The following is a 143,731-nucleotide window of genomic DNA, read 5'->3' on the forward strand; positions in this document are numbered from 1 at the left end:
AGCCACTGGGGTGGCAGCTCCATTTGCTCTTGGCCACAAGTTCTCCGCAGGCACACAGAGAAACCTTGGTGTAAATTAGAGAATGATGCCCCCTCCTCAGGGCTGAGGCCCAGGTTGGGTGCACAGATGGGTGAGTTGAGGGTGGCTGGCTTTCAGACCCATTCGCCCTGCTTACCAAATGCCCCTGAGCAGAGTACAATCTCACAGTGGCACGCAAAGCCCCCACATTCCAGCCCACACCTATGTGTGCCTGGTCCACAGGCTACCTGGCTTCTCTCCTTGCACCCCTGGATCGCGTGCAGGACCGCTCCTCCCAGCTTTCTCCACCAACTCCCATGTGAGTTCACCTCCCTTTGCACAATGGGCAAGCGTGCCTTCTCTCTTCCTCCAACTTAAGGATGATTTCAGCCCTGTCACCCATCAGTCACTCCCCGCTGCAAACCCTCAGAGTTCCAACTGCCTGGGAGGGACAGCTTGGTCTCAGAGGTCATCTAGAGCAGGGGTTGGCAAACTACAGCCCATGAGCCAAATCTGGCCTGTGCCTGTTTCTGTAAATAAAGTTTTGTTGGAACACAGCCATGCCTAGTCATTGACATTGCCTATGACTGCTTTGGAACTACAGCAGAACAGTTGCTAGTTGCAATGGAAATGGCATAGCACACAAGGCCTGTCATTTTCACCATCTGGCCCTTTACAGAGAAAGTGTGCCCATCCCTGACCTAGAGCAAACTTTCCAAGCCTCAGAGAAGTTTAGTGACCTAGCTGATGTCACCAGCTGCTGGATGGCAAAGCCAGCATTTGAACCTGGATACTCTGATACTCCTTCTGGTATATTCCAGACTCCTTGAGAAAAGAAATGACTTTACTATGTCATCAGACTCTCACCCCATTGCCAACCTTTTTGTTGTTGTTGTTTTGAGACGGAGTCCCACTCTTTTGCCCAGGCTGGAGTGCAGTGGCATGATCTCAGCTCACTGTAACCTCTGCCTCCTGGGTACAAGTGATTCTTCTGCCTCAGCCTCCTGAGTAGCTGGGATTACAGGCACACACCACCACGCCCAGCTAATATTTTGTATTTTTAGTAGAGACGGGATTTCGCCATGTTGGCCAGGCTGGTCTTGAACTCCTGACCTCAGGTGATCCGCCCGCCTAGGCCTCCCAAAGTGCTGGGATTACAGGTGTGAACCACCACACCCAGCCCCTGCCAGACTTTTTTCCATACAGAAAAGCACACAAAGGAGAAGTAGCTCTACTTAGAAAACATCGAGGTGGCTCAGGACTCTTACCCTCGTGGGGCTCTCCCTGCAGGAATCTCCTAGGAGCCCGAGGTAGCAAAGCCCACTCCACTTTTGCATCGGGCCTGACAGGGCAACCCCAAGCCAGCCCACCTCCCATTGGTGTTGACATTCCCCTCAGCTCAGCTCCCCATCTGATCAATATTTATTCACCATTTTGAGCTGGTGCACTTGCTCCAGCAGCACATCCTCTGCCTGCATGCGTGGAGATGGGGCAGCCAGTCAAAGAGACTCCAAAGAGCGTGACATTTCCATCTTCTGTAGCCACCGTCCTCAGTGGCTCACAGATCACATCAACTCTGATTTACCAACACAAGGAAGTTTCTTTTTATTCTCTCTCGCTTCTCTCTTCCTGCCCTCTCAATTCCACTTGGCAATGCTTGCAAGAACACAGCCCAGGGGCCGGATCACAGTTATGTTCTTGTCTGCCACAGGGAATCCGTGAAAGCTTCTTAGGCCACAGAGAGGAGGAGGAAGGAAGATCCAAGCATGGGTCCCAGTCCCAGTGCAGCTTCTCTCACTGCCAAAAGAAGCCTGGTGGCCAGCAGGTGCTGAGGAGTCCTGAAGGCTGGGGCAGGGTGGCCACTGGGCCAAAGGAGTGGCTGAGCACCCCTGCGTGCCAGGGCATGTGGCAGGGTACTGCATTGAATCCTGACACCACTCCTTGGAGGCAGGGACCACTATCTCCATTTCACAGAGGAGCAAACTGAAACTCAGACTAGACATGGTCACCCTCTTGGTCAGGGGCCAATCTGGAACTCAAACCCAGGTCTGCCTGATTCCCAAACTTACACACTATCCTCTTAACCATGGCGCCCCCAAGTAAGAGCTGTCCAGGCAGGTCCAAGCAAGCAAGATCCTAGCTGGTCGGTCTCTTTCCCGGGAAAGCCACCTTCCAGGAAAGCCATTCCCAGCAAGGTCATTATCGATCCCAGCAAAATCAGGATGGCAAGCCCTGAAGTGGAATGCCACCCCCATCCCCCTACCCCACTGGAAAGGCTCTGAGCAGGGGCCTGTGTCCTTGGGCAGCGTCTTCCTCACCCCTCCCTCCTCCCTCGTTTCAAGTCCACACCGTACTTGATTTAATGAAGTCGCTTATAGAACTCCCCCCTCACTGCCCTGTGGGCTCCCTTGTGAAGACCACAAAGGTACACCCAGCCCTGCATCCGTGGATGGTTTGTTACCGGCGACCTGCACAAGCTCAAGGCTGCTAGAGAGGGAGGAGAGGGAGCAATGATAAAGCCCGGTTAAGTGGAGCACCCCGCGGTCAGCACAGGCAGAGCACACAGGTGGCATGTGTGACTCATTTCAGGGTGACAGCCTGTCCTGACAGCTACAGCACAGGGCCCCGAGCCAGCCTGCTAAGTTTGTGTCTGAGCACTGCCACACCCCACAACATCTCGGGGAAGATAGTAACCTTCCACACCTCAGTGTGCTCATCTGTAGAATGGGCTGCAGCACCAGCCTCACTGCATCCTAACGAGGATGAAACAAGGTAATAGTCATACAGTTTTGGAATGATGCCTGGCACATGGCAAGGGCTATGTAAGCACGAGTTAATTCTTAAATATGTATATCTTTTTAAATATCTACATTTGGTTTTGGTTTGGTTTGCAGTAGTGCTATTAAAATCCTCCTAAAATGTTTGATACCATTTTTCCGCTCTGGAAGGTACAGCACAAAGACTCCACTTCACACTAAAAGAGGAATATGGCAAATACGTCTGGTTAATTGACGCTCTGCATGGCCTTGATTGTGTAAACAACATCTTTGCGAGGTTTTCACAGCCCTTTCTATTTACTCACTTGCTTGAACGTAGGAGGTAGAGTGATGAAGCCATACTGCTGAGTTTTTAGAAAACACATCAGACCTTAAAGATTCAATGTGGTCACCTCGGCAGGCTGGGATCACCCCCATCGCTCATGACGTTGGAGGTACGCCTTGCAGGGGAGGGGATGCGCTGGGCTGGAAAAACCCAGCTGACTGCTTAGTCAGCCTTAGCAGCCTCCGTCTGTCTCTGTCTCAGTCTCTCTCCTTTCTTCCAGAGCTCGTTTAGAGATGAGAAGGACTTGAATCATCTAATATAATTTTGCAGGTGAGGCAACCAAGATTGAACAAGATTGCCTGAAAGTCACCGTAAATGACTAGAAGGCAGCCATTCCACCACGTAAACCCACCACAGAGAATGTCATCAACCTTATTTACCAGTTTGGCTTCTAAATGACTTTGGATTTTCCTAAAAAATTTAATCCATTTTTAAAAGATGAATGGGCCAGGCGCGGTGGCTCATGCCTGTACTCCCAGCACTTTGAGAGCGGAGGTGGGTGGATCACCTGAGGTCAGGAGTTCAAGACCAGCCTGGCCAACATGATGAAACCCCATCTCTACTAAAAAAAAAAAAAAAAAAAAAAAAAAAAAAATTTACAAAAATTAGCCGGGTGTGGTGGCAGGTGCCTGTAATCCCAGCTACTCAGGAGGCTGAGGCAGGAGAATCGCTTGAACCTGGGAGGCAGAGGTTGCAGTGAGGCAAGATCATGCCACTGCACTCCAGCCAAAAAAAAAAAAAAAAGGTTATCTACCCCTACTAAGACTCTAAAAAAATGAGCAACAAACAGGCGATGCATCTGTTTACTTGCATTAACACAGTATGGGCCAGGAGCATGGGTGGGTCACACCTGTAATTTCAGACTTTGGGAGACTGAAGCAGGAGGATCCCTTGAGGCCAGACAATTAGGATCAGCCTGGGCAACATAGTGAGATTCCATCTCTACCAAATAGTAAAATGAATAGGGTGTGGTGGCACACATCTGTAGTTCCAACTACTTAGGAATCTAGGGTGAGAGGATCGCTTGAACCCAGGAGCTTGAAGTTGCAGTGAGCTATGATCACACCACCACACTCCAGCCTGAGCAACAGAATGAGACCCTGTCTCAAAAAATAATAATAAAAATATTTAAATAAATACATAAATTTTTTAAAATATGCAGTAAGTGACCAGTCTCGGCGTACTTGGGAGGGGCAGCCCAATTTAAACTCACTTCACAGATTAGAAAATGCTGGTAAAGAATTTCTCCAGCTGGCAGGGAACACTGGGACTTCAATCTTCATGAGTAAAGGAAAGTCTTCATCTTAGGCATTCGACGGTCTGTGGCTGGGAACTAGAGACAGGTGCGTATGTGTGGATGCACACACACACACACGCCCCTTCAGCATGAAGTGAAGCCATTCGGTGCATGCACACACACTCACACAAAGCCCCTTTGGCAGAAGTGAAGCCATGGGTGTGTGCGCACACTCACGCACACATGCACACACACACACAAGCCCCTTTGGCGTGAAGTGAAGCCATAGCAGATGGGCTATGAGACCCTCAGAGGCAGGAACCAGCAGGCAGCTGACACTGGGAGGCTAAACCAGAGACCCAGTGGGCTCCTCAGTGAGCAGGCAAGTCATGGGCGAAAGTCTGGATTGGCCAAAGGTGTCCATCCTGGCAGGCCTGGGAAGGTCTGTGGGAAGCAGTAGGCAAACAGTAGGGCACCTCCATAGCCTAAGCATCCCCGTCAGGGCAGGACCTGCAAAAGCAGTGCTGAGCCCAGTTCTGGGAAACCTGTGTGCCAAGCCGATTGCAAAGGCAGGGCCTGGGGAGCCAGGAACTAAGGTGACGACTGTGTTTGGTCTTGATACCAGGTAGGCGCCCTGCTGTGAGGACCACCGTGGGTCAACATGGGACCTGCGGCACTGCTCACTCAATCCTGAGCTTCTGAATGGGCCACCTATATGACTTCACACTTGACAAGGTATCAGAGCATAGAAAACGGAGTGAGCCAGACTTGCAGATAGAGGCATGCCCCTGATCAGGAATCCTCAGGGGGCTGGTGGCAACAAAAGCTAATTTTATACACTTTGCTGACTCAGGGGTAAAGGCACAGGGCCCTGGATTGCATGTGGCTGCAGTCTCCCACAGCAACTCTAAGAAAATCTAAAAATCAGTCTCTGGTGGCTGAGCGTGGTGGCTCACGCCTATAATCCCAGCACTTTGGGAGGCCGAGGTGGGTGGATTACTTGAGGTCAGGAGTTCGAGACCAGCCGGGCCAACATGGCGAAACCTTGTCTCTACTAAAAATACAAAAAAAAAAAAAAAAATTCGCCAAGCATAGTGGCACACACCTGTAATCCCAGCTACTTGGGAGGCTGAGGCACGAGAATCGCTCAAACCTAGCAGACAGAGGCTGCAGTGAGTCGAGATCACGCCACTGCACTCCAACCTGGGTGAGAGTGTGACTATCTCAAAAAAAAAAAAAAAATCTATCTCTGGTGGTCCCTACCAAACTTTCCGTGATTCACGTCCTGTTTTTGGTCCCTCAACCCCAATTTCAATGTCTAGACTCAAATGTCTTAATGTTACTAGAATTCATTCACACCATTAAATTAACTAACATTAAGATAGCAACATTTTATTCTTCCAGTTCTATTTGCATATTTTGAGAGAATCACAAATAGGAATCATCTCAACCAAAGGAATGAATACCTAATGGTAAAATATCAGCCATGTGATACTTGGATAGGGAGATATTTTAGGACAGAGTAAAGCTAGCTAGTATCCATTCCTCCTTCATAATGGCACCTCAATTTCCTCTTGGGAAATTTTCTCTCCCCCATGATGTAGCCTAAGGGCTTACCTCCTATTAGGGATACCAGACATGACATATATATCCTCTCTCTCACACCCAAGTATGGCAGAGGGCAGACACAAGGCCCAGTTCAGCCAGATGGGCAATGGTTGGCAGCAGAATGCTGACCCTGTAGATCCTGCCTTCCAGCCCCTCAGATGCCCTCTAGTCCCTGCCCTTGCCTCCCCTGGTCCCCCCACCTCCCACAGATTCTGTGAGCCACCTTCTCCCATAGCCTTCCAGTAAAGTACTTTTTAAGTTAAATGGTCTTTGCTGTTTGCAAAGAACATGGATTCCTAAGTGGATGCCATGAACACGTCTACCCGCAATGGCTGGACAGAGACCTGGCTGGCTCACTGTACCCCTTCCATGCAGAGGCTGGAAGGCAATACACCACAGTGATAAATGCCATGAACGGATGCTGCTCACACATATACAACCAGAAGCAAAAGCCAATGAGGGGACCTGCGACTGGGAGATGGGAAAACTGCATCCTGTTGTCCAATTGAAATGGGATGGGCTCACATGCAGCCCTGAAGGCCAGGCTGACAGTAGAAACATCTTCTTGCCTGCTAGTCTTCCATTCTCCCTCCTGCCATGGGTATATAGTCACACGTGCACATGAACATGTGCAAGCCTGCACACGACCGCACACACATGTACACATGCTCACATACATGCACACACACACACTTGGCCAGCAGGCATCCTCCTGGTCCTCTCTGGGGAGAATCTCTCTTGGAGACTATGGCAGGCCTAGTGTCCAAGAGGGGTCTGGGTAGCAAATAGAGAAACAGGAAAGGAATAGAGAAAGACCCAAAAAATACTTATGCTTTCAGACCATGACCCCAGAACATTCACAATCATCTCCTTCTCTGGTGGGACCCAAAAGGCCAGGTCACTGCACTCACAATCACACATCTCAAATAAGCCAGGAGTCCCAGAGGGACATACCACTTTGCTCTATGTAAGACTAACAGGGCCACCCAGACAGCCTGACAATAAAACATTCCCAACGTGTGATGCCAAGCTGTCGCTCCCCACCACGTCCACGTCCACTGCATTCTCTTCCAGTCTGGGAGCCACAGGCATTTTTGCTGACTGGAGAAGTGAGCAAGGAGGGAACAGAACAGCCCACCAGGCTCAGCACAGCGGGGACCCTCAGATCCCGCCCTCAGTGTCAAACCAGCTCCTAACAGAGCTCCATCTACACACAATGTGGACACACGGGTGAGACACATGGATGCACACACATGGATGCACACACGCACACACAAGGACACACATTTCCCCAGCCCACCAGGAGCTCCACTTACGCAAGTAACACTGGACCAAGAACAAAATGGGGGCAAAACCCCACGGGACTGAGGCAGAGGCAGCTTGCTTCCTAGCACGTTTATTGGAGCCTTGGTAAAGCGTAGATGCGCATCAGGAGCCCCCACCAGAGCCCAGCCAGGCTGACTGGAGCAGGGCACTGCGGGGGCAATGTCCTTTTTCCCCATTATAGACAACAGTATTAAAAAAAATAAACTTTACAATAATACATTTTCGCTCATCTGTTGGGGTATTATTTCCATAGTTTTGTTGCTTAAAAAAAGGAAACAAAGGGGAAACCACACAATATATGTATATGGATGTGTATATACATATATGTTGGGAGAGGAGCCCCGGTATGTACATACAGTTGACGTATGTCTAGGAAATTAGGAAAGAGAAAGTGGAAAGGGGAAGAAGGGAGAAGACAGCAGGAAAGCTCAAGGGACCACAGTGCTGCAGATACACACCTGGCTGTGGTCTCTCCTCTCCCTCTCCCCAAAGAGAGACCTGCCAAAGGACCCACGAGAAACCAAAAAAGCCAACAAAGTACCATCTCTCTGACTTCAAAATTTCTGCCACCAAGAAAGAAGCTGGTGCCCAAGTTTTGCTGCCTCGCCACGAGGGGCTCTCCCAGGCAGGCTGAGCTCTCAAGCCTTCCTGGAGCTGGCCCCCAGCCCCACCACTCCATGCTACAGTCAGGGGGAGCCCAGAGCAGTGCTAATCCCCTACACCGCCATCCGTGGGGAAGTTCCCACACCAGCTGCAGACCCACCAGCCCCACCCAAGGGCAGAGAGGGAGGGCAAAACCATCTCCATCCTTGAAGCCAAAGGGCTGAAGGTGGACCCTCATGGCCAGCCCCGCTGCCCCGCTGACTGATGCCCTCTGCCAGCCCCCAGCAGGTCCACAGAGTGGGCAGCCTGGAGAAGCAGCTGTGTTGTCCTGCCCCCAGTCAGCCTCAGGCACAGCCCAGAGTCCCTTCCACTGCAGGCTCTTGTCTGGTCTCTGCTTAAGAAGGGTCCAGAGAGAAAAACACCAGGAGAAAGTGAAGGGCATTTCTAAAGCCTTGTGTCCTCCTGGCACCAGAGTGTCCCCTGCCAGGGGACCCCTGAGCCAGCTCTCAGGCTGCCCGCCTGCTTGTCTGTTTGGTTTACAAAAACTTCTCCGGAGAAGAAACCTGGGAGGAGACAGGTTCAGCGACAAGGTGGGAAAAACAATTTTTTTTTGCAAGGTGTGTATGTGTCTGTGTGTGTTTCCATTTCGTCAGGCGGCTGTTCTTGTCTGCGTAGCTTTCGAAAATCTTCTGACTCAGTTGCCACAGCCTACAAGGCCAGTTTCAGCATCAGGACAGACAGCACGGTCAAGGCAGCCGATGATCTGGCTCTGCTGGGGCCTGAGTTAGGTTTGATCACCTTGTTACTCCCTGGGATGATATTTGTCGTGAGCTGAGTCCACAGCAGAAGAATCAGGAACAAAGAGAATGAAAACAAAGAAAACAGTCAGGAGGCCTGGGACCAGGCAGAGAAACAGACTCAGGAACCAGACACCCCAAGCCCCTGTCCTCTCTTCCACCCATAGGGACCCTCCTTTGCACTCTGAAGGGAGTGCTGACTCTCCCGGAGCTGGCCCAGGCAGGAGCAAAAGGCAACGCTCTGTCCCTTCTGGTCGCAAGCCCTAGGGTTTGGAGAGGAGGGCAGCGGTCACCAGGACCTCCCTCCATCAGGGCTGAGGACCTGCGTCCCAGTGAGGAGGCAGACGGTATAAAGAACTGAAGGAGAAGGAGGAGAGAAGAAGAAGGAGAGACAGGAAGGAGAGGGGAAGGAGAGAGGAAGGAGAGGGGAAGGAGAGGGGAAGGAGAGAGGAAGGAGAGGGGAAGGAGAGAGGAAAGGGAAGGGGAGAGAAAGGGGAAGCGAAGGAGAGAGGAAGGGGAGGGGAAGGAGAGAGGAAGGGGAGGGGAGGGGATGAGAGGGGAGAGGAGGGAGCCCACATTCTCCCTGTTTCTCAATTTCTTCACATCTCCCCTCCTCCATGAAGCCCTCCCTGAACATCTTTGTCTGAGTTTCTCTGTCTTTCTTCTGTGAGGTCTCATACTGCCTTTTCTTCTCATCTAAGCTACTATCTTGGGTCTATAAGTCATATATATATATATATATATCTCATATATATCATATATATCTATACATCATATATATCTATATATCTATACATCATATATACCTATATATCATACATATCATATATACCTATATATCATATATACCTTATATGATACATATCATATATATCTATATATCAGATATATCATATATATCTATATAGCATATATATCTATCATATAGATATAGCATATATATCTATCATATAGATATAGCATATATATCATATAGATATAGCATATGTATCTATCTATATTCATATATATCATATATATCTATATATCATATATATCATATATACCTATATATCATATATATCATATATATCTATATATCATATATATCATATATATCAATATATCATATATATCTATATATCATATATATCATATATCTATATATCATATATATCATATATATCTATATATCATATATATCTATTTTCCTATGCTAGGAAAGAACTGTGTCTGTTTCCACTTCTGTGCCTCCTAATATCACAGCAACAGTGCCCAGCAGGTGGTCGACACAATTGTCTTAAGAGAGTAAGGAAGGTATGGGAGGGCCTCTGCTCAGAGCAGCCATTTGTCTCTCCCCAAGGAGATAGCCAAGAGCCCTGGATGCAGACTTTGCAGTCCCCCACCCCACCCCAGCAGAAGCTCAGCTGGTCCAGCCCATGCGATGAGATTTGAGGGCGCTGGATCTGAGGCTCCCCAGGGAAATGCCGCCCCACCTGGCCCAGCCTTCTGCACCCATCCCCACTCTGTCCCCAACTCACCTCTGTGAAGCACATGCTTAACTCTTTCGAGTTGTTGGCCTTCAGCCCCTGCTCCTGCGAGAGAGAAGGTGCCAGTCAGGACAAGTCGCCAGGCTGTTCCTGGCCGGGCTTTGTCCAGAGACTTAGATGAGGCCCCGCCATGCACTGTTGGCTCCACTAAGCACAGCCAGCACACACAGTGAAGAGGGGTGGCTCAATTCCACCCAGCGCAAAATGCTTCTGTCCTTCTCTGATACCCTCAGCAATTAGGACCCGACTCCTCTGGCTCCTGGAGAACAGAGTTCTAACTCTGCTCCCAACTAGCGGCATTATATAGTCATCAGCCATTCGCATGTCTGTCCACATACTCAGAGCAACTCTTGGGCAGGGACCGTGTCTTCTTTTCCTTACACTGAGAAGCGTCTGGTTCAAAACGACAACTCAACAAATGTTTCACTAGATGCCGGCATCCATGAATGAATGAATGAATGCCACAGATCAGAAATGGCCTCCAAGGGCCAACTCCTGTTAATTTGCCACAGCTGATGGAGGACTCTATAGAAAAGATGATAAGCATTCATCTGGGCTTGAGGGGAAGAGAGGCATGATTGATTAGTGATGTCTGCCACTGGTCCATTAGGTGGGTATCTGGCAATTGCACCAGCCCATTTCTGTCCTACATGGATGTGCACACCTGGGAGCACTGTGGACAAGGTGAGGGATGAGAAAGGCTGGCTTGGTGATGATTCCAAGATTCTCTACCCTGGCGTGGCCACCTGGATGCAGGGCCAGAGGGCACACATGATGAAGAGCCCTCTGTTATCATCACTGTAATGGAGATCCATGGGAACCAGCTGGGGACGCAGCGCTTCCATCCAGGATTCAAATGGCTTGTTCCCAGGGCATTTCCAGGGAAGCTCTGGCCACCAAAAGCAACTGGGAAGCCCAAGAAATTATGCCACAATCACTGCTCTTGGGCAGAAGTATCAATAACCCCTTGGACATCACAGGCAGTCTACCACCCAGGGCCATCTGGTCAGCTAAACAAGACCCCAGCTGTCACATGGAGCCCCTGGCCAAGAGTACAGTCACTGCCAATGGTAGAGATAGGACCATGGTGATGATTAGTACAGCGAGAATGAAACCAGGAGTGTCCCCAGGTGCCAAGGTGATGCCCAGCCAACTCCCCAGCTGTTGCCCTTTGCAGAAGGGCACGTGCTCGACAATCCTTCCAGACCCAAGGCCTGGACTCCACTCCCCAGGACTTGGTGCTGCTCCAGCTAAGACTGTGTGAGGCCACGGGGAAGGGTGTCGGGGGGAAAAAGAACACGCCCACTCCCTCAGAGGCCGTGCTGTCATCATGACCTCACATCTGCCCTCCGAGTCCCTTGGCCAATCCTTGCTCGGTCACCTCAGTCCCCACTTGTGACATCCTAGGGCTTGTTGGAGTCTGTGCCTGTGGCCTGACACCTACGGACGCCCAGCATCACTTCCTACTCTCATTGTTTCAGGTGCGGCAGGCCAGTCCCCGCTCCTTCTAGGAGTCCCTGTCTTATCCTTCTGTCCCTACCCCCCACAGAGCTCACTAAACCATTGGGAACCCTCTCCTTTGTCCCCTCCCCAACTCCTGGGTCCCCTCCCCATCTCTCTCCCCTCCCCTCTCCTCTGTCCCCTCCTTCTTTCCTGCCCTTCCCCGTACCCTCCTCTGTCCCCTCACCCTCCTCTGGCCCTTCCCCTCTCCTCTGGCCCTTCCCCTCTCCCTCTGTCCCCTCCCCCTTCTCTCCCCTCCCCTCTCCTCTGTCCCTTCCCCTTTCCTCTGTCCTGTCCCCCCTCCTCTGTCCCCTTCCCTCTCCTCTGTCCCCTCACCTCTACTGTGTCCCCTTCCCTCTCCTGTCTCCTCCCCTCTCCTCTGTCCCTTCGCCTCTCCCTCTGTCCCCTCTTTCTCTCCCTTCCCCTCTCCTTTGTCCCTTCCCCTTTCCTCTGTCCCCTCCCCCCTCCTCTGTCCCCTCCCCTCTACTGTGTCGCCTCCCCCTCTCCCTCTTTCCTGTTTCCCTTTCTCTGCTTCTCCTTTCACCTGGTTTCCTCTCTTCCTTCCACCCCTTTCTTCACTCTCCTCTTCTCTGTCATTTTTCCTGTGTAATACTTGCCAGCGTCCCCTCCCCTCTATCCTATTTAAGAGGAACTTGTCAAGTTCTGCTCACTCCCAGGAGCAAAATCCAGTTTCAGGCCCCCTTGGCTCTCTGGAGCGTCAGCCTTTAGATCCTCTCTCTCCACACCTGGTCAAGCCCCCAGGCCAGGGAAAATGGGCTTGGTGTGTGCCGGGTGCTTTGCCAGCTGCTCTGCGTGGGCTGACCTTGGGTGTAACCATGCAGTGTCTAGGTCCGGGGCTTCCCTGAGAGCAGCACCCACAGCCACAGCACACTGTGCAGGCCCCACCCTGGGGCACTTCTTGTCGGTTGTTTTCTCAAGCCTTATTTTGTTAAGCGGTAGACTATTGTCCAAACAATTTTATGCGTACCTCCAATATACAAATAAGCTAAGACTCCAATATACAAAACAAATAAAAATGGAGCTGTTTTGGTGGACGGAGGTGAGGATCTTGAGTGCAGGAGGCTTCTGCCTCTGTGATTCCCCGTGGGCTCCACTGGTTTAGTGAGGAAAGGGGAGGGGACAGAGGAGAGGGGAGAGGACAGAGGGAGAGGGAGAGGGGAGGGGACAGAGGAGGGCGGAGGGGACAGAGGGGAGGGGAGGGAACACAGGAGAGGGGAGGGGCCAGAGGAAAGGGGAAGGGACAGAGGAGAGGGGAGGAGAGAGAAGCGGGAGAGGACAGAGGGAGAGGGGAAGGGACAGAGAAGAGGGGAAGGGACAGAGAAGAGGGGAGGGGACAGAGGAGAGGAAAAGGGGACAAAAGGAAAAGGGAGGGGAGGGCATGGTAAGGGGAGGAAGCTGAGGGAGAAAGATAGCAGGAGGGGAGGGGACACAGGAACAGAAGACAGAGGGAAGAAATAGAGGACGGCGGCAACAGAGGGCGGGGGAGAGAATAAAGGGGGAGACAAGGGGGCTGGGGACAACCACTGTACCCTTTTATCTGATGCTGATTATCAGGGGACAGTGAAAGACCTCCCTGGGCCAGCCCCAAGGGACGTCTGCCCCAAGGTGTGGTCTCTGCCAGGGGCGACAGGTGGGAGTGGGAGTGTTGCCCAGCAGCTCCCACTTGGGTGGGAGTGTTGCCCAGCAGCTGACCTTTCCTGAAGGTGGCACCTAGTGGGGGGAGGGGCAGAGAGCAAGAGAGACCACCTCTGATGCCAAAACTACCAGTGTCTCAAATTCAGTGCCTCCCTGCCCTCCAGGGGCTCATACTCTAAAAGAGAAATAAACTCGCACATAACCACTGATATGGTTTGGCTGTGTCCCCACCCAAATCTCATCTTGAATTGTAGCTCCTATGATTCCCATGTGTCCTGGGAGGGAACCGGTGGGAGATAACTAAATCATGGGGGTGGGTCTCTTCCATGCTGTTCTCGTGGTAGCGAGTAAGTCTCGTGAGAGCTGATGGTTTTACAGACGGGAATTCCCCTGCGCACGCTCTCTCCTTGCCAGTCACCACGTAAGACGTCCCTTTGCTCTTCATCTTCTGCCACGATTGCGAGGCCTCCCCAGCTATGTGGAACCGTGAGTCCATTAAACCTCTTTCCTTTTTGAATTACCCAGTCTCAGATATATCTTTATTAGCAGCGTGAGAACAGACTAATACAACTGCCTTCACAGCAGACGAATACACAGAGAGGAGAGAAGGCTGCCTGTGGGTCTAGGGAAACAGCCTGGGGCTTACTCCATCCCTACCCAGAGCCTCTCATCCCCTGGAAGCATCTGTGGCTCTAGTTCCAAGGGACACAGACCTAGGCTGCAAGAATGGCAGGACACAGGGCCACTAACAGCAAAGCCTCCACCGTGGAGGCAGCACGGGGACTGTGGGAAGAGCTGACCCCCGAGGGCTGCACTGTAGGTGCCACCAGAAGCATGGAAGAACTGGCCCTTGCAGATGGCACTGGGGGAAGGATGCAGACACAGAGGAAGGACAGTGGGAAAGACATCCTTCCAGAGCTTTCTCCCAGGGAGGCTCCATTGCCCAGGAAGTGAGAAGGAAATTATTATCTTCCTCCTCTTCCTTGCCCACCTCCTGCCTACCCCCAAAGCCCAGGCCAGCAGTCCCAGAGCCTCGCTGGTCTGGCCCAGGCGCTAGTCTAGCGTTGTCCTGCTGGCTGGAGCCGCAGCTCTCCCGTGCTCCCTGCTTCTGTCCTTGGCCCCCACTAAATCTTAGTGCCCCTGGCCTTCCTTCCTGACCTGGGCCATCCCCAGTAACTCATACCTCTCACATCGTCTCCATCAAAACAACAACGCTGCCTGTGACAGGAGACAATGCAGACAGGGTGTGGTTGTGTTCCAATAACACTTCATTTATAAAATCAGGCACAGCAGACCCCCACTCAGCACTCTGTGCTGTCCTGACTCTGCCGCGGCTCCGCTGCTGGTTCACCTGGAGCAGCCCGCCCACTGCCACCCCACACGCATTCTCCCGATTCTTTTCAGGCCTAGCAGCAGGTGTTGTTATGCCCACGGGTCCTTGGCCTCCACTCCCAGTCAATGCACTTGCTCCGTCCTCTGGACCCCATCACCCTCTACCAGTCCCGCACGCAGCAGGTGCACCAATCACCTTCTCCCTCATAGCCATCTAAGCTTCATCCTGTCCGTCCAGCACCGGGACCAGGGTCTTGGCCCATGATGCTTGTCAGCCTCGGTGCCTGGGATGTAGTGACACACAATAATAATTTCTGTTGAGTCAATGAATGAATGCATTGACAGGTCTCTCAGTCCCATGCTCTGAGGTCCACAGGCTTGTGTGCTGGGTATGAGACCTATCCAGGAGCAGGCAGGAGGAGGGAGGAGAGAGAGGTGGCTGCTGGCTGCAGAGTCAGCTGCAGGTATGTGGTGATGGGGCCTTGGGGCAATCTCTCAAAACTCATTTTTAATTTGCCCAAGATGTGACTGGCAGTCCAAATCACAGGTGGGCAGGTGGAGACAGAGAGGCACAGGAGATGGTGTGTTGTAGGGCTCCCCAGTGCTGGCAAAGGTGGGACTCTAGCTGATCTGATGGGGTCCTGCAAATTGGCATTCTGGGCCCAGGGCAGCCCCAAGGGAGTGTCGGGGAGAACAGCAGGCCATGGCCAGGAAAGCACCAACCATCGCCCGTCTCTCCCCCGCCCTCACTGCACTGCCCTGGTCCAGGCCCCATCATAAGACCAAGAGTCTCTAACAAACCTTCCTACATCTTCAACAGAAAAGCATCTTCACCTCTGCAGCTGCCCAGTCCTGCGCACACAGAGGGCACCTAGGAGAAGGAAGAGAGCTGCGGGCACTGAAACACACAGACCCCATCTTCTAGGACAGCAGGGAGTTTCAATGAATCAAATGAACTGGGGACACCGGGGTCTCTCCTTCCACCTGAACAGAACACCCACTCCATGCCAGGCACTGTGCACCCAGCTACGCAGGGTGACACAGGAGGGTGAGATGCCACTCTGGCCTCTGGGGGCCCTGGCCTAGCAGGGGAGAGGAGAACACATCACGATGGGGCCATGAACACACAAAGCGGGAGCCCAGAGCAGGCGGAAGGCAACCTGGTGTGGACGGAATCGGAGAAGGCATTCCCAAGAGGTGACATCAGGGTAGGACGCACCAGGTGGAGAGGAGTGGGAGACGGCAAGGAGAGACGTCTTGCTCAGAGGAATGGCCAAGTGCAGGCCAGCAGCTGGCTCACCCATCCTGCAGGTGTCCAAGACTGACCTGACCCTCAGGTTCCCTGCTCTAGAGCCCAGTGGGATGGAGAGAAGGGCAAGGGAATTCAGACAAGGTATATATTTAACACACATGGGCCAGGCCAGAAGGCCCCAGGAGAGACCATTCTGCAGACCCTATCAGGCCTCTCCAAGGTCCACAGAGCCCTAGGCAGGCAGGGCTGCCTGAAGAGGGGGCCAAAGCCTGAAGGAGACACTTCTGAGAGTAGGACCTAAGACATCGGCCACAGGGCCAACTGGGAGGGGGCTCCTGGCTCTACTGTGGTGGCATCCAAGACTCCCACGGCCCCACTCAACAGCCCCACTCCCACCGTGGGAAAGTCCTTTGTGGGGAGCAGATTTGGAGGAGGAGGAACCAGAAGGTGGCCAGGAGGCAGGGTTCCTGGCCCTTCTTGACTGCCAACTGGCTGTGGGGCTGTGGACACGCTGCTGTCGTCACCAGGCCTCTGGTGGCTTGGGTTTGGGAAGATCTTGGAGGGTCCTTCAAGTCCTGACATACAGATACCCATGTAGGGACCCAACTGGCTACCATATCTGGGGGTCCCTAAGCCTTCCCCCAAGGAAGAAGGAAGGACAGAGAAGGACGGATATCAGCAAAATAACCTTGCCTCTCTCTCTAGGGTGTATCTATGGTGTACAGGCTCCCCCCACCCTTCCTCCCATCCAGGCTCAGCTCTTTGTCCCTGTGATCACTCAGGGACTCCCTTCAATAGCTATGGGTGCCCCTAACACCCTAGGGCCCCACAAGGGCCACCATAAAGCCACTCAATCAGAGATGGTCCAAGCTAGGGGAGCTGAGAGACAGGGGACAGATGTGGGCTGTGAAGGAGGGGAGGCACCCATGCCAGCCCCAGGCAAGCCAAAGGCAGGGGCAAGGGCTTATTCACTCGACACTTCCAGCTCCCAGCATGGGATAGCAGGTGCTCATTAAAAGCATTGTGCCGGGCGCGGGGGCTCACGCCTGTAATCCCAGTACTTTGGGAGGCCGAGGCGGGCAGATCACAAGGTCAGGAGATCAAGACCATCCTGGCTAACACAGTGAAACCCCATCTCTACTAAAAATAAAAAAATTAGCCAGCATGTTGGCGGGCGCCTGTAGTCCCAGCTACTCGGGAAGCTGAGGCAGGAGAATGGCGTGAACCCGGGAGGCAGAGCTTGCAGTGAGCTGAGATCGCGCCACTGCACTCCAGCCTGGGCGAGACTGCAAGACTCCATCTCAAAAAAAAATAAAAAATAAAAACATTGTAATTAAAACTGAATCAGAGGACCTTCCTCTTCCATTTCTCTGAGAAGCCTGGAGAGCGGTGGAGGTTGGACCCCTTTGGAGGGTCTATTTCTCCTCCTTTCCTCCCGGTAGGCTCTCTCAGCTGTCCTGCCCAGACTGACTTAGTCCATAGGCCTCCAGCCACCTGCCAGGCAGCCTCCTCAGCCCCCGGATTTGTAACGCCTAACATTTGTGCAGCATTCCTCCACTGACCAAGCGCTTTCGCATATATCATCTCACATACACATCACCTGTATCCCCACTGAGATCAAACCAAGATTTGAGCAGGCCCCCCGATGGTGAGACCGCAGAAAACCAGGCTGGGGCTACAAGAAACCAAGCAACCGATGGCTCGGCAAACTGCAGAAGAAAAAGAATTAAATGGGCCTCAGAATCATCAGGGCTGATGGTGAAGGGGGCTGGGTGGGGGTCCCAAAGCCACAGCTTTGGACTTTATGACCACAAGGAACCACAGTGGGAGTCCTGGGAAGGTTACCAGCATCCTGCCGAGTCAGCCTCTCCCCAGATGGGCCGGTCCAAGAGGCTCAGGTCGAAGGGTGCATGCAGGAGGCTGGTAGGGTCTGGAGGACCTGACAGGTGGCACAGCCCTGACTCGCTGAGCTGCCCGCCGCTCTAGCATGAAATTGAGCAATTGTCTGCGGAGCAGGACCCCGAGCCCCCTGCTTGCAGCCACTCAAGCATGCCCAGTGTCATTAGGAGCTGCCCAAGGGTGACAACAGCACCTCAGCTCCAATCAGGAGGGGAGCGGAGCGGAGGGAGCAGGACATGGAAGAGCTCCCTGCCCAGCCTCCAGGACGGCACTTGGAGGTCAGCTGCTCCTGAGCAAGGGAGCCCACAAGGGAAGGGGAAGGAGGCAGAAAGAGAAGAGGAGGGCCTCCATAACCAGAACAGGCACACGCACTTCTGCAATGGGTGCCCAGGAGGGACTTGAACCCCCGCCAGGCTGGGTCCCTGCTCAAGTCTGCATCCTGGCACTGTGGATGTGCATTGTTGACCCTACGAGCCTGCTGCCCTACTCAGACGGGTGCCTCACTGCCCCACACACAGCCAGGACTTGTTCCCCCTGCACCTGCGCTGAGGCTGTGCCCCACTGCCTGCTCTTCAGACCCTACAGCCCACAAGGCAGGTATAATACTGTGATGTAACAGGGGTTTAACACTTGCAAGATGAATGCCCAAATGAAGGAACTGGTGAAGAATGACCCCCGGCAGCTCCTCCCTGCCTCTTGGGTCCCTGATGGAAAGGGAGGACCCTCCCTCCCTGGCCTCAACTGAGTCATTTCCCATGCCACTTCCGGTGCCATGGTGCTCCCCCCACACCTCAGCCACACCCCCTCACCTGGACAGACGTGCAGGTGGTGATGACACTGGTCCCCAGGCTGGTGCTGTCACTGAGGTCATCTGGCAAAGAAGGTGTCTTCTCCACCCGAGGGGCCTGGGTGGCCTGGAACGAGGGGCCTTTTGGGGACACATTCACATCCGTGCCATTGCCAAAGGCCTGGATGGCGTTCCCTGGGATGGGGGTGAGGGTAGATGCAGAGAAGTCAGAACCCACGTCCGTCACTCATGTCCCTGCTCCTCATCCTCCTCACCCTGACCACCCCCTTCCCTGGAATAGTCCAGAAGCCAGGACAGGGTATAGCACAGCCAAATTCCCTCTGCTGAACCTCTTTTTCAGATACCTACAAAGGTCTCACAGCTACAGAATATAGCAAGAGAGAGGTTAAGAAATACAGAAGCCAGAATAGCAAGAAGTGTACATGATGGGGAACACAGAAGAAAAAAGGAGAAAAAGAAGGGGGTGGGATGCACGGGAACCTAGGGGAGGAGGGGGCTACCTACGCTGCATGGTGCCACCAGCCACACCTCCCAAAGCTCCTCACCCCCAGCTCCCTAGTCACAGGCTCTTCCGGCCCCTGTGCCTCCTCGGATGTTCCCAGGTCCCCACCCTGGCATGCAGGGGCCCCACATTCAGCCCTCTGCCCACTCCACACCATAGGCTCTCCCTGGGTGGCCTCCGCTCCTCCCACACCATCCAGAGAGGTGCCCAGAAAATCTCCGCCTCCACGAGCCACACACATCTCAAACTCGTTATGTCTAAGCCTGGGCTAGGCGTCTCCTCTTACCCTTGTCAACACTCCTTTCCCTTTGACCCCTCATATTGCAGCCTTGAAGGTATCATCTCTTATCTACCCTGGCCCCCCATGTCAGAATCCTGAGGGTCACCCATGGTGCCCCCCTGCACACCCGCTGGCAGCCCGCTGAGCCCACCTCCTAAAGATCCCTTCACCCCATCTCCCATCACTGTTCCCCTCCCACTGCTCTGGTTCACAGCCACCACTGTGTGCCCCTGTGAGCAGCTACTATGGCCTTCTGATGGACCTCTCTGTGTCACATCACCTGTCGGAATTGATTCACTCTGACCCCCGCTGCCTAACAACACAGGCAGATTCGCTTTCTGGAATGCTGATCTGATCTCACCCTTGCTCACATTCCTTCAAACACCCACAGCACCACTGTCACCCCTACAGGACAAGAAGATCTAAATGCCTCAGGCCTGCAAGGCCCTGCATGACAAGGATGCTATCTACCTGTCCAGATAACTCTGCCACTCTGGTCATCTTCAGTGCTATGTAGCAAGGCTACGTGATTGGCGGTTCCCTCCACCCGCCATAGTCTTCTGTGGAGCCCAGGACCTCTGCCCAGGGTGGACTGGCAGGCGCCCCCTGCCTCTTCAACTGACCGATGCCCAGCTAACCATCCACAGATACATTCTCCAAGAAGCCTTCAGGGCCTCCCTCTTCCTGGCTGACTTGGGCATCCCCACCCTGAGCTCCTCAAGAACCCCGTGCAGACCCCTCCCCTAGAGCAGCTCACTTGCACTGTGATCATGAGTGACCCCTCTCAGTCTACCTCCGTCAGGCACCTCCTCGATGACTTGGATCCCTGAATCTCCAGTGCCACACAGAGAGGGAGGAACAGAAGGATGGAGAGATGGACAGAATAAATAAAGGAGGGAAGGAAAGAGGGAAGAAATCTTCAGGTGGGCATGGGTGGCAATGGGTGTTGGGCTGGAAAGATCAAAGGCAGACTGAGCTAGACTGTGGCTAACCTCTCTCTAGCTTTTGGGTTAGGAGTTTGACGATGTGAAAAGGAAGTCGATTCCAGAGGGAAACAAACTCATTAAAGGGAGACATGACAGATGCCAGCGATCTTCATGAGAGGGCTCAGTCTCCAAAGGAAACTAGCTGAAGCTGTCCCAATAACAGACCAGACCAAATAACAGGCTTGACATAGGTTTAAGGCCTCTGGTGGTAAACTGAGGCTGGCCTACTGACAGCTCTGGTGTGAATCTCCAAGAGCTCAAAACCCAAGGTCCCCACGGGCAACACCCATGGCGAAGAAGCCTCATCTACATCACCAGCCATCCCCATGGAAGGAGATGGGAATGGCTAGGACAGACTCCAGGAGGGGTGGGAGGGGCTGCTGGGGTTGGGGAGAACATCCAGAACTTACGGAGGCATGGGTTCTCGGTGAAGTCCCGGAGGAACTTCTCACACTCCTCCTCCATGTTCCCGCTGCCACGACAGCTGCACCAGGGGGACACCACGATGCCAGTGGGGCTGGAGTCCACATAGTTGGGCGTCATGTCAAACCCTGGGCAGGGAGAAAGGTGGGGGAGAGGAGAGAGGTGCGGTGGGGCCTTCCCTTTGGGCCCACAGACCAACCCCAGGCACAGCAGGGCAGAGGCCTGGTACCCATCCTCTCTTCTGGCCCCGAAACCCCCATCCATCCAAATCACACTGCTAACTCTGAGCATGGCTATCCCAGGGACCATGGGGTCAGCAGGGGCAGAGGGGCCAGCAGCACAGAGGACACTGGGCCCCTCGCCACCAGGAAGGCAGAGAAGATGCCCTGGAGCCCCTCCCAGAGTGTGGGCCCTTGCTTTCTCCTTCACCAACAAGCAGCCAATGTTCTAGAATCAGGGTGAATGAGGCTCACGTCCTGGGATCGGACCCCAGTGCTGACATTTATCAGCGAGGTGAGCCTGTGCAAGTCACTCAACTTCTCTACAGCCTCAGTTTCCTCATCTATAAAATGGAGATATCACCACCCCCCTAGCAAGAGCTGTTGGGAGAATTCAGTAAGACAGTCCATGTAAACCGCTCAGTGCAGAGCCTGGAACGTCAGAACCGTGCAATAAATGTTACCTTTGCTTCTTATTTTGAAAGCTTTAGAAGGCCCCTGGGGCCCTGCTTCCCCCATGATAAAGAGCTGGGTTCTCCTCCTTGTTACAGAACTGCCTTTCCCCTGGTTTCCCCTTGCAGTTCTCTCTGAATCTGCTGCAGAGAAGGCCGGACTCAGGCTGTCTCCCCTGGCTGGCCCTGAGCTGGGCTGTGGCCCCTGCCCTGCTGAGATGGGGGCAGCAAGGACCCACAGAGCCCAGGTGTGCAGGAAGAGCTTACCAATCATGCCAGCATAAGAGCCCAGACACGCCTGGTAATTGTCCGCAGGGCAGCTGGTGACCATCTGGTAGGAGGCTCGACAATTGGCATGGAAGTCGGCCAGCCGGGACCTGGTGGCAGGTAGAAGACGCAATAGAGAAAGCAGGGGTTCAGTCCGGCTGCCTTCCGTCTCCCCTGTCCTGCCAGTGGCATCTCCTCCCTGCAGCTTCCCAGGGTGGAAGAAGCCAGGAAGAGGGAGGGGAGGAAAGTCGGGGGAACCAAGTCTTTGCGGCGGCTCAAGCTGTGAGCTCCTTGAGGACAGAGACTTCCCGGAGACACAGGCACACAGTGCGGCTTAAGAAAAACCCAGTGATTGGCTGACAAAAAGGACTCCACAAGGCACAGAAACAGCCTGCTCTAAATGGCTCTGTTAGGCAAAGGAACACAGGGAGGAGCCGGGTGGGTTTGTGGAGAATGCCTGGACCCCAGGCAGGAAAGCTGGGTCCACCTTCTGAGGGGCTGCAGTCCTGGATGAGCCTGCCCAAGTCCTTCAGCCCGGCACTGCAAAATCCCACCAGCAGAACGGGTGAATAGTCCCTTCCCTAGATGCTTCATAGGACCTGTCTGAGGGTCAAGGAAGCCAGTGGCCAGGGAGGCAAAAGAGTCTCCCTGGGTGAGACATGCCACAGACATCCTCCCCTGGTCTCTTCTGCATTAAGCCAGAGCAAAGGCTCCTCTGCCATCCCTCCACCCCTACCCCAGTCCCACCAGGCAGAATCGGCCTTCCTGCATCAAAACTCTTTGTGCACAGCTCTGTGTTCCCCACTGGGTCATGAGCCACTTGAAGGCAGACAGTGTCTGAGCTGGGTCTGTCCCCAGCCCTCAGCTCCAGACCCAGATGTGGAAGGTTCCATGGAGCACGGGGCATCCAAGTCTAATATGCATGGCCATCTCCATTCCTTCCTCTTCCTCCTGCCCTGGGCCCTGGCCAGGAATGTTACCATCAGCCTGGGCTGGGGGAGGATGCTCCCCCTCTGCCATGTCAAGTGACAATCATCACCTTCTACAGGTTGAGTGTCTTTTGCCACACACAGAGCCCTCATGTATCACATCAACTATGTCTCACAGCAGCTCCAAGTAGCTAGTAATAAGGTCTGTGCACGGGCATTTCCCAATGATGGGAACTCAGTAGGACTTCAGTCACCATGCACTCCATGAGAATTCTATGGTGACTCGACAAGCTAGCTGTAGGATGGACCAGAACCCGGGTCACCCAAATCCCTTGTCCACACCCTTTGCACATATAGCACCTAATGAAGCCATCTCTGAGTTCACCCCAGGTTCAGCTCCCCTGGTTCTCCACTGGAACCCTGTCCCATTTGAGAAAGGAACAGGTAGAAAGAGAGAGACAGGAGGCTGAGAGGGACTGAGCCAGCCTGAGCCAGGAGAGAGAATGCAGGCTTTCCACGAGAAGGTGCTGGTGCCTGCTGAGGGGGCCCCACCATGCAGATACGGGCTGAGTATGTCCCACCACTGGATAAATTCTTTACTCTGGAGGCCCCCGCAATCCTGAGGGATGGTTCTGAGAGGAGGAAACCCTCCTGGGATGTGTCCCAGGCCCCTGCAGGCTGAAAGAAGGTCATGGGCACCAAACCAAGAGTCAGCTCAGCTCTGCCCTAACTCACTGGGTGACCATGCCCAAGTTCCCTGCTTCTCTGGGACTCCAGTTTCTTATGTATCAAATGAATAAAAAGTACTCTAATTAGCACTTTAAAAGGCACTTTAACAGTTTGGGATGATTAAAAAGTTCTGGAGATGGATGGCAGTGAAGGTTCTAGAACCATGTGAATATACTTAATGCCACTGACTTGTACACTTACATGGTACATTTTCTGTTATGTGTATTTTACCACAATGATGGTTTAAAAGGTACTTTCGTATCCATCTTTTGTCATTTAACCCTCACAAATGCTCCGTGAGATCTGACAAGCAGTTATTATTATCCCATCAACTTTGCCTCCAAGATCACAGAGTCACTGAGTAGTGGAGCCAAGACTCAAGTCTAGAGCTCCAACAAGGTGGGTGCCATTTCTGGCAGGCCCCAGTGCTCCTGTGTGGGAGGAGGGTCTGGAGCCCTCGAAAGCCCTTCCAGAGCCATCATTCTGCAGCTCAGGAAAGCAATGTCTTCCACAGGAAAAGAGGAGGAAACCTGCAGTTGTCTCTGCCTTCTCTTCTGCCCATAAATGCACCCTCTCCTTCCTCAAAACAAGCAGCAGCAGCATTTCCAAGCAATCCTTCACCCCTGCACGATACGACTCCATCTTAAATGTCAAAACCCACACCCATCCCCCTCCACAGCCAGCAAATGAGAGAGAGTGCTATGAGAGGGGGAGGTGGGAGTCTCCATTCATGTCCCAGACCTCCAGAGACCCAAGAGGTGGCTTGAGAGGGGACAGACACTCTAACAGGTAGATGGGATTTAGAGATAAAATCTGTTGAGTTGAATTATATGCCCCTCACAAAAAAATGTTGCAATTTTAATCCCCAGGACCTATAAACATGACCTTATTTGGAAATAAGATCTTTGCAGATGTAATCAAGTTAAGGTGAGGTCACAGTGGATTAGGGTGGGCCCTAAATCCAATGACTGGTATCCTCATCAGAAGAGAAGAGATAGACACACAGGAAGAATGCCATGAGACAGCAGAGGCAGAGACAGGAGTGATGAAGCCAGAAGCCAAGGAATGCCCAGGGCTGCAGCAGTGCCTGAAACTAAGAGAAAGAGAAAGGCATGCAACAGACTCCCTTTCAGACTTCAGAGAGAGCATGGCCCTGCCAACACCTTGATTTCAGACTTCTGGCCTCCAGAAGAGTAAAAGAATAAACTTACGTGGTAAGCCACCCAGCTTGTGGTACTTTGCTACAGCGGCCCCAGGAAACGAATGCAGCCCTTTCAAAGACTTCACTGTTTGCTTTGGCCAAATGTCTCCCTCCAGAAGAAGCTAAGGGGATATGATCAGGTCCCAACACCTGAGTGGGCTGCAGGTGGGCAAGAAGATAAAGGCAGGACCTAGCTCCTTCAGGGTGTGGGACAAGAAGGCTACTGGATAATGAGCAAAGCCGCTGGTTCCCATCCTCTCCCCACCAAAGGGCATCTAAGCACCAGGCCTTAGCTCTAATGCAGGAGTCCATTCTAATGCCAGGCCATCGCACATCAGGCCCAGCTCTCTCCTGCCCCACCAGTCCCTCCCAGTGAAGCCCTTCCCACCTAGCTGTGTAGATTTCTTCCATTTCCATATTCTAGCTACACACACATAGCCTGGACCAGGCAACTGAAAGATTCATTGCATGAGGAGTTCCTGATTTTGCCCTCTTTTCCAACTAGAACACGCATTCCCAGAGTGGCAGATTCCATTGATTTCCTCATCCATATCCTCCACAGCTGCTCCTCTGGGCAGGTGTAGATAGCCATGCATCCTTTCTCCAAATACACATCGAGCCCTGCCGTGTGGCTAACAGACAAAAGATGGGAATGGCAAGCGTGGATGCAACATCAGAAAGGAAACCCCAGCTAAGGGGCCGGGGTAGCGTGCCTGGCGGGCCAGGGACTGGGACAGTGAGAGGTCACTGCTTGATTATCTCCCTGGGGGAGCACACTGCCCACCACAGCAGACTGGAGGGCCCACACACTCTCTGCAGATACTGGGAGCCTCCCAGGCAATGCCAGTTCCCACCCAGTGCACAGGGAGCCTTGCTTCCCTCCCCCAAGGCCAGTTCTCCCAACCCTGACATTGGGAACCCTCAGGACCTCAACTGGCCTCACCATCCATGCAGCTTCTCAAATGCCTCCAGCCCCACACGCTGGAGAAGGAACAGCAGCATGAATGGGGAGTACATGGCTTCCTGTTCCTTTGCCCTTTGTGAAATCCCAAATATTTCCCTGACGGGCCACAAGGAGAGCAGAGCCATAGGGAGAGAGGCAGGAGTAGAGGAAGCCAGCCAGGAAACAGAAGGTGAAAGCGTCCAGACCCAGGTGGGGCTGGCCAGAGGGACTCCTCAGGGAAGAGGGGAGGGGCAGACCCAGCCACTGGGAGAGGAGTGGGTATCTGTCGCATGGCCACGCTCCGTCCCTCGCTCGCTGGCTGTGTGACCTTGGGCTGGCCTGTCATGTCTCTGGGGCTCAGTGTCCCCAGTGAACAAACAGGGAGTGTCACGCCTGCCAACCTCCCGCCTTGGGCTGCGACAGAGAGCTACGGAGACAATGCGTGAGGGCGCTTGGAATGGCAGGCGCCCGATGGAGACATGAGGCATCATCCTCATCTTCCTTCTCTGCCTAGCGCTGCGCCTGCCACTGCAAGTGCACAGCAGGAACAGCTTTCCCTGGTGTCTGATACAGAAGGAAAAACAGACCCACTTATCCTGCAGGGTGGATCTGGGTCCCACACAGGGCAAGTGAGCGCATCAAGGAGACAGGGCTCCCTCTCACTCTCCCGTTCTACCGTACCCCAGTCTGCTGAAAACCAGGGCCTCCTGACCCCACTGTCCTTCTCCACGCCATGCTGGGGACACAGGAAGAGTAACACAGCCCTCAAAGCAGGGCAAGGCCCTCAGGGCCCCTTGGCTAGGCCCCCAGGTGACCACTGACAAGAGCAGCCCCTCACTCCTCTGAGGTTACGACCTACTTCTTTCAAAGCAGGCCTGATTGCTGGTGCCAGGGCCTTGGAGAGCTATTCATAGCAAAGGGAGGGGGAGAACACAGGCCTGAGTCCGGCAGACAGCAAAGGGTATGGCAAAGTGAAGAGCAGCAGCTAAGCCTTCTGTTCCTCCATTGCTCCATCCTCAGCGTCCAGCAGCCTTGGCAAGATAAAGTGACAAATGGAGCTATTTAGGAGGACACAGAGTCCAAGCCCAAGGCTCCAGGAGGCCTTTGATTGCTGAAGTTTCTCTCTGCCCCTCCATGTGTGATCAAGTCCACAGTAGTGGGCTCCCTCTGCCAGCATCAGAGACCACGTGATATCAATTTCCTTCAAGCCCTGGACACTGTCCCACTCCAGCCATGACCCCTCGCCCCAGCACTGCCAGGCAAACTTCTCCAAGGCAAATGTTATGCTTTTCATACTGCAAGGCTGCTGGTGATCTCTGTGCCCTCTCTAGACCAAATGTCACTCTTCCCTCCAACACCAGGAGGTCACTCCTGGACTCTGGTCTTGCTGCTGAGAACAGACTTTTCCTGGATCAGCCCCATCACTTTGCAGACTCCTGCCTTTTAAATCCCTTGTAAGAGAGATGGCGTAAAAGAAGGCATGAGAGAGAGAGAGAGAGAGAAAGAGAAAGAGGAACAGATAGGAAAAAAACACAGAGCCAGCAAGAGAACCAAGCCAAGCCCATCTCGGCTGAGACCAAGCCAAGTTTGCCAAGTGAGCTCAGGGCAGCAGGTGGATCTGTCTGGAAAACAAACCCTCTCTGGGCATGTTTCCTTAGCAGCTGTAGCCTGTTCAGTTGCAGGAAAGCAGCAGCAGGAGACAGGGAGACAGAGAGAGAGAGAGAGACACTTGACCCCCAGTTGGATGAAAAGGTTGCCATATTAAACGAAGAACGTGTAGGTTCATTTGAATTTCAGACAATGAATATCTTTTTTTAGCATAAGTGTGTCCCACAGAATATCTGGGAAATACTTATACTAAACAGTTTTTCTTTTTTATCCAGAGTATTTATTTAACTGGGCATCCAATATTTTTATTTGTTGGATCTGGCAACACTTGTTTTGTTTTGTTTTGTTTTGTTTTGTTTTGTTTTTTCTTTTCTTTTCTTTTCTTTTGTTTTTGAGATGGAGTCTTTCTCTGTTGCCCATGCTGGAGTACAGTGGCTTGATCTCGGCTCACTGCAGCCTCCACCTCCCGGTTTCAAGTGATTCTCAGCACCCCCGCCCCACCCACCGGAGCTGGGATTACAGGTGTGCACCACCATGCCTGGCTCGTTTTTGTATTTTTAATAGAGATGGGGTTTCACCTTGTTGGCCAAGCTGGTCTCAAACTCCTGACCTCAAGTGATCCACCCACTTTGGCCTCCCAAAATGCCGGGATTATAGGTGTGAGCCACCACACCCAGCCTGGCAACACTACTTGATGAGTACATAGTCTCCAGCAAAGGGGAAGACCGGAGGGCTGAGTGTACAAAGATCAAACCACACAGGCAGAAGTCATCTAGATTTGCGGGGGTACAGGTGGACTTTCTATAGGTCACTGGCTCTCAAAGTGTGGTCCACAGACCAACAGCATCATATCAACTGGGAACTTCTCAGAAATACAGATTCTCTAGCTCCACCCTATCTCCCTGCCTGGTCTCAGACAAGCAATATCTGAAATTCCAGGAGCAGAGTCCAGCAATCTGCACCTTAACAAGCCCTCCCAGTGATTCTGAGGCAGACTGAAGTTTGAGAATGTGGCCACGTGCACAGGTTTCAGAGCTGGGCTCGTGGGTACCTTTCAGACCTCACGTCCTAGTCTCAGCTTTAAATGTCCACACTTTATGGCCTACCCATAAAAAAAAGCAGTGCTTTGGGCCACAGCCGGAGAAAGCTCACAGTTATGTGGCAAAGAGTGCACGTGTTTGTGTACAAACACACACACATACATACTCCTATCGCCAGAGACACACAGTTACACTTGGGTACATACTTCCCAGCACCGTGCTTTGGTCTTCACCAAGAGGAAGTATACAGGAAATTGTTATCAATGAAACCTCCCCTGGTCCAGGCTGTAAACACCTTCCCAAGAGCATACTTTCCCAAATTTGTCTAATGTAGAATAATATTGGGGAACCTCAAAACTTTCCAAAGCTGATCAATACATACTGGTCTGAAGTTGTTTTCTTTTTTTTTTTTTTTTTTTGAGACAGGGTCTCACTCTGTCGCCAAGGCTGGGCAGTGGCACAATCTTGGCTCACTGCAATCTCCACCTCCCAGGTTCAAATAATTCCTGTCCCTCATCCACCAGAGCAGCTGGAATTATAGGTATGCACCACCATGCCTGGCTAATTTTTTTTGTATTTTTAGTAGAGATGGGATTTTGCCATGTTGCCCAGGCTGGTCTCAAACTCCTGGCTTCAAGTGATCCACCCACCTCAGCCTCCCAAAGTGCTAGAATTCCAGGCCTCAGTGAAGTTCTCGTTTATCAGGTGATACCTGTTATGTTACTGCCATGGAAACCAGGTTTGTCCTGGTTGCAGAAGTGGAAGATGAAGGGGAAGAAAGGGAGTTGACATTTACTGAGGACCTACTATGTGTCAGGCGCTATTATCTCATTTAATTTTCTGAACAATCCCACGAAGTAGCATATTTCATAATGAGGACACAGAAGCTCAGAAAGGCTGGATCTCACAGTCACACACCCTGCAGCCAGCACACCAGGCCAGGTACGGCAGCTGACACAAACAAGGGTGGCCACCAGCACTGCCTGACACAAAGGAATGGGGCACTTGAATATTTCATGGAGGGAAAAAAGGGTTTCCAAGAAGTGCAAATTACTCATGATAGGTTTCATAGACAATTTATGGAAAACGCTGAGAAAATGGCCTTAATAGACCCAAGTGCCTCTGGAATGGCTTTCTAACGTCCCCTCTGGCAGTGCAGGCCTTGGTTAAGTGGGTTCAATGCGATGTGACACTGAGAAAAGGGAAAATGAATGTCACCTACATGGCTGCTTTCCGACACCTCCAGGGCTCACTGTGGACAACCTGATCTTCCATCCTCTCCTGTGTCCTCCTGCCACCACTGGTTTCATGAAGTCAAGGACCAACTTGGCTCCCTTCCTTCCTGTTTATACTTTAACTGTACAGTGGATACTTATTATTCTTTCTGCCCAGAACAGCAGCTCCCCTGGGGTGGGCTGGGGAAGAGGACTTCCTCCTTGAGCCAGATAGTTTTGTTTTTTTGTGTGTGTTTTTTGTTTTTAAGATGAAGTCTCGCTCTGTCACCCAGGCTGGAGTGCAATGACGTGATGTGGGCTCACTGCAACCTCCGCTTCCCAGGTTCAAGCGATTCTTCTGCCTCAGCCTCCCGAGCAGTTGGGGCTACAGGCACACACCACCACGCCTGGCTCATTTTTGTATTTTTAGTAGAGACAGGGTTTTACCATATTGGCCAGGCTGGTCTCTAACTTCTGACCTCATGATCCGCCTGCCTCGGCCTCCCAAGGCCAGGTGGTTCTATTAAAGGCTGTATGCCACCTCCTGGGCCCAGGGGGAAACGTGACCTGGGCTGGGAAGCCACAGCACCCCTTTTCTCCTGGCCATACTGGCCTAGAGATAAGGAAATAATGTCAGCTGGGCCCAACAGGGTCCTTGTCTCAAGTTTTCCTAATGGGGCAGGCAAGGGAAAACATGCTTTTCTTTTTGGTTCTAAGATACCACAGATGTGAACCACAATTCTAGCCTCATAATCTTAATAAGAATATACATGCAGCTAACTGGAGGGAGAAGCAGAAACAAGGTACAAGAAAAGCAAGAGAGAGAGAGAACGAGAGAGAAAGAGACCAAGACCTATCTGTACTTGAGTCCCTGGGATTCTCCTCTGCCCTTTCTATATTTTATTATGTAAGCCAATTGATTGTTTTTATTTTTCTTATGGTAGTTGGGTCTCTGTCACTTGGAACAGAAACATTTGGCCAGGCCCAGTGGCTCACGCCTGTAATTCTAGCACTTTGGGAAGCAGAGACAGGCGGATTACTTGAGGTCAAGAGTTCAAGACCAACCTGGCCAATATGGCAAAACTCAGTCTCTACTGAAAATATAAAAATTAGCCAGGCATGGTAGCACACACCTGTAATCCTAGCTCCTCGGGAGGCTGAAGCAGGAGAACCACTTCAATCTGGGAGGCAGAGGTTGCAGTGAGCCAAGATCATGCCGCTGTGCTCCAGCCTGGGCAACAGAGTGAGACTCCGTATCAAAAAAAAAACGGAAACATTCTTGACTACTATTTAGCTTCACTCTCTAATTCTGCACGACCTCCTTTGTCCAGGTCCTAAGCGATCGGAAGCAGCACACACTAGAAAGGCCACACAGAACAAAAACAAAACCCACAAACGGTCTGTCCAGCCCATGCAAAAGAGCCAGGACTGCAGGAGTGTTGGAGTAGGCAGATGGCCAGATGTAGGCAGGCAAGGGGGGCCCCTGGGAAATGAAGTCCCGGAGATGCTGTCCACTGACACTCAGCAGAAAAGACAACGGCTACACTGTCTACTTCTGGCCTCATGATTGGGCTCTTCCAGCACTAAAGGGGACTTATCGTGCCATAGCCAGAGATAAACGCGGTGGGACTTTCCCCACTGACAAGCATGCATACGCCTCCAATAACTCGCCCAAGAGGAGACTTTTGCTCATTGTAATAGTAAAAAGTACAGCCCTGCATGGAGATTTTCAATGCCAATGAGACATGTAACATGTGGACTAGCAAGCACAACCCTAGCCCAAAGGGACCTCCCGAAACATGCTTGCAAGTAACAACACCTCACGCCCCTTCATGAATAATCAGGTAAGATTCTCATTAAGAGAGTCCCCCAGCACTAGCTGCTGCTGGCTCATTCTTCTGAGCAGCCTGCTCGGTCTTGTCCTTCAAAGTGTACTGTCTCTTTAAATAAACACTGCTACTGCTATTCTTCCAGCCAGGTCAGCCAGCTCCTCTGTTGGAGCTTACTTTATCTTCCTTCAAGAAACTCTGCTGCTTAACCCTCACTGTGCGTCACTCGGCTGAATTCTTTCTCCCAAGTTAGACAAGAATCAAGAATTCCCGTATTTCCCAGTAACAAGAGCACTTCAAGGAGAGCAACTTTCAAGACAGATGATGATCAAATTCATGAAAGAAGACAGAGCTGGCCTTCGATTCTTTCTCCAGCTTCACTTGAAAGGAACAGCTCAGATAGACATTAACACCAGGGAAAGCTACATTGCTATCAAAATGGCAAGGACGTAGATCATGTCAATGTATGAAAATTTAAACATGAAATCATGTTATGCGGTTAAAAAGCAGGAGACAATAGAGTTTATGCCCCCTGGTTACAAATGGAGAAAATGTTAATTTATGAACCAACAAGATTCAGAAGTGTATTTCAAAAGATGCTAATAGAAGACACTGTTCATTGTGTTCATTTTTAATAAACTAGCCTTATGATTGTAATTATTTCTTTAACTTTAATTGAACTAGGCCTCAGGAATCCAGAGTTATTATAAACAATGATTTCTCCAAGCCTTCCGTCAGAGAAAATGTTACGGGTTCTGGAAGCCTCAGCAAATTCAACTGACTCTCTATCCTAAGACAAAGCGGCTGAGACAGAAAAGCCACCATCTCAGAGAAGACCTGCCTACTCTTTCCTGGGCTGCTCCAGATCCTAGGAGCTTGCAGGTTGGAGAAAGAGCCTAGGGCTATCCTGGGAAATGGCCACCAAACCCTTCAGGACACAACCAAGACCTCAGGGGGCTGCTGGAAGTGGAAATCTTTGATCTCCTCCCACAAGAGGTCCTGACTTCTTCAAGAACCCCTCTATCTAGACCCTGCACAGAACCACGCCCAGCCATGAGATCCAATTTCTAAAGTCACGTTGACTATGTTTGAACCTTGGCTCAGCTCCTCTTGGCTGTGTGATCTTGAGCAGGTAATTAAAGGAGGCCTCAGTTTCCTCATCTGCAAAATGGAAGTAATAATGCTACTTAATTGCATATTGTCTGATATGGTTTGGCTGTGTCCCCACCCAAATCTCATCTTGAATTCCCATATGCTGTGGGAGGGACTCAGTAGAAGGTAACTGAATCATGGAGGCAGGTCTTTCCCATGCTGTTGTCGTGATAGTGAGTAAGTCTCACAAGATCTGATGGTTATCATAAGGGGCAGTTTTTCTCCACAAACTGTCTGTCTTTGCCTGCTGCTATTTATGTAAGACGTGACTTGCTCATCCTTGCCTTCTGCCATAATTGTGAGGCTTCCCCAGCCACATGGAACCGTAAGTCCAGTTAAACCTCTTTCTTTTGTGAATTGCCCAGTCTCGGGTATGTCCTTATCAGCAGTGTGAAAACAGACTAATAGACAGTCCTTACAAGGATTAAATGAAATATCCAGTGAACAAATGTGTGTATGTGTGTGAACAGTGCCTGCAGCACAGTGGGCACTCCCTCAGTGCTCACTGATGTTGTGATTAACATTAGGAGGATCGACCACCCAATCCTTAGCATGAGACACCGTGTAGAAGGCAGGAGGTATGTCCCTTCAAGCCAAAGGGCCATGTTCTCTCTGATGTATTAACAAGCACCTCCTCTGTTAGCACAAGGCCACGCAACAAGGTTTCGTTACCATCACTGAGTGGTAATCGAACAGTTCTCTGACATTGGTATCATTGCTCCATTTTGCTAAAGAAATAGAGCCCTAGAGAGGTCAATTAATTCACAAATAACACAGCAGCAAGGCCAGAAGACTTAGGTTCAAATCCTAGCCCCAAAGCCAGGGGGTTTTCTGGTTTTTCCCTTCTGCCGTGCTCTCTCCAGCCCCCAACTCTGCCCAGCCCCCTACCCATCCCCCTCTCCCAGGGTACTGAAGCCACAGAATAAAGGTTTCTTTCTCTCCTGCAGCCATCCAAGGGAGTCACTGTGGTGTCACCTGCCTCCTTGGCCCCCCCTTGCCATCCAGCCTGGAGCTCACCCAGTGTCCCCTCTCTCCTCTGGGGGAGCCATGAAGGTGACCATGGGAAATGACCTAAGAGGGCTGTGGCTGGAGCACTGAACCCCAGCTGACCAGAAGCAATCAATCAGACCCCAGCCACCAATAAGAGACCAATATGCCAACCACAGCAGGGGGTCCAAGTCTGCTCTGGAAGAGGGTCAGGAGGGCCCAGATGGGACAGAGGCCAACCCAAGTCCATGTGGATCTTCCCACAGGGCCCAGAGATGGGAGCCAAGGCCACATCTTCTCCATGAGACCGCCATTGGATACACTCCTTCACGTCCTCCAAAAACACAAGCAGATGGGCAGATCCCCTTCTCTCCACTTCTCTCCCCAATCCCTTCACCTATGTTCCAAACCTCTTATTACTCAGAAAGAGGAGAAAGAATTAAACGTATGCATCATTTGATTTTAATTGAAGGACTGTTCTATTTCATTGAACTGCTAAGTAAGCTGAACAAGAGATTGTGTTTACATAAGCAAACCCCAAGTCACTATAGACTTGCTGTCACATTAAGTCAATACTTATGAAGGCTCTCTATTTAATTATTCAGTGAGGATGACTTATTATTGTGTTAAGAGTGTGGTTAGCCTTGAGCTAGGTAGCCAGCCAGCTGAAAGATTTCTTTCAACTTTCTCTGAATGCTGATACGGTTCTTGCTGGTGGTACGAGGATGGATTTCTTCCCTTTCTCCCTCCCCACCCCTCCCCTCCCTCCTGCTCATGAGTAGAAAGCACCAGGTTTACTCCCTTGAGAAGAGGCTGGCAGGTGCCCCTGCAGTGGTCACTCTCTCAAATGCTCTTCCCAGACCAGTAATTTGTCCGAAGACGCTGACAACTGAAGTCTCATTAGCCAAGTTCTTCTGCTCTTAGTTCTAGCAGCTCCAGCCTTCATTCTTCCCATTCCCAATTCTGAAGACCTCCTACTCAAAGACCCAGGCCCCCTACCCAATTCTGTTACTCCCAACATTGCCTCTCCCTTCAACTTCCACAGAATGTATTTCTCGCCTCACAATCCATGCAAACCCTATTATTCCATGGCATATTGTTACAAAGATTCAGATAGATTCTTGCATCAAATCACATTTCCTGAAACATATGGAGAAAAGTCAGAGATGAATGCTCAGCCTAAACTGAGTGGCATTTTAGGCTGAGCATGGACTTCTTCTGAGAGGCAGGGAGCACGGTGGCTGAGAGCAGTACTCCAAGCACCAAATCCCCTGGGTTCAAGCCCCAGCTCTGCCAGTCACAAAGGGTATAGCCTAGGCCAACTCACCTTTCTGTGACTGAGCTCCTCATCCATAAAAGGGGGCAAGGAGTTTCTGGGAAGAGTAACCGAGGTTCCCAAGAAGTACCAGGGACCATGCCTGGCATGCCAGCCTTGGCTGTTATGAGGAGCCCTGTGTATTTCTAGTCTAAGTCCCTGAAGGAGAAGTCCCTGGGCTTCCACAACCCACCTTTGCCACCCTGATCCCCATCCATGATCAGGATGTACTGATCTCTCCCATCTCATCTCTCCTCTTTGCCATCCCAACCCTATAGCAACTTCAAACACACACGTTCCCCAGCCGTGATGTTTCATACACCTTGGTCCTGTGTTGTTTCCCTTGCCGAGAAATCCTTCTCCTTAAACTTTCTCCAGTTCACCCTTCCAAACCCAGCTCAGGTACCAGGTCTTCCAGAAAACCTTCCCTGAATGCCTTGTCCCAACTCTAATCATGTTTCACAAACTCCAATTATTGCACTGGCATCACTGTATCATAACTTACATTTTTCATATCTGTTTCTCCTATTAAGCTATGAGTTCCTTCAGAATAGAAACCACCTTATTCATGTTTAAATCTTCAGTGCCCAAAGAAGTGCCTGACACTCAAAAGGTACTCAGTTGCCACCGGATGGAGGGAGGAAGAGAATTAGCAAGAAAAAAAAAATGGAGGGGAGGGGAGGGGAAGGGAGGGGAAGGGAAGGGAGGGGAGGGAAGGGAAGGGATTGATTGATTGGGACTGTGTCTGGAAGCATGGAGGACTTTCTCTAAGCAGCAGGAGATCTAAGAACTCTCCTAACACCTCCCCTTGAAAAGTAAAATTATAGGCAGATCTTCAGCTAGCAGCAAAGCAAAATGTATCAATGTTTCATTAACTTGAGCACCAAGATAGTTCAGCTCCCAAAAATGCCCTCCAGTGTGTCTGCCTTTCCCCCCTTCCTCTTATCCTGCCTGGTGGTGGTTAGAAACTTGGAAAAGCGTCTCTGCTTTCTCTGATAACAGCCATTCACTAAAGGAGGCCCCAGTGGCCTGCAAGAATTAACACACATCCTTAAGCACCACTCTTAACATGAAGAAGTGCCTTGGGGACCTACAGAGGAGAATCCAATGGGTCCCTGTGGAGGAAGGCTGGGTAGAGTGTCCATTCTCAAACACGCAGAAGGGCAAAGGAAGACAGAGACGAGGCGGAGGATTCAGGTCAAAATGCCCGCTGCACCTCTCCATGCCTAAGTGGCTGTGATATCCACACAAAAGAGTGTTTGGGAGATGAAACCAAACCACCCTATGCAAAACTAGCTCTGAAAAATAGAATTCACTGTATACCTGTTTATGATCTTTCTTCTTGGGAATAATAAGAAAAAGGCAGTCTAATTGCACTCAAATCCTCTTCAGCTTTCAGCACAGGAGGCAAAGCAGGGAGAAAGAGACTGATGTGAGTACTGTGGGCTGGAGCCTGCCCACCACATCCCAGACCCACCAGGAAGCAGGGAGGACCAGGCATGGTTGGGGTCTGCTCTAAAAAAGTTCAGGGCAAATATATTCTCGGAGCCACAGGCTTCAGGGGGCGTTGGGCCCTCCATTCCAAGCCTTCTAGAGAAAACTGCGTAGACAAATATTTTTCCTATCAGGCAAATATCTGGGCAGCTATACCACCACTAGGAGTCTTTCTCATTATATAGACTGATGAGAATGCTGTGCTTCTCTGGAGCAATTTATCAAGGCAACATCCATTATAAATGACATTTTTCCTGAACTAACAAAGGGTGTGAGGCTGGGGGGAACCGGTTAAAAGGAAATGTTTAGCTGATCCCAGAAACCATTCAGAAATTAATTACACACCCCCATGCTAGCCAGAGCTTTTCCCGCTCTGTGCCCTTCCTCCTGCTTGGACTCCCTGCCCTGTCTGCCCACCTCCTGGCCACCTGAGCCAGGAGCCGGGGAAGGGAGCCATGCAGGCTCCCAGGAACATAGCACCTTAGGAGGAGGGTGAAGTCTTAACAGCAGCATCACTGGAGCATATAAGACCAGATTATTTGTGGTCTCAACTTGCTGATGCAAGATGAAAAATAAGCAAACTGCAGCTGCTGAACTCAGCTCTTTTTCTTTTTCTTCTTTCTTTCCTCTTAGCTGAGGTTAGTGTTTTACAAAAGGGGCTTTACAAAAAATAAAACCTATGAACTGGGGGGTTCTAACCTGTCAGCTTAAGGTCAGGTGCACAGAATACGGCATCCAGGGAGGAGAGAACATGGGCCCTTGGTCTCGCCCACATGCGGTGAGCTCTCCCACATGTGTCCCCACACGCAGACCCACGCGAAGGCCCTGCCGCTCCAACCGATGCATGTGTGGCCACACACCCTCAGTGAAAGAGTCCCGGCCGGGCGCGGTGGCTCACGCTTGTAATCCCAGCACTTTGGGAGGCCGAGGCGGGCGGATCACGAGGTCAGGAGATCGAGACCATGGTGAAACCCCGTCTCTACTAAAAAAAATACAAAAAATTAGCCGGGCGTGGTGGCGGGCGCCTGTAGTCCCAGCTACTCGGAGAGGCTGAGGCAGGAGAATGGCGTGAACCCGGGAGGCGGAGCTTGCAGTGAGCCGAGATCGCGCCACTGCACTCCAGCCTGGGCGACAGAGCGAGACTCTGTCTCAAAAAAAAAAAAAAAAAAAAAAGAGTCCCCTTGTCCCCCCAGTCAGAGGCCTTCTCCCTAATCCCTGAATCCTGGGTCCTCTCTATTTCTACCCTCCAACTCCACAACAGGTGACAACGTTAGATGCCCCTTTGACATCAGAGGACTGGGAGCCATGCCCATGGCCTGGAAGCCAAGGCCTCCCCATGTAGGCAGTGCATGCACCAGCACTGGTTACACAGAGCTAGTCTTGCAATGAATCACCTCCCAGCAGTGCCTCCCCACATGGAGTGGGCTGGATAAAAATCAGAGGGGACACAGCAGACCACTCAGGCCAGGAAGAGCAGGTGGTCACTGGGTCCCTCTGGATTCGTTACCAACCCTCTCAAAACCTCTGCTGTAAAGAAATTGAGCATCAGGACCCGGGTGCTTCTGAGAATTTGAACTGCAGCCTCTGGCTTCATCCAAGGGGAAGATAAAGCATCCAGGTAGAGTCTTCCATGGGGCAGAAAAAGGATGGGACTTCTATGCAAAGTTCTAACACCAAGCAAGAAGGAATGAGGAGACTCTTAGCTCATCAAGAGTTTGAATGCATCTATCTTAGAACAAGCAGGTTCAGGCATCTGGCAAGGTTCTTCACGTCTTTTACTGGGGTCTCTCTCACCACCCTTCAGGGCTCTGCCAGGAGACAGGATATAGAAGTACAAGGTACCAAAGGAAGAAAAATCTGAGTCTAAACCCAGACACAAGGAAAGGCAGACCCAGGAAGAGAAGGAAGGCCAGCAAGGCCAATGGGACTGCAGAGAGCAAGAAATAGATCCCAGCCATGGGAAAGCTTTCTGGAGCTGGAACCTACACATTTCCCAGAGAGACTGGATGCATGAACAGAAGCCTTGCCAGGCACCAGGACCCCAGCACAGGGCAGAAGGAGGCCCCTGAGGGTTCCACCACCAACCTCTGATTCTCTCCAGTGGGTGGAAGGAACAGCCCCCCTCCACCCCCCAGGGTCCACTGGGAAGACTTTTGGACACCCCTGGGAAATTTTGCAGCAAGAGGGAGGTCACCAAGACCACTCACTCAGTCCTCTTCTCAACAGGCTAGAAAGTGGGCTGGCCATAAGACCATTGGCCATGCAGCACTTCCTGCAGAACAAACTCCAGTTCCTTCCTCCCGCTTGTGCAGCGGGCATCTGGGGTGCTAGGTCAAAGGCAAGGGGAGTCCCCACAGCAGGTGGCAGAAGACAGGGGCTGACTCAACAGACAAGCCCCAGGAAAGGAAGTCAAACAGGGCAGAAGGAATGGAGGCTGGCAGAGTAGAGCGTATGGAAAGCCAGAGACCATGGCCCAGGCTCACCAGGAAACAAGAGAGGCCATCTACCCACAGAGGGGGCAATACCCTCAGAGCCACAGAATCTGCAGGGAGACAAGTGAACCAGGATGACCACCTCTGACCCCAGGCTCTAGGGAACAATCCTCCACTTCCTGCACAGAGAGGTAACGTGTCTCAGCAGCAGAGTCTGACAGTGTCTCCCTGCAGATGGTCTTGTGTGGGGGGCCTGGTGTTTCTTGGTGTTCCATCTCGTTGCCCCTTGGCCTACCGGAAGTATACCAGATGTCCTTACAGGCAGACTTTCATCCAGATATTGCTGGGGGGTCGGTGCAGGGGAGGTGAGAAGAGCAAGCAAATTCCCAGTATCGCCACTCTGGAACGGAGCACCGTGAGTTCTGATATATGCCAATCTGTCGCAGTGAGGAAAGTCGACCAGTGGCATAGCTAATAGGAGGGCTATTCTTTGAATGGCCATTTGATAGCCTCCTCTGCAGTACTAGGTCTGCAAGTAATGGACTGATAAAAAACACTGCTGGAAGGCTTTAGAAAAAGCCCTGTAAACCAGGAGGCAAACTGGGAACGGCAATTCGAGACCAGATGGCTGGTGATCTGCAAGCAAAGGGTCTGCAGGGGGTGAAGTCTGACATTTTAATGAAGGTACTCAGGGCCCTGAGACAATGGCAAGGCCGTGTACATAGAAACAACATAAAGGAAACCAAGAACAATCCCATCCCAGGAGCATTCAGGAGTTGGCAGGGGAAGTGTTAGCCCCCTTGACACCTCCCCTCCAAAGGCCCACCCTTAGACTCAAATACAGGTAGCGCAAGGAATGGCATCATACAGAGTCCTTGATGGTGGAGGTCTCTGTGGGACACATACAATGTCTTGCCTAGGCTGCAATGGCCAGCAGCAATGGGGATCCATCCTCTAGTTCCTGGACACTGGCACAGTCCCTGGACACCAGCACAATCCTTGGACACTGGCCTTCCCGGCTAGGCCTTCCTCCTACTCACCCTCACACTGCAAACCTTCCCCAAACCCATCCTGCTTCACTGACTCTGATTTGAAGGGGATTTGCAGGGGGCAGCAGCAGACAAAAGCGTAGGATGTCACTCAAGCTTCCATCTTCAAAGCAGGGCCAGCCAGTCTGGAGAGGCTGAGGAGCCAAAACTAATACCAGTTCATCCCAAGAAGATTCCTGACTTCCTCCTCAAGCAGAGACCTCAGAGCTGGGTTGTTCTGATGGAGCTCCTGATAGAGTGAGACCTGCAGACCAGATCTTACTACAAAGCAATCGGCAGCTGCGGTCAGCAACAGGATGCTGAAGGGTCTCGGTGGCTTCAAGAGGGCAAGAGGCCAGGGCAGAAGCCCTTCACAGAAGCCCAGTAAATGCCCAGCCTGGGGCGGGGGGACAGCCACCACTATGCTGAGCCAGCCCAGACACTCAGGCTGAAACCTGTACTTTAGAAACCTGTATTTTTATGCTGTTTATGTTTTCTGTAATTATTTCCTTTTAGTCCTGCCTTTACATTTACTAAGAGACCAACCAAACTCAAAATAAATAATAATAACTAACAATTTTGAATGTTTACTAGGTGTTTGCTAACACTCTAAAAGCATTAGTGCATTTAATCCTCATGAACACCCTGAGATACACAGGTAGTGCAAAATTCCCCACTTTACAGAGAAGGAAGCCAAGGCTTAGAGCAACTAAATGACTTGTGGCACAGCTGGGAAGTGTGGGGCCTGGACTTGAACCCAGGTCTCTCTGCAGTGCAAGCCCGAGGCCCACCAGTCCTCTGAGAGGCATGCACGTGTTGGGGCCGCTGTTCCAACATGCATCCAGCATCACCCTCTGGGGCTGGGTGTGGTAATGGCAGCAGAATCCAAGAGAGACCCCAGGATGGGGGTGACAGTCACAAGGGCAGAGCCAGAGCTGCCTCATCTTGAATGCTGTGACTCTCTTCTGAGAGTCCCCCTGAGCTAGGAGCTGGGTTTTGCTGCCAAGAGGAAAGCCAGGCCCTTACAAGGAGGCAGCACCCCTATTCTTGGCCTCTACCCTCAAAACAGTGGTCTATCTCCAGCATCTCCCTCTGCCAAGAACAACACAGTCATCCCTCACCCTGGGTGGACTCCACCCCACCCTCTCCAACCAGAGCTCTGGCACCCACCTACTTCCTCTCCCTTTCCTCAGAAATCCCCCTTCTCATTTCCAGGTCTTCCTTAAGCTGCACCTGAGCATCCGAGCCCCTGCTGCCCAGCTCTTAGGGGATATAAATTGTCATGAAGGCAGCCAGGTACTACCCATCTTAGGGATCACAGCAACATGAACAAGACAGTCCTTCTCTGGCTGGTAACAGCCCCCGGAAAAGTGTGAGAGACCCTGCCTCACTAACTTCCTAGGGCAGCTGTAACAAATTACCACAAACTCAGTGGCTTAAAATAACACAAGTTTGTTTTCTCACAGTTCTGGAGGCCAGAACTCCAAGATCAAGGTGTTGGCAGGGCCTTGCCTCCTCCGAAGGCTCCATGGTGGGGCCCTTCCTTGCCTCTTCCGGCTTCCGGTGGCGCCCAGCATCCCGTGGCTTGTGGCTGCACCACTTCAGCGTCTGTGTCCATCGTCTCACCACCTTCTTCCCTGTGTCTCTGTGTGTCCTCCCGTCTTATAAGGACACCGGCCATTGATTTAGGGCCCACCCTAATGTGGTATTGCGGTATGATCTTATCTTAATTACATCTGCAAAGACCCTATTTTCTTTTCTTTTCTTTTTTTTTTTTTTTTTTTTTTTGATACAGAGTCTCACTCTGTCGCCCAGGCTGGAGTGCAGTGGTCCGATCTCAGCTCACTGTAACCTCCGCCTCCCCACTTCAAGCAATTCTCCCGCCTCAGCCTCCCAAATAGCTGGGACTACAGACATGCGCCACCACACCCAGCTAATTTTGTAATTTTAGTAGAGACTGGGTTTCACCATGTTGGCCAGGATGGTCTCCATCTCCTGACCTCGTGATCCACCTGCCTCAGCCTCCCAAAGGCACAAGCATGAGCCACCGTGCCCAGCCCTAAAGACCCTATTTTCAAACAAAGCCCACATTCTAAAGTTCCGGGTGGACACGAATGTTGGGAGACATTATTCAACCCACTACACTCATCAATCCCCTTCTGTTTCCACGAGGTGTTTGGTCTCACTTTCCTCACCCCAGTTTGATTCAGATGCAGGCTGAACCCTCTGTGTGTTCAGACTGAGTGGTCACTCCTCCAAGGACAGGCTTTCGCTCTCTAGGGTCACAGGCTCTGTTGCCACCCGGGGCTGGGCCCTACCTCCCATGGGAGTGGGGGACAGGGCCTCCCTTGCCTCTGCTAGGGGCTCCTCTGTGTAAGAACAGAGGATGGGGGGGCAGTCCCCAGGCCTTGGGCCCTGCGTGACCCACTGGGGCACAGATCCCAGTGTGCTCCTCTCCTCCATGCGCTCTGCCAGGTCAGAAGTCTGTGGGGCTTGAGCCTCAGCGCACCATGCCTGGACACCACCTCCCCATCACGGCCCCCACAGGAGGCAGGCTGGATGACCAAAGGCATGGTTGGGGTTCCCAGATTTCCATGCCCTTTCCCCAAGTCCAGGCATGCTCCAGACCAGGGTTAGACAGGCCACAGTCAGCCAGAACAGCGGGGTGGATGCTGCTGTTCCTCGTCTGCCCACAGACAGCAGCCTCCCCGCTGGGCCTCCCTCAATATTTGAGGGCCAGGCCAATCGTCTGTCCTCTCCTTACCACCGCGGTCTCTCCGCAATGACAGCCCATGTCCAGGGACGGTCTGGATTTACGGAAAATACTTTGATTATTTTCCAGAGGATAAACAAACGGGGGTTATTTTCATAGCAAAAATGCCAGCTGGATATTAAAACAAAAGTGTGCAGATGCACCATGCAGATGAGTCTGGGCCGCCCTTCAGGCCAGGCACACTCAATCTACCACAGGAAGAGTTCTAGAAAATGCACAGGCAGGGGCAACATCAGAAAATAAACTCCTCATCACACACGTTAGGCACATGTTAATAGATGGTGGAAAGTAATTTAGTTTGTTGGACTCCCTGTCCGCAGGCCTCCACACAGCACTGATTCCAGGTACGGGCCCCAGTGCCACAGGGTGTGCCTGCCCACTGTGGTTCTCAACCCTCACCATGAACAAAATTCCCCAGGGAGCCCAGGACCCACTGGATTCCCGGGCCCTACATTCAAGGATTCTGTTACCACAGATTCCAGGAACTAGATTTTTTTTTTTTCTTTGAGATGGAGTCTCGCTGTCTTGCCCAGGCTGGAGCACAGGGGTGTGATCTTAGCTCACTGCAACCTCTGCCTCCCGGGTTCAAGCAGTTCTCCTGCCTTAGCCTCCCAAGTAGCTGGAATTACAGGCGCACACCACCACGCCTGGCTATTTTTTGTATTTTTAGTAGAGATGTGGTTTCACCATGTTGGCCAGGCTGGTCTCCAACTCCTGACGTCAGGTGATCCACCCGCCTTGGCCTCCCAAAGTGCTGCGATTATATGCATGAGCCAGGGCACCCAGCCAATAACTAGCATTTTTATAAGCACCATGATGGATGGAGATGTGGCGTCCATGGACCACATCTGGAGAGAAAGTGCAGGATGCATGGAAAACACACCCTCAAAATAGGCCCTGCTTCAAGTTTCTGCTTGACCTTATCATAAGCCATGTGACCTTGGGCAAGTCCCTTAAAACCTCTAATCCTGTGTCCTTATCTGAACACAAAGAAATTCTAAGAGTGGGGACCTCGAAGGGTTATAAAGAGTACGTATGCATGGTTTGACACGGAAATTCCCAAAATGGTGACATAGAGGCTAACACACAAGAGCTCACTCAGGGTCACCTTAGTACTACTGGATGGAGGGGGCAGTTCTCCTCTGCAGCCTTGCTGTCTGGGGTCTGGACAGCAGAATCGGGCATTTAGGCCTGTGCCCGAGTGGCAGATTCCACAGTGGTGCCCACCACATGGGGCACTTCAAGACCAGAGCAGGATGGGGCCAACCCAGGCCTGGAAAACAAGGCAGCCCAGGTGACTCTCTGCTCATCTCTGTCTCCCTGGGCCTTTACTTAGTAGTCATAAACTTCTCGGCCTGGTTCTGGCTGAGCTGTGGGGCATTAGAAAGTTGACAGGAGCCAGGGGTGTTGGGTCACACTGTAATCCCAGCTACTCGGGCGGCTGAGGTGGGAGGATCACTTGAGTCCAGGAGCCTGAGGCTGCAGTGAGCCGTGATCACACCACTGCACTCCAGCCTGGGCAACAGAGTGAGACCCTGTCTCTATAAATTTTCTTTAAAAGTGGCTAGGCATTCCCACTGGGACCTGAGTATTAAAGGGAAGCAGGGCTGCCCCTCCCCTCCAGGCCCACAGAGAGTGGCTGAGGTCCTCTCCAAAAGATCCCCAAGGGAAAGAAGGTCTCAGAGAGTGAGAGCTGGGCCTGGGAGACCCCCCTGCCCTTCCTCACACTTACACATTTCCTCTCTTCACAACCGCAGAGAAACTGGGCTTCACTGTCATTAAAGAAGACAGCTGTTTCCTTACAGAAGGAGCACCTACAATGTTGTCAAAATCCACAGACACACACAGACAAGCTCGCAGGGAAATCCCTTTCTCAAGCCCACACACACTTGTTCGCTCACACAGCCTGGTACAAACCCACATTCACAGCCCAAAGAATCCGCACACTGAGTCTCCCCTCCCTCCCACCGCCACCCCCAACGGGCTTCTCAGAGTCACCAGAGAACGACTCTCCTCTCCACTCTTCCAGACCATGAGAATTAAGAGACCACATCCCGCCCTGACCTGCCTGGAGCTCCTGTTTCTGGGCCTAAGAAGCCCAAATACTAAACCAAACAGCTGGTGGGCCCAAAGGCCTGCTCCCAGACCCAGCAAGCCTGGAATTAGAGAGGCAGAGATCCCACCACACTCTGGGGAATCCAGGGAGGAGGAGGAGGAGCCGCAGGGTGGACCTCAAGGGCCTCTCTTGGTGGGAGGGGTGGCCTCATAAAGGTGTTTCCTGGGTTCTCAGTGTTACGGCACGAGAAGGGACCTTAGAAACCAAGTCGCCCGGCCAGGCGCGGTGGCTCGCACTTGTATTCCCAGCACTTTGGGAGGCTGAGGTGGGTGGATTATCTGAGATCAGGAGTTTGAGGCCAGCCTGGGCAACATGGTAAAACCCCATCTCTACTAAAAATACAAAATAAGCCAGCATGGTGGCGCATGACTGTAGTCCAGCTACTTGGGAGGCTGAAGCAGGAGAATCATTTGAACCCGGGAGGCGGAGGATGCAGTTAGCTGAGATAGTGCCATTGCACTCCAGCCTGGGCAACAAGACCAAAACTCTGTCTCAAAAAAAAAAAAACAGGTTACCCATCCTCTCGCAACAGAAATGAAGGAGCTGCAGCCAGAGGGGGGGACGTGGGTTACCCAAGGTCCCTCCTCGGCCCCTATCTGCACCACAGAGGGAGCGAGGGTTTGAGCCTTCCATGCTTCCATGGCAATGCAAAAGGAGAGACCCTCTCCTAATTCTCCCAGTGGCTCCTAATTCTCCGGGTGCCTCTCCAGCACCATCGCCCTCTGTATCTCTCACACATACAAACACACACAGATACTACACTCAGAAACACACACAGTCCACACAAGCTCACTCAAACTTGCAGAAGCACAACGCTGCCAGAATGGCCACAGAACGCACAGCCCTCACGGTCCTACCTCCCAGGGCGGCACATGCTTTATTAATGCCCTGAGCCTATGGTTCTCCTCAAATCGTATCTTCCCTCCTTCCTTTCCCCACATTTCAGAAATAAGGTAAATCATAGCGTAGGAAGCACCGAATTTGAGATAAGTATTAATTATCAAGATAAAGGAGCAGGCCCAGAGAGGTTCCATGAGTACCCCGAGGTTTCCACAGCAAGACGGGGTAGATTCAGGGCTGAGACCTGGGAATTCTGGCCCCGTGCTCCTTCCCTTCCTCGTGCTGAGGACACTAACTCCACTTGCATGCCCCTCGTTTGAAAGGGGCCCTGCCATGTGATACCCTCTTTCTGCCTGATCCTCCCAGCACCCCCATCTAGAACAAGTGTTACTGTCACCACCACCAACTCGCCCGGTGTCACGTGACGAGGCAGTGACAGCTTTAGCATAAGAGCCTCATCTTCTGAGTCAATGTTCTATGCTGGTGCCATAACCCCACCCACTGATACCAAACTGTCCTCATCAAACCCGAGGACCCACAGTCTGTGACAAAAACACAGGGTCAAAATATGTTAGGTCACCAAGGATTGCTGAGAACGATGAGGATGTGGCCATGTCATTTAGCAAAGAAACAGAGAGGAATCTTGGGAGGTCCATCATCCATAGCCATCTCAATGGCCAACTCTAATTCCAAAAGGCCTTCATATGCCCCTTCTCTCTTTTCCAAAGTCATCTTAAAATTTTTTTTTTAATCTAAAAGGGCTCCGCCAAAATGGCACATTTGTAGGTCACTCATCTGGCGGCCTGCCAGGAAAGCGGAAGTCCCCTGAACAGACAGTACAAAGTTTGTTCACCAAAATAGATCATGTACTCCTAAGAAAATCCTTTATGCCCCTCCATTAAAGTCTAACGGCTCCTCGTGCATACAAAATTCCAACGTGTTCAGTTACCTGGTTTTCTGTGCCACAGAAAACCCGTGAAGGAGAAAGGGTGATTGAAGAAAGCTCCGAGAGGCAGCAGAACCTGCAGCAAGAAGTGACAGCAAACAGCAAAGGAGACAGAAATACTAGAAAAGCAAACGACAATGACTCAAAAGTCACAGTATCTGCCGCTCATTAACATGGGGCCAACAGTTCTATGTAAGTCAGTGGCACCTGAAGGCATGGCGTACACCATCTGTGCAAGTTCAGCCAGAGTCAAGAGTAACACTGTGTCACCAAGAAAAGGTGAAGGTGTCTTCCACTATCTCTGTTTAAGGAGACAAAGAGCATTTAAGAACTTCACAAGTATTTACGGGCCCTGAGTCAGGCCAGGCCCTGGGCCCAATGCAGGGGCAAGTGAACATGCCAGCGGGTCAGGAGCTCCTGGCGTCACTGCATAGAACATGGTAGAGAAGGAAACTGGCTCTTACCTGCCTAGAGACACAGCAGGGGAGACAGAAAATAAATGAAATGTGTTTTCCCTTCGCCTTCTTGTGTCCCTTCCAGGGGACAAGCAAGACTTTAAGGTCAGGAAGTCTGGTTGTCTCTGTCACTAAGAAGAGGCCTCATTTTCAGAGGCCTTAAGAAGGAAGGTCAAGAGTTGAAGATGCCCAGGGCCTGCCGAGTGGAGCAGCCAGCAGGTGGTAAAGGCCACTGTCCTGCGGCCCAGATGCAAGGCACTGGCAGCTACAGAACAGTGAGCCCCATGGCTGTGAGGGATGAGTCTGCAGAGAGGGGAGGGGGGTATCTCTCTGGGCAAATCCAGGGTCATTGGAGTTTACAGCCACAGGGGCACATGGGTCCACCCAGGGCAGAGCCCCCAGCAGATGCTGAAGGATCCACCAGGGAGCCCCCAATGAGGCCAGCAGGAGGAGGTGCAAGAGCACAGATCAGCCTTGTCTGAGTCCCATGAGCCCAGCCCGAGGGTCCTGCAGGCCACAGACAGGGGCGGCTCAGTTCACTGTGGCTACATTTCCTGCTAGCCAGGCTAGGGAGGAGGAACTTGAAGGAATTTAAAAAATCAGGAAATGTAAACACCCCCTAGAGTATTGTGGAGCTAAATCCACACACTTAACCGCTTCAACACATAAGATACCATCTCACACCAGTTAGAATGGCCATCATTAAAAAATCAGGAAACAACAGGTGCTGGAGAGGATGTGGAGAAATAGGAACACTTTTACACTGTTGGTGGGACTGTAAACTAGTTCAACCATTGTGGAAGTCAGTGTGGCAATTCCTCAGGGATCTCAAACTAGAAATACCATTTGACCCAGCCATCCCATTACTGGGTATATACCCAAAGGACTATAAATCATGCTGCTATAAAGACACATGCACACGTATGTTTATTGCAGCACTATTCACAATAGCAAAGAGTTGGAACCAACCCAAATGTCCAACAACGATAGACTGGATTAAGAAAATGTGGCACATATACACCATGGAATACTATGCAGCCATAAAAAATGATGAGTTCGTGTCCTTTGTAGGGACATGGATGAAACTGGAAAACATCATTCTCAGTAAACTATCGCAAGGACAAAAAACCAAACACCGCATGTTCTCACTCATAGGTGGGAATTGAACAATGAGAACTCATGGACACAGGAAGGGGAACATCACACTCCGGGGACTGTTGTGGGGTGGGGGGAGGGGGGAGGGACAGCATTAGGAGATACACCTAATGCTAAATGACGAGTTAATGGGTGCAGGAAATCAACATAGCACATGGATACATATGTAACAAAACTGCACATTGTGCACATGTACCCTAAAACCCTAAAGTATAATAAAAAAAAAAAAAAAAAAAAAAAAAAAAAGAATAGCTCTGAAAGGGAAAAGATGGACAGGCTTCAAAGAGCTGAGGAATGAGCACTTCCAAGGCAGGGAACAGGAAAGCCAGAGGCAAGTCACCCATTCAGGGAGGCCGGGGTGCCAGGAAAGGCCACTGCAGATGTGGAAACCAATGCAGGAGGTCTTGGCACCCAGGTTCTTCTGAGACAGAGTCAGGAGAGCCTTGGGCTGTGAGTGCGATGAAAAGTTCATTCTGAGGACTTATCTGCTGGCTGCCGGCTGCCGGGCTGTTTGATTGCAAAATCCATTTCCAAATGGCCTGCTCGTTTGTGAGAAGCTACAGGGGACTGTATATCAGGAGACGCCACCCCCTGACATGTTCCACATCCCAGGCACCCACCTTCCTCCGGCTGCAGCCGCTCCTGATCCACGCAGACCCACCCTGCAGGCACCGACCTCCCCTGCCTTTCCCAAGTTCCTCGAAGATCATCTGATGAGCAGACCCCTACCCCACACCCAGGCCCTGGCCTGCCTGAAGCCCAAGATCAGGGAGAGGAGGGTCCTTTCTCATGAGAACGAGCAGATGACAACTCACTGCATTCTTCCCCAGCATCGGCTTAGAATGAAAGGTAGAAACCCACAGTCCCACCACAGAGGCATCATCCTGCACCCCAAGCCTGATGATCTGCCCATTCCATTCTTTGAGGAGAGAGAGGGCGAAGGGAGAGAAAGCCCCAGCCCCTCCCTCATTTTAAACACCTGGCAGGTTATCCCAGGCCGAACAGGCCCTGTGGCTGAGCCGGGGCCCACTGGATACCCTGCTCTAGTTAAAGTACATCTCTCTGCAGCATTCAGAAAATAGCTATCTACGGTATTGCTTTCAGCTATAATGGAAAACTGATGGCTTTTATCTCCCCAACTTTATGACTATTGATGGGATAGAGGCTGAGGTTTGATGACCATTTAATAGCCGACCCCGCACAGTTAGAGGAGCATCAGAAAGCAATGAAAGCGCCGAGATGATTGTCTGGCAGAGAATCCTCTGCTGAGGTCCAGGAAGCAAAACCACCACCCTCCCCAGGCTCCGACAAAAGAAAAAAAATCAAAGTCGTCATCATTTCTGTTTCTCCCCCCTCCTTTCTGCCATTGACCTCTGGGAGGAGGATCCACAGGGGAGGGAGGGCAGGGGACCAAAGCGATGTAGGCCTGAGTCCTCATGGAGAAAGGGGACCGTGCTTTCTGAACTGGGGGCTGCCACCAATGGGCTCCCCAACACCCCAACCCCTTCCTACCAAGCCTGCAGTGTGCAGTGGTCCGGCCTGGCTTCTAGAAGGAGCAGAGGGGCTCGGGGCAGTCTGTTGGGCTCCCTGGGAAACAGCTGGAAGGAAAGGGAAAGAAGCAGAGGCAGTTTCCCTTTTGCCAAGATTAGGCTAGCCTGAAATCCAGCTGGTGTTAGACCTTCTACCCGCAGCTAGAAGCCAGAAGCCACTGCCAGGGCTCCACACGTATCCAAGCACCCAGCCTTCCTTGCCACTCTGCCCCTGCTGCCTTCCAGGGGTCTACCCAACACGCACATCTTTCTCCCGCTGGAACAAGACCAGGTCTGCATGCCAGCAGAGGCACTGGGAAACATCACATTTTTTAACTTTGCAGCATTCCAACTACCTTCATAGCGCTTCTCTTTTTTCTGCAACAGCCTAGTGAGGTGTTCTGGACAGATTTGATTCTGTCCATTCTTTTTAATAATGAAACTAAAGGTCAAAGATGGGATATCTCCCAAGCCTGGGACCCAGGTTTTTGACTCACTGTCCAGTTTGCCCTGTGCCATGGAAGCTGCCTCGAAGAACAGGGCACCTGCCCAGGGAGGCAAGACCTGACCTTTTGTCTGGGTCCTGTCACTCCTTAGCTGGGTGACATTGAGCAAATAACTTTACCTCTCTGGACTTCAGCTTCTTTCGTCTATCAGATGAGATTCTGCTGTGATGATCTTTTACAACTCCTCTGTTTCAAGGTGTGAAAGGAAAATATCCTGGCCTCCAAAATCACTAAGCTAAAGGGAAAATCCAAGCGCCGAACTGCCCAGGGCAAATCTGCCTCCCATTCTATTCAGAGTCATCCCTCTGCTCACTGAGAACAGAGGCTCCAAAGAATGCAACCCTTTGTCTCTCACGTTTTGGAAGCCCCCTCCCGGCTTTGAGTTGTCCCGCCTTCCAGACCAAACCAATGTTCATCTTACATATACTGATTGATGTCTCATGTCTCCCTAAAATGTATAAAACCAAGCTGTGCCCTGAACACCTCGGGCACATGTCATCAGGACCTCCTAAGGCTGTGTCATGGGCTCATGTCCTCAGCCTTGGCAAAATAAACTTTCTAAATTGACTGAGATCTGTCTCAAATTTTCAGGGTTCACAAGGGTGAAGTCTAATCCCGTGGAGTCCATCGACCATGTTTTCAGGCACAACGATGTCTTCCACGGTCCCACAGCCGCTGCCTTTCTAGATAGCACACATCTATCCCCATCGTGAATGTGTAGAAAGATGTGAAAACCAAGGCCCCCCCATCCACCCCTGCCAGGCCCCTTGCTATGCACCATAATATCAGCAACCGCCTCTATCCCAGTTCTCCTTCAGACACACATAGAAGATGAGGCAGAGTGCCTGGGCGGGTAGGCAAGGTGGTCCAGGGCACAGAGAGCCGCTGTGTGGAGACCCACCCTTCCCCACCCACTGCTGGTGCTGAGTCTGGTCTCTCTGAGGACCCCCTACTGGCCCGACCTCCTTAAAGGTGAGGTTTCATAAGCCCAAATGACAGAAACAAGAATATGGCCGGGCGCTCATTGTTGTGTTGTTTTCGTCTTTCTTGAGACAGAGTCTGTTCTCTGTCACCCAGGCTGGAGTGTCATGGCCTGATCACAGCTCACTGCAGCCTTGCCTGACCTCCAGGGCTCAAGCGGTCCTCCCATCTCAGCCTCCCGAGTAGCCGGGACTACAGGCCCATGCCACCACACCCAGCTAATTAAAAAAAAAAAAAATTGTAAAGATGGGATCTCAGTATGTTACCCAGGGCTGCTCTTGAACTCCTGCCTCAGTCTTCAAAGTGCTTGGATTCCAGGTGTAAGCTAAAGCACCTGGCCACATTCTTGTTGCTTTCAAGAAACGGAAACTGCCCAGAAACACTCCCCACCTGCTGTGAAGACCACTGGTTCACTCGGGCTCCCTCTCCTCCCTTCACCTTGGGAAGTCCCACGTTGGGGATCCAAGAGCTCTCTGAGGGTCTTACTGCCTGCGCATCCCCTTCCCCTGGAAAGCCTAGCACATGGCTGTTCCCTACCATCTGGCAGGCTCGGGTCCAGACACGCATTTCTTCAATGAGAGTGGATGGACAAGTGTGCAAAGCCAAGCTGTTCAAGCATCCGCAGGGACACATACCCATCAGGAAAAAACAGACTCTCATAAAAAGCCAGTGGGAAAATGTTGACAATGTATTTAGAGAGAAAAAAAATAGCCTACAAAACAACACATACTGTGTGACATCATTTTTGCTCAAATATGTGTATGTACCCAAAAAAATAGCTGAAAGTTATATTATGTTAGCCATGGCTAACATTTTGGAGTGTTAGGATTGAAGATAATTTCTAGTTTCTTTAGGTATACCTTTCTGTCTTGTCTGATTTTTTTTATTTTTATTTTTTAGAGACAGGGTCTCACTCTGTTGCTGGGCTGGAATGCAGTGGCAAGATCATAGCTCACAGCAGCCTCGAACTCCTGGGCCCAAGTGATTCTTCCATCCTGGCCTCTCGAGTAGCTGGGACTAGAGGCAGGCACCACCGTATCTGGCTAATTTTTTCCTTTGTATTTTTAATAGAGACAGTGTCTCACTATGTTGCCCAGGCTGGTCTCAATCTCCTGGCCTCAAGCAATCCTCCGGCCAAAGTGCTGGCATTACGGGCATGAGCCACTGTGCTCTGTCCTGAAATTATTTTTATAATGAGCACATAGGGCTTTTATAATCAACAAAGCAGTAAAGTGAATTTCATTTTGAGAATTAGGAAGAAAAAGTAAGAGAAAAGAAGGAAAGGAAGAAATGAGGGGAGGGGAGGGGAGGGGAGCGGAGGGGAGGGGAGGGGAGCGGAGGGGAGGGGAGGGGAGGGGAGGGGAGGGGAGGCCTCCAAGAGCACATCATCTATTCCTTTCACCTGTCCCAAGAAACAGCAGGTCCGAGTTACACATGCTCAGAAGGGACCTAAAAGAGCCCCCTTCCCCAATACTCCTCTGATGCTGGCAAGGGGGCCTGCAGCCTCTGCCCCTCTAAGGGTGGGGAACTCATTACCTAACAAAGCAACTCACCTTAATTTCCAACACAACCATAGAATTAGTTCAAGACCAGCCTGGCCAACATGGCGAAACCCCATCTCTACTAAAAATACAAAAATTAATCAGGCATGGTAGCACGTGCCTGTAGTCTCAGCTACTTGGGAGGCTGAGGCTGGAGAATCGCTTGAACCTGGGAGGTGGAGGTTGCAGTCAGCCAAGATCGTGCCATTGCAGTCCAGCCTGGATGACAGTGAGACTCTGTCTCAAAAGAAAAAGGGGTGGTGTGAGAATTTAGTGTTAACTCCTAATCTAGGACCCCTTCCACCTGACTCTACTTCGTGCTCTTATCAAGCAACACCTTTAGAGAACCCTGAGCTGGCTGGAATTGAGGACTGGTAGGTGCGGGGCCTGGGAGGAACAGGGGAGCCCCTGCCTGTTCAGTGTCTTCCAGGACGTCCCAAAGCTCCAACCTTACACGCACAGACTCTCCTCCCTCAGCTGGCACCTTCAGCCCTGAGCAGGACAGTCCCGCTGTCCAGGAGGCTCAGTCTTGCCTCCCCCTCCTGTCCTCTTCTCCCAGAAGCCTCCGCCCAAGACAGCCTCCCTTCCTCTGGCCCCCGCTGCAGGACCCTGTCTCCACACTGCTCTCCCTGGCTCTCCCAGCCTCACGACTTCCCTTCTCAGAATGCCTGCAGCGAGCAGTTTAATCCTTACAACACCTAATTAAACAGGGCCTCCTCTTCATAGTTAACAGTGGTTCACACGGGTGAGCCCTGTCTCCCCAAATGAGCTTAAACACTCTTTAAAGGAATGATGTTTACCATGTGCCTGTGTGCCGGGCCCGATGCTCGCTGCTTTTCATGCATTATTTCCCTTAATCCCATAATCTCCAACCCAAGCCCCTGCCTCTCTCCCGAACCCCCAGATACACAAACACTTTTTGGATTTGACATTTCCTCTTGCGTGTTCCGAAGGCTTTCAAATAAGTCTGAAACCCAAACATTGTCCCTCTATGCCAAACAAGGACCACCATCTCCCCCACCTCCACCTCCCCCTCCCCCTCCTCATCCCCCTCCCCCATTCCTCCTCCTCCCCCTCCCCTTTTCTCAGGTGACAACATCACCAGCCAGCTGGCCACCAGACCACAGACCTTAGCACCATCCCAAACTCCCCCCTTCACTGTCTGCATCCAGTGAGGCCCTGGGAGCTGACCTCTGAAGGTCTCTGACTACGTGCCGTCTGCCCTCTGCCCTCTGCCCTCTGCCTTGGTCCTATCTCAGACTCCATCACATTTCAGCTTCCTTAAGGGACTCTCTGTCTCCAGCCTTGTTCTCCTCCAACTCATCTGCACACAGTGGCCAAAGGGATCTTTCTAAAACACCAGCTGAATCATGTCTATCTCTTGCTTAAAATACTTCAGGCTCCCCACTGTCTTCTGGGGAAAATCAGACTCCCTGGCCCAACGTCCAGGGCTTTGTGAGCTGGGTCCCTCTTTCCTCTGGGGTACCTCTAGTTTTACACACACGTGCCCTCTGCAAGGAACAGAGAGAAGGGCCTCCTCCTAGTACAGGCCTACTCCTCCTTCAAACCCAGCTTAGACACCACCTCCAAGAGGCCTTCTCAACAGCCCCACCAAGACTGTGGGGGCCGGCCCCACATGTCACAGCCAGGGTGAGCCTGTGGGCGCCTTAGGGAAGGTCTGTGGTTCACTCCAGCATCCCAGGTGCAAGGCTGCCAGACACAGCTCCACGAAAGGCCTCCTGAATGGTCTCCAGAGCTTCCACGGAGGTGCTACTGTCCTTATTTTGACAAGGAAAACAGGAGCTCCATGCTTTGAAGAACATGCCCAGCTCCTGCAGCTGCTGAGTGAGCATCTGTTTGACCTCAGCTCATCAGGATGCTTCTCCTGGACACGTCCCAGAGATCACACTGCACCCCCATGGACAGAAGGAAGAAGGGTCACGTGCTCCGGAGGGCTCCTCCTGGACTCAGAGAATGTGTCTCGGGCCGGGGAGAGTAGGGACAGTGATCTCCAAATTTCCCTCTCCCTCTATATGAAGAGCAAATAGCTCACTGCTTCTTTGCTCATAAGTCAATGTCCTCATTCTGCTCTAAGCAGGAGGGTGCCAGTAGTGATCTGATGTTCCCACTCACCTCCAAGACCCCTTCCCTGACACTCCTCTAATGCTGGCAAGAGGACCTCCAGCCTCTGCACCTGAGGATGGGGAACTCACTACCTAACAAAGCAACTCACCCTAATTTCCATCAAGATCAGAGAGTTAGTTATCTTCAGGGGTAGTGTGAAGACTTAGTGTAACTCCTAATCTAGGACCCCTTGCCCCTGACTTGACTTTGTCCTCTTATTAAGTAACACATTTAGAGAACCCTGAGATAACAGGGCTACCTGCATGAGGCCTCTGAGTCTTCCATGAGAGACCCCAAAAGGGCCCTGAAGCTGAGAGCTGGATGCAGGACACCCAGGCACCACAAGCCACTTCACAAGAAGGAGAGCAGGGCTGCCTCCCCCTGGGGATGCCCACGTGGAAGGCAGAGCACATCCCAAGGCTGCCACGGGAAAGGCCACATCCTCAAAACACCCTGGGCAGGACTTCCACTGCAGGAGCCAGGGGCACCTCTCAAACAGCCCCTGCACTGTTCCAGCGCCTCCTCGAAGAGGAAGACTGAAAGCTCCTCTGGGCAGCCGGAGAGTTGGCTTCTCTAAGGGGCTGGGCCATCCAGGTTGCTCACAAGAGCACCGTGGTGTGGGGAAGAGTCTCTCCCCACACCTGAAGGACTCTTTTAGCCACAGCAGGAGAAGCTGAGTTGGTGGCAGCCATACCATGGCCCCTCCGAGCCCAGGGAGGACATGGCGGGTGGGACATTCTAGGGTCCTAAGCACAGTGCAGTGGACAGAGTCAGCATCAAAGACCAACAGCGGTGTGCTCCCCACACTAGAGGCTGTCCCAAGGCTGAGACTTGACCAGTGCGATGGCGGAGCGGCTGGGATTGGCTCCTCTGCAATGGCAGGGTCACCCTCACTCTCCTGCCTTCCTCGACCTCACCCCACACTTCCCAAAGCCAAACCGCTGTTGAGCTCTCCTCAGCCATATCTCCACCCAAGGGGCAGACATCTTCCCTTTCCACTGACGTCTTTCCCAGGAAGCTCTAACCAACCAATTGGACAACATTTCTCTAGCCCCAATCAGGTTTCTGTCATCACCAATCCATCAAAACTTCTGTGTAAGAGTCACCAAGGCCCTCCACGTCCCCAAATCCAATAGTGACCCACGTGTCCTCATCCTTCCAGACCTCTCTACAGCACACGGCACAGCTATCCATTCCCTCTTTTTCAGAACATGTTCTTTTGACTCCTAGAACACCGTAATAACAGCATCCAGCACTACTGGGCACTGACAGGGTGCCAGGCAGGTTCCCAGCGCCTCCTCTCCAGCCGGACTCTCCTTAGGAGAATCCTACCCATTTCTCTAGCTTTAAATGCCATAAATATGCTAATGACCCCAGAATTTACAACCCCAGTCAAGCGCCAGATATGAATGTCTCAAAGGCACCTCGAAATTAACATGCTCAAAATGGAACTCCTGATTTATCTCCCCCCAGGCCTTCGCCATCTCAGAAAGTGGCACCATCACCACCAAGCTGCTCAAGCCAGAAGCCCGTGAGTCATCCTCAAGCTCCTCCATCACCCTCAGGCCACAGACCAGGTATATCACTTCTACCTCCGAAATATCTCCAATTTATCCACTTATCTCTCTCTACCTGGCCACCACCCTGGGCTGAGTGGCCATCATCTCTGATCCAGTGATTCTAAAATAACCTCCTCAGTGGCCTCTCTGCAGTCGTTCTCGCCTCCTCCCTTAATTCTCCACACAGCAGCCAGAGTAATCTTTCTTATCACAATTTTTCACAATGCACTGCTTGGCTTCAGAAGTTCTTTTCCGACTGTACTCACAAGTCCAAACTCCTTGCTGTGGCCTGTCAGGCCCCGAGTGATCTGGCCCCTGCCTGCCTCCCAACCTCAACCTGTGCCTCTCTCTCCGAGCCCCGCTGCACCAGAGCCACACCTTTTCCCCCTTTCCCTCCTGCAAACTTCTGCATATGCTATGCCCTCTGCATGTGATGCTCTTTCTCCCTTGGTCTGACACCAGGCTCCCCATTCCTCAGGTCTCAGTTTAAATGTCATCTTGCAGATAAACTTTTCCTGGCCAAGCAGATTCCCCCTCTTTGCCCCTGTTATTCTCTATTTCCACATCCTGCTCATTTCAGCAGCATTATCTAGAGGCTTGTCTGTGTGCTTGCTCACCATCTGCCTCCTCCATCAGACTGTGAGCTCCAAGGGGGCAGAGACCACTGACACTGTGATCTCCAGGGGGTAGCCAGTGTCTAGCATGGTGCCTGGCACAGAGTGGGCACACAATAAATAGCTGTTAAAGAAAAAAGCTGGCCAAGCCCAGTGGCTCACACCTGTAATCCCAGCACTTTGGGAGGCTGAGGCGGGCAGATCACGAAGTCAGGAGTTCGAGACCAGCCTGGCCAACACGGTGAAAGCCCGTCTCTACTAAAAACACAAAAATTAGCCAGGTGTGGTGGTGCATACCTGTAGTCCCAGCTACTCAGGAGGCTAAGGCAGGAGAATCGCTTGAACCCGGGAGGTGGAAGTTACAGTGAGCCAAGATCATGCCACTGCACTCCAGCCTGGGCAACAGAGCAAGACTCCATCTCAAAAAAAAAAAAAAACAAAAAAAAAAAGAAAGACGCTGATGAGGTAGTAATATAAAATGAGAATATTAAAAAACAGAGGCCTGATTGGGAAGAAAAATATTAAAGGAAAGCCACGTGATGTCACAGGAAGGATACAGACAAGTTCCAGAGAGTGTGTGGAAAAGCAGGGGCCAGCGGAAGATACAGGATGGGAGCCAAACAGGCTTGATGGAGGGGAAGTCTAGATGTTATGAATGTAGTGTTTGTGTTTCCCCAAAATTCGTATGTTAAACCCCTAATCTCCAGCGTGATGGTATTTGGAGATGGGGCCTTTGGGAGGTGATTAGGGTTAGATGAGGTCATGGGGGTGGGGCCCTCATAATAGGATTAGTGGCCTTATAAGAAGAGGAACAGACAATAGATTGATCTCTCTCTTTCTCTCCTCTGCCTCTGCGTGCACACATCAACAAAGACCATACGAGGACATAACCAGGAAAAAGGCCCCCACCACAGGGCCTTTATAGATCAAGGTGCCATCAAGAACTCAGCCAGGATCTCAGATCTCCAGCCTCTGGAACTATGAGAAGTAAATGTTTGCTGTTGAAGCAACCCAGTCTATGGTATTCCATTACAGCAGCCCGTACTAAGATACCAGGCAAGGAGACAGTCCATGACAGTGAGTGAAAGCAGAAACACTCAGGGAGCCAGTGTGAACAATGCAAGACCAGGGTGGCTGAAAGTGTGTCTGCCCCTGTGTGAACAAACACACACCCAGTTGTAGGTGAGGCCACTGCTATGAACAAACTCTGCTGGCTTGCATTCGGATTCTCCCTGCGTAAGTGACATGTCACGAATGTGTCACTCCTCCCCAACCACTCAGAGATGCCTGGGTCCTCAAGCACAACTCCACAAGTGGGAGCCTTAGCCAAACAGGATCCACATCTCATCCACCTGGGGTGTGAGCCTCTGGGAGCCCAGATGCCTTGAGAGAAGGCTGTAAAGTTGAGGTCAAGGCTCTGTGCAGCCCTGCCAAGTGGTAGCAGCCATAGCAGGGTGAAGCATGAATCCTGTCTTGTAAATTAGAGCTCTGGTTTGGAGCTTCTCTCTGTGTTTATTTCCCCAGAGCCCTTAGTAAAGTAATATCCAGCATTCCAGCCTTGTCTCAACATGTCGCAGGAAATTCCGGGAAGGGTCACTCAGGGACCCTTGGCCCAGAGTTAAAGAGTGAGCAGAGCCCGTACTGAGACCAGCAACAGCAGCCACCTGGGATCCCCAAGGGGAAGGTGGATCTCAGGGTCTCGGCTCTTTGCAGTTAGGTTCTTCAGGAAGGGGGTGGCCTTTTCCCCCCACACTCCTCTGCTTTGCTCTGGGGCTGGATGTGGCTGTTGGACTCTGGGCACTGCTCAAGGCCAGGTGGGCCCCTGGGCGAGATTTTACTTTTCTGTAACTCATCTCCCCTAAGAAAGGGCTGCTCTGCAATGCCAGCAGGGTGACCCAGGGAAGACCTAGTAGAATTGGGATTTCAAGAGAACCTGAGTGAAAAGTTATCATCTACACAATTGTAGCTACAATGGTAGTGGGGCTCCTCTCCCACCACAGACACGATTGACACAGAGTCCCCTCCTTAGGCTCTAAGTGCCACAAGGACAAGGAGCTCTACCTACTTCATTGACTCTCCCAATCAAACATAATGCCTGGCCCAAAGTGGATGACCAATAAAGAGTAGTGAAATTAATAAAGAAATGGTCACAGGACCCCCACTCCTCCTGCTATAGGTAATCTGCTGGCCCCAGGGAGGACTGGCTGGGTTCCGTGGAGCATCCATGCTGCCCCTCCTATGCCTGTGGCAGGCATCACTAATCAATCACAGTCCTCTTTGCTACTGAGCCAGGAGCCAGACTCAAAATCCTTCTCTAGGGAGCCAATCCAAGTTGGTCATCTAGAGAAGGAAGAGGTTCCTATGCTTTGGAAGATCAAGGAACCCTTAGAGAATCTAATGAATGCAACAAATTTCTTTCTAGAAAATACACACAAAACTTTCTGTATAATTTCAAGATATTCAAGCACCTCTACTTCGAAGGGAGTGAAGGCTTGGAAGCACCACAGCCCACCTACCCCATGCAAGTAATCATTTGCTGCCATTTAGAGATGGTCTGCTAAAATCATCAGCCAACAGATCCTATGGAAAGCCATTAAGCTGAGGGACAGTCCCAAGGAGCCAAGAATCAAACCCAGACCTGTCCATCCACACTGCCTGAAGATACTGAATACCCCCCATGCTGGGCAAGAAGGAGACTCTGTGGAAGGGACTCCTTCCCACCCCCTGAGGACTGCCTTGAGGGAGGTGAGCCCAACTTCCTCTGCTTCCCAACAAGCCTCTCTGACAAGGGCAGTGTCCACTGCAGGAAAGGGCCCAGGTTGCCAGGGTAGCTCCAGGCTGGAATCTATTTATACACATCCTCAGCACCCAGAGGTTAAATTACAGCCCAGGAGATGGCAAGGAGCCAGCAAGGAGTTATTTATGTTCTGTTGGCAGACTAAGAGGAACAGGGCATTTCAGAGGACCGCTTCCAAATGAGGCCTGGTAGGGACACAGTTTAGAGAACAAGAGAATCATCCTCCCACGACCCCCCAACCATCACCAACACACACACACACACACACACACACACACACAATCTGAGACCATCTTTGCAATGGCTGTAAGCTGAGAGGGTAAAAACTGAAAGACTGTGTTTTTAAAATGTAGATCTTGGCCCACTGTGGGGGTTGGAGTGAATCCAGCCAAATGCCATGGATGCATTCCAAGAAGTTCTCCAGGCTTTCCAGTCTCCTTATCAGAAGGCTTTTAAACGAAGTCTCTCCTGGTCTATCCCTAGATGCTCACTTAGCTTAAGTCCACAGCCCTAAGGCTCGTGGCATATGAACCAGACAAAGGCCAAAGACATGAGCCAAGGTTCCTGAGATGCAACTTCAAAGCCAGGTGGAAATGTCGGTAGAGCCCAAAGCTTCCACTCCCAGAGGCTCCATCCTCAGCCACTGACCCCAAACTGCTCTGAGTTCAAAGGATGACGAGAGGATTCAGAAGTGCTTCCCCAAACCCTGAGGCCCAGCAAGCAGATATCCTTGTTTAACCAAGGCATCTTTAAACCCTAGATCAAAGGAAACCTCTAACACTTTACTGTTGGTGACATTTAATAAGACAGCATGCGGAACCTGCTAAATCTCACACGGGTGATGGACGATGCCTGCCACGCAGTGTGCCACACGGCGAATTGATGCGCTTGCTTTCATGTAGTGCCAGGTGAGGTCAGCTCTGGTAGAGCTTCCCTCAAGAATCCTCCGCCAAGATTCCCCCCACAGGAAGCCTGGGCATCTCTAGGCCAACTCCCTTGGCAGAAGGAGGGACCACAGGGGCCAAGCAGGCCTGGCTGCATCAGGGCTGGGTGCCATAGCACTGCAGCATGGGCATGTTCCTAGGAGATGACGAGGGCTGGGGCCTTACTTCCAGAGTCGCAAGCCCAGAGAGGCTTTCCCAGGACACCCATCAAGGCCGGCTTCATTCATTAAAGTACCAGCAAAGGCAGGTTGGGGGTTCTGCAATTCCTGCTGCAAACACCCTGGCATTGGGCTCTCCCATTTTCAGAATGAAGATTTCCACCTGTGGTCAGAAACCTGGAGAAAGTCAAACCAGGGAAAGGAAGAAGTGCACCCCTTCCCAGGCACAGTCAAGAGCCACGACCCGGCTTCCTGCTCTCCAGGTGCCCCTCTTGAGCCACCTGTCACCTCTGATGCTAACGATGGGCATCCATAGGACAACTGAGCACTTTTGTGGATTCTGGGGACAGCGACACTTGGGTCGGCAAGTCAGGCCTGCAAGAGTGTAGAAAGAAGCCACTCCTCTCCTTCCAGGCCCGGCCCAGGGAAGAGCCTGGTAAGAAGGCCCTTCAAATACCTGCTCCCACACCATCCACCCTGATGAGGCTCATCTCTTATACCAAGAGCTCATCTCTCCAGTAAAATAACCTCCAGTGGAGAGGGCAGGAGCAGAGGGAGAAAGCAGACAGGAAAACTGCTTCAACAGAATCAGAACCATAGACTTGTAAGACCTCAGGGTCCCTACAGATGACTTGGTTCAGCATCCTCATTGGATAGATGAAGATTCCCCAGGGCATGAGTTAAACAGCCCACTGAGGACAACGCAGGAGGCCCCAGGCAGGTGAAGAGTAAAGGTAGGTCCCCTGACTCTGAGGAACCACCACAGCAACCTCCATCCACCACCTGCAGTGTCTGTCTCTCAGGTTCTGTTGCTCCAGATGCATCTCTCAATGCACCCCGCCCCAAACCTCAACTCTCCATCATGCGCAAGGTTCCCTAAAGGACACTTCTCCATGCTCCTGCCAGACTCTTCCTAATGCAGGTTCCGCCCTCATTCCTTCCCTGCCTCTTCAGGACCACACTGAAATTTGCATGCAGGTGGGTGTGTTGGTGGGAGATAGGGAAAGATGGATTGGAAGAACGCCCTGCTTCAAGATCAGGAGCTCACCCAGCCACATCCTGGAGCAATCAGAATTTCCTACTCAGGATCCCAGGCCTCCTAAAGTGAATCGTGTACCTAATTCAATAATCCAGACATAGCACTGTCTGTGGGCCCTGGAGTCGCCATTGTTTAAATTTATTTCCCAGTGCAAGAAGCTCATCTGCTTAGCTCAGCACACCTCAGAAACTGTCAGCCCTCAGCTCCCGGGATTCCTCAGTCCTGACCCTCTCAACACTTAGCCCTGTTTAAACGCCCTTTCTGGTTCCACTGTGTGAAGTGTATCACTTGATTCTCCTGTTTGCTAGCTTCCCCCACCTCCAGAAAAGCAAAAAAAAAAGAAAAGAAAAAAGAAAAAATGCTTCTAGTTCTTTAAACTGACACAGACATTCTCCAAATCACAAGTTACCCTGCTCCAAATTCCCCCATCTCAGGGCTGCAGACCTGGTAGGAGCTGTCCACTCCATTGTCGCATTATCCATCCTTCCTTAAAGCAATACTAATAAAATGGGTGCAGTGTCCCAGCCACTCCTCTGCCCGAGATGCCTAGTTCAGACACCTGAGCAGCTTGATTCCAGCCCCATCGCCAGGCCCCCTGCAGTCCTCCAGCTTTTGAGTGCACCCGGCCCACTCCTATGCTTGGGTCCTGCGCTTGGATTCATGCTGGTCTTTTCCAGTTCCTTCAAGGCCCAGTTCCCGTCTGCTCCATCATTCCACACAGCTGTGTAGGATGCAGCCCCCAAGGTCATTTTAGCATTCAGAAGATGCAAATGTGTCTCAAATCATGCTCCCATCTATCCTGTTTCGGGGGGCTATGTGGCCCATCAAGCCTCCCCTTTATCCCAGCAACCAAGAATCTCGGAGCTCAAGTTCAGTCACTATGGCAAATGGCAGCGTGGTCACATCTGCTCCCTCCTCCTCTCTAAGGCTGGCCCTTCTCATTGTAGTATGCACAGTTTCACCTTCAATCACCTCAATCGGTTTGTGTAGGCAATAAGATATATTTTTTTAAGTAAGCAAAGGAGAAAAACCCACCTTCTTCACGGAGCTTTCCCTGAGCCCTGCAGCTAGCTCTGGGAACAGGCCCCTCTCCGAACTCCAGGAGAGCTTGTTCTGCAAACCAAATAAAGTAGCGCTTCCCCTTCAGTGTGCACAGATAGCTCTCCCTATCTCCCATCTCTCTGCAGCCCCTAGCCCTGGCCCTGGTTCCTTCTGAAGAAGGTGGTTTGTGCCCAGTGCCTCTACTTCTGCCTCCCTGCCAGGCCTGGGCCCACTGCAGTCTATCTTCCACCACACACACACACACACACACACACACACACACACATGCACACACACACGCATGCACACACATAAACATGCACATGCACACAGGCATACACATACACATGCATACATGCACACACACGTATACACACTCTGTGAGACACCACAGCTCAGTCATCTCCTCCCTCTGAAACCCCCTTCCCTTCCAGTCTCACATCCTACTTCCTTTGCCCCTCCCTTAAGCACCAGTGTTTCCAGTAGATTTCTGCCTCCACCGTTCACTCCAAGCCTTATCACTTAAACACTGACGATGCCCAAATCTTCAGGCATCTCCAGCCCAGACTGCCTCCTGAGGTCTAGCAACCCCTCCTAGGCCATCTCATTTACTGCTGTGGCTTTAATCACCAGCAAAGTACTCAATAACTCCCAAACCCATCTCTTCTTTCCAGCCTCATTACTGAGGTCAAGACTCACAAGTCCAAGTGCCCCCTAGGTGTTGCCATGAAGGTGGCAATAGTCCCCCAGGCCCCTCAAATGCTGCATGTCCAATACCACCCCCACTGAATGGCTCCATCTCCCCAGAATTACTCAACTAGGAAACACGGCAGACATGATTCATTTATCCATTCAAGTAACCTTATGGAATGCTCACCATGTTCCAGGCTCTACATGCAGGACAGGGTGTGGAGTAAACAAAACAGAAATAGTTCTTGCCACCAGGGTTCTATCTCCAGGTGACTTTCAGCCAGTCACCTAGCCCCATCAAGGCCACTTCCCAATCTCCTCTGAAATAATCCAGTTTTCTCCATACCCACACTCACTATCTTAGTCTGGAGCACTCAATAATACTGGAAAGAAGCAGTTTAGCTGGAATCCGACTCTGAAATGTATGGTTGTGTGACCTTCAGCAAGTTACTTTCTCTGTACCTTGCCAGATGTTTCCTCATTGACAGATAAAGATAATAGCACCCACCTCAGTTTTGTTGCAAGGATTAAATGAGACAGAAAGCCTCTAGAACAGTGTCCAGAACACAACATGTGATCTATAAACACCTGCACCCACTACAATCCCCATTTCTCCAGCAGCCTCCCCCGACCTGCCTCCCATCATGGCCCACTCTACATGTGCCCAACACCTGCAGCTCCCCAGAGCCCAGGCCCTCTCCCACTTCCAGCCTGTGCCATGCTTTTCCAACAGGCTTCTTCCCTGGCTTTCTCCTCCTGGTTTCCCAAGGCTCAGCTCAAGGCCCCCTCCTTCCCTGGACACACAGGATGTGGCAGATGCCCCTCTCCAGTGCTCTCTCCTCTGGGAGCCCACAGCCTCATCCCACTGAATTGGGATCACCACTCCCTTTGTCTGTTTCCCCTGTATCCTCAGGCCTTAGGACCAAGAACTGCACACAACAGAGTCTTAATAAATACTTAGCAAACAAAAAGGACAAACGAGAATTATATAGAGCCAAATTTCAACTTAGTATAAATGCACCACCACCAACCGCCCCCCCAAAAAAACTACCTTCCTAATAATGAGGCTACACTTGTTAAGCACTTACTATGTTCCAGGCTCTGTGCTAAGCTTTGGACATACGTTATGTCATCTAATGCTCACAATAACCCTGTGACGTGGGTATTTTTACTCCTATTTTATAGGTGAAGGGAGAGAGGTCAGGAAAATTTTGTAAACTTGCTCAAGGTTACACAGCTAATGAGTGGTAAAGACACGGTTCAAAGCTAGGACTGTCTGACTCCAGGACCCATTCCTCACCCCGACCCATTCCTCACTCATATGATCACTGAGACTGGATCATATCTCAATACAGAGTGAGCTGGCTCTTTGTTTTATGAGAGCACCTTTCCTGATAGCCACGTGACCTCTGTTGGGCTATTAGGCAGAAACTTTCTTTAGAAGTGGGACTAAATTGGCTAAAGTCCCTTTTATATATATATATAAAGCCAGCTCACTCTGCATTCAGGTCTGATCCAGTCTAGTGTCAGGGTGAGGAATGGGTCCTGGAGTCAGACAGTCCTAGCTTTGAATCCTGACTTTACCACTCATTAGCTGTGTAACCTTGAGCAAGTTTACAAAATTTTCCTGACCTTCTGTCCCTTCACCTATAAAACAGGAGTAAAAATACCCACATCACAGGGTTATTGTGAACGTTAGATGACATAACGTATGTCCAAAGCTTAGCACAGAGCCTGGAACATAGTAAGTGCTTAACAAGTATAGCCTCATTATTAGGAAGGTAGTTTTTGGAGGGATGCATGGTTATACTAAGCTGAAATTTAGCTCTATATAATATATGTAAGTATATATATGTATGTATATATGTGTGTGTCTATACACACACACACACACACACACACACACATATGTAGGTAGAGAGTAAGTTTTGCTGTGTTTCCCAGCATGGTCTCAAACTCCTGGCCTCACGTGATCCTCCTGCCTCAGCCTCCTGAGTCACTGGGATTACAGGCATGAGCCACTGCACCCAAAGGTCTCTTATTCCAAGGCTCAAGGAGTCTATGGTTTTAAATTATAAGCTCCTTGGGTTGTTCATTTTGGTTTCCCCAGCTGAGCACAGAGAAAGCAAAAGATAAACCTGTTCTGAGTGAATGAATGAACAAATGAATGAATAAAGAAGTAGATGGATGGATGAATGGATGAATGAAACGGAAAATTCATTTTGCACATGTCCAAGTCAGTTTTACCCTTTTTGACACCCTTTCTGCTGGACTCAGGGTCACAATTCGATGCACCCCAAGGAATGCAGAGAAAGGAAAACACAGCCTGGCAACACGAGCCCCCTCCTGCCAGCACCCCCGGGGCTGCCGCGGCACTCACCGGCACAGGTGGTCAGTCCGGCACACGCCGCGCAGGTCCAGGCAGTTGGGCTTCTCTTTGTCCTCATAGGAGCAGCTGGGCAGGATGGTTTGCCGGCGGCGCTCGGCGCATGCCTGGTCTTGGCAGGAGCAGAAGAGCATGCGGTAGGTGTACTCGCTGGGCACCCGGTCGAAGAACTGGCGCAGGGCCTTGTGGCACTTGCGGCGGTTGCAGCGCTCGGTGGGCGAGATCTCACGGTTGCAGATGGAGATGTAGGAGGAGCGCAGCTTCTTGCAGTTGTCGTTCAGGTTGCAGGCCTTGGCAGCATCCAGGCAATGGTTGCTCTTGGCGCTGACCACCGGGTCTGCCCCTGTCCCTGGAGGAGGAACAAGAGAGCAGGTCAGAGGCCGCACAAGCATGAGGAGGACGCAGCCGCCCCCTCGCTGGGAGATGTCTCTCAGTACTCGATATGCTTCCATGTGCCCGCCTTGTGCCTCAGTTTCCCCCTTTGTGAAATGGGGATCACTTCACAGGACCTACCTCCTAAAGCTGTGGTGAGGAGTAAAGGAGTTAATATACAGGCTGAGGGAGTGCTTAGGAAGCGCCTGGTGCAGGGTGAGCTGTACCATGGCAATCTAGGACAGTAGTGGACTTAAAACTCATCACAAACCTGGCCGGGCGCGGTGGCTCACGCTTGTAATCCCAGCACTTTGGGAGGCCAAGGCGGGCGGATCACGAGGTCAGGAGATCGAGACCACGGTGAAACCCCGTCTCTACTAAAAATACAAAAAATTAGCCGGGCGTGGTGGCGGGCGCCTGTAGTCCCAGCTACTCGGAGAGGCTGAGGCAGGAGAATGGCGTGAACCTGGGAGGCGGAGGTTGCAGTGAGCCGAGATCGCGCCACTGCACTCCAGCCTGGGTGACAGAGCGAGACTCCGTCTCAAAAAAAAAAAAAAAAAAAAAAAAACAAACTCATCACAAGCCTAAAAGGCAAGCAACTAGGTGTGTATGGCCCTGTTTACAAATATGGGAAATAAAGTGGCTGGCTCCGCGTCATACAACGAGGGGGCCCCTGTGCACTCACCAGCAGGACACTGGCATTTGGGGTCAGACGATGCTCATGATGGGATCGTCAGCAGCCTGGGTGCAGACAGCACACATATGCCCTCCTGAGGAATTCTGGTGACAGCCAGATGGGAGATCACCTCACCCAACCTTGTTATTTTACAGATAAGGAAACTGAAGCACTGTGTGGGCAAGGGGCCTGCCCAAGGTTGCCCAGCACAGGAACCCGAGTCACACCTAGTAGTGCAGTTATGCCAGTGAGAACCGCCGGTGTAAGCTCCTCATCCATTCTTCATCCACCCTACAAGTGCTTTCCAGTATTTCCTGAGCACCACTCTCTCCACACAAGGCCCCACAAGGTGCTGGGAAGGACTCGGGGTGAAGTAGGCTGAGGCCACACGTCCCTCTCACGTAGGCCAGGTGACTGAGCACTTCCAGCACACAGTTCCTGGTGTTCTAATCACTTGCCCATTAAAGATCAGGTCCTATCTCTGCACAGCCCACTGCAGGGTGCCGTGTTAGATATAAAAGTGCAAGAGGAGGGCCCACTCTGAAAGAGCTCACAACTCCAGCCAGAAAACCAAGAGGCAGAACAGCACAATGGCCAAGGCTGGGCGTTCTAGAGCTCAGCCATCAGCGCTCCACTCCTGGCCCTGATACTTATTGGCTCTGTGGCCTGGGACAAATGGCTGAACCTTTGCCTCAGTTTCCTTGTCTGCAAATTGATATCTACCACATAGGGCCTTTTTGAGCATGAATGAGACAGCTCATTTTTTTTCTCTCTCCCCTACATCATGATTTTGCTGTCTTCTAGACCATTCCCATCAGCTATTATATCACCCATCTTCAATTAAAAAAAGACCTCCTCGTGACCACACACTCCTCTTAAGCTACTACTCCATTTTTCTGCTCCCCTTGAAAGCAAAACCCCTTAATCGAGTTGTCTACACCAGCTGTCCCTTGCTCTCCTCCCATTCTCTCTTGGACCCGCTTCAGCCTGGCGTTTGGCCCCAACTGTCTGATGGATGCTCAGGAATCCATGGGCCTCATCTCCCTCAGCCCACAAGCAGCACTGGACACAGCCAATTCCTCCTTCCTGCCTCCTTCCACTCTCTGCCGGGCTCCCTGCCACCTCCCCACAGTCTCCTGCTCAGCCTGCTTTGCTGGTCCCGTCTTCCATACCCAAGGCTCAGCCTCCTTTTCTCTACATGCACCTGCTCCCTGGGACTCAGCTCATGGCCTGAAACACCATCACTGTGCTTCCAACCCCCAGATTTATACCCCCGGATGAGACCTCTGCCCCGAGCCCCAGACTCATCTGTCTACCTGCCAATTCAACACCTCTAGCTGCAAGCCTAATATCCAAATCTCACACTTAACACATCCAAACCCAACCCCGTATTTCTCCGCAAAACCTGGGGCTTCCCTCCACCTCTGACAGTCTTCCTCATCCTGTTGGAAACAACTGCATCCTTCCCGTAGCCCATGCCAAAACTCCCGGCGCTTCCTCGACTCTCATTCACATACCGCCAAACCCTGGCAGCTCCACCTTCAAAATACAGCCAGAATCCAGATGCTTCTCACCACCGCCACTGCTGCCACCTGGATCCGAGCCACCAACACTGTGCCTGTTAAGAGCCTCCTTCTCCCAGCTTCCTGCTTTGCCCTGTGCCCCCATACCCCACCCCATGACAATCTTCTCTCATCACAGCAGCTGGAGAGAACCTTCTAGAACCTACAGCAGAGAGCCATCGCTCCTAGGCTCCAAAGCCCCCCTTGGATTCCCCAGCTCATTCGGGGGCTTCAGCATGGCCTACACACCTCTATATGTGTGCTGTCCGATTTGCTGTGACAGAACAATTTGTGCTTTCTGAAATGCTGTCCACTCACCACACGGCTGCTGAACCTGAAATGTGGCTAGGGCATTTCACATGTTCACACAAGGCCTTGAAACACACACTAGATTTTGAAAATGTAATAAGAAAAAAATAATGTAGGCTGGGCACGGTGGCTCACGCCTATAATCCGAGCACTTTGGAAGGCCGAGGCAGGCAGATCATCTGAGGTCAGGAGTTTGAGGCCAGCCTGGCCAACATGGCAAAACCCCGTCTCTCCTAAAAATACAAAAATTAGCTGGGCGTGGTGACACGTGGTGGACTACACCCAGCTACACGGGAGACTGAGGCAGGAGAATCACTTGAATCGCTTGAACCCGGGAGGCAGAGGTTGCAGTAAGCCAAGATCACACCATTGCACTCCAGAGTGGGCAACAAAGGGAGACTCCGTCTCAAAAAAACAGACAAAAAGAAAGAAAAGGAAAAAACAATGTAAAGTATCTCATAAATTTTTACTTTGATTACACATTGAAGGGGTATTTTTGATCTATGATGTTAAACAAATGTAGTAATAAACATAACTTCACCTGTTTCTTTTTTGTGATTACAAGCAAATGTAGAATTATATATGTGATGCATATTATATTTCCATCAGCCAACAAGGCTGTATATGGCCTCACCTCCTATTCCTTTCTCCCGGCTCATTTCACTCCATTCCAGCCACCCCAACCTCCTGGATCTTCCTGGAACATGCCCATCATGGCCTGGCCACAGGGCCTTTCCACTTACTGGAAGTCTCTCCCTCCTCACCACAGCCATACAACCACTCTCCTCATCTACTTCAAGACTCTGTTCAAATGTTACCTAATAGGTGAGTCCTTCCTGACCACTCCACACATAGCAATAACACCCCATGCATATTCCATGTACCCCCTACTCCGGCCTATTTTTCCCACAGCACTCATCACTATCTGCCATGGTATGTACTTATTTACTCATTTGTTTGTTTGCATCAAATACAAGCTCCAGGAAGTCAGGGCTGTGCTCAGTGCTGTGTCCCTAGTACCCAGTGTTTGACACGTGGATGCTATGCAATATTTAAGGGATGATGGAATAAATGTACTTAGGCCAGTGTCTATTTTACAGTAAGTGCTCAAAAAATGTTGACTAATATTATTAAGCAAGCAAAATGGTACAGAGTAGGCAACAGTGATCAACACAGGACCATGTGGGGGATGATCAACAAAGACTAAGCCATTCACCCCAACACTTTGTCTGGCCAACAATGGTCTTTTTTTTTTTTTCTTTTTTTTTTTTGAGTCGGAGTTTTGCTCTTGTCACCCAGGCGGGAGTGCAATGGTGCAATCTCGGCTCACTGCAACCTCTGCCTCCCGGGTTCAAGAGATTCTCCTGCCTAAGCCTTCTGAGTAGCTTGGATTACCGGACCTGCCACCACACCCGGCTAATTTTTGTGTTTTTAGAAGAGACAGAGTTTCACCATGTTGGCCAGGCTGGTCTCAAACTCATGACCTCAGGTGATCCACCCGCCTCGGCCTCCCAAAGTGCTGGGATTACAGGCATAAGTCACTGCGCCTGGCCAACAATAGCCCTTTAAAAGCAGAAAGAGAAAAGTGCCCTCTCTTCTTGTTATAAAAATAAAAGAGGGGAGGGTACATCCAGACAAAAGAATCTTATTCTGTGATAAAAGGAAATGAGCTATCAAATCATAAAAGGACATGGAGGAAACCTACATGAAAGGAGACATGCATCACACCCTATGATTGTAAAGGTATGACACTCTGAAAAAGGGAAAACAGAGACAGTGAGATCAGTGGCTGCCAGGAGTCAGTGGCGAGTGGGGGAGGAAGAGGTAGAGCATGTAGCATTTTTAGGGCAATGAAACCACTCTGTATGATACTGTAATGGAGGATGCATGCCATTAGACGTTTGTCTAAGCCCACAGAACGTACAACACCAAGAGTGAACTCTAATGTAAACTCTAGGCTTTGCCTCATAATGATGTGTCAATGTAGCTTCAAGAATTATAACAAATGCATCCCTCTGTAGAGGGATGCTGATAGTTGAGGAGGCTGTGCCTGGGGAGGAGTAGGGGTAGATGGGAACTCTCTGTACCTTCCTCTCAATTTTGCTATGAACCTAAAACCACTCTTAAAAAAAATAAGCCTCTTACTAAAAAAAAGGAGGCTGGGAGAAATTAAGGCAGAAAGAGAATCAAGGTTTGTTTTCCCAATCAATCCATTAATATATCTTTAATGAGGACCTACTATGTGCCAGGCTCTTCCCCAGACACTGAAGCTGCAACCCTGCCAGAGACACAGCTAGGGACGGAGGAGCAGCCCATGCCAATGTGAGTTCTGTGTCAGGGAAGTCAGGTGCGGAGAGAAAAAGCATCCTGTGCAGACCATGGCGGGGGTGGGGGGAGGGGTCCTGGAAGCAGTGACATCGCTGCTGAAACCTACAGGAGAACTCAGAGGAAGTGAAGACAGCAGAAAAAGGATCCCAGGCACAGAGGGGAGCAGGGGCAACCGCTGGGAGGAACTGCAAGCAATTCAATACGACTGAACATGGAAACCAATGCAAGGACCACCAAGACAAGGGCCTTCAGCCACGTTGGGGCATGTGGCCTCTCAGGCAATTCCTTGAGCAGCCACCAAACCATTCTGCCCAGGACAGAAGGACCCCAGGATGCCTGTCAACACAAGGGCTATTGTGGGGACACTGCCTCTAAGGGACAGGTTCTCTCCCAGGCCAGCCATAGGACGCACCTGTCAGAGGCTGGCTGGCTGCTGGCTGGAGGAGTTGAGCGGCCAGGGGCCAAGGTGGAGGAGAGACAACAGGAGGGACCCCAGAGAGGAGGTTAACAACTGCAAGCGGAACAGCAGCTAATTTAGGGCTGCGGCTGTCCCCAGGTTCCCCAGGTGCTCCGTTCCCACTCGTCTCAGCAGGTTCCTGAGCTAGTGCTGCTGTAATTATAGCCTTCGTGGCTTCCATTTGGAGCTTGAAGAGTGAAAGCTTTTGCTAGGGAGCAGAACATGTAAACTCCTGGGCCAAAACTTGGTAAATTTCCTAGGAAACAAAAAAAATCAAGAAATGCAGCTCCTACCTGGTTTCCAGGAAGATGCCCCGTGATCCACCCGGCAGGAACCAGGTTCGAGTGGGCCGGATGATGGGAGAAAGGACCCCAGGAGCGGGCCTGGGCTCTAAGGCTCTGCCAAGCACCTCGCCAAGGAGGCAGCCTGCACTGCGTTTTCATTATGAGGGGGATGGTGGGGTCGGGACTGGGCACAGGGCCAGCCACTGCCATCTGCAGCAGAAAAACTGGACACACACTCCTTCTGAGACAGTCACTGCCCTGCCATCTACCCTAAGGCTCTTGTCCCTCCTTTCAGGAAGGTGAGTCCCCATTGGGAAGAAGAAGGTGGGGGATTCTAAATACAAAACTCACCTACCAAGACCCCTCACAATCCTTGCCTGGCACTGGGGCTACAGCCCCTGAGCTAAAATGTACAAAGGGCAGGAAATGGAGATTCAGGAAACCCAGCCCCCTCCGTCTCCCTGCCCCGATCCCCTGCACTGATAGCTGAGACCACACAAGACCTGAGAGAGATTCGGGAGCTAGAAATTGATCCCAGTCCTGGGCTGGCCCTGGAGAGCCTCAACTCAACACGTGCTCCAGCGCCAGCCCGGGTGGGTCTCCCAGGCCGGCTGAGAGCAGCCTTGATGGCCAAGGAGTAAATGGTAAACAGCTGCCCAAGGGAGAGGGAGGCGGGATTTAACACTTGGCCTTCTCCAAAACCTCAGTTAAGTCATCCTCCCAGCCCCCCAGCTCCTGGCCCTAGGGGACACTCTGGCTTCTTCGTCTCCTCCCCTCCTCCTCCCTGGGTGAGAGCCAGGCCCGGGGAGCGCAGCCAGCAGGGGAGCGCAGCCAGCAGCAGAGGGGCAGGCCAGCTGGGGGATGCACAACCAGAGGCTGCAGCTCAGCCTCTCCAACTGCCCTGCCCCAGCCACACCCAGCCCAGCCTCTCCTGTTAATCCCTGGAGTGCTGCCCTGAGCCAAGAGCCCATCTGCACCACTAGGCTGTGGTTCCAGACACTGGAAGCCCCCACCCCAGCAGGCAGGCATATGAGTGCTCTTAAACTCATATTTTTTAAATATTTATTTGACTTTTATATTGAGCTGGGTTTACCAAATTTCAGTTCCCTATCTCGTTTTGGTCATATTAACAGTACCACCTCCACTAACATTTAATTATTTTTTTCTTTAAAGTCCTTAATGCCTTTTTTTTTTTTTTGATGGAGTTTCGCTCTGTTGCCCCGCTGGAGTGCAGTGGCATGATCTCGGCTCGCTGCAGCCTCTGCCTCCCAGGTTCAGGCGATTCTCCTGCCTCAGCCTCCTCAGAGTAGCTGGGATTACAGGCGCCTGCCACCACACCCGGCTAATTATTTTTTGTATTTCTTTTAGTAGAGATGGGGTTTTGCCATGTTGGCCAGATGGTCTCGAACCCTGGCCTCAGGTGATCCGCCTGCTTTGGCCTCCCAAAGTGCTGGGATTACAGGCATGAGCCACCACACTGGACCTAAATCCCTTAATTCTTAAATAATGAATCTGTTTAACTCTCTATTGGCTCACCTTTTACATTTTTCAATACCTGTCTAGATTTATCCTAAATGAGAACACCTATATTGGTTCTGAATTTTTCTAACACATTAAAATGCAATAAAGATAAAAATACGTATTCGTCGGCCCCATCTCTCATTCTAGCAGTGGTGCGCAATGCACTCAGAGGGGGAAGTCACAGGTTTAGGGAAAAGGCACTTGACCTCTGGTGCATTTGTGACTCACAGGCCCCACCGACTCAGGAGCTCTGTGGCTGGCACCAGGGCATCTGGATTTCACAAGCTCCCTGTGATTCTGAGGCCACCTTCCAAAGACTGAGAACCAAAGCTTAGGGGAGGAGCAGGGCTGCCCTGGCCCACTCCCCAAACACACACACACACACCTCACCCAGCACACAATTTAGCAAGCCCACCCTTCACAGATGGTGGTCTGTGGCCAGCTATTGTCACCTAAGCACGCCCCCCAACTGTTTCATCCCCCTCTGCCACCTCCCAACAGAGAGGATCTTAAGGTAGACTTTCTTTTTTTTTTTTTTTTTTTTTTTTTTTGAGACGGAGTCTTGCTCTGTCTCCCAGGCGGGAGTGCAATGGCGCGATCTCGGCTCACTGCAAGCTCCGCCTCCCGGGTTCATGCCATTCTCCTGCCTCAGCCTCCCGAGTAGCTGGGACTACAGGCGCCTGCCAACACGTCCGGCTAATTTTTTGTATTTTTAGTAGAGATGGGGTTTCACTGTGTTAGCCAGGATGGTCTCGATCTCCTGACCTCGTGATCCACCCGCCTCGGCCTCCCAAAGTGCTGGGATTACAGGCTTGAGCCACCGCGCCCGGCCTAAGGTAGACTTTCTAATGCAAATGAGCCTGTGGGCAGAAAGGCAAGGCTCCCCATCCTGTAAAGCTTCCCAGCCAGTGGGGACCCAGGCGTTTTAACCACCCTTCCTGCCTCCCAGGAAACTGCCCCTCATCCCATTTGCAGCTGCAGTGTCTGTCCCTGAGCCCACCCTGGGTCCCTGGACCAAGATGTGGAGCTCTACTACTTAAATATGGGTTAAAGAACGTGGGTCCTAATTCTGTCTCTGCTTCTCCAAGCTGAAGAAGACCCCAGGTAAATCTTTGTGCCTTTCTCAGTCTCATTTCTTTACCTGAATAATGACAGGTTTTGAACTGCATAATCCCTTACATTTTGTGCCTCTCCCACTTACCCACCCAACGCACCAGTGCAAGACTCTCAGGGATGGAGGGCCAGGGAAAGCCCTGCTGTCTCACCTCGTTCCTTTGAGCCGGAGCCACAGGTCCACCAGGGCAGGCTAAAAGGAGCCCACTCTGGTACTGTGCAAACTCAACAGCATGTGTGCACACCAAGGTGCACACACACACACACACACACACGACACCCAACCATACCCACCTCTCTAGGAGCAGAACTAGAGTCCCTGCATTAGTAGCTGGCCAACAAATATTTTCATACACCAACTATATGCCAGGCCCTAAAATCCAGCTGTGTGCAGGAAAGAAAGAATCTTCCCTCTCCTGCAGCTTTCACTCTAGTAAGAGAAAGACTGATAGTAAACACATACATACATAAATAAGGTCGGCCGCAGTGGCTCACACCTGTAACCCCAACGCTTTGGGAGGCTGAGGCGGGCAGATCACTGGAGGCCAGGAGTTACAGCCTGGCCAACATGGCAAAACCCCATCTCTACTAAAAACACAAATATGAGTTGGGAGTGGTGGCGTGCACCTATAATCCCAGCTACTCGGGAGGCTGAGGCAGGAGAATGGCTTGAACCCAGGAGACAAAGGTTGCAGAGAGGCAAGATCACACCATTGCACTCCAACCTGGGTGACAGAGTGAGGCTCTGGCTCAAAAAAGAAAGAGAGAGAGAGAGAGAGGGAGGGAAGGAGGGAGGGAGAGAGGGAGAGAGGGAGGGAGGGAGGGAGGGAGGGAGGGAAGGAAGGAAGGAAGGAAGGAAGGAAGGAAGGAAATTTAAAGAAAGGAAAATAAGGGAATTTAAAAGAGAATGACCAGCTGGGTGCAGTGGTTCACGCCTGTAACCCCAGCACTTTTGGAGGCTGAGGTAGATGGATCAGTGGAGGCCAGGAGTTCAAGACCAACCTGGCCAACACAGTGAAACTCCATCTCTACTAAAATTACAAAAATTAGCCGAGTGTGGTGGCATGTGCCTGTAATCCCAGCTACTCAGGAGGCTGAAGCAGGAGAATCGCTTGAAGCCAGGAGGCGGAGGTTGCTGTGAGTCAAGATCACACCACTGCACTCCATCCTGGGCAAAAGAGCAAGACTGCAACTCAAAAAAAAAAAAAAAAAAAAAAAAAAAAAAAGAATGACTAGCAAATAAGGGAGGGCCTTTCTGAGGAAGTGACATCGAGTTGAGGTAGAATGACTAAAATGGCGGGCAGGAATGGACCACACACACAAAAACAAAAACAAGTAAGAGAATTCCAAGCAAAAGGAGGAGCAAGCACAAAGGTCCTGAGACAGCTATGAGCTTGGCACGTTCCTAGTCAAAACAAAGGGTAAGGTTGCCAGAGCTTCCTGGAGGAGGCAGAAGTTAGAGGAAGTAGAAGTCAGAGGGACAGTCAGAGGGACAGTCAGGGGAGACCTTGCGGGGCAGGTAAGAACTTCAGATTTTATTCTAAAATGCAAAGTGCTGGAGAGCATTAAGGAGGAAGGCACATGACCTCATTCACTGACACATGGAACTGAGGGTATATCTGAGAGTGGGAAGCAGAAAAGGAGACCAGTCACAGGCTGTTGCAGTAGCAGAAAGCTAGTGGAGGCTGGGGTGGGGTGGTGACTGCAGAGAGGGCAAAATGTGAACCCATTCTGCATATAATTTAGAGATAAAGCCAAGGATTGCTTATATTTTGAGTGGGAGGAGAGAAATCAAGAAAACCTCTTGGATTTTTGGCCTGAGCACCAAGTAGATGGAGATATCATTTCACGAAAAAGGAAAGACTTGGAAGGAAAGAAGAGAGGCAGAATGAAATGGACTATTCTGTTTTTGACTTAAGTTTGAGATGTCTATTAGATGTCAAAGCAGGGATGTTGAATAGGCAGAAGGGTCCACAAGCCTGGAGTTCAAGAAAGAGGTCTGGGCTAAAGACACAAAACTTGGTATGGTTGACATTGGAGGTTGTGGAAAGCCACACAACTCAGTGAGGCTCCCTAGGTTGGGGATGAGAACAAAGAAGAGGAAATAAGTCAGGACAGAGCTGTGGGTTGCCTTATGTTCAATGGAGGCCAGAAAGGAGAGGACCTTGAGCTGGTGGAAAAATCAAGAGATGCTGATTTCATGGAAGGCAAGAGTTTCAAAAAGGAGGATGGTCAACTGACACCCCCCAAATAATTAGGGGCATAAGGGTGAGCGGAGGGGCAACTCACAATGAGATGTAGAATAAATAAACTCTCAGCAGGGCTGGAAGGAAGACAGGAAGGGCAGGTAGAGAAAGGGAGGGTCCAGGAGCAGAGACTCCAGGGAGTTGCCCCTAATCCCAGCCCTCCCTGCAGGGTTAAAGCCACCACAACCATCATCTCCACACCTCATGCTGGATGTGCATCACTTCCACACTTCATGTTGGATCTCCTCATGGGGCATCCACCCCCAGCCCGCCCTCAAGATCAATTTATTTTTTGCAGCAAACACTTACTGACAACCCACTGTGTGTAAAGTAAGGCTGGATTGACAAATAAAACCACCAAGTCACCTGCCATCCTGGGGCTCACATTCTAGCTCAGGTGAGAGATCACAAGTAAACAAATGGAAACTTTCCCCTTTGGGTGTGGAGTCCCAGAAAAAGCAGAGACCCTGGTCCAGCAGTGGCTTGTGGGGAAGATGGAGGACCTGGCTGGGCCACTATCAGAGCAAGTGTGCACAGGTTATGTAACCTCTTTGAGCCTCAATTTCCTCACCTGCAAAACTGGGATAGACATCTACCTGCCTACACAGAGGACTACGCTAAGAGAAAAAGGGACAATGTGGATGAAAATACCCCTTACAGTTTCCAATCCATAGTGCACAGGCAATAAAAGCTTGTTTAAAAAGGTGTCACCTGGCTGGGCACGGTGGCTCACACCTGTAATCCCAGCACTTTGGGAGGCTGAGGTGGGTGGATCGCTTGAGGCCAGGAGTTCGAGACCAGCCTGGCCAACATGGTAAAACCCTGTCTCTACTAAAGATATGGAAATTAGCTGGGCGTGATGGTGCACGCCTGTAATCCCAGCTACTCAGGAGGCTGAGGCTCGAGAACTGCTTGAACCAGGGAGGTGGAAGTTGCAGTGAGCTGAGGGCTGTCACCACTGTACTCTAGCCTGTGTGACAGAGCGAGACTCTGTCTAAAAAAAATTTAAAAATTTAAAAAAGTGTCCCCTGGCTGGAAAGGTCCTCCCTCCCATCTCACCTCTCTGGCTACCTTCACATTACACTGCCCTGCTAAGAAAAGAAGCCAGTCCCTTGTACTCCAGCCTCTACACACTATGCGGCAAAAGATAAAACAGTCCCCAGTTTTCCATTCCATAAGCAAAAGATCTTCAGGCTTCCTCTGCTCCATCCGGGTTGCCTGGAAAAGCAAGATCTCAGGGCATCTTCCTCCCTTCTGGGCCCCCTCACCACCAGGAGTGGGGGCCAGGAGCACCGTGCCATCTAGCTGGAAGCAATACATCAGTGTCCCCATCCCCAGGAGCTGACAAGACCAATCCCAGAACCTTGCCTCCCAGTCCTCTCAGGTGTCAATCAAAGCCCAAGGATCCAGTGGAACCTGAACCCTTGTCCCCTACTGCTCTGTAGGTCAGGGTGCTCACCCTCCTCAAATCAGTCCTGGAAGTCCAAGCTTCCTTATAATCTCAACTTTCTTTCTGAACTTTCCCCTCATTCCCAGCCCTATCATGACACCGGGACCACCCAGCACTATCCAGGTGAAGCTGCATTTTTGGAAGCAGGCTAACCCGCCAAAGATCAATTTGACGAATGGCAAACACACTGAACATCAATTTGAAATAAAATCAATTTGGAACCTTTCAAATTGCATTTTATATTTTGTCAAATTTTAACCACACTTAAAATTCTTTCTCCAAGTCCTCAAATTTCAGGTTAGTCTTAATTTTGTGGTTCTGACAATTAAAAATGTAAGCTCTATTCTTTCACATTCAAAGGAATTTTTTTCAACCACTTTTTAGTGCCCTAATTTCTTTTAAATATAGTTGGGGGTTTTTTAATATTTGCAGGTTTTACCATTCTCATAGCAATTCCCACAATGAAGAGTTGGGTTTAATTTTGTATTTGTAACAATTAAAAACCAAATTTGAGGCATTTCATATTGATGTGATTAACCTAAATCTTTCCTCAGCATTTTTTATTTGATGGGGTAGAGAATGGACATAGGATTTGAAGCGCCCATCATAAGCTAAACTTTTGTTTACTGATTATGAAATATACTTTTCTCACCATAAGAAGTCCACATCAACTCATGACCCTTAGCTTCCCCAAAACTGAATGTATCTTAAAATACAGCTATGAAGACCATTTGCAAAAATCTTCAAAAGCCATGAAAACCATTAAATGTGAATTTCTAAAACCATGAAAAATAATTCAAAGACTTAGTTTGGGTAAATCAATGCATTTTGTAAAATCAGTGACTTTGTTATTTAGCATCCTAGTTTTGAAAGAAGTGGCCATTGGGCAGCTCATGGATGGCTGAGGGCCTCCCTTTCTCCTCCTCATCATTTCTGCCCCATCTGTCCTCCTGGGAAGTTCATGTCATCAGCTGCCCCTACTCCTCCGGAGGCTGTCACTCACCAACCCTGCCATTCCCCTCTCTCAGGAATGACCTCACACCTGGCTCACCATCTCTGGTTCATCCCTTTCCGGGCACCATTCCTAGAGGCTTCCACTCAACAAGGACAGTCTGTCTGCACAACACTCTATCTGCCTCCAGTGATCTCCTCCTACCCTTAGCTCCCCATTGCTGTAGTCATATCCTTGACCTTGACCTTCATCAACACCCAAATCCCTGCTGAAAGGCTGACATCACACATCCCAACCTCAGGCCACCCTCTCCTCACCTTCCAACTCCCTCTCTGGAATTCCCACTCCAGCAAACCCTCAACCTCTCCCAGACCCTGACCACTGACCCAGCCACTTGCTCTCCCTCATCCGTCCCCCTACCCTGTCCTCAGTTCCTCCTTACCCATCCTACGCTTCCCAGCCTGCATGCAACACCCTGAGCTCCTCAGCCCCTCTCCTCCTCTCTTCCTCCATCATAGTCACAAACCAATAACCCCAGTGAAACCCAACCACCCCCACTCCATGCTGGCTCGTGAGCAGCCAAAGGTCACTAGGTAACACACACACACACACACACACACACACACACGGGCTGACTGGTCTTACTTTGAAGTCCCAATCTCAAGCTCCAAATGCCTTACAGCAGCCATTTCTCACTTTCCCCTGCTTAAACTGATTACCTTGTGTCTTGGTCTGTTCGGGCTGCTATAACAAACACTATAGACTGAGTGGCTTATAAATAAATCACAGAAATTTATTTCTCATGGTTCTCAAGGCTGAAAAGTCCAAGATCGAGGTGCTGGTGAATTTGGTTTCTGGTGAGGACTCACTTGCGTGTTCACAGACAGCCGTCTGGCTGTGTCCTCACTTGTCAGAAGGGGCAAGTGAGCTCTCCGGGGTCTCCTTCAGAAGCACATTAATCCCATTCATAAGGGCTCCACTCTCATGTCCTAATCACCTCCCAAAGGCCCCACTTCCTAAAACCCTTGCCTTGGGGCTTAGGATTTCAACCTATAAATTTGTTGGGCAGCAGGACCAAATATTGAGACCATAGCACCTTAACTCATATTTGATGAGAAAATAGATTTGGACATAAATGCCCTCGCCTTCTCACCCACCAGTGACCAACCTGTCTCACCTGGACACCCAGCTCTGCCTTCTCTCTGTTGGAAGGACCCAGCTCCAGCCTCGTGAAAGGCTGCCCTGCCATGCGTGCTGGTGCATGCCACATGGACCCCATCCCTCCTCACTTATTGAAGACATCACTCCTGAAATCGCCCCTTCCTGCTTACATCCTTCAATTCCACCCTCTCGGGATCTTTCCCAGGAGGTACAGATGTGCCACCATCATTGCCTTTCTCAAGACAGAACAAACCCAAAAGCAAAGCCTTCCCTTGACCACCACCCAGCCCCCTATTTCACTCCTCCCCTTCCTAGCAAAGCTTGAAAGAGTAGATTTCTGGTTGCTGATTTTACCTTCTCCCTTCACATTTTCTCCTCCATCCTCCCCACATCAACATTCCAACCTCACCCTCCAAGAAGGACATTCTGGCAAGATCATGGGTGCCCTCCATGTTGCTGAATCAGAAAGTCACTTCTCTAAACTTCACTGGCTTGACTTCTGGGCTGCATCTGACCAGGCTAACCACTTCCTCTTTCTTTCTTTCTCTTTCTTTCTTTCTTTTTATTTTATTTTATTTTATTTTTGAGACATAGTCTTACGCTGTCACCCACGCTGGAGTGCAGTGGCATGATCACAGCTCACTGCCACCTTGACCTCATGGGCTCAAGCAATCCTCCCACCTCAGCCTCCCAGGTAGCTAGGACCACCCGCATGTGCCACCATGCCTGCCAGTTTTTGTATCTTTTGTAGAGATGGGGTTTTGCTATGTTGCTCAGGCCAGTCTCAAACTCCTGGACTCAAGAGATCCACCCACCTCAGCCTTCCAAAGTGCTGGGATTATAGGTGTAAGCCACTAAACCTGGCCCACTTCCCCTTTCTTGACACTTCTACTTGTCTTGGCTTCCCTGACACAGCTGACTGATTTCTCCCTGCCTCTCTGGCCCTAGTCTCAGCTGCCTTTGCTAGCTCTTCCTCCTCTACTTGGTGAGACCCAGCCTCGCCCTCTCCTGACTATACACCCTCCCTCCATGACCTCATGGTTCCATGGCTTTAAACCCTATCTATATGCTAATCACTCTCAATCCACGTATCAACCCTGATCTCTCCCCAGAACTCCAGGCCTACATCTAACTGCGTCCTTGGCACTTCCAGGGGGAGATCTAATTGGCATCTCCACCCTAAAATGGCCAATACAGAACTCTTAATTTCTGCCCACTGAACTTCCCAATCTGTTCCTCCTCTCATCTTCTCCATCCTAGTAAATGGCACAAGCAGCTTCACTGTTGTTCAAGTCCAAAATATTAAGTTATCCATAAATTCATCCCACTTCCTTTCAACTCCAGCTCCAAAATATATTCCAAGCCCATGCATCCTCTCCATCTCACCTATGACCGTCTGCAGCAACCTCCTAACTGATCTCCCTGGCTCCACTCTGCTCTGTGCCCACCCCCATGATCCATCCTCCACAGTGCTAGAGTCATCTTTTCAAACACATAGATCATACTGTGCTAGTCAACTGCCTCGGTGCCTCCAATGGTTTCTCATCACTCTTAAAATAAAATGTTCCAGCCACATGTGCTTCCCTGGGTCCCACCCTCCACATGCAGGACCCCACCCAGGCCTTTCGTTAGCTGTTCCCTCTGCCATTTCCCTGATCTTCCCACAGCTGGATCCTTCCTGTGAGTCAGATTTTGTGGTTCCCAGTCACCTCTGTCCCATCATCCTATTTTAATTCTCAGCTTGGCGTTCATCACTATCTCACATGTCTTGTTAATTTGTTTGTTGGCTTGTTTTCTATTTTTCTCTGTCTCCAGCTAATAGAAGAACATTAACTCCATACGAGCAGCACTCGCCCCTGTTGTTCGCTGATGTATCCTCAGCACCTCGAACAAGGCATGGCCCGCAGAGGGTGCTCAGTGAATATCTGGGGATAAATTCACACACCTTCCCTCTGAGCCTAAGCTCCCCGAGTTAGCGCGGAAGCCTCCAGTCGCAGGACACCCCAAACACACGAACCAAGTGCAGTCCACACATTCCTGTTACTGATCAGGCAAAGATGGCCTCCCTTTTTCTAATGCCCCTCCCTGTTCACTCTTGAGCCCCTCTTTCCATGGCTCCCCTAAGAGGACGAAGAGGGGGCTGGGGGGTCATTCCCCTGATGGTCGGAGCTGAGACTGTTCTGAGACGCTCTAGCCCCTCCCTCCCTGTCCCTCCTTCCCTTCTTCCCTATCCCTTCAGACAGAAGGCCACTGCCAAAGACCCACAGCCACTCCCACACACACACACTGACACGCAAACACACACCACACCACACACGCACAACACCCCATATATTACCCCATACACACCTACACACACACACCACACACACACTATATACACTACCCCATACACATGTACACACACACCACACACACCACACCCCATACACTACCCCATACACACCTACACACACCCCGCACACAACACCCCATACACTACTCCATACACACCTACACACACACCACACACACCACACACACACTATATACACTACCCATACACACCTACACACACACCACACACACCACACACACACTACATACACTACCCATACACACCTACACACACAACACACCATACACTACCTCATACACACGTACACACATCTATACACACACTACACACACCACACTCCATACGCTACCCCATACACACCAACACACCACACACACAACTGCCCATACACTACCCCATACACTCCTGCACACACACATACCACACACACCATACCCCATACACTACTCCATACACACCTACACATACATCTACATAAACACACCACACACAATACCCCATATACTACCTCACACACACACGTACACCACACACCTACACACACACCACCCACATATACATCACCCTATACCTACCTACATACACACCACACAACACCACACACACCCCATACACTACCCCACATACACCTGCACCCCATACACACCTACATATGCCATACACAACACCCCATACACTACCCCATACACACCTACACACACCACACACACCTATAAACACCCCACCCCACACATAAACCACCCCACACACCTACATACCATACAGACAATACCACACACACACACAAAACCCCATGTTACCTCACACACACCACCCCCCACACACCTACACACATATTACACATACATACCACACAGCCCATACACTACCGCAAACACACCTACACACACCCCTACACACACATCACCACACACAACACCCCATACATTACCCTATACACACCTACACACAAAACACACACAACACCCCACAAATACACCATCCCCACACACCTACACACACACCATACATAACACCCCATACAGTACCCTATACACACCTACACACACCCCTACACACACCACACATCTACACACACACCACCCCACACATACACCACCCCCACACACCTACATACACACTTACACACACATACACACACCACCCCACACACACCTATGTACACACCATACACACACCACACTCTACAAACTACCTCACACACACCCACACACACAACCACCCCACGCACACCTACACACACTACACATACCACATACACAGCCCATACACACCTACACACACCTATGCACACACGACACCTGCACACACACCATCCTACACATACACCACCCCACACACACGTACATACACACGCCACACACACAACACCCCATACACTACCTCATAAACACCTACACAGCACATTATCCCACACATACACCACCCCACACATGCCCACACACAACAGCCCATACACTACCTCATACACACCTATACACACACCACCTCACACATACACACTACACACACAACACCCCATACACTACCTTACACACACCTACACACACACCACCCCATATTACCTCACACACACCCCTATACACACAGTCCGCCCACCCACACACTCCACACACACCTCATGCACATCACACCTATGCACACCCTGTCCCACACACAAATCACACACACCCAGCACACATACATCACCCCACATCCACACACACGCTAACACATACCTACACACACAAACACCTACACACACTCCACCACTGACACACATACCTTACTCTATACACATACTACATACCACACACAACCTACATACACCAGCACATACATTACACACACACTGCCATGCACAAAACCACCACACACACATCACAGGCACCCCATACACTATCTCACACACACCCCACACACACCACCACATACATCACATACACACACACCACCTCACACCACCACATACACGCATCACATATACACACACCACCACAAACACCCACACATCACCGCCTACACATATCCACCATGCCCACACACACAACCTCACACACATCACATACACACACCACCACATACACACACACCACTGCCTACACATATCCACCATGCCCACACACACACACACCACCTCACACACATCACATACACACACCACCACCACATACACACACACCACTGCCTACACATATCCACCATGCCCACACACACACACACACCACCACATATACACACACCACTGCCTACACATATCCACCATGCCCACACACACACACACACACCACCACATACACACACACCACTGCCTACACATATCTACCGTCTCCACACACACACCCTCTCTCCCACACACACACCCCACCATGCATATGCCATGCATACTTACACTCTCCACACACCAGACACACGTATGTGTTCCCGTCACACAATGACCCCTCTCCCGCTGTTCCTCACCGTGCACGGGGGTTACAGGAGTGTACAGGCATGGGTGGGAGGGGAATGCCCAGGGCAGGTGCTCACATCCTGTTTTCTGAGCCGGAGTGATTGCAGTTGATGGCGAAGCCAGGGCGTGCTCAGGGAGCGCGGAGTCCCACCAGCGCCATCTCAAGAGCAGCACAGAGCAGGGGCGTCCAGCCAAGAGCCACCCGGCACCCCAGCCACTGGCAGAGCCTTCCCCACACACGGAAGAAGTAGGCAGGTGGCTCCCTGGAAGATGTTATTTGGAGGGTACCAGAAAATACCTTCATCCAAAAAAAATCTCACTTCAACCACAGCACCTGAAATACCACCATGAAAGAGGCTTTGGCTGTGGGAGGGGGCACTAAATTTTGTTCCCTCCTCATCTTTTTCATAGCAATTTCTTCCTTGGACACAAAGGCAACCACAGATGAAGTCACCAACACCCTGCTCACACCTTAGTGCCAGCAAATCCTTCCACCCACTGACAAGAGCCTGAGGTCACTGGCGTTGACAGAGGCAGAGAGAGCAGATGAAAACAGAAGAGGGCAAATGTCGATCCCTCCAGCTCTGGCACCTGTGGAAAGGGAAGCTGCCTTCCTCCTGGCGACCCCAAGCACCGTAAGAGTCACTCGGTCACCTATCTCCACCTCCTGACAGTCCACCTCTCCCTGTCTCCACAGCCCCCGCTCTCTTGCACCCCACACCCGCTCCTTGGCCATCAGATGAATTCTCCCTGAAAGGGGAGGTGTCGGAGGCGACAGAGCCGCAGCTAAAGCCCAATTTTCGTTGACACTCAGAGTCTCTGACAGCTGTTAGAAGAAGAATGTGATTTTGAAATTTAAATAACACGCTTCTGCATTCGGCTCAGGGAGACAACCTGAGGATAAGCAGTTTATCGCCCGAGCCACCACGAAGGGGGCAGGGAGAGCTGCTGCTGTTCTTGCGGTTCTTGCCTGCCCTCAGCCCCCTGTGCCCCCACCTCATCACAGGGCGGCCTCGGAAGGGGGTCTCTGAGCGGCACCAGCCCGACCTGCTGAAACATTAAAGCCTCACCATCTATTCTTTTGCTCAGCAGCCCAAGGAGAGGATGGGGTGTCTGCACAAAGGCTGGGTCTCCTGCCCCCGGGCCTGGGGTGCACAGAGGGAGCCGACCCAGGGAAGGCAACGGGCTTCCCTAGACACCCGGCCGAGCAAAGCCGGGCCCAATCCTCCCCTAGCCCCCACCAAGGCCACAAGGGTGTCTTCCTGGGGACTGACTTTTGAGCCCAGGGATAAGTCTCTCCCCACACCAAGGGCAGACCAGCTCCTCCCCAGGGACCCGAGCCCCCTAATCAGACAGTCATCCTGAGCTCTGTCACGGAGAAGTCCTGGGCTGGAGCACCCCAGAGAGGCCACTGTCCTGTCTGCCACAATGATCCCTGTTCACTGTCCCCTGAGTCCCCAGGCTCAAAAGACTTGAGGTTCCTTCATCACCCCAGGCTTAGCCAGGCCTCCCAGCCATGATGCCACGAGGAACATCATTCCCACATCCCACTTTCTCCTCTTCCAAGACTTCCTCGATTTCCACAGGCATTGCTGGTTGCTGCCTCCCCTGAACTCTTGGGGCAGTCCTTGGTCTATACTGCTACTGAAAACAAGCCACTTACTAGCTGCCTGTTGCACCACACAGTGAGGACACAGGTCTTATTCTCTTACAGCAGTGGTTGACCGTCTCCAGAACACACGGAGCACTCAATATTTACTGAACAAAACATGTTCCTCCGAGGTCTGGCCCCAGCCCTGCCCCAGCCCTGCCCCTGCCCTGCTCCTTCCATGATCAATTCCTGCACACTGCAGCCAGGATCCACCCCTTCTGAATGCCACAGATACTCCTAAGATGTCACACACATGTGACACCTCACAATTGCTTAGCACCTCCTGCAAAGCCATCAGCTCCCTCCAGTCAGCAAACGGTGATACCCTTCACCAGCACCTAGGGTGCTCCTGTGCCCCGGCACGCTGCATGCCAGTGCTTGCAGGGCAGCTGGACTGCTCCACCTTACAGATAAGAAACATGAGGTTCAGGGGGTCCAGTGACCCTGAGCTCTCACAGTAGGGTAAGGCCAGGATTCAAAACAAGGACTAGCCAGCCTCAAAGTCCACATTCCAGCCGTGATGCCAGGATCCTTGGTGGCCGTGTATTAGATACAAAGCACAGTGTCACACACACAGAGGACACAGAGGGTGATGGCTGCACAGGACACAGAGACCAACACGTACAATCACACACATGCCCCCAACACGTGGCAGTGAGCACCATGATAAAGGACAAAGTGCTGTGGCACCAGGGGCCGGCGGCGGTCACCTCTCAGAGGCTGTATGCAAGGCTTCTTGGCAAGGGGTATCGTTTGAGTGCTAGTTCCCTCCTCTCCTGAGCCCACCCTCCAAGAAGGACCACAGGAGCATCCAATGAGAACATCATTGGCCCTCTCCAGGCTCCAACCAAGCAAGATGGCCCACCCCAGATGCATGCTGGCCAATCATGGTACACAATGCCATCTCTTCTACCTTCAGTCCACAAAGGCCACTGAGCCCAGGCCGCTCACCAGCCTCTATCTGTCCCTGTCACAGCACAGCACATGATGGCCGTCCCCACCCAAGCCTCCCTCTGAGCCTCAGGGACCCACTGCTCTCTGGAAATCACCTGATCACCTCTACTCCAGTCACCACCAAGCACTATCCCAGCGTGAAAGGTGGCTTCGCATCAGCAAAGGCACACACAGTTTCTAGAATGCCGGGTTCTAGGCTGGCCCAGCCACAACCTGCCATCAAACCTTGGAGAAATCAGTCCATACTAATGTTTTAAAAGCTAACCTAGTTTAGTGCAGCATGTCAGGCTCAGGCCAAGCACTCACCTGCGCTATCTCATTTAGTCCTAACAAAAATCCTCAGAGGTAGGTGTTGCCATTGGCCCCAGGTTGGGCAAGAGGACAGGACCGGGGCTTAGAGGAGAAGTGCTTCAGAGGTGGGACGGGGATTGGAATCCCATCAACATGTGTGCCTTCCCTCTGGGCCTCAGTTTCCCCTTCTGTCAGGTGAAGGGGTGGGCCTCCATGATCCCTAAGTTCTCTTCCAGCTTCAGAAAGGATGCCCCATGCCCAAGCCTCTAGCCACACTTGCACGGCATGGCCAGACCCCAGAGCCCCTGCCCCTCACCCAGAATGCAGACACAGCACCTGATGACAGCCAAGGCCATCTGCCCACCACTTCTCCCTGTCCTTTAGTCATGGCCCCAGTGGTGGTGATGATGCCTCTGCCCAACCCACCCAGTCCTCTTCATCACGACTTTGATGTCCACCCACTTCTCTCTAGCTCCACAGGTCCACACCCCTGCTGGCTCCACACCACCCTTCCAGGTCCTCCTTCCCTCCACAATCTCTCTTCTTCACCTTGGTTTCACCCTCTCCTGCCTCCCCAGGTGAAACCAGCTGGGATTCAGCATTCACAGGGTCATGGAGCCTGGGGATGAGGAGGATGCTCCACTTCAGCTCCTCAACCCCTGCATCCACCTAAACAGCCTCCTGCCTCCACTGAGCACCCCAGGCAGACAGAGGATGACCCACTGCGCCAAGGCTGGCTCAGTCCCTGATGTGCCATGGGCACTGTGCCAACATCCATTCCTACCGAACCCTCTTAGGGCATCACATGTCCATCTTACACACGTAGGCACCACAGCTCAAAAAGGCCACAGTGAGCCCCAAGATCACACACCCCTAAAAGGCCGAGTCAGGATTCGAACCCAGGACTGTCTGGCTCAAGGCCCACGCTCTTCCAGGCACCTCCCTAAATACTGTCTCACACTTTCAAGGGCAGTTTGAATTGCTAGAAACAGGACAAAACTCACTTCTTCTCCATGAAGTCTCTTCCCACATAGAAGTGGAGGGAAGGACACGTGGACATGTCCAATATCACTGTCACTGTGACTCAAGACACAGCCACACTGCTCCCTGCTTGGCCCTAGACTCAGGACTCACTGACCCACTGCTGAGCCCAGGGCCTGTCAGGCAGCACTGGGCAGAGAGGAGGGAAGAAGCTGCCCTTCCCCAAGGCTTCTGGACATTGGAGGGTGTTGCAGAAATCCTGGCAGCTTCTTTGCAACAGAATCCCAGTACGACCTTCCGAGAACCCCAACAGAAAGAGATGAAGAACACACGTTCCAGGAGGCCCCTATAACAGGGCCCTGAATTCTCAGACAGGAGCTGGTAAAGAGATAGTAGCAACTGAGTCCCAAAGACACAGGAGCATCCTCCCTGGTGTCCCACCTGGAGATAGTACAGCCCAGAACGGCCACCAAGACTCCATGCCTCCCTCCCTACCCACAGTCTTTCCCCACAGAGAAGTGGAGGGGGCAGCATGCAGGCAAAATGAGTGGGGGTGGGGAGGGGCTTCCCACAGGATTTCATGCAATCCTACGGGGTGGCAGCCTTTTAATGCCAAAGCTCTAGTGCAGGTTCTTGGGCTACTCACAATAAGACTTTGCAGCCAGCGTGCCACACACAGGTGGGGGATACATGTGCCCGGATATTGACAAGCAGGAGGCTCGTGATGGCCTGAGCACTAAGCTGGTCTGCTCACCCTGCCACATCACCATTTTCTGTGTGCCTTGATGGGACAAAGGTTGGGAAGCACTGCTCCAAGCTCATGTCTTCATTCAGACACAAGATCTGGCACATGAAATGAGCCTGCCCAAGATCCTACAGGTGATCTGTGGTGGGGACTGCACTGGAACCGCCTCGCAGCTCCCGTTCTCACCTTCTTTCTGCTGAGCTCCTCACCATGGCCAGCTTGGTTTCTTGCCTTTGTTTTGGGAGGTTTTTTTGAGACAGGGTCTCACTCTATTGACCAGGCTGGAGTGCAGTGGTGTCATCACAGCTCACTGCAGCTTCGAACTCTTGGGCTCAAGCAATCCTCCCACCTTGGCCTCCAAAAGTGCTGAAATTACAGGCAGGCGTGAGCCACTGTGCCCAGCCCCAGCTTGGTTTCTTGGTAGCAGGGCCAGGGCCTCCCTACTCAACTATGTGCCCAAGTATCCCCAGACAGAGCTGCCTATTCACCTAACCCTAAGGGTTCTCTGGGTGGAGCAGAGTCAACAGAGGCAATGAGGAGGGACCGGCACAGTCTCCAAAGCCCAGCCCTCATGGCAGGGAGTGGTCCCTGGAGCACAGAAACCCAGAGTTGCGTGGGGCCCAGTTATCTCTGGGCAGCAGGTAAAAGGCGGCTGATTCGGTGAACTGCAGGCCTAGTAATTTCCTCATTTGTCTTGTCAACATCCTGTCGCACAGAGTGTCAAGTCCATTATGTAAAGATTTTCTGCTAGGAAGATACTTAAGCATGAGTCCAGGGGGCAGCAGGGGCTTGGGCTAAGGTGAGGATCTCTGCGCTTCAACATCCAGGGGCAAGTCAAAGCTATTTATTACTGGACGGCAGCCCAGTGTCACCTGTGACACAGTAGTAATCTGCCGGTCACACAGAGTAGAACACGGGTATATCTGGGGGCCACCAGGGTGTGCCCACCATAGCATCCACAGGTCAATGGCATCCTCAACCGGTTCTGAGCCCCAGAGCACTGTCTCAGAAGGAATGGTCCCAAGTGGATTTCTATGCAAAACTCATCAGGAAATGTGAGAATCAGAATGCTCATGCGTGAAGGACTCTCAGTCAGCCCCATCCAGTCCAGCCTTTGGCCAAGACTTACCATAGAGCTGCCATGGTGCCCACAGGCAGTGCCAGCATGGGAGCTGCTCTGAGCTCAGAGCCTCTGTTATGACCCCACTGGGGGTTATGATGCTGACAGCCCAGGGCAAGGTGCTCAACACAGCTGACTTTGAGGTCTCCACTCCATTCACCACCACCCCAACCACCGCCGGCGCCCAAGGCCATACCCAGATGGCCACTCCCTGACCAATGCCTCCCTGCCTGGGCATCCAAGATTTCTCCCACTAGGGAAATGTGTATCATCCCTGTTTCAATCTCCTAGAGCGTGCTTTCTCCACGGGAGGGAAGGGCATCACCTCAAGGGAGCAAAAGCTGGTTCTTGGGTGGACAAAAAGAAAAAGAAAAAGGAGATCTTACAATGGTTTATGGTCCTCCAAAACTGAAACCTTCAAGACAAAACGTTATTCCTTGGTATTTAATTTCTCTAGTTAGGAAGAATTATTTTTTCTCCTTGGAAAACAATAATGAAGAAAAAAGAATGGTTGAGAAACATGGCCCTAGGGAGTTCTTTATTTGAAAGGGCTTAGGGTCTCACTGGAAATGCTTTCAGCTAACAGCTTACAGCAGTGCTTCTCAACTGGCAGTGACTGTGCCCCCCAGGGGACATCTGGCCCTGTCTGGGGACATCTTTGTTGTCACAGTTTCCAAGAGCGTGGCTGGCATCCAGTGGGGCCGGGGACGTTGCTGAACAGCCTCAGACTAACAGGACGGCTACTCCCACAAGAAAGAATTACCCAGGCCACATAGTCTTCCATGGTGTATATGGGCCACATTTTCTTAATCCAGTCTATCGTTGTACCCTAAAACTTAAAGTACAATAATAAAATAAAATAAAAAGAATTACCCAGGCCACATAGTCTTCCATGGTGTATATGTGCCACATTTTCTTAATCCAGTCTATCGTTGTACCCTAAAACTTAAAGTACAATAATAAAATAAAATAAAAAGAATTACCCAGGCCAAAATGTCAATAGCGCTGCTGTTGAAAACCCTGCTTTAGAGCCATAGAAACTCCAGAAGATTTCAAAGACTGCCACAAAACTGAATGTAAACCAGATTTCCTGTGCTCAAAGATCCCTGAGAACAAGCCCCACTCTGGCCACCCCTGGAGCATCAATCTCCAGCAATCCCCTAGAGGAGCTCACCCCCCACCCCCACAGAGCACTCCTAAGTGGCCCAGGCAGGGTGGGCTGCCCTAGGCCCAGTGTCTCCCAGATGCCACAGAAAACAAAGCCAAGAAGAAAGACCCCCAGAGCTTACCTGGCCCCTACATGTGGAGCCTGGCAGACAAAGCTAGAACCCAGTGCAGACGGTATCACTCCCCAGGGAGGATGGCACAGGGGGTGGCCTGAGGACCAGAGTGGCTCCTGCAGACACCTCCCTTCATGTGGTTCAAGAAGCAGAGCCCTCAAGAGAGAGGGAAAACCCAGGGCAGAACAGATCGTCATAGGACCAGTAATACCAAGCCACAGCTGATGCTGACTGATGCGGCGTGCTGAGCACTTTACCACCCACTGACCCACTTAGACCTCACGGCAATCCAATGAGGTCGGTACAGTACTCTCCCATCACAGCTGAGGAAACTGAGGCCCAGACAGGTTAAGCAACATGACCAAGTGGAAGAGCTCCAAAGCAGGGAGCCAGGGAACTGGAAGGAGGGAACAAGGGTAAGATAGAAGGGTGACACCAGGTTCCAGATTCAAGCCCTACTCCGTGACAGCCACCTGGCCAGACAATTTCCAGCAACGCCTTACTCCATACAAGCACACAGGGAGGTGGGCGTCGTGTTCTTTACAGAGGAGGAACTGAGGCTCAGAACCGTTACGGGACGAGCTGATGGGCAGCAGGGCCATCATTGGACGCCAGGACACCTGTCCAAGCCCAGAGCTCCATCTGCCACGCCACAGGGACGAGAGGAGAACGGGCCAAGTCCCAGTGCGAGCTCACTTACCTGAGAAGATTGAAGCAAGCCTGAAGATGTCCGACAGGCGGGAGGTCACCGGCTCATAGGGGGAGGCTTCATAAAACTCCTCACCTGCAAGACAGAACAGGCATCAGACGCAGGCTCCTCCGGGCCAGAGTGCTGCCAGCACTTAGCAAATCTGCCGGAGGAAAGCTCTCTAACAGGGGAAAGCTCGTGCCACCCAAGGGATAAGAGACAGGGCAGCCCTTCCCAAAGTGAACAGTGCAGGACCAGGGCACATTAGCAACAAAATGTTTAGCATTTCATCTGGGCAGGTCTGTCTACCCAACTAGAGGAGAAGCTCCCTGACAGCAGCTCAGAACTGCCTGATGCTTCTCTCTCATGACCACCCTGCAAGGCCAGCCCCCTTGGAAGGACTTGCAGGTGCGTCTGGGGGAAGTGGAGCAACGCTGGCCCACGTAAGGCCGGGTATCAATCACAGGATTTGAAGTCAGAATGCTCTCCACAATCATTCCCGATTTCACAAGAGATGGCTCTGAGGTGGCCCAGAGAGGTGAAGAAACCTGCCTGAGATCACGCAGCTACTCCTGGAATGGCCAGAGCTAGACTCTGCTGTCCTGGCCCTCCCACCAGCATCCTTTCCCATCACACCACGCCAGCTCCACCCAGGTCACTGAGGAGGACAGAATTTCCTCTTTGCCTCCCATCGTGTCGCCAGGAGAATCTTGCTGGAGGGGCTAAAGGTCTGCTCAGTGGGTGGGCTGATCCCCAGCTTCCATCTGTGTGGCCCCTCTCCTGCAGGGCCCTCCTGTCCTCCCCACCACCTGCAGGCTCCTTGGGCCTTTCCTCGAGGCTTTGGGTGCCTCGGGGGCTCAGGAATGGAAAAGCAAGTGAGTAACAGGAGATGGATGGCCCAGGGCTCCTCTGAAGACCCCACCACAGGGTTAGGAATCCCGCCTTCCTCTGCTGAGGCCTCAGCGGGAAAGGAAATAGCCTCTTGAGACGTTATTGGCGAGGGGAAATTGATGGCTCATCACTCTTCCTGCGTGCGTGTGTGTGTGTGCGCGCGCGCGTGTGTGTGTGTAGTGAAAAGCAGGGCACAGCCTCACAGACTCATTTCCCATCCAGGCAGGGCCCGGTGCCCAGGCAGGTACCCTCTGCCTAAGAGGGAGCACAGGTGAGGCAGCCTCTTCAGGGCTACCTGCAGCAAGGCATCATGCATGTGGAAGAGGGGCTTTGCAACCCCCCTGCATGTGGTCACCCAGAGGCTGGAACTGGAGACTCAACTAGCCCCCTGCAGGCTCACCAAGCAAGGAGGCTGCCTGTTATTTCCGGCAGACTCCCAGGAAAGGGGACAGCCCCAGAGGACAAGGAGGAAGCACATTCCCTGCACGAGGAACAGCCTCCACCTTTCATGTCACCTCCTAAGAGCAACCCTCATGCCCCGCAATACCCAGGACTCACAGCAGGTGCCCAGCTGGAATTTGCCAACAGCCTCATCCAAACGAGACTCTTCTTTTTTTGACACAGAGTCTCACTCTCACCCAGGCTGGAGTACAGTGGCACGATCTTGGCTCACTGCAACCTTCATCTCCTGGGTTCAAGCAATCTTCCCACCTCAGCCTCCCAAGTAGCTGGGATTACAGGCGTGTGCCACAATGTCCAGCTAATTTTTGTATTTTTAGTAGAGATGGGGTTTCACCATGTTGGCCGGGCTGGTCTCAAACTCCTGACCTCAAGCAATCTGTGCACCTCAGCCTCCTAAAGTGCTGGGATTACAGGCGTGAGCCACCGTGCCCAGCTGAGACGCATTGTTTATGGCCCATATCTGATCCCACCTTCTCCTTGGGACCTTTGGGCCCCTGACCAGCCTGGATGATCTCAATGTCCTCCACCCCACCCACTGGCACTTTAGACTCTCTTGAGAAACTTCTTGAGGTGGGGTTACCAGCCATTGCTATTTATTGAGGCCAAACAATATAGGAACTTAAGAAATCACTTTTACAATAAAAATAATGTTAGACTGCGTTTTCCCGGTGCCAGCACCGAAAGTGCTTTAGATATAGCTCATTTCATCCTCTTAACTACTCTATGAGATAGGCACTATTTTTCTCCCTGTTTGACTGATAAGGAGGAACAAGGAGCACAGAGACATTAAGTAGCTTGACCAAGGTCACACAGCTAACAAGCGACAGAGCCAGGGTTCACACCCAGGCAAAGCCCAAGTGCTTCACTGCTGTGAATACTGTCTCCCAAAATGCAGAGTGTTACTGGAACCAAATCATTCCTAAATAAGTACTATTGTTCCCCTTTTCCCAAGATCAGTCTTCTGTCTGCCAGATGGTCCCCTGGGGTGGTGGGGGGGCCTGTCCTTCCCTACTGCATCTAGCACAGCCACAGGCCTAGGTATAGCTAGGCCAGTCTGATTAATGGGGTGGGGGTCACAGGGTGGGAACAGCCTCTTCCGGAACTGATTTGGAGGGGCCCAGCCCCTTTAAGTCAACTTGTGTAGCCTGTTTCTGCCGAATAATTCACCAGTGAGAAATCCTGAGGTGTGAGCCACTGAAACCAGAGCCAGAATGTCAGATTCTGGGAATGGAAGAAGGCTTTGCTCTTCACCTTTGGACCAAAGGACACTGAATTTCACTGTCACCTTTGCAGAAGGCAAGAAACCTGGTCTCAAAGCCCCCACGCAGCCAACAGTGGCAGCCCACTGTGTAAATACTGGTGGTGGTAATGGCAGTGGGGGAAAACGGGGCCCAGGCCGTGGGATCTCCCCCAAGGCAGTGAAAAGGGACCTGGATAAGGAGTCGGGGCCCTGGGACCCACTCTGGGTCCTGCCACGAGCTTTCTGTGTGCCCTGGGAGGCCATCTCACCCATCCATGCCTCAGTTTCCCTGCCAAATGGTAGGGGTGAGCCCAAATGATCGCCAGATACTCTGCAGTTCAGACTCTAGGAGCTCAGCAGCCACGTCTTGTGGTCACGTTCCTACCCCAGCCCTCTCTCCATCCTCCCCACTGCTGCCACGGGCTCTTGGCACCTGCTGTGTGCCTTGACTGCATACTGAGCGCTAAGTCCCAGGGAGCGGAAGAAGGTGGAGCAGAGCCCATGGTAAATCACGCCCACCAGCAGGGGCCAAGGAGAGGCTGAGAATCAGAAGGAAAATCCAAACCTACACACATCGCTCCTCTCGGCGATTCTTGCCCTCTCCGCAGCCCCAGGCCCGCGTCAGGTTATGAAATGTTATCAAGGAACAGGGAGGAAGGACTCGCAAGCTCCCTCAGGGAGACTGCTCAACAGGCCACGGACACTCGCCTCTCAGGTAGACGCCGCCACTCACAAGAACACTACCCGGAGGCCTCCTGGCTTCCCCTGGTCAGCCCTGGGCAGAAACTACCTCTGGGCTCCCAAGACCCAGGAGAAGGTGGAATTCCCCTACAGAGAAAAGATGCAGTCTTCTATGGAAGGAAAAAAGTAAAGGTGTATTTTCTAGGCAGGGCCCAGAGGAAAGGTCTCCCGACCTGTCTGCTGGCCAGCACAGGGAACACAGTCCCTCCAGTGCTGTTACCTTCTGAGGCACACAGTAGGTGCTTAACAGATGGTTATTGAATAAATGAATGAATAAACCGTCTCAAGACTTAGAACCAGGCAGGACGCAGTGGCTTATGCCTATAATCCCAACACTTTTGGAGGCCAAAGTGGGAAGATTGCTTGAGGCCAGAAGTTCGAGGACAGCCTGGGCAATATAGCAAGACCCCATCTCTATAAAAAATAAATTAGCCAAGCGTGGTGGCATGTGCCTGTAGTCCTAGCTTCTTGGGAGACTGAGGCAGAAGGGTCACTTGAGCCCAGAAACTTGAGGCTGCAGTGAGCTATGATCTTGCCACTGCACTCCAGCCTGCATAACAGAGCAAGACTCTGTCTCATTAAAAAATAAATAAATAAAAAGACTCAAGGCCAGGCACAGCGGCCCACGCCTATCATCCCAGCACTTTGGTAGGCCGAGACACAAGAATTGCTTGAGCTCCAGAGTTCAAGATCGGCTTGAGCAACATAGTAAGACCTCATCTGTACTTTAAACAAAAAAAATAGCCAGTCATAGTAGCAGGCTCCAGTGGTCCCAGCTACATGGGAGGCTGAGGTGGGAGAATCGTTTGAGCCCAGGAGGTGGAGGCTGCAGTGAGCACGCCGCTGCATTCTAGGCTAGGCGACAGAGTGAGACCCTATCTCAAAAAACGAGATTTGGAATCAGAGAAGCCATCTGCAGTCAGGCACTCCTGGTCAAGGGGCCTTGAAAACCACACAGCAGCGTGCAGCTAAACGCACGCAGCATCATGCAGCTAAATGCACACAGCATCATGCTCATTTCCCTGGGAACCCATCGGCACAGTCCTCCCGTGGCCTGATGCAGTGATACAGAGGGAGCCAGTAAGATGGGAAGGGCTGTTGGTGCTAAAAGGCCCAAGTGCCCACCCAGCTGTTCTGGCTGACAGTTCTGTCTTATTCTCTCCCCTGTCCACTCTGCAGCCCACCCGAACCTGCTGCCCAGTCTCCCTTGGGTAGAAACTGAAGGCTGCTAGAAAGAAGACAAGAAACAAAACTACTCAGCTCAGGCATCGAGCGCTTTAATTATTTGTACACTATAGAGTCCGGCTCTGGGTGAGGACAGCACCTTATCTCCTGAAGAGTAGAGTGCAGGACCCTCAGGACAGTATTCCTCCCTTTGCTCATGCTAGTTCTAGGAATCCAGGTTGCTAGGGAGAAGGCACCACCTGATTCATGAGGAATACTTTGCTATTAATGATGGTAGTAATCATATGCATTTCTTATTCCCATATTTAGAACATATTCGAGCCATCTCTGACTGGTCAGGGATCCCTCTCTATCCGGCTTCACACCTGCAGCCACTTCCTCCCTCCCTCCCAGCACCTGAAAGGAGCATTGCTCCCCTGTTTTAAGGCTCATCCCCTGGCCCACTTTGTGCCCTGGACCCAGCCCCTCCCCATCCCAAAGGCACCATTCCACAGAAGACCCTTCTGTCTTCTTTATGGCAACATCGCCACCACTACTGTCCAACCTTAGATTTTAAACTGCTTGATCCTCTCCTATCTTTTTTTTTTTTTTTTCAAGCATCCTTTTTTCTCTCCTCTTTACACCAAAATTCTGGAAAGAGTCATCTGCATTCATCATTCCCAATCCCCCTGTTCCTGTCTGCTCCCTAACCAGGCTCCTCCCTCCAGCAGGAGGGCCCGGGGAAAGGTCTCCTGCCCCATATGATGGCCGGCACGGGGAGCATGGCTCCACCAGTGTGTCACCCTCTGAGGCACACAGCAGGTGCCTAAGAAGCTAAGAGCCTCAGCCTCAGCTTACCCTAAGGCATCTGACCCTGTTGAGGGTCCTCTCTTCTGGGATGAGCCCCCCGTTGTTTTCCTGCTGCTCCTCCCACCTCTCCCCAGCACCTTCTCAGCTCCCTGCAGGCTCCCTTCCCCACATCCTTAAATGCCGTGGCCTCCGGGGTCTGTTACCACCCTCCTCTCACTGTGGTGATGCACACCCCCTTGGCCCTGGTTTCTACCTGCAGGCTCATGTCCATTCCTCAGTCTCACTCAGACCCACTTCCTCCCTCAACTCTAGACCTGCACATCTGCAGGGTGTGGTCAATGAGAGCCATGGGCCCCAAAACAGATTCCCCATCCCCCTGCCCTCCCCTCTCCACTCAAAGACTGGCCTGATTCTTCTGAGGCCTCCATCATCTGCCCAGCTGCCTAAGACAGGAAACTGGGTGCCCTTCTTGACTCCTCCCTCCCCTTCCCTTCTCCTCTCCCGTCAGTCACCAAGACCTGTGGATTCTCTCTTCTAAATAGCTCTCAGAGGGCTGGGGGCAGTGGCTCATACCTGTAAGCCCAGAACTTTGGGAAACCAAGGTGGGAGTACTGCTTGGGCCCAGGAGTTTGAGATAGGCCTGTGCAACATAACGAGACCCCATCTCTACAAAAAAAAAATGTTTAAATTAGCTAAGTGTGGTAGCTCACACCTGTAATCCCAACACTTAGGGAGGCCGAGGCGGGTAGATGGCTTGAGCCCAGGAGTTTGGGACCAGCCTGGGCAACATAGTGAGACCCCAATAAAAATAATAAATACACAAATAAATAGTTCTTAGACCCATTTTTCCTTCTTTGCCACTGTCCTGGTTCTGCCACAACTGTTCCTGGCCTGTATCACAGCAGCAGCTTCTGGACAGTCCTCTAATCTGCTCTCTCCACTGGAAGCACAGAAGCCTTTTGCTGAAGCACAGATCTGATCATCACCCTTAAAACCCTTCAGGGATCCCTCCCTGTGCCCCTAATTCTCCTCCCCACTTCCACCACCACCCACCACACACCACCTGCCACCCACCACCATTCTAAGCCACTTGCAGCTCTGTAAACAGGTTCCATTCTCACAGTGGGTCTTTCCATGCTGTTCCCTCCACCTCCCACACTCTTCCTGCCTCCTTTCACCTATGTTCCATTTCCTGACTCTGACTCACTCTTCAGCCCCAGCTTGGAGCCTGCCTCTTCCAGGAAGACGCTTTAGATTGTACAGCAAGGATGTGGATGCCCCCTCCAAGCTGCTGCCATCGCACCCCGTGTCTTCCCTCTCACAGCACTTATGCCATCAAATGACAGAAGCCCCCTTATTTATCCACACCCCACCCAGACTCGGCTCCAGGAGGGCAGAGGCTACACCAGCTTGCCCTCAACTGTTCCTACAACACCTAGAATGTAGCAAACAGTACGCTCTCAATAAACATGCGTTCGATTAATAAATGAACGTCTGGTTCCAGTGGCCCACCTCCTAAACAGATGCAAATCCTCCACACCCAGGTCTGGAGGGGGAGGGGACGTGAGGGTGTGTTATTGGCAGAGGGACTTATAGGTTCTACCTTCTGACTCCAGGCAGGTTTGCCAAGGGATGTGGGGCCTGCTGCCTGCACACTGCCCCAAGCCCTGTAGAAGGTGACAGGTCAGCCGTGGGGTCCAGAAGCCACATGAAGGGCTGGTGTCCTGGAAGCAGGGAGGCAGGAGCCAGAAGGACAGAGTAGGGGCAGCCAGCTCTGGGATCAGCCCTGGGGCAGGGCAGCAGCTGTGGCAGCAGAAGTGGCTGGTTTCTCAGCCTTCACCCAGCCTGCCCCTTCTCTCTCTTGGTTCTCACTTCTTCATCTGCCTGGTCACTCTTGCCTCACCTTCTCTTGGAACCACTTCACACCATCCTTGCTTGAATCACGTGGTCTTGCTCCCACCCAAACCCTGCTCACCTCCCCCACCCCACTCACCCCCCTTCCTCCAGTGCGTGTTCTCCTCCTCCCACCACCTCCCTCTCCCCTCCTCCAGCTGTCGCTTCTGCCTCCTCTTTGTCTCTCCTGGCCTTTTCCAACAATGCCACCCTCCTGGGTGGGGCAGCGACTTCTCCGGGTTCTAGGTTCCCCTAGCAGGTAGACATAGAGAGCTGGCCAGTTTGCCCCATCACCTAGTCCTCCCTCCTGAACCCCTGCCCCGCCTCACGTCCTCTCCGCCTGCGCCACCCCCCCTCCCTTTGGGCAGCCCCACCCAGGCTTACCCTCAGTCAGCCCCAGGTGGATGCTCCAATAGATCTGCAGACACTGCAGCTCCTTCTTCATGCCCCGCTTGCAGCGGCAGTCGTAGAGCGGGCTCTCCTGCAAGACCTCCAGGGCCGCCTGGCACTCCTTGTTAGCCAGCATGGTGTTGCGGTCGCGGCCTGCCAGGCACTGCCGCAGCGTGCGGTAGCGGGAGCTGCAGTTGGATTCGGCGGCACACAGCTCATTGGCCCGGACACAGTCCACTGGGGGACGCCAGCCGTGAAGCTCGGGGCCCTGCAGGGAGGAAGGGCTGGCCAAAGAGCGGAGGGTCTCGTCTGGGTGGTGGGGAGGGAAGACAAGCATGAATGACGGCCACCACAATCTCCCACCCAAGATGCAGGCGTGGGGGCTTGGGCCCTGCTGGGAACGTCACACCCATTTCACACCAAAGCACACCAAGGCGACTCTGTGGGACAGCCCTCCTCACACCCGAGGGAGAACTCAGGCGTCATCCTCCCCTGGATGTAGGAGCAAGTTTTCTCCGTTTGCACTCCATTCCCCCTCAGCAGCGGCCCTGCGCCTAGGAGCACAGCACAATAAAGCCAGGAAGGTCCCGGCTCAAGACCACGGTCTAAGACGTCAGGAGCCTAGAGGAGAATGTCACAGACTCAGCAGAGAGCACGGCTTGCTGGGGGCTGCACGGCTTGCTGGGGGGTGCATGGCTTGCTGGGGGCTGCACGGCTTGCTGGGGGGTGCAGGGAGTGGGGAAGATCTCACTTTCATACCACCCAGCCCTCCTGTAAACCCCAGCTCCAGCCAGAGGCCCATCCATGGCGCTGCACGAAACCTTGGAAGCAGTGCAAAGTCATTTCGTTGTCATAGCCTGTTAGGACCTCATAGACACCAGAGACCAACCCCACATTTTACCCTAGGGAAACTGAGGCCCAAAGAAGGGTGATGACAACTCAAGGTCACACATAGCGGTGGAAATGCCCCCTCCGATTCCCAGTGTACTCACTCTGACTCTCATTCTGACTTTAAGACAAGACAGGGAGAGATGAGCCTAACTCTACCGTCCAGGCGAGCCCAGGAAGGAGGAGCTACCCCTTTCCCACCTCATCCCTCCACACCTTCTAGTCCGACCTCACACCAGACAGAGACCTGAACCCTCGCCTTCCGCAAGACAAGTTCCGCCCCGGCCCCCTACAATAGCAAATGCTTTTGGCAAGCCTGGGGAGCATCCATGCCCCCCGCGCCCCCTGCTCTCTCCTCCCCACTCTAGCTCTGCTTGCGCCTGGCTATATCTTACGCTTCTCTTGCTGATGGCCTCCCAAGAGGTCTGTTTCTTCATCACTTTTTACTTCTTGTCTTTGAATGGCCTTCTTTTTTCTCTCTCAGCTCCTCTCTTTCTTTCCTCTCCACCCTCCTCTGAAACTCCCTTCCCCTCTATCTCTTATTTTGTTCTTCCTTCCAAAAGCCAAATAATTGCAAAAGGGAAAAGCTCCCCTCCTCGCACCCCAGCTGCAAATGGAACCTTGCTCCTCCACCAATGTGCAATCATCAGGCCACCTTCCCATCCTGGCCCCAATGTCCACACCCACAGTGCCTCAGGAGGGAGGGGACAGGGAAAAAGAGAGGTAGGTGAACGGCAGGGACAGGCTCGCCTGATCCTTTCGAAGCCAAGCTCCTAAAATGGTTTCCTCCAGACACAGACATCGTCTTCCCAGTCCCCCTGTCCTCTGATAAACCCCTAACTCCAGATCCTGCCCCCAGGAAAAGCCTGCACCATGGCCCAGAGCCATGACTGCCCTTTCCTGGAACCAAAGAGTAATTTGGGAGGTTTCCTCGACTCCATCTCGCCCCAGAACATAATAAAATCCTAGGCCAGAAGTCCCCTCCTCAATACCGCAGAATCCCCCATCCCTACCCAGAACAGCCACTCTCAGGCCTTCCCCCGGGAGGTCCTGCTCAGGGGGGGCGCTACCGCAGGGAGACAGCGACACCTAGAGGCAGCGCGCTGCACAGCGGGCCTTCGCTCCGGAGAGCCCCCAGGAAAAAGGAATCCGTTCACTCCCGGTGGGACCAGGCAGGAGACCCACCCCCAGGAGACAACAGAGAAGAACAGCAGGGGTGGGCCTGGGGTACAGAAGGCTTCTTCGGGGCCCAGAACAAAAGATGTGCCCTTCTCGCACTGACCAGACTTCTGCCCCAGAACAGGAAGGCTGATAGATGTGGCCAGGCCACATCCAGAGAAGAAATCAGCGCGGAGTTTGAGGCCGGGCACCGGCTGGAGAGCTGTCCTCCACACAAGCTGAGGCAGCATCTTTCTTTCCCTGCTTCAGCAGATTCCTACCTCCCTGAGCAGGACCCGGGTACAGCTGGGCCCCCCAAGAGCAGCTGAGTTGACACAGTCCCACCTGCACCTGTGGCCCCCAGACAGCCTGTGGGAGCCTCTGGAAGAGTATAGCCCTGGGCCCTCCACTGACTTCACCCTCCGCCTCTCCATAAGCTAATGCCTTCCCACCTTGACTGAACTGAAGGCTGCACTGTCATGGGGGCCTGGAAATGGAACTTCCTGGCTTCCTTAGCCTTCTGTAGGCACAGAATTCACTGCGTGCTTAAAGGTCAGGAGATTAGCCCAGGGGATTCAGGGCACAAGGACGCTTATTTTGCTTGTCCTACAGTTGGACCTAGAGCCTCACAGGATGATCCTTACACAATCTTATGGAGGCTCCCGTGCCAGAAGTGAGGGCTTCCCCCATCCTGCCACCTGGCACGTGTGACCAGGCAAGGGACACACTCTGCAAAGGGCCAGGGCATCCATTCACCAAACCATCCTTGACTCTTCTAGTTCATTCCATGACCCCCAGAACCAATCAAGCCCAGCCAGAGAAAGGAATCCCTGCAGCCTGCGCCTTTAGCTAAGAATCCTAAGAGAGTGAAGGGCAGGGGGTGTCCTGGTGATATTTCCAAATCCTAAATTAGAAGAAAACTTTGATCCATCAAGACACAGGGAGTAGCTGCTAGAGACATGGGGGTAGAGGGGGGTAGAGAAGCGACACAGAGCTAGAATTGCCCTACTGCATCCAACATCCCACCAGAGCTAGAATGTGTGCTAGAAAGCCAGTCGCAAGTGGCCCCCTCTGGCCAGCCCAACACCCCCACCCGAGTCACTTTCCCCATCTCCTTCTCTCCCTGGGTCAGCACTGGAGGTCAAGATACTGGGCAAGAAAGGCCTCTCTCTCTACCATGGGTTATCCAGCCCAGACCTCACTCAGAATCTCAGTAGGGGCACACCAAAGGCCTTCGCCCCCAGCTGAAATTGCCCACCAAGTCTCAAGCCCCAGAAAAACCTCCCCCGACCCTCCACCCACCCACCCAGTCGGATTTTCAACCAGCTTCCTGCCAGGAAAAGGGCCCCAGGGCTGAAGTTTCCTAAACACCAACCCATCCTTCCTTTCCACTGGCCTAACCCAAAGCCTTTCAATATCTGTGGTCACTCCACTCAGCCCAGCTTTAGAAGGGGACTTCTCGAGGGAAGGAAACTGAAGGGCTGTGACCCAAGGGGATGCTGAGCCTGCTGCTCTTCTGCTCTCACCCCCGCCTCTCAACACTCAGCCTCCAGGGTTGCAGACATCGGGTTGGGCTTTTCTGATCATCTCCCATGCACACGCGTACACGCCCACCATGAGCAGGAACCCCAGCCACTTCTGAAAAGGAGAAAGGTGGACTCCTTAGCCTGCCCGGCTGGAGAAAGCCTGCATGCAATGGCCAGGGGCCCACACTACTCTTCTCCAGCCCCCGACCACAGATGGTGCCCACACCTGGGAGCCCTGCCCATGCTGGGGTGTGCAGCTCAGCAGTAGGCAATCTGGCTGTTTTGCCTGAAATACAATTTTTTTTCACCTTGGCCCTGATCATGCTTGGACCCAGAAGGCAGGGTTTTCAAGCCAGCGGTGGGAGAAACAGGTCAGATTTTATAGTAGCCCCTTCAGAACGAGAGTCCACTTGCCAGGGTTGCTAGGAAGGGCTTCGGGATCACAGCGGGCCCAGAGCACCTTCCAGCTTCCTCGATGAGCCCCTCCCACCCGAGAGAGAAGCTGCCTCTGGCTGAGGGAGGTAGGACCTCTGAGGCCACACCCTAGAGCAGGGCCTTGCCCCCGTGGGGACTCGCACCTGGCGGGAAGCAGAGGGGACAGGCAGAGAGTCCAGAGCCTGTGTGGACACCCAATGACTCCAGTCCCCTATCCTTGTCTGGTGGGCACTTCTTAGACCACGCACATCCTCCTGTAACCAGCTCCTACCTCCCCACTCCAGGCCTTCCCGGATCCCCTGCTGCAGGAGGGAGAGGGTGTGATCATGACCCCGCTGGGCAGCCTGGCTCAACACTGGCTACACAGCAAGCCACGGTGGTAGAACTGCACCCTCACTGAAGCAGACGTGTGCTCCTTACAAACACACACACACACACACACACACACACACACACAGTAGTTACCCGGCTCCCTCTATGGGAGCATCTACTCCCTGGCAGCAGCCCTGCCTAGGACTCCCGGTGGTGCACACACAGCCTTGCAAACAATCGCCTTTCCTCACCTCCCTCCAGAGATTGCCTCCTCTAGACCCATTTCCCAAGCAGCTACGATTTCCCCTAGCTTAAAAGGGAGCGAGGGGCTGGGAATTCTGTGTGGAAAAGAAACTGCGTGGGGCTCAGGGGCGCCAGGCAGCCTCTTCTCCCTGTCCTGGAGGCGGGGGGGATGGGGGGGCTTACAGAAGGAGCAATGGTCTTTGTTCAGACCCGTTTTTCCTCCCTCGCTTCCTACCCTCTTCAACGAAGGAAGCAAAGTTTGGCCTCTCTCCCGCCTCTTCCCACCAGCCACGGGGGTCCGCAGCCCCCAGAGGTGGAGGAGGGAAGGCCGGGAACGGCTGCTCAAACCCTCCGCTCCCGCCCACCCATCTGGCTCGGGGCTCGGTGGGGAGAAACTTGAAAAGTGTTCCGGGGAGTGGAGCCGCCTGTTAGGGGCTCAGGGCGTGGGGACGCGGGCTGCGTTTGCCAGGCGCGGCTGGCAGGTGGCGAGTGACTGCCAGCGCTCCCCGCGCGATGTCCAAGCGGGAGCCGCCGGAGAAACCCGCACCCTCCACCACGACCGACTCGGGGAGCAGACCAGGAAAGGCGGACCTGGCAGGACTGTTCTCTCCCCGCCTAGGAGCCTCTCCCTCCCTCCCTTCTTGCAGATCAAGAGTTGGTTATTTTTTTCCTTAAGTTGCCGCAATTCGAACCCATTATTTCGGAGGAGATGCGCGCTATACTGGCCTGTGAGAGAGCGCGGGTGTGTGTGTGCGTGCACAGTGTCTGCGGGGCTGGTTCGGATGTTGAGTCTCCCTCCTGATCCCCCCGCGTCGCCAGCCAGCCGCGGCTCTGGTCCCTCATCACCGTCCCTGCCGCCCGGCCCCGCTCGGTTCGCCAGCGCAGGGCCCGGCTCGCTCCGCGGCGCGCTCTCCTCGCGGGCCTCCGGCCAGCCCCCCGCCGGCGCTCCGCTCGCCCCCCCGCCTCCCCGGCTTCTCGCCTCCCCCCACGAGCTCGCCGCCCGCAGGTACTCACCTAGAAAGAAGAAGAGGCAGAAGGCGTTTGCCAAGATCATGTTAAATAAATCCCACCTTTTTTTGTCTTTCTCCCTTGGGTAAAAAAAATAATAATAATAACAACAACAATAATAATAGCCAAGCAGTGGTAATCAGCCCCAAATCCAATGCGGAGATCCCAGCTAGTCCACCCGATGAAGATCCCGAGTCCTGCGATTCTCGCCTCTGGCTGGAGGGGGTGGGGTGAGAGGCGGGCGGTGGGCCGCCTCTCGACGCCCCCCTTGCCCGCTACAATCAAATATATGCGTATCTGTGTATCGGCTTTCTAAGCCAACAGCCCAGTCCTGGGGTCACCCCTCCCCTCCAATCGTCCGGGAAGGCGTCAGTCCCCGCGGGTCCAATTCCCCTGAGCTTCCCAGGAGGGGCCTGGGGAGGTGGGGAGAGAGGCGATTTGCGAGTGAAGGGCTGGAAGGAAGCGGCGAGGGAGGGGGTCGGAATAAAATGCAAATAGAAAAGAAATCCACAGACGGGTGTCAGCGCCCAGGAACAATCCAGTCGGAGCTTCGAGGACGAGAGACTGGAGTCGCTTCTTTCGCACCAAGACGAAGACAAGATTCAAAAAAATCTTCTCCCGCTAACCCTTGTTCGGCTCACTTTTTCCTAATGGAATTCCAGTGACCGTGTGTCTCTGCGTGCGTGTGTCTTTCTCTCTCCTCTCTCTCTCCTCTCCCTCGCTCGCTCTTTGCTCTCGCTCTCTCCAGCTCTCCCTCACTCTCCTCTCTCCCTCCCCCTTCTCCCACTCTCCCTGCTCCTCCCTCCGCCCGCCCCCTTCCCCCTTCGCGGCTCCCTCGCCGCGGCTCTCGCGCCAGCGCCCCTCTCCTCCGCCCCGGGCTCGGCGCTCGGGCTCCCAGGCGGCTGGCGGCGCGGGGCGCGGGAGCGCGGCGGAGCTGCGATGGTCTGCAGCGGCGGCGGCGACAAGACAGTGGCCGCGGCGGCGGCGGCGGCGGCGGCGCCGGGGATCGCGGGCCGAGGGGAGAGCCCAGCCGCCGGCTCCCTCGGCTCAATCGCCCGCCCTTCTTGGGACTGACCTGCTGCCTTGGCCGGAAACTGACTGGCTCACCCGGCTACGGCTCGGGCTCCAACCCACTCAAGCATCGGCACCCTCCTCCTCCTCCCCCCGCAGCGCTCCCCACCCTGGGGACCGGCTTCGCCCTCCAACCCCCACTGCCCCCGCCCCCGCCTCCTGCGCCGCGGGGTCTGGGAAGCCTGGGGAGCTGAGCTGAGGCTGGAGGGCGCGGAGTCCGTGGCGCCGAGCCATCCGGGGGCGCGGGGGGCAGGGCGCTAGAAAAACCCCAGCCGGTGGCCGGGGTCTGAAGGGGGGCTCCACCCTCCGTGGGCTGAGGCGTCCCTGCGCCCAGGAGCCGAGGCCGACAGAGCGTCTCTCCGATGGTGCCAGGGAAAGGAATTATCCCCTCCAACGCCGGCCCCGCGCGCCCCCGACCCCAACGCAGCCTGCCGGCCCCTGCCTAGCCCCGTGCGCACATACACGTGTGCTCTCCGCGCGGACCTCGGGAACTTTGCCCTGACGCCCGCGGCGCGCTCGCCTCCCGCCCGCCCTGGCCTCCACCCTTTCGAGACGCCCCTTCCCCAGTCGGTCTCCCCTCCCCCGGCTCGGGAAGAAGCCTGCTGGGCCAGGGCGCCCTGACCACCTCCTCGGAGGCCGGCAAACCTGCCTGAACCGCCCCAGAGGGATCGGGCAGGGGCTCGCACCCCACCCTGGCAGGAGCACCCCGAGACCGACCCGGGCCGGGGCTCCGCAGCCGGTTGGGCTCCGAGGAGCTCGTCCCGAGGCAGCTCCCGGCTCCCGAGGCTCCGGGGTGGGGGGGTTCCTCCTCCCCTAGCCGGGAAGGGGGCGATTGATCCGTCTGTCGGTGGGCCGGGCTCATCGGCGCGTTTCGGTCACAGAATTTACAATAAACGCCCAGAAGGACCAAAAAGGAAGCATCTGGCTGGGAAAGGGCTGGAGGAGAGGTGCTGCTGCAGTTACGTTCCGGCGAGAGCGGGAGAGGCGCGGGCTCGCGGTCGCGCGAGGGCTCACACCCACGCAGCCGGGCACCCGGGATGCCGAGGAGCTGCCCGGCATCCCCCGGCCCTCGCGCCACGTTCCTCGCAATCAGCTTGGCGCGCACACACGGTGTCCTAGGGTGGGGTACACGCAGCGCCTCAGAAACTTTTCGTGCTGCCCAAAACTGAATCTGGGCTGCACGTAACATGAATTTGGTAGTACCGTTTAAGATGCATTCTTAAATAACAAGACTCTGGAATCCAGTAAATGCTAGAAATCGACTTGGACGAGAAGGGAGGGGTCACTCACAAAACCAGCAGCCTTAGCTATTGGGAAAGCTAGAGGGAGCAACTTCCATCTTGCGGATTTAGGCGGGAAGGCGGCTGCTCCCAGCCTTGGAAGCACAGAGAGCGAGTCTCCTATGAACGCCTCTTTACTGTGGTCCGTCCTGGGGCATCAACCTTCCTCCCTCCATCTTCTCCCCCAGCCATCCAGTTGTGCCTGCTTAGAGCCTAGGCCCTAGCTGGGTAGTGACGAGTCTGGGACAGAAGGCTTAGGGATTGGAGGTGGGGAAAGCCCCCTTCAGGCCTGCCCTCCCTGTCATTCCTCCAAGCCTCTCCTGTTCTAGGAAGTGACTTCGCATCTGACAAGGTCTCTTGGCTTTTTTTCCAAAAATTGGGGAGCATAAGGAACCGGCTTCGGATAAGTGTGGGTTAAAAGATAAAACTTGACAGGAATTACACTGCCAGGCAGTCTTGGCCTGGAGGCCCGAGGCTGGAAGCCTGGCCTAAATGAATGTTCTCCCCCCTCTCAGCTCCCCGACTTCCAGGGACTTCTGGTTGTCCAAATACTCCCCACCACCACCCATTTCGGAATCTCACGCAGGCCTTCCCTCTTCCAAGGACCCTGCTCCAAACTCCAGAACTTCTACTCAGCATATCCCTCTCCCCTTCCCCACAAAAAAAGAATTTCACTTTCTTTTAACTTCATTTGAGCATAATGAGGGAAACTCTCTGAATCATATATGTAGTTCTCCCCTCCCACCTATCCAGAAAACGGGGCTGAGAAAGCAGCAATGAAGCCCTGGGGATGGTTCTCACTGAGCTCCCACGGGAGTTGGAAAGAGGATTCCGGTAGCAAGAGGTAAGTGGCCCTTCTGGGACTCAAGACCACCCAGCCATCCCAAGGACAGTAGAGAACACCAATCAGTCACCACCAGCATTCAGCTGTGACTGCAGGGTGCTCTGACCTTAGACCCTCTCTTACCTACTGCCTATACAAACATATCCCATGACACCCCACCCTCTGCCCACCCCAACACTCAACCCAAACTGCTCTTAGAAATGGCATCATCCCTTATTTCCTGAGCATCTGCCATGAGGAAGACCCCCCCCCCCCACCTTGTGCCGGGATCTACAGAGGAAACACAGTTGAACACATACCTTATGGATAAAAGGACTTCTGAACCTCAGTTATCTCATCTATAAAATGGGGATTCAAAAATAATAAACCAACGTTGTAGAAATTACATAAGATACTACACAAAGCGGCTAGTACAATGCCTGGCCCATATAAAGTTGTTTACTGCTTTGCTCTGGGTTCTAGAAGAATAATTAGGGACCTATGACAAGGCAATAAAACCTAAGGGGCAAATGAGAAGCAGAAACAAAAAGCTATGGGGGTTCAAGGGCAACACAGACTATTCAGCAGATGTCGTAAGAGGTAGTCACAGGAAAAGGCGAAGTCTCTAGCAGGTAGAAAGCAAGCCCTAGGCTCCCCGACACACATTCCGTAGTGCCTGAGTCCTTTTACAGCCTTCCCGGCTCATTCCAGCGCTCCTGAGTTCAGCAGCAGCTGAGCCTCCTGCCCACAGCCCCTCCCCATCACAGATCCTAGAGTCCGAATCTGCAGGGGAGGGAAAGGCAACACCGAAACCTTCCATTCCTTCCCTTTCTCTTATCTCTCTAGTCCTCTCTGCTTATGGAGTGGGTTCTCTGGACAGCAGGAGAGGGAAGAAGGACCAGTGGAGGGGAGGGCGTTGCAGCCCCACCCCAACACACACACACATGCGCACCTAGGCCTGGGCCACACTGCTCACTGACCACAGTCTCATTCCTTTGTGAAGGGAAGGCTGAGGGTTCCCTGACCGCAGAGATAAAAGTCGACCAGGAGTGAAAAGAAGGTGTCTCACATCCAGCTAATACTGTCAGGAGCCACAGAACTGGCAAGGTGGAAGTGTCCTTTGCCATGGGACAGAGCCTGATCCAGGGCACCCCGCAATCAATCCATCAGCACAGACTTATTGAACGACTTCTCTGGCCCCAGCAGTGCCAAAGGCTGTGGGGAATACAGCAAGACTGCCCCTCCCGTGAAAGCATTTATAGAGTCAGGCATGTAGCTATGAGAAGATACTGAAAACAACAAAGGCACAGTGGGAGAAAGGAAGAGTTGGTACCACTGGATTTCAGGAGTGCAATCAGAGAGGACTTGCTAGGGGTAGGATTCAAGATGGAGCTGGAAGGATGGGTAGAATTTGGCTGAGCACAGAGGAGGACACTCCAGGCAAGCAAATAGCAGAGGCAAGAGTACAGTGGTTAGAAAGTTCTCAGGAGGCTGGGTGCGGTGGCTCATGCCTGTAATCCCAGCACTCTGGGAGGCAGAGGTGGGCAGATCACCTGAGGTCGGGAGTTCCAGACCAGCCTAACCAACAGGGTGAAACCCCGTTTCTGCAAAAAATACAAAAAACGTATCCAGGTGCGGTGGCGCACACCTGTAGTCCCAGCTACTCGAGAGCCTGAGGCAGGAGAATCACTTGAACCTGGGAGGGAGAGGTTGCGGTGAGTCGAGATCGCGCCACTGCACTCCAGCCTGGGCAACAGAGCGAGACTCTGCCTCAAAAAAAAAAAGAGAAAGTTCTCAGGAAAGGAACAATCCAGTGGGTGGGAGGAGCCAAGTGCACAGGTTGGGGAAGAACTAGAGGGTCCAATTGGGGTGCTCAAGTGGAGAAGAACCAAGCCTTGCAGTCTTCAGACTCATGCACCAGAAGCCACTGAAGGTTTTTGAGCAGGCAAGTGACATGATGAGAATACTGTTTTAGGAAGATTCATCTGATGACTGTGTGAGGGATGGAGACCAGAGGCCAATTAGGAGGCAATTGTAACAGTCCCAGGCAGAGGTAATGAGGGCCAAACAGGGAGTGGCAGTGGGCGTGGACAGAGGGAGAGGGTTGTCAGAGGCAGTGTAAGGATGAATTGGCATGATGCTGGAACACAGGGATTGTCGCCAGGCCAAGACAAAGTGACCAGCCTAGCGGCTCAGCCTTTGTCCTTGGAAAAATAATAATTAAAGTAGCCAACTTTATGGCTAGATACAAGTTAATACTCCTTCAATTCCTATAATAACTCGATGGCTATTATTAGGTACTATTAATAGCCTCATTTTCAAGTGAGAGAGGAGAGGCAAGAGAAGTGATTCAACTGCCCAAGGTCATATTTTAAGTGGCAGAATCTTGATTCAAACTCGGGCAGTCAGGATCCAGCACCCCCAACTGGTCAATTCTGTGCCTTGTATCAATAAGAAAAGTGGCGGCTCTCCAGGCCCACACATGTTCATATTCCCCTTCAGAACACCTGAGATACCGTCTTCCTCCCTTCCCTATCCACAAACAGTGTGAAAAAATCATGAGAATCAAAGTTACTTTTTTTTTTTTTGAGACGGTCTCGCTCTGTCACCCAGGTTGGAGTTCAGTGGTGCAATCATAGCTCACTGTGGCCTTGACTTCCTGGGCTCAAGTCATCCTCGCCCCTCAGCCTCACCAGTTGCTGAGACTACAGGCCTGCACCTGGCTTATTTATTTACTTAGCAGAGATGAGGTCTCCATATGTTACCCAGGCTGGTCTTGAACTCCTAGCCTCAAGCGATCCTCCTGCCTCAGCCTGCCAAAGTGCTGGGATTACAGGCCTGAGCCACTATGCCCAGCCTGAAATTACTTTTAAAATCTTTACTGTGGACCTTGTTTTATTTTTTATTCTAAAAAAAATTAAGCTTATCCTGAGAGTGACTTGTTTTTTTTTTTTTTGAAACAGAGTCTCACTCTGTCACCCAGGCTGGAGTGCTAGAGTGCAGTGGCGCGATCTTGGCATACCACAGTCTCTGCCTCCCAGGTTCAAGTGATTTGCCTACCTCAGCCTCCCAGGTAGCTGAGATTACAGGCACCCAACACCACAGTCTCTGCCTCACAGGTTCAAGTGATTTGCCTACCTCAGCCTCCCAAGTAGCTGAGATTACAGGCACCCACCACCACACCCGGCTAATTTTTGTATTTTTAGTAGAGACAAGGTTTCACCATGTTGGCCGGGCTGGTCTTGAACTCTTGACCTCAGGTGATCCACCCGCCTTGACTTCCCAAAATGCCGGGATTACAGGCGTGAGCCACCACACCCAGCTGACCACTTTATTTAAAAAATAATTTACTGTGGACCTTGTCTGGCGTAAGCTTTGGAGTTCAAGTCTAGAGCCTAGAAAGGATTCTGTCAGGTGCCCAGCTTGGTGCCCTGGGCCTGGGTCATGCATGGGCTTTCCCAGCCCCTACCTCCCTCCTACTGGCAGGTTGACCCCTTGCCAACATTCCCTCCACACTCCAGATTCCAGAGTCCCAGCCTGGAAGGAACACACTACTCTGGCAGTGGAGACCAGCAGGAATTTAAATAAACCATCTGATCCCAAAGAATGAACAGGGCTGCTGGGGCAGGCTAGGTGGGACTGGGCTAGGAGGGAAGCAATGCATACTGCACTCAGGGCCATTGATTTCTCTAATTGATTTCGGTCAGTGTTCTCAGTGCTTCATCATTCTCTTTAGAGGTAGGCACCAGCAGGAGGTGGAGCTCTGGCTTTACCCAGCCTCTCCCCAGGGCCTCGCAGACCTCTCTGCAGCCCCACCCATCCCAGGGAGTCCTGTAAGCCCCAGGGTAGCCCATTAGAGAGGCAGGAACCTGCAGCTGCTGCAGCTCCCATAGGAGTTGGACAGAGTGGGTAGACCGTGGAAGCAGATGGGAAGTTGCTCTGACAGGAAGCCATCAAGACCACCTTATGTGACTATAGTACTTCCCGGCTGTACAAAGCATCTTCCACATCCATGATCTTGAAGTCCTTACAGCATCCCTGGGAGGGAGGCATGAGAGAATTAATTTCCCTTCTCAGGCAACAAACTCAAACACACTGTCTTTTTTTTTTCTTTTTTCTTTTTCTTTTTATTTATTTATTTTTATTTGAGATGGAGTCTCAGTCTGTCACCTAGGCTGGAGTGCTATGGCACGATCTCAGTTCACTGCAAGCTCCACCTCCCAGGTTCAAGCGATTCTCATGCCTCAGCATCCTGAGTAGGTGGAATTACAGGCGTGTGCTGCCTTGCCCGGCTAATTTTTGTATTTTTACTAGAGACAGGGTTTCACCACGTTGGCTAGGCTGGTCTCTAACTCTCAACCTCAGGTGATCACCCACCTCGGCCTCCCAAAGTGCTGGGAGTACAGGCATGAGCCATCGCACCTGGCCTCAGGGAACAAACTCACTCTTGAAGACCACTCATGACATAGCCAAGGTTACACCATAGCCAGCAAGTGGCAGAGCTAAGGACTCCTCCAGTGGGCTTTCCAATTCCAACCTGGCCTCTCTCACAGGCCACAAATCAGGCATCCACCTACTACAGGCCTGGGCTTCTCTGCTGCTTTGTCCCACAATAGGGGCTCATGGAGGGCAGGGAAAAAGCACTCAAGTCATCTGGCATCGTCTTTGTGTCATCCAAGACAGACCTGGGAAGGGCTGTTTCTCTGAATTCCTGTTTCACCAGAAATCCCAGACTTCCCCAGAAAACTGTGAAACCTCATTCCTCGCCTTCCCCCTTCACAGCTGCCTGATGGCAGCAGGAGCTGAGCTAGTAAACCACCCTTCTGTCGAGCTATCCTAAGCCTAAAATATCCTAGCTGGGTGTCTGGTCTGCCCCTGCTGCCCCAGCGACACTGCACTCCCTCTGTAGTTGGCACTATACTGCTACGCCCCAGTCTTGTCCTGAAGTTGGTGCTGTGTTTACAGATGAAAGCTGCCTGGAGAAACCTCACAGCTTCTCTTCTGGGCACACACACCCATCTCATCTCTTAAGACACTGGCCATCTGCCAGGTTACCCAAGGTCAAGACAGAATCAAGGAAGAGGGACAATGACTCCTTCTGCCAAGCCTTGGGGAGCCGGCTCCTGCTGCCTGACACCCCCTGCAGAGAGCTCTCAGTCCCAACAGCTCCACAGGCAGTATCTATTTAGCCAAGGGCTAGGTCTGAGCTGGACTGTCACTCAAAAGGCACAGGTCCAACTGCAGGAGCCAGAGGGCAGCTCCCAAGGGGCTTTGGCCAGAAAACAGAGACTAGTGTCTCTCTCTGAGGACACATGCCTTCCCTGGGCCTAACCCAGAGTTTGGCCAGATGAGCACATTTACCTATATGCCTACCCTCTCACCTTGACCTTTCATTCTGGAAACTTCTTTTCCCATCATCTAGAACTTTCTCTCCTTCCCCCCACTGTCCCCATGCACTCCTGCTTTCCTGGTATCCTATCTCTCTTTCCAGAATAGGAAACCCTGGGTGGCAGAGCAATGTTTAACCTCAAAGAATGAATTGCTAATGGTAGAATTTTAGTCATCACCTGCTGTAGGTTGGAAGGAGCCTCCATGACAACAATAATGAACTACCAGAAAGTGCACAGCCCTCAACAGCCTTCGGTGCTTTTTTCTGCAAGTTTGCCTCCCTTGGACCTCCCAAGAGCTCTCTGAAATCAGTGTCTCTCACATGGGAAGACGTATAGTCCAGGCATCAAGTGATCTGTCCCACTACGTGACAGCGATCACACAGTCAGGAAGTTGCTGATCTAGGACTGGACCAAGGTGTCCTAACTAACCCCAAATTCCCTATTTGTGAGTTAGCTTTTGCTTAAATGCTTTGGTAAAATAAAATGAAATACTTTTTAATTTTAAGAACAAAGACAATTTCTTATAAACATCTCCAGTGACAGGATCTTGTTTGACTCAGGGGCCGCAATCTACGGTCACAGATAACTCGGACAATTGAGTGGCCTTTCTTTCTTTTTTTTTTTTTCTTTCTTTCTTTTCCTTTCTTTTTTTTTTTTTTTTTTTTTTTTTGACACGGTCTCACTTTGTCACCCAGGCTGGATTGCAGTGGTGCCATCATAGCTCACTGCAGCTTCAACCTCCCCAGGCTCAGGTGATCCTCCCACCTCAGCCTCCCGTCTCTACAAAAGATACAAAAATTAGTTGAGCGTGGAGGTGCACACCTGGCCTGTGCTGACATTCATGCCATTGAGCTGTTGGACTTTCTCAGCTCCCTGGTCTTGCTCATCAGCCCCCTCTCACTCACAGTGGTCACCTATGTTTACATCATCTCCACCATTCTGGAGATATCCTCAGGCCAAGGTCAACGTAAAGCCTTTGCCACCTGTGCCTCTCACTTTCCAGTGGTCTCCATGGGCTATGGGATCTCCATCTTTGTCTACTACAGGTGTGCACCTCCATGCCCAACTAATTTTTGTAACTTTTATAGAGACGGGGTTTCACCATGTTGCCCAGGCTGGTGAGTGGTTTTTCCTTATACCAATACGGAATTTGCCTTTCCTTAACTCCCATGTCCACAAGGATCCAGTATATAGGGAGGATCCTGGAAGTCCCTTGGACTGCAGTGGCCTTTGGGCAGAAAGCAGCATGTCTTCCCCGGAAGTGCTGGCTGTTGTAGATGCTGTTTGCTTTCAACGGCAGCAGGCTGCTCCTTGCCACAGTGAGCAGCTACAATTCCCCCTCCCACCCCCCAGCAAAAGTCACCATAGTCACCATAGTTACCATTATGTCCAGTCCGCACAGTGGGCTCCAGGATAGGACATTCCCAGGGGTACAGGCACCTGCTGCCTCCCCACTACAAAATGGGTGAGTCCCTCCTCCCTGGGAGGGGAGGGGCAGGCTGGGCTAGGCGCTCTGCACTCCCCCCAGCAATGAAGCCCAGGATTCTGCAGTCTTCCCTTGCCCTGGGATGGGCCCAGCCTTTCATATTCTTCCTACCTGACTCCTGGGAGAACATCCCACCCAGCATTATGGAAAGAGGCTTGGACAAGGGTTTGAGTTCTAGCTTTGACCCAGACTTGCTGCCAGCCCAGAAAAGAGTTCAGCACAGTCTGGGGTAGTGCAGTGTCCATGGTCAGCCCTCAGAAAGGATTTCCTAGTGGAAAAAAAGAAAAAGGAAGCAAGAGAGGGAGGGAGAGAGGGAGGGAGGGAGGGATGTGTGTACTGTTGAATCTCAGTGCTCTCCTCATCTCTGCTCCAAACTAACTCCCCAAATTCATCTTCCATCCAGTCCATCTCATGGAATGAGCCACCAAGGTACACTTGGATTCAGCCACCAGCTGACCATGTGACCTTAGTTCCTCTAGGATAACAGTCCTCTACCTTGCCCTTGTCACAAGGGACAAAGATAATCAAATGAGACACTGAATATGACTATGCTTTGAAATGTAAGCAATGCCCTGCGGACATAAGGACCTGTTGACTTTTCCAGGCAGCCCACATCCCATGGTGAGTTCTGGGGACCACCCTTCACTCTCTGTTTCAGGATGAGTACTCCCTGCCCACTGTACTACTTGGGACAGCTTTTGCTACTCCAGTGACTCGGTGCTGCTCCTTCATAAAAAGGAACTTTCCCTTTTCACAGGTGAGAATACTGAGGCCTCCAGGTCCTGCTGTGTATGCTTCTCTTAGCTCTTCTTGCACTCTGTTGAAATCTCCCATTCTTATCTGTATTCCTCACTCAACTCAAAGCCCTGTTCAAACACGACCTACATCCTCTTCATCACCATAGCCTTAGGGGCTGGCCCATGGTAACTGCCCAATGAATGTAGAATGAATGAATTGGCAAATGATGCCTCTAACCCAATATAACCTTAGCACAGGGGCTGGGGCCCAGGATCACTAGCCTGGTTCAAACCACTTATCTACTTGTATGGGACTCACTAGGGTATAACTGACCCACATAATAAATGCTTCTCTTTCCTCCCCTTCCATTCTCTTTAGGGAAAATTGATATATCTAACAAGAGGATTTCTTTTCTTTTTTTTTTTTTTTTTTGAGACAGAGTCTTGCTCTGTCACCCAGGCTGGAGTGCAGTGGTGTGATCGCAGCTCACTGCAAGCTCCACCTCCTGTGTTCACACCATTCTCCTGCCTCAGCCTCCTGAGTAGCTGGGACTACAGGTGCCTGCCACCACGCCCAGCTAAATTTTTTGTATTTTTAGTAGAGATGGGGTTTCACAGGTTAGCCAGGATGGTCTCGATCTCCGTCGGCCTCCCAAAGTGCTGGCATTACAGGCGTGAGCCACTGCACCCAGCCCTGACCAGAGGATTTTTTAACCATTTAAGTTCTTTTAATTCAAGCTAGATTGACTTATGCTCTTGACTTTAAAGACTCAGTGCATTCATGGGAGCCAGACTCATTAGAATTCCCAGTCCACACAATAAACTGCCTCATTCTCACCTGTTAGCAGTGTGATCCCCTGCCCACCACCCTCCAGCCCAGTGAACCAAGTCACTTGTTAGTCTGAAGAAACAAAGGGGTTACAGTCCTCAGGCCAATCCCCCTGAAGTGGGCAATGGAGGCATGGCCCATAAAGAGCTGGCAACAGTCCTGGAAACACAGGGCTCCCCCAACAAAAAGCCTGTGTCCTATGCAAACAAACCAAGCAAGGCTCTCGGGGTGGGAGATCAAGAGCTGGTGCCTTCTAAATAGAGGAAAAGGTAGAGCTGGCCTTGTGCCCTCCCACAGGTAGTCAGAGCCTCTGTACCTCTGGCCCCCTGGTGTTCCCATTGCAGGGTGCACTTTGGCTAGGGGACACCTCCAGCTTCCAGCCTCACCTTCCACCAAACGAATCTGCTCTCCCATTTCCTTTCAGCCAGCTGCCACCTTGGAAGACAATCTCGTAAACGGATCCTAAGGGAAGCGATCATCTATTTATTTTAAGAGTTACTGGTGCAGTAAACTCTTTTCCAGAACCAGCAAAACTGATAATGGCCCTTTTTTGCAATCAATCTCAATCAATCACTGAATTCTTCAATACCTTCTTGTTACTCCTCTCTGAGGCATATGCATTTTAAAGAAATGTTAACAGAGAGACAAGGTCCTAATATAAAATAATAGATCCCTAACTTTAGAACTCTCACACCACGAAAAAGGGATATGAATGAGAGCCGAGAAAGTGAATCTGCAGTATTCACACGCCACTCCCTCTCCTAATCGTGGCAGATATTGTAAGGCTTCTGGATGCAATGCTTTAGGCACCACTATCAGTCACTTGGAATGGCACACAAGGTTATCTAACCCATCTGCAAGTCCTAGTTCCATGAATTCTGAGTTCCCTCCAGTTGTAGGATCTGGGCTTCTGTGAGGTGACTGAGAAGCCCTCTCTATCCTTCACACCATGGATGACTTGTGTTATGCCTAGCCATACCATAAGAGTTCAACAGGGGGCCAGGCATGGTGGCTCACGCCTGTAATCCCAGCATTTTGGGAGGCCAAGGCAGGAGGATGGCTTGAGCCCAGGAGTTGGAGGCCAGCCCAGGCAACACAGTGAGACCCCATCTCTACATAAATAGAAAATAATTAGCCAGGTGTGGTGTTGTACACCTGTAGTCCCCGCTACTTGGGACGCTGAAGCAAGAGGATGGCTTGAGCCCAAAAATTCCAGACTGCAGTGAGCTATGATTGCACCCCTGTACTCCAGCCTGGGTGACAGAGTGAGACCTGGTGTCAAAAAAAAAAAAAAAAAAAAAAGTCCAGTGAGGGCATCCACAAGACTTTTCAGAAGACAGATACCACCCCACTTCCCTAAGGAGAACAGGGAAGGAGATTTGTGGAGGAGACCTATTGTGCCAAGAAAAACAATCAGCCCCTGCTGGAATCCGACAACTCATTAAAACAAATCCCTGCTACAGAAGGGCCTCCACATCCCATCAGCCCTGAGAAAGGGGGACATCCTAAGGTGCTGCCCACAGCCCTCGCCAAACTGTCCACACCTGATGCTCCATCCATCACACCCCTTGGATCAGACCCAGAAATATGAATGGGACTCATGGTCTCATTTCTCAATGAGAGTCACCCCTCAGGCCTCCCAACACAGTGGCTGCAGGACTGGGAGGCAGGAGGGCAGGGCTAATGTTGTGCTTGCTAATGAGCCTTCTGGGAGCGTTGAAATGGGCTGCACAGGAGCAGCCAATAGCCAGCCACATGCAATGTCATCTGCTCAGCAGTCAACACAGCCCTGCTGCTGTTAGCAAGGGGCCTGAGACAGACACCGTTATGGGCCCAGGAAATTCATGCAGCCAGAGGGAGAGCAGGAAGGGAGCCCAGCAGGTTCCTCACCCCACCCACCGCACCCACCCCCTTCACAGGCCTGGCCCTTTTGAGATCAAGTGAGAGCCTTCTTTCCTGCTTCCCCTTGGTTCAATGGAACAAGGCATTAGACACCTACTGTGCTCCAGGCAGAGTGGGTAAAGGAAGTGGGTTTTTAGAGACTTACCCTGCCAAGAAAAACCGTCAGCCTCTGCTAGAATCTGACAACTCATTAAAACAAATCCCTGCTACAGAAGGGCCTCCACATCTCATCAGCCCTGAGGAAGGCGGCATCCCTTCATGAGGTGCTGCCCGCAGCCCTCGCCAAACTGCCCACGCCCAGTGCTCCATCCAGGACTCCCCTTGGATAGGATCCAGAAGCGTGAATGGGACTTGGGTGCTGAAGAATGAGAAAGGCGTCCTTTCTGTCCTGCAGATGAGGGTGTGGCAGGCAAGGCCTCCTCCCCCAGGGAACTTCCATCCCGTCTGCACCTCAGCACGCTGCCTTGCTCTAGTCAGGTCCTTCCGTTTCTGACACCACCACGCGGGACTCCTGACTGGCGGTTTGCAGATTGGAAATGCAAAAGGAACCAGAATGTCTCACCCTTCTCACTGCTCACCCTGTACAAAGTGCCCTTGCACATCCTGTCTCATCTGATGCTCAAAACCACCTGCTCAGTGAGCAGCTGGTGATTGTCACATGAGGCTCTTTAGTCAGGAGACGGGGCTCACCCGATTCTGCCACTTTCTAGCTGCCTGGCTTTGGGAAAGTCCCTAAATCTGGCTGTGCCTTGGTAAAACAGGGACAACGACACCTGCCCTGCCTATTTCACATGACTGGTGACTCATTCCACCATCCTTAAAGCACCTACTATGTTCCAGGCACTGACACAGACACATTGCCTCTGTCTTCCTCTTCTTCCTCTTCTTTTGAGAAAGGGTCTCATTCTGTTGTCCAGGGTGGAGTGCAGTGGCTAAATCACAGGTCACTATAGCCTTGACCACCCAGGCTCAAGTGATCCTCCCACCTCAGCTTCCCAAGTAGCTGGGACTACAGATGTGCACCACCACGTCCAGCTAATTTTTTAATTTTTTATAGAGATGAGGTCTCTCTATGTTGCCCAGGATGGTCTAGAACTCCTGGGCTCAAGCGATCCTCCTGCTTTGGCTTCCCAAAGTGCTGAGATTACAGGTGTGAGCCCCCACTCCTGGCCTTCTGTCTTCAATAAGACAGGATCAAAAAGCATACAGCCTAGTAGGGGGAGGCAGATGTACAAACAAATAAGTGCAATAATGTTTGGAAGCTATGGTGGTAGAATTATGGTATAGTGGGGAGAAGGATTGACTGAATAATGCATATACACAGAAATGGAGGTTTTAGAGAAATCATTTCATAAGGAAATAACACTTGCTAAGCTCTTCCCAGGAGGTACTTCCATATACATAATTGTTCTAGATATCAAAAAAGATGATGGGTGTGAACCTACTCTATAATAGGCTATGGGGAGTTGTACAGTGCAAAGCATTCATGTAAAATATCAGACTTCGGTCAACAAAAATAGGTTGTATTAGTTAAGCTAGGTTAAGCTAAGTTTATTGCTGCAGCAACAAACTACTGCAAAGTCTCAGAGGGTTAACACCACAAAGGTTTATTTATTCCGCATGCAACATGCTCAATGTACTTTGGCAGGGGCCTCTGCTCCACACAGTCACTCAGGGATCCAGGCTGACTCGTGCATTATCATCTTGTAGCTGCTACACCTAGAACACAAGGCCTCTTCAGTCATTGAGGCAAGAGGAGAGACGACTGAAGGGCAGAGAGCTGGCCAGAATACATGTCACTTTCACCCACATCCCATTGGCCAGAACCAATTACATGCTCCTGTCTAACAACAGTGGGACTAGAAGATATGAGGAAACATGGACTGTCTGGTGAGCGTCAAGACCTCTGCCACAGAGAACAAAGAACTGTCTGCATTTCACAGAACTGGGGTGTTTGGCTAATCAGAGAGTCCTTTAGGGAACTCTGAGTCTGGTCCGCTCAGAGCCAAGCAATTCCTGGGCTACGGGACTGGAAATGTATTCTTCCTAACTACAAAGTGACTGGCAATGGCAGAGAACTGAGGAACAGCAAGACTCAAGTTATTTCTATGACTCAGATGAGCACAGAGTTAACACAACAATGATCATAGCTAACTTTTTCTTTTGAAGAGACAGGATCTCACTCTGTCACCCAGGCTGGAGTACAGTGGCACAATCATAGCTCACTGTAGTCTCCAACTCCTATGTGTAAATGATCCTCCCACTTCAGCCTCCCAAGTAGCTGGGACTATAGGCACAAACCACCACACCTGGTTAATTTATTTTATTTTTTTAGAGACAGGGTCTTGCTATGTTGCCCTGGCTAGTCTCAAACTCCCAGCGACCCAAAGCACTGGGATTACAGGAGTGAGCCACTGTGTATGGCCCATAGCTAACACTAAGTGAACACTTACTGTGTGCAAAGTCCACATCACCTGTATTATATTACTTAAGCCTCACAATAACCCAGGAAGATAAATAATACCAATAGCCCCATTTGATATATGAAGGTAATAAAGAACAAGTCAAAGGTTTTTCATATTCTTCAATTCATAACATATCAGAGCAGGAAATTGAATGCAGAAGTCAGTCCCCTGTCTCCAAAAATCATTCGCTTTACCACAAACCTATACTGCTGCCTAGAGTGGAATGGAGTCACTAATTTTACATGCATACATACACACACACACACACACACACACACACACATATGCATATACACAATTTGCAGTTCCAAGATCTGGATTCTCAGCCTGGTTCTGACACTAGTTACATAAACTTAGGTAAGTCCCTTCACCTCTCTGAACTTCAATTTCCTCATTGGCAAAACAGGAATAATAGAAATATCTATTATCTATTTAATTATCTTATAGGAAAGAGTTTTGTCAACTATAAACTTCTCTGCTAAAAAAAAAAAAAAAAAATACTGGTGCATTAGATATGCCCTAGGGATGATGCAAAGTGCTGAAGGGAGGTCACAACTCCTGGGTGGGGAACAAAATAGGACAGATGCCTTACTCTGAGGAGTCTTGCTGACACTCCTGAAGCAGCCCCTAACAACAACCAGAGGTGGGCCCACCCTGCCTCTTCCTCTGTCCCCACGCTTTGTTTGGCAGCTCGAGCACAGCCTCAGATTTGTCTGTTTTTCCTGCAGAGGTTTTTGCAGGATTTCTGCTAAGTGGGGCAGCGACATCAATAAGTTCCATTGTGTCATGAGTGTTATTGAAGAGCAGAGTGTCTGGCCTGCTGGCTGGGGCTTCTGGGCTCATAAGCTCTCCCGACCCTCTTTCACCCTGGCCTCATTGGTGAATGGCCCCTACTGCCCTTTCCAGCCCTTTCTCCCCTGCTCCAGCCTCCAATTCCATTCTGCATCAGGACCACTATTCCAGCATGCCTGGTCCACACATCCATCCCCGGAAGTGTCCACCAAACATTCTCCCGAAACTCAGAGCCTTCACTCAAGGCATGCCTCCCATCTAGAATATCCTCCCACCACCTCGCCCGTCAAAGTCCTCCTCAGATGCACAAGACAATGTCAACAGCAGTTGTCTCCGGGTGATGAAATTACAGATTATCTTTATCTTTTTCTTTCCAATTTCCTCTATTTGGAGATCTGGGGGAATGAGCACATAATATCTTTCTCATCAAAAAAAAAAGTACAATGAAGTCATGTTTTAAGTTCCTACCTTCCTGTGAGCCCCTCCCCTTCATCCTAGTTTACAATTCTGTTTCTTCTGTGGAATTCTATAGCTCTTGGCCCTATAATAAATTGCTTTATAGTCTAGTTAGTTTGCTGGGCATGAACATCTGGTAGCCCCAACCAAATGTTAAGCTCCATGAGAGCAGGGGACATATTACACATATTTTCCCTATGCTACACAGCCCTCTGAACAGTTCCAGGAAGAGCTGAAGCAGCGAGTGAGTACTTACCAATTACAGGGGTTATGGGATGGCCCCAGTATATGTTACAGTGGCTTGGGGAGGTAGAGTCATGCAGACTAAGAACTAAGGGGCCTTGGAGTTTATACAATCTGATGCTCTGCATTCATACAGTTTCTGACATTTCATTTACCCCCATTAATAGGGTCTGGTTACCGCCACTACATAAACAGTCAAACTAGGGCCGGGAGACGTAAAGCAATTTGGCCCAAGCTTCCAGAGCCCACACCTCCTGTGGTCCTGTCCAGTGCCTTAACCACTAAACTGCAGCTGCCACTCCAAGACCTTATTAATAGCCATTTCCCTCCCCAGTCAGTGGCTGGACATGGCTTGCCAGGTTAATAATTTGTTCATTAGGCACCTAATGAATTACTTGTTAATTGCTAACTTGATGAACAGCCAGCAGTTCCCATCTGCCTGGAGAAACAACAGCAAACAACCACAGAAGGGCCGGCCAAGCCCCAGCAGCTGCAGGGCAGAAGCTTTGGGCCTCAGAGGGTGGCAGTTCCCTTGGGGAGAAGCCTGTCTTGGTCAGTCACCTGAAGCTGAGTCCCCAGGGACGGGCGCCTCTGGTAAACCACCTCTTGCTGGTCCTATAACTGCCCTGCAAAGGGTCGAGGCAGCCCAGATCTTCATCTAACCTAATTAGTCAAGCCTCCTCTCCACAAAACTTCCCCTTTTTGCTTTCTTTTCTTTTTATTTCCTCTGAAATTCCACCACTTGAAGTCAGAACTACAGAGGGTCTCAAACTTCTGATGGTTCAACTTTTGATTTTTCAACTTTACAATGGTGCAAAAGAGATCCATTTTCAGTAGAAACTACTTCCAACATGCATGCAACCATTCTATGTTTCACTTCCAGAACAGTACTCAATAAATTACATTAAATATTCAACACTTTGTTATAAAATACGCTTTATGTTAGATAACTTTGCCCAATTGCAGGCTAATGTAAGTGTTCTCGGCGCATTTAAGGTAGGCTAGACTAAGCTGATTTTTGGTAGGTTAGGTATATTAAGTGCATTTTTTTGAAATAGTGTCTTGCTCTGTCTCCCAGGCTAGAGTGCAGAGGCACAATCATAGCTCACCGCAGCCCAGGATCCTGGACTCAAGCGATCCTCCTGCCTCAGCCTCCTGAGTAGCTGGGACTACAGGCATAAGCCACCATACCTAGCTAAATTTTTTTTAACTTTTGTAGAGATGGGGTCTTGTTGTGGGGTCTTGCTGTGTTGCCTAGGCTGCTCTTGAACTCCTGGGTTCAAGTTATGCTCCCACCTCTGCCTCCCAAAGCACCAGGATTACAGGTACAAGCCACCATTCCTGGCCTAAATGTATTTTTGATTTATGATATTTTCAATTCACAATGGATTTATTGGGAAATAATTCCACTGTAAATAGAGGGGCACCTGTTCTCAAAGTAAACTTTTCGTATCCACACATAATGATATGTCATCGTATTTTCTCAGGGCGTTGGTTCTATCTTCCTATCTCAAAGGCAGCTACAATGTCCCTACTGGTCACTTCAAGCTTCCTAAAAACAGAAACCACATCTTTTTCATTCATCCTTGTATCTCTTGTACCTAACATAATCCCATAGTCCCTTATAAGTATTTATTAAAGGAGCAAATTACTCATACTTTTCTGTACAAATCTGTATTGGTTTGCTCAGGGTGCTGCTATTGTTTGAATGTCCTCTCCAAAACTCATACTGAAATGTAATTGCCATTACAGTAGTATTCAGCACTGAGACCATTGAGAGCCCACATGAATGGATTAATGTCATTATTGAGAGAGTGGGCTCATTATTGCGAGAGTGGATTTGTTACATAAGTAAGTTTGGCCACCTCTTGCTGTCTTGCTCACTCTTACCCTCTCTTGTCGTCCACTTTCCTCCATGGGATGACACAGCATGAAGGCCCTCACCAGATGCCGCCACCATGCTCTTGGATTGCAGCCTCCAGAACCATAAGCCAAATAAACTTCTATTCTTTGTAAATTACCCGGTCTGTAGTATTCTGTTATAGCAGCAGAAAACAAACCAAGACAGCTGCCATGACAAAGTACTGTAAACTGGGTGGCTTAAATGGCAGAAATTTATATATATTCTCACAGTTCTGGAGGCTGGAATTCTGAGATCAAGGCTTCTCTGAGGCCTCTCTCCTTGGCTTGCAGATGGCCACCTTCTTGCTGTGTCCTCACATCGCCTTTCCTCTGTGCATGCACACCCCTCGTGTCTCTTCATGTGTCCAAATTCCTCTTCTTATAAGAACTCCAGAGAAAACATAGAAGAAAATGACCAAGTCCCATCCTACAGGGGCTTACAAGAAAGGATACTGGGAGTGAAAGCCACATACCGGCTTGGGAAAGTTGACTAATTCCTTCCTATTTCAATTCCCTGTCTGTAAGATAGACATCATAATGCCTCTTTCTCCATCATGCCAATGCTAGAAGCATAAAATGACACTGTACTCTGATAGGAAAAATTACTATGCAGATGCAGATTGGATTAGGGCCCACCCTAATGACCTCATTTTAATGTAATCATCTCTTTAAAGATCTTTCCTACAAATACACTCATATGAGGTAGTGTGTGTCAGGGCTTCCACATATGAATTTTCAGGGGAGCTAGTTCAGCTCATAACACCTTCTCACTTCACAATGCCAACTTCAGGGCTGGGCACATATTAAATATTTAACACATCCTCCAAAATTGGTAGGCATTCCATTTTCTCTGGGGGAGGGGCTCATCTTTGTGGCCTGAGTTCCTAGTCCTGCACAGACCCCTGAAAAACTCCATGGTGGAGTATTTAAGGCAAACCCTCTTGTCATGTCGGCTCCCAAATCCTAATGGCTCTGTTATTTTTGAAATCACTTTAGAGCAGCACTGAATAGAGATGGTGATTTCTTGCATTTGCATAGCAATTTTTCTTATCAGAGCACAGTCTCGTTTTATCCTTCCAGCACTGCTATGATGGAGGAAGAGGTGTTATGATGTCCATCTTATGGACAGGGAATTGAAATTAAAAGGAATTAGTCAACTTTCCCAAGTCAGAGTAAGCCTAGGATTGGCCTTTCACTTCCGTTAACCCTCCTGATGAATCCCTGTAGGACGGGACTCGGTCATTTTCTTCTCTGCAGCTGAGCCTCCAGTGCAGGTCCAGGCACAAAGGGTATGCTCAGGGAGGTTTGGCATTAATAATAACAGAGCTGCTGGAAGAGCCTCTATCCAGAGGAGCTGAAGTCTCAGGACTGACCACCACCCAGCCACCCAAGCCCCCTCCAGCAAAACCAGCCCTTGGGCGCTAGGACCATGTGGATGTCCCGCTTCAGGGTCTGAGCTTCCTACACCCGAGCTGCGTTTCAGTGAAGGCCCTGAAGCCAAGGTTGAATCGAAAATGAGTCCGGAAATATATCTATTATCACTTCCACACTGCTACGAGTGACAATAAGGAAAATGAGTTTACAGTACAATTGCAAAGTGATTTCACATATTATTTATTTCTATCGCTTTTTATCACGGGTATTTTTAGAAGCTGCCTCACATGCATTGTGGAATGAAGCAGGGTATGAATTTTAAAAATACACTATCTCATTTCCTCCTTGGGGCCATGTTTCAGAGTGGATAACGAGGGTACTGTGCCCATTTAGCAGACCGGTAAAGCAAGGCAGAGAGAGGCCGTATCAGCCCAACATCACGCAAGGAGTAAGTGAATAAGCTGGGCCTAGACCCGCACTCCATGCTTTTTCCTGTTTGTCGCTGGCTGCTGTGGGAGGAACCCTGAGGAACTGGACCAGGAGAGAGCCCTTCTAAGGGCAGGAGAGAAAGGAATGAACGTCCGCTGCAGATGTATCTCCTTTGGCAGAGTTTTTGAACAATTTGTATCCGTTTTTGTTTTTGTTTTTGGAAACGGAGTCTTGCTCAGTCGCCCAGGCTGGAGTGCAGTGGCGCTATCTCAGCTCACTGCAAGCTCCGCCTCCCGAGTTCACACCATTCTCCTGCCTCAGCCTCCCAAGTTGCTGGGACTACAGGCGCCTGCCACCACACCCCGCTAATTTTTTTGTATTTTTAGTAGAGAAGGGGTTTCACCGTGTTAGCCAGGATGGTCTCCATCTCCTGACCTCGTGATCTGCCCACCTCAGCCTCCCAAAGTGCTGGGATTACAGGCGTGAGCCACCGCACCCGGCCAACAATTTGTATCTGAATGATTTTAGTTGAGGCCTGTACCCCCCAGTTCCCTGCCTGGCCCCTGCATCATCGCACTGTGTTGCCCACACTTTTGTGTTGCTGTCTGGCCGCTAATGGCTCTTTAGTTTGCAACCTCTGTTTGGTCTTTGAAAAACAGCCTTGCGGTAACTTCCTTGGGAAGCCCAATGGCACCAGCAGTGGGAGAGGTCTTTAGCTATAGAACACGGCCCAGGAAGGGAAATAGCGGAACAGCAAATGCAACATCACCCACACCCTCACCCAGCAACATAAATTTGCAGCAGCTGATGGGATCCAGTACCTTAAGCCAGCAGATGCTGCTTCTCCTACAGTCCTGGGCAGAACTGGACACATATTTTACCCTCCTTGATCATCTCCCAACACATGATCTGAAATAGGCTGCAGAATAAACAAGCCTTGGTCTCTCACCAGCTCGGCTCAAGGAGGAGAACTTGTGAGCCTCACAGGCTCCATAAAAAGCCAAATGCGAAAGCACGTGGCAGATGATCCAACCCCTCCCACACCTGAGCCACCACCGCATCACTTCCAGCTTTCTTCTCTGATGAACACAGGAGCCCCAAACCCAAACTTGCCCCCAGATACCATCCACAACAGTGGACTGTGGGAGTGGAAGTGACCCACAACATGCAATCCTTCTCCACTCCCTCCTTAGCACCCCCTCCAGCTTGGGGGAGGCCAGCCTCCTCCCTCTGCCCACCCCCCTCACTGACCTGGAGCCATAGCCCCACAATCCCGTCAAGTCCTCCCCTCGTGGACAGAGTCCTTCCTGGGCTTTTGCTGCCAGTAGAGATCAAAATCTATGACCACTTGGTGCCAGCTCCTTGGCATGCTCAGAATGCAAAAGAACTGGGCCACAGGGAAACAGAGAAATGGCAGGTCCTGGCTGGAACTGAGGGTAATGGAGGCATCAAAGGAGCTGTCACTCAGAGACCCCATCTCAGTGGCTGTGATGGCAGCAAGGGCCTAGGATATGCCATCGTGGGAGGGGGCTGCAGGCACTCAGTGGAGCCAATGGTAACAGTAGAGATGTCAGGTACAGAGCCTGAATTCTCAGGGACTCTATGGGAAAAAAAGGAGTTGGCGCAGGCTTCTGGGAAGGGGGCTTCCGGAATGAAGTGAGGTGGGCACTGAGGCATAAGTGAGACTCCTATCCTGGGAACCAGACTTGGTGGGCGCAGAGGAGCCCCCAGCAACCAAGCAACCCCCAGCAACCAGGCCACCAGCCTATGGGTATAAGGGAAGTCACGTTTCCCAGCAACTCTAGGAGAAGAAGCACCTGGGGAGCCACCTGGCCTCCCATCAGGGAAGGGGCTTCCTGTTGACAGCCTCGCAGAAGTGCTTGACACTCTTGTCCTCTCCAGAAAACCAATTTTTAAATCACACTGATCTCAAAAGCAGGCCTCTGGCTGGCCCCTCCTGGGCCCCAGGCAAGAAGGGGAGCAGCCTGCAGAGAACAGGGGCCAGGACACAGCTAGCATGGGCAGCCACCTCCTCAGAGGCCTTTAGGGCCCCTGTGGATGCCCAGCCAGCAGCATCCCTCTGTACTTTCTGCCTCGGGCCTCCCCTGGAACAGAAGCAGGAATTGGCCTCCTGGTGAGGCATCCTCACAGCAGGTCCTTGCATCGACCGCAGCTGTACTGAGATTGAGAGGCAGTGTCTCCCCTGGGACTCTAACCCCTCCTAAGTTCCCACGCAGGAGATCCTAACATGTGACTTTACCAGCTCTTAGAGAACTCAGGATGGGTTTTCCCAGGCTGGATCAGAGGCCTTTTAAGTGCCCTTCCTAGAATTAAATCCCCAACCATTTCTCCCTGGCAGCAAGTAACCAAACTCGCAGGCAGGAACCCAAGACTCTGGTGCCTCCCGGGTCCTCCATCCACCTAGGGCACTCGGGTCAGAGGAACAGCCTTGGCTTGAGCTTTACATTCCCAATGTCCTGGGCCCTTTGTCACAGGCTCTTCAAAGGCCAGGGACCCTGGCCTTCTCCTGCATACAAGTCTTCCCCCCACCTTCCCCACAGGCTGTCCTAACAGATAGCTTCCCCTGCAAGTGAACGGAGATCTGCCCCCGAACCCCCCACCCACCAACCTCCAGCCCCCTCATTGCAGAGAAAGCCTTGGCTCTTGTTTTCTTTTAACTTAAAACAACACTTCTGGACTCACAGGAAGTTGTAAAAATAGTACAGAGCAATCTCACAGACCCTTGCCCATTTTCCCTGAGTTACAATTTACATAACTATGCTGCATCAGGAAACTGACTTGGTTACAATGTATATCTATAGTTCCGTGCACTTTGATTACTTCACCAACACTGAAAATCAAGATTGGCAACTCTTCCCTCTCCATATAGATCCCGTCATCCTGCACTCCCCCCAGCCCCTGGCTATCACCCATCTGTGTTCTCTGTCATTTTGTCATTTCCAGTCTCTGCCCCTAGTGAAGTGTGTGGCCATCCGAAACCACCTTGGAGACGGGATAGATCCCAGCTGATCAGAGCAGGCAGTCCTGGGACAGAAGTGGCCCAGGACAAAGGAAACCCAGTCTCACTTGGATGCAGACAACTCACATACCTGGCACCTGTGTGCCGCAACTCGGCCCTCATCTGCCAGCTTCTGCCGGCCTGATGGCGCATTGTCCCGTTCCAACTCCAGACCCATGGCTGCCCTTGCCGGGGCCTCAGCTGCTGGCTCCACTCCCCTCCTGCGGGCCCCTCCCGCACCCTGCTCTCTGCTGCCCCCATCAGGCAGCCTGCGCTCAGAGCATCCCGGCCGCAGGATTTTAATTCGAAATTCTCCCAAGTCATGCTTCTCCCATAGTGTACCTACATAATTCACTTTTATTACCTAAATATAGGGCTTAATATTTGGTCCTGTTAAATTTCATCTTGTTTGTTTCAGGCATCCTTTCAGCTTCTCAGGATGCTTTCAAATCCTCAGCTATCTCTCTGAACTTCAATTATCCCTCTGTCATCTAGAAATTTAATCATCCTGCTGCCTGTATCTTCATCCACGTCACAGATAAAATCGTCGAATTGAGCAGGGCTTAGAACAGAGTGTTCTGGTACAATACTAGATGCCCCTTCTAGAGGGGAAAGAGTGAGATTTGGGATCCCAGCAACCCCTTTACAAACCATTGTTCAGCAGCTCTAAATCCACCCAAGTGAGCTGCCAACCAGACTTTATTTTTTTCATTTATTCACGAGGCTGCCAAGACAGATTTTGCACTGCTTGCTCACAGACGGACCAACCCACTTGAGTCCCCACCCACTTAGCCAAGGGTCTAATTCCCAGATGTTCCCAAGAACACCTAGGCTTGAATACACTTGTCTAAAACTCAGGCCTTTTGAGGCTATATGACTGCTACCTGCAAAGAAAGCAGAAACTCAGAAAGACTCACTGCTGACTGGTCTAGCCATGGATGTCTGCTTGATTTGGGGGTGGCCACGATGACTCTGTGAGGTGAGAAGAAGGACATTTCATCTGTCTGGGACCTAAGTATTACACATTTAATCAGCAGTATGCAGCTTTAGGTTGTGTGTGGTGGCTCACGCTGGTAATCCCAGCATTTTGGGAGGCCAAGGCAGAAGGATTGCTTGAGACCAGGAGTTCAAGACCAGCCTGAGCAACAGAGCAAGACCCCATCTCCACAAAAGAAAATTTTTTTTTAAATTAACCAGGCATGGTGGCCTGCACCTGTAGTCCTAGCTCCTCAGGAGGTTCAGGTAAGAGGGTGGCTTGAGAGCCCAGGAAGTAGAGGCTGCAGTGAGCCAAGATTGTGTCACTGCACTCCAGCCTGGGTAACAGAGTGAGACCCTGTCTAAATATAGATAGATAGATGATAAATGACAGACAGATGGATAATAGATAGATATAGATAATGGATAGATAGTAGACAGACAGATAATAGAGATAGATCATAAGATAGACAGATAGATAGATAGATAGATAGATAGATAGATAGATAGATAGATAGATAGATAGATAGATGCAGCTTTTTCCCAAGGCCCACCCAGAGTTCTACACTGGCCCTGGGTTCTGGCAGCAGCCAGCTATCCACGCCAGCTGCCCCTGCTGATGGTCCTGGAGGCCTGGCCCCGGTCCTGCTTCCCTTTCTCTTGTGGTGAGTCTGCTCTTGGGGAACATGCTGTTCTTTCCTGCCTGCTCACCTTGCTGCAGCCATTCTCTCCAGCTATGTGAGGATAGGGGTCCCATTCCCTAGTCTCTGTCGGGACCCCTCTGTTCCTGTATAGGTTCAGAATAAAAATAGAGACATAAGAAAGGCACAGCTCACCAGGCCACTCTGTGACACTTAAGTCCCATGTGCACATGGATGAGGAGAGGAGCCACCTCTGACCCGCCACCCCCCACCGCCCCTGCCGAGCAGAAGTGCCCTGTAACACTGACTTTCTAATCAAACAGCAATCACAAGGAGGAAAAAGTTGGAGTGATCCTCTTTGTCCTAAGTGAACTCACACTGGCTTCCAGCAATCACCTTTCCTTTCCAAGAACTCACAAATCCTCAGTTTCAGTCATCAGTTTTGGAATTTTGCCAAGAGTCAACATTGAAATTACTGAATAATCATTTCCAAAATCAGGGAAGGTCCAGGCTTTCTGGGCCCGACGCACTTTTTTCTTAAGTGTGGAAGCCAGCTGTTCCTTCCCCCTCACTCACCATGAGAATCACACACACACACACACACACACACGCACACGCAAGAAGGCACCCGCCAGAGACTACACTCCACTGACGCGGACGTGCCGCCAAGCATAAAGACGTCCAAAGCCAATGTCCCTGATTCTTCCCATCCTGTCTTCTTTTTACCTCTCTCAGAATTGCTCCTTCCTCTCTCTCCACCACCCCATCCCTCCACCCAGAGGTAAGAGACGTCTTCATAGCTCTGTAATTGTGACTGTGGCTAAGCAGCCATGTGATCGCAGGGAAAGGGGAGCCAGGCACGCAGGAGGGGCTCGGGCAGGCTCTGACCCATGCTGCCAATACATCTCCATCTGTCAGCGACGGCCCTCCCTGCATGGGGAGTTGATGGAGCGATGACTGCCAGTTTGCCAACGTCCTTGTCTGCGGACGCTGCAAAGACATGGTTTTCCATGGAGGAATTCTAAGGCTTACACACAAGTCTTCTCTGAATTACAGTAATTGAAGTTGAGAAGAGCAACATGCCAGAACTCCTCCTTTACCTGTCATTTCTGGGCTGATGACGGGGCTCCAACTTCAAGGTCACTCTGTCCTCCTCCCTCTTTCCTTCCTGCCCCTCGCTCCTCTCCACACCAGGCCTGAAACAGCCAAGGACCCAACCTTCCCCCATCACAGAAGGCAGCCAACCAGATCCGGGGAAAAGCAGGCACCTTCGAACTCCAGTGCTTGGGATTTCAAGTTGAGTCTTACTGGCTTAGTTCCCAGCAGGAAAACATTTCATCCAGACCCTGCGGGGGCTGGGGATTGGGTCAGAGACAATAATGAGAACTGGAAGAGACTCAACTACCGTCCAGACCTGTCTGCTAATTCCACAAACGAAGAAACAGAGGCTCCGAAGACAGAAGTATCGTGCTAAAGTTCAGCCAGATCGTCTCAGAGTCAGAACGAGAACTCGATTCTCCTGACACCCGGTTTATTCCACTACCCCAAGGCCATTTGTTGAAGCCAGCCGTTGCGTTAAGCGCTTTACATAAATTATTTCTAATTTTCACAGCAACTTTTCGAGATATCATTATCCCCATTTCAGGATTGAGGTAATGGAGTGATTTGCCCAAGGTCGCATAGATAGAAAGTGGCAGGCGAGGAATTCAAGTCCATTATCCCATTTTTTCTCATAAATATCCATCAGGGGCAGAGAGAGACGAGTCTGAGTGGGTTTGGGAATGTGTGAGGGTGTCCCAAAGGAAGAAGTCCTGAAAGCTACCTGCTGGAATATCCCAGCTACAGGAATCCACGGATTACATTCAACTCACCAACAGTAAGGCCCACATATGGCCAGTTGTTAACAAACATCGTACCAAGAAGGAAAATAGCCCAGAGTACAAGTGCCTGGAGGTTGATCTTCAACAGGGAGGATGTAGAAAGGCAGATGAAAGCTGAGAGGACACTGAAACTGACAGAAGGTCAAGGAGAACCTAGTCAAACCCATAGATCTCCCTTGGGTTTTTGTGGCTAGGCTGGTGGGAGTAAGAAGAAACCCAAACTCCCAATTTCGTTTCCAGATGTCTGTCTACCCCATTCGCCACCCCCCACATACTCCAACCCCACTCTTGAATTAACAGGAGGACTGATCGGACCTCACAGAAAATGATGGGATTCTTGTGCTCCCAGAGCCCAAATTCTACACTCCTCACTCCTACCCAAGGTCTGGAAAGGTAAGAGGCTTTGGCAGAGACAAATCAGAGAAGAAGTGGTGTTAGGGGCGGGCAAAGCGGAGGAAAGTGGCTTTGTGGGGAAGACCCAGTCCTACACAGCTCAGGAACGGGCTAGAGGGCTGACCAGTCCTATAATGCCTTGCCTTTGTGGACATAGGACTCAAACATTTGCAGGAAGATGTTAGACACCATAACGTTAGCTCTCGCCACAACACAAAATAACTAGTGTGTCATTGTCAGTTGAGTTATACCAACTTTCTCATCATTTTTCTTTGCAAAATGAGGACAATAATAGTATGCACCGCACAGGATGTTTGTGAGAATTAAATGAGATGCAAAGTACCTAGTATAGTTCCTGGCATATAATCAGCACACAATAAATGTTAGATTTTTATTGTTGTTTTTATTTCTAACTTGATGAAAAATGTATTATTTTTACACTGTTTTAAACCTAAGAGAACCATGAGTTAGGTTCCACAAATTTCATTGCTGAAATCATGTACCTTGGACAGTTCTATTATTACATTTGTGTTATTTAAACAAAATTTTCCTTCTCGGGAAAGTTGCAAGGAAAGTACTCCCTATACCACCCTGAGGCGATGCTTCCGCTTGTAAAACACTTTTCCCTTTCAAGGCAGTTTCTCACTGCTCCTCATCATAAGCTCACTGTGTAATTCTGAGGTCGATGGAGTAGATGTTGCTGTACTTCCTTTATTAGATACTGAAACTCAAGGTAAAGGACGTTTGTGGGGCTGGACCTACAGCCAGGTCCTGATGCCCCTCTCAGCATCCAGTCCAGCAACATGGAGCACAGGTAATTTGGCAGGCAATCTGCGTGTCTGTCCTTCGGCACTCACAGCGGGTCCTACCTGCGACCCTCCCCTGCCGTTGGTGGAGTCCTGCGTCTCTGCCAGGCTTCAGCCCGACAGGACCCTCACCCAAGGATGAGAGGTTCACAACCTTGAGGAGTTTGGAAGGGCATGCAAAGAGGATCGACTGCTCTTTTTTAAAAAGCATACTGCAGAGCTGTTTTGCCATTTTACAAGACTTCTGATACCCAGCCCTCCTCCACTGCTGTTCAGGTTCTAACCCCTCCCCTTGCCTAGCCCCTTTCCAGCATGAGGGTCAGCCTTACACTAGCACCATTGCCGGAGTGGGGCAGGGTGGGGGGAGTTCACCATGGGTGCATATTCTGATTGATCAGAGCCCACGCTGTTCAAGGTGCTAGCTACTTTGAACATCATCTCTGCCTGCATCCCTGTTTCCCATTACTCCCCAGATATCTATTCCCCTACAGAGAGTCTGACCACCATTCCTCCTAGAATCTTCTGTCCTAGAATGACTTACTTTTACCAATCCAGCCCCTACCCATCCTCCACAAGGCTGGCCAAGCATCTTTTCCTCCTGGAAGCCCTCCTAGATCAGCCCCAGGCCAGTGTTTACCTCCATTTTCTAGCTCCCAGAGGTTTTTTCGAACTGCAGGTGGTGTATCATTAGCAGGTCATGGACATCAATTCAGTGCATTGCAATGAGCATTCTTAACAAAACAGAATACAAAATATCAGAAGATATCATCTGTGATAAAGATCACAGCATGCATATGAACATATGTATGTGTTGCATACTGATGTGATATAAAAAACGTTCCTTACTGCTTCTTGCAGTCAAAACCTTTTGAAAAACAATGGATATTAATGACTTCCATCCTAAATAGTACCAAGCACCTAAAACCTGCCTAACTTCTCCAAAGACACCAGGACCGAAGTCGGGGAGAAGAGAGGAGAGTGAGGGGGTCAGCCAGGCTGGAGCCACTCTGACATGGGAGAGGAAGGTATATGAGGACAGGGACTAGGTTTCTCTACTTACCTCTCCCCGGGCACCTAGACCTCAAAAATAAGTGTCAATGAATGGGTAGCACCAGTTAGGCTAGATTACTCTGTGATAACAAAAGAAATCAAGGCCAGGCACGGTGGCTCATACCTGTCATCCCACCACTTTGGGAGGCCAAGGTGGGCGGATCACGAGGTCAGGGGATCGAGACCATCCTGGCCAACATGGTGAAACCCTGTCTCTACTAAAAATACAAAAAATGTGGGGTGGGTGGGGGGATAGCATCAGGAGATATACCTAATGTAAATGACGAGTTAATGGGTGCAGCACACCAACATGGCACATGTATACATATGTAACAAACCTGCACGTTGTGCACATGTACCCTAGAATTTAAAGTATAATAAAAATATATATATTAAAAAAAAATTAGCCAGGCATGGTGGCGGGCACCTATAGTCCCAGCCACTTGGGAGGCTGAGGCAGGAGAATGGCGTGAACCCGGGAGGCGGAGCTTGTGGTGAGCCAAGATCGTACCACTGCACTCCAGCCTGGGCAACGCAGCAAGACTCCATCTCAAAAAAAAAAAAAAAAAGAAAAGAAAAAGAAATCAAAAACAGCCATGCATGGTGGCACACTCCTGTAGTCCCACCCACTCAGGAGGCTGAGGTGGGAGGATCTCGACTTCAAGCCCAGCCTGGGCAACATAGGAGACCCCCATCTCAAAAAACAAAGTTTCCACAGCATAACATGGTTGATTTCTCACTTATGCAAGTCCAAACTAGGTCTGGCAACTCCAGGGTGGCTGTCCCCTAGGTAGCAGCTCAGAAATCTAGGCTGCTTGTACTATGTCACCCTGCCTGCTGGATCAATTCATAGATAACCATAGCAGGGAAAGAGAGAGCCAGGGGCTGCCCACGGTGACCTGTGTCACTTTTACCCCCAGCTACTGGCCAGGCCTGGCCTCATAGCCCCCACCTAACTGCAAAGAGGAAGGGAAATATAGAGAAGCAGTAAGCGTCTCCCTTTCTTTCTCTCCTTCCTTCCTTCCTCCCTCCCTCCCTCCTTTACTTCCTGTCTTCCCTCCCTCCCTCTCTCCTCCTCGTCTTTCTCTCTTTCTTTCTCTCTTTCTCTCTCTCTCTTTCTCTCTCTCTCTCTCTTTCACTCTCTCTCTCTCTTTTCTTTCAAGACAGGGTGTTGCTCTGTTTCAAAAAAACAAACAAACAAAGGGCTGGGCATGGTGGCTCACACCTGTAATCCCAGCACTTTAGGAGGCCAAAGTGGGCGGATCACCTGAGGTCCGGAGTTTGAGACAAGTCTGGCCAACTTGGTGAAACCCCGTCTCTACTAAAAATACAAAACTTACAAAGTGTAGTGGCAGGCGCCTATAGTCCCAGCTACTTGGGAAGCTGAGGCAAGAGAATTGCTTGAACCCAGGAGGCGGAGGTTGCAGTGAGCTGAGATTGCACTACTGCACTACAGCCTGGGCAACAGAGCAAGATTCTGTCTCAAAAAAAAAAAAAAAAGGCTGTAGTGCAGTGGCATGATCACAGCTCACTTCAGCCTCAACCTCCTGGACTCAGGTGATCCTCACATCTCAGCTTCTCAAGTGGCTGGGACCATAGGTATGCACTACCACACCTGGCTAATTTTTTTATCTTTTTGTAGAGATGGGGTCTCACTTTGTTGCCCAGGCTGGTCTTAAACTCCTAGGCTTAAGTGATCTTCCTGCCTCCCCGGCCTCCCAAAGTGCTGGGATAACAGGTGTGAGCCTCTGGGCCCAGCCAAATGTCTCTACAGTAACACTGCCCGAGGTGTTTTGCCTTAAAACTCTATGTATGTAACTTGCCTCCCCAGCTCCTCAGGTAGTCATTCCACAGAACTTCTGGTGGTCTGCTGTAAAGCAAGCACTATGCTAATATCTGGGAATACAGAAGTGGCTGAGACACTGTCCCGGTTTGGATAGCGCCAGAAGCAATCCTCAGCTGAGGATCACAGTGTCCCTAGTTAACCTGGGAAGTGCAGAGAACGGAGGGAAGTGATCCAGGAGATGCATTTTATTAAGCCTGTTACCTCAGTGGATGTCTGAAGCCCAATCCCATGGAGAAGCTCTGGAAAATAGTGTAAAGCCCACCTCAAAATTATCCCCACTTTAGGGCTGAGGAAGCTGACATCTCTCTCAACCCACTCCCCATCAGCATTGATTCAGGCTGCTCCTGAGGGATGTTAGCGCCCCAGCCCTTCCAGCCTGCTCCACTCACTCAGGGGAGTGGAATAACCTTCCAGAAAAATCCCTCGTTCAAAGAGGTGCAAACAGTGGCAGGTGAAGTTCCCAGAGCAAACTTCTCAGTAAGGGTAAAGTCTGAGAGAAATGAGCAGGAAGCTGACAGCCCCAGCTTCCACACAGGTGAACTTACCAGGCAGGAGAAGAAAGAAGCAGATATACAAATAAACATCAGCAAAGGAGAAAATGCTTACAATTGAGGAAGCAACAAAGTGTCCAGGCACAGAGGAGGTAGCAGCTGATTCTCCCAAAGATCAAAAAAGACTTCTTAGATGTGATCAAATCTGGGCTGAATCCTGAAGGCCAAGTAGGAGTTACCTCTCAGAAGAGGAAGAAGAGATGCAGTGGGGACTGCTTGCCTGCCCATCACCTTCATTGTCCCTTTCTTCCCAACTGACCCAGTTCCGCTTAGGGTGCACTATGCTCAGCCCCAGGTACCTCTCCAGGACTGGTCTGCGCCCATTGCAAAATCCTTATGCCCATTTGCCAGAGTCTTGGTTTTCCAGCCTCTCTTGCACCTGGCAGTGGGCGTGTCTACTGGCCCCGGCCAATAAAGGTAGTAAGAGGGGGTCGGGTGCAATGGCTCACACCTGTGATCTCATCTCAGCACTTGGGGAGGCCAAGGCAGGAAGATCACTTGAGGCCAGGAGTTTGAGACCAGCCTAGCCAACACAGCAAGACCCCAGATGTCTTTTTTTTAAGGTAATAAGAGGGGGTCTGCCAGGGAGGATTCTGTGACAGCATTTGCTTTCCTGAGCTAAAGAGCAGATGGATTTTCTGCTGTCCTTTCCTTTCCTCCTGTCTTGAATGCAAACGTGATGCCTAAAGTCTCTATAGCCATCTTGTGACCATCAGGTATTGAGCATGAGGACAAAAAGTCAACAAGCTAAAGACAGTACAGTGGAAAGGGAGATGGAATTTGGAATTATGGTGGCATTCCTGAACAGCCAATATTTGGCCACTGCCTGCTTTCTTATCATGTGAGACATATAAAGTCCTATATGTTTAAGCCCACTTACTCCAGTATCCTCTACTCGCAACCCAAGGTAATGCTAACCAACCCAAGTGGGAGAAGTCAGGTGCAATAAGCCATGTGCAATCAGCCATGCCTCGGACCTGGGAGAGGTTCGGTTTGGCTGGAGAATGGACTGTGCATTACACAGTGGAGGGAAAGAGGCCACCCAGGAGGGTTAGGAGGAGAGTAGAAAAGACCCACTTTGTCATGCAAAGTTCAACGGAGAGGTTCACAAAGCTTCAAACAACGACGTCAGATGATCATCATATGTGGGTTTTGGGAAATAATTGTATCCATCACATAAAGGAAGGACCCTGACCCCCTTACAGACACAGATGATGTCGGTACAATTCTGTGGTGTCTACAGTCTCTAATACAGTCACCATTTAATGCTTGTTGAATTGAATTGAAATGATGTTACCCTAATTATTTCCATGAGACCCACGCTGCTTCAATCAATCACTATTCAGAAAGGTTGCAGCCATGTTCCCAGCTACAAAGTCAGCTGGGTCCCTTCCCTCCCCGGGCATCAGAGTCCTCACTGCGCAATGAGAGAACTTAGCCTGTGGCTGACTCCCACGAACAACAAGGAGGCCTGTCCTGGCTTCCATCCTCTTCACACTTTCACAAAATTGGCAGGGGAAAGCTGGTGGGACACTTGATCGAGGCCCAAGCACTGAGCAGAGGGATGCTTGATCAGACCCCAAGCAATGAGCAGAGAAAATGGATCAATAGCTACACCCCCCACCCCCGCCTGATTTAGGAAGAAAAATTGCAGATCAAATGTCCATATTTCTGTAGGTCCCAAATGACCCAGGTCCCAATCTGGCTCTTTCTTTATATGTAACATATATGCAAGTTTAAGGGGTTTTTTTGTTTGGTTTGTTTTGTTTTGAGACCAAGTTTCGCTCTTGTTGCCCAGACTGGAGTGCAACGGGATGATCTAGGCCCACTGCAACCTCTACCTCCCAAGTTCAAGCGACTCTCCTGCCTCAGCCTCTCGAGTAGCTGGGATTACAGGCGCCCACAACCATGCCCGGCCAATTTTTTTGTTTGTTTGTTTGTTTTTTAGACAGACCTTGCTCTGTTGCCCAGGCTGGAGTGCAGTGGCAGGATCTCAGCTCACTGCAAGCTCCGCCTCCCAGGTTCAGGTCATTCTCCTGCCTCAGCCTCCCAAGTAGCTGGGACTACAGGCGCCCACCACCATGCCTGGCTAACTTTTTTGTATTTTTTAGTAGAGACGGGGTTTCACCATATTAGCCAGGATGGTCTCCATCTCCTGACCTCGTGATCCGCCCCCCTCAGCCTCCCAAAGTGCTGGCATTACAAGCGTGAGCCACTGCACCCAGCCTAATTTTTGTGTTTTTAGTAGAGACGAGGATTCACCATGTTGGCCAGGCTGGTCTCAAAGCCCTGACCTCAGGTGATCCACCCGCCTCAGCCTCCCAAAGTGCTGGGATTACAGGCATGAGCCACTTTTTTTTTTTTTTCTCATCCAACTATTATTTCAAAACCAAAGATGAGGGGAGAGGGGAAATCAAGTGTTTTCTCATTGGGCATTCAAAGAAAGAGTGACCAATTAACCCCCCAAATTAGGCAAGTACCAGAGAGACCCATAAAGATGAGACGTTGGACTTCATGTTCACACACCCATCAACACTCCAGCCCTAAATTATATTTGACATTTAATTAAAACCCCAAGGCAGCGAAGTCAAGAGCTGAGCTGCTACAGTACTGGGAAAGGAGCCGCTCTTTAGGATGGATTCATTTATCTCCTGTTATCAAAGGCATCAACACTCACCTCCCCCAGCCCAGCTCACTGGTAGAAATACAACAGAGGCATGACTGGGGAAGTGTGTCCCCCGTCTCCTGCATTCCCCTCATCGCTTCCACACACATACTCAGACGCCATCACTGCCAGAGTGGAACTGGTCCTTCTCAGGTTCCATGCCACCCAGCACTAACTTCCTTCCTGGCCACCCATACAGGAAGTCACCCAACCCCAATTCCCCACTCACTTCCCTTCCTAGAGACTGCACTTTTCTCTGTTCCAAGAACATGAAGGGTTTCGGCATTGAGCCGCCTTTCTTCTCTCCTTCCTTCCCGCTTTCTGTTCTTCCTCCCCTTTTTCTTCCTTCCCTCATTCCTTCTCTCTTCTTTCTTCCTTCCCTCCTTCCCTTCTCCCCTTCCCTCCTCCTCTCCTTCCCTCCTTCTCTCCTTCACTTCCTTTCTTCTCTCCTTCCTTCCTTGCTTCCCTCCTTCCCTCCTTCTTTCTCTCCTTCCCTCCTCTTTCTTCTCTCCTTCCCTCCTTCCCACCTTCTTTCCCTTCTCTCCTTCCCTCCTTCTCTCCTTCCCTTCTTCCTTCCTGACTGCCCACATGATGCACTGAGCAGCCCCCACATTCTAGCACCATGCTAAATGTTACAGGCACACAAAGATCCATAAGACAACTCTTGCCCTTATGATCTTCTGGTGGAGACAAAGCAATTTATGAAATGCCAAATATCTATATTAGATATAATAAGACAATGTGTGCCAACGAAGAGTCCAGGCAACAGGAGCTTCCAGGTCAGAGGAAAGAGAGACCTGAGTAGTTAGAAAGGGCCTTGCCGAGGACCAGGACTCCTGCTGGACCTCCAAGACCACCATGATTTAGAAAGATGAGAGGAAGAGGAAAGGCGCCGGGACAGAGAATAGTAAATGTGAAGGTCTAGAAACAGGAGGTGAACAGGAAAGAGTAGGAAGCCCTTTCTGCCTAGAATGGAGGATCAGGAAATGGAGCAGAGATGCCTGTTGATGAGATAGCAGGAGCTGGAGGTGGAGTCGACTTCCTCCTGCAGGCAGGAGTCATGTAGGCCCCACAGGGACTCTAGGGGTGTTGCTGACTGTGGAGCGTCACAGCAGATGAGACTATGTTGTTTCTCTGACTTGCTGGGGACTGGCTGCCTCTCTCTCTGAGCCGGATTTTCTTCCCCATATGAATCGGTAGGACTGCCCTCATTCTTGCTTCTCTGCCACTTGCCTTTCAGGACCAGAGCAGTGCTAAATGGTTCCATGTACCAGGTTTCGGATTACAGAAAGTGTCCTTGGACCCCAGATGCCGCTCTCTTCCTCCGATTTTGAGGCGTCAAAACAAAATGATGCTTTCCTGTTACAGATCACAAACCCAGCAGAGAATCAAGACACATTAGCACTGATTAAAACACACATGAACCTCACTGTGTTAGAAACAGCATTTCAAAGCCTCTCAACTCACCTTGATCAAAATTTCATCCCCAGAAGCTTTAGGAGGTAACAAAGGCAACAGCCTTTTCAGGATTAATTCTGATCCACCAGGAAGAAATTACTGGGAACCTGAAATGACAGAAACCATAGACAGAAGAGACAGGATCTTAGAAGAAAGTGAACATGTCATCTTAGACTTCAGAGCAGCCCAGAAAGAAAATGGCAGAGAGACATGTGTTTAAGACTTTAGAAAGTCTAATTTCCAGACATTTGGAGAAAAGGTAGCTACAATCCAGTAACCAGAGTCTCTACAGGGGAAGATATTTCAAGAACGATGGGTAGCAGTTTCAGGAGACAAGGTTCTGTCTATACAATTGCAAAATATTTCATTGGGGGAGAAAGGAGAAAGAAATCTTAAAAAGATAATAACAATTTCAGCTGCACTAGCACCTCTCTGGCTCCAGCAAGAAAGCAGACATCCTAGCTCTTACCATCTCCTACATCAAGGAAAATTAGCTTTGCCTTGAAAATCCTGTTTTAGTCACAGCACTTCCCGGCTCTAAAATGTTCAATGACTCTCATTCACCGTGAAATTTAAAGCTCAAGAAACCCTCAAGGCTCTGCCCATGTGGACCTGGTCTACCCTCCCAGACTCAGCTCACTCTGACCTCCACATCTCACAGCTCCAGGCCAGGGGATGGCAGGCTGTGGCCCGCAGGCCGGATGCAGCTCACCCTACCTGTTTTTGCACAGTCCACAAGCTAAGAATTTTTTTTGAATTTTTTTTTTTTTTTTGAGACGGAGTCCCACTGTGTCACCAGGCTGGAGTGCAGTACCACGATCTCAGCTCACTGCAAGCTCTGCTTCTCAGGTTCACGCCATTCTCCTGCCTCAGACTCCCGAGTAGCTGGAACTACAGGTGCCCGCCACCACGCCCGGCTAATTTTTTGTATTTTTGGTAGAGACGGGGTTTCACCGTGTTAGCCAGGATTGTCTCGATCTCCTGACCTCGTGATCCTCCCTCCTTGGCCTCCCAAATTGCTGGGATTACAGGCATGAGCCACCATGCCTGGCATTTTTTTGAATTTTTAAGTGGTGGGGTGGGAGAGAAATCAAAAAAATAATATGTTATGGCCTGTGAAAATAATATGAAATTTGAATTTCAACGTTCATAAGTTGTTTTTGTTTTGATTTTGAGACAGCATCTCATTCTGTCACCCAGGCTGCAGTGCAGTGGCATTATCATGGCCCACTGCAGCCGTGATCTCCTGGGCTCAAGCAATCCTCTTGCCTCAGCCTCCCAAGTAGCTAGGATTAAAGGCATGCGTCATC

General features: G+C 51.4%; 1 protein-coding gene and 2 long non-coding RNA genes across 6 annotated transcripts; 2 read left to right on the top strand and 1 right to left on the bottom strand.

The window, feature by feature from the left end:
• Positions 1 to 7,345: 7,345 nt before the first annotated feature.
• On the bottom strand, positions 7,346 to 106,712 carry GFRA2 (GDNF family receptor alpha 2). Of its 4 annotated transcripts, none has more exons than XM_055295554.2 (9): positions 105,965 to 106,712; positions 100,383 to 100,697; positions 92,810 to 92,893; positions 65,885 to 66,239; positions 21,796 to 21,905; positions 20,846 to 20,986; positions 18,669 to 18,841; positions 10,212 to 10,265; positions 7,346 to 8,725 (listed from the first exon to the last, which is right to left on the bottom strand). In XM_055295554.2, exons 1-9 carry the CDS (start codon positions 106,002 to 106,004, stop codon positions 8,603 to 8,605), a joined length of 1,395 nt encoding a protein of 464 aa, XP_055151529.1. In that variant the 5' UTR covers positions 106,005 to 106,712; the 3' UTR covers positions 7,346 to 8,602. The 4 variants fall into 4 exon arrangements, with proteins under 4 accessions (XP_055151529.1, XP_055151530.1, XP_055151532.1 ...); XM_055295555.2 differs by having other exon boundaries at positions 100,383 to 100,656; positions 105,965 to 106,682; XM_055295557.2 differs by lacking the exon at positions 100,383 to 100,697.
• On the top strand, positions 24,484 to 33,893 carry LOC134731603 (uncharacterized). Its single transcript, XR_010114018.1, has 2 exons — positions 24,484 to 24,667; positions 33,388 to 33,893. It is a non-coding gene; the product is annotated as an uncharacterized lncRNA (long non-coding RNA).
• A 9,707-nt stretch (positions 106,713 to 116,419) lies between the features above and the next one.
• Positions 116,420 to 118,117, top strand: LOC129491365 (uncharacterized). The gene is made up of 3 exons (XR_008660531.2): positions 116,420 to 116,568; positions 116,667 to 116,765; positions 117,999 to 118,117. It is a non-coding gene; the product is annotated as an uncharacterized lncRNA (long non-coding RNA).
• The last annotated feature ends 25,614 nt before the right edge of the window (positions 118,118 to 143,731 follow it).

The sequence above is a fragment of the Symphalangus syndactylus genome, chromosome 10 (genome assembly GCF_028878055.3).
Source record: "Symphalangus syndactylus isolate Jambi chromosome 10, NHGRI_mSymSyn1-v2.1_pri, whole genome shotgun sequence".
NCBI lineage: Eukaryota > Metazoa > Chordata > Mammalia > Primates > Hylobatidae > Symphalangus > Symphalangus syndactylus.

Excerpts from the sequence above, each read along its gene's own strand:
- GFRA2 (XM_055295554.2), bottom strand. The coding sequence starts at position 106,004 with ATGATCTTGGCAAACGCCTTCTGCCTCTTCTTCTTTCTAG. Across the intron at positions 100,698-105,964 it reads CTGCCTCTTCTTCTTTCTAG|ACGAGACCCTCCGCTCTTTG; the intron begins GTGAGTACCTGC and ends CCCACCACCCAG. Across the intron at positions 92,894-100,382 it reads CCACCTGGGGCTGACTGAGG|GTGAGGAGTTTTATGAAGCC; the intron begins GTAAGCCTGGGT and ends TCTGTCTTGCAG.